At 40.2% G+C, this 144,179-nt stretch overlaps 1 protein-coding gene and 2 pseudogenes across 1 annotated transcript; 1 reads left to right on the top strand and 2 right to left on the bottom strand.

The window, feature by feature from the left end:
* Positions 1 to 27,858: 27,858 nt before the first annotated feature.
* Positions 27,859 to 86,693, bottom strand: LOC147451309 (uncharacterized; annotated as a pseudogene).
* Positions 86,694 to 97,003: 10,310 nt separating this feature from the next.
* LOC147451308 (uncharacterized) lies at positions 97,004 to 116,540 on the top strand. The gene is made up of 5 exons (XM_086520599.1): positions 97,004 to 97,079; positions 113,022 to 113,146; positions 114,008 to 115,309; positions 115,658 to 115,911; positions 116,531 to 116,540. The coding sequence occupies exons 1-5, from the start codon at positions 97,004 to 97,006 to the stop codon at positions 116,538 to 116,540; spliced, it is 1,767 nt and encodes a 588-aa protein (XP_086376725.1).
* A 4,633-nt stretch (positions 116,541 to 121,173) lies between these two features.
* LOC147451307 (uncharacterized) lies at positions 121,174 to 122,100 on the bottom strand (annotated as a pseudogene).
* Positions 122,101 to 144,179: the final 22,079 nt, after the last annotated feature.

The raw sequence follows: 144,179 nt of genomic DNA, 5'->3' as shown, positions 1-144,179 counted from the left end.
TTCCACGAGGCAAAAGGTGACATAATAAGAACATTGGAAACTTAGGATTGACCATGTGGCCTAAACTTTGGCAAGTGAAGTGGTGGCCAAGTTTTGTGGCACAGTGTGCACTTGGCCCTATATGTGTTGACCACTTGGCTAAATCTAGGACCATAAGGCCAAAATTTGCACCTTAAATATAGTATGGGACATAATCTAGAACTGCTACAGTAAATTAGTAGTATAGCTAATATGTTAATATTTGTATTATATTTAAGTATATGCTAATATAATTTATGTTTCAAAATTTCACTAAATGAAGAATGTTCCCATTTAGCACTCCAGATGCGGGTCTTAGGGCAATGCCACAATGGGGTGACAAGGCAGCGCTTCCACGTGAGGTTTGGGGGTTGCGCTCTTGATGGGGATGTGGAATATAGCGCTCTCGATGGCGGGGCTTAGGAGGTTGATTTTGGGATTTTGTTCTGGGCGGGGGCCGGGGGCAGCGCCTCGGGCGGGGTCAAGGGGCGGCATGTTTTTCATATTTTCAACCATGATTTCCTTTAATTTGGTCGTGTGAATTGGTTAATTTTTTATATTGCTTTTGTTTTTTTTAATCCTATGATAAAAAACATGGACTTGTAGCATACGTGGCATTCTAATAAACCCTATCAAGATTAGGCACACAGAGAGCGCTCGAGCAACGCACACAGAGAAAGCAGGCGAGCAGCAAACACACAGAAAGCGCACACGGATCGCACACAGTTGAGTATACGCGCGCGTAGAGGAGCAAGCTCTGCATCGTACACAACACACAGGTGGAGTGCACAGGATTGAAAGTTCGCGCACAGATAAAGAAACAGCAGCGTACACAACGCTTCCAGAAGGGCAGGATCGGGCAGTCTTCTCGGGAGACATTGCACACCTCACGAATAGAGAAAAAACAGGTATTTCTCTCTCTCTCACTCTTGTCTTTCTCCATATAGAGAAGATGGTTCTCTGTAACTCTTCTTGCACACACACTCTCTCGTCAAAAGACAGAGATACATAGTTTAAAAGTATCCCCGCACACATACACATATTCCCACACATCGTCTTCCTCTCTTCCACATACATAACCACAGTGAAATCTGTTATCTTGCTGTCTCTCTCTTGAAAATACATGCACATATTCCCACACATCATCTTCCTCACTTCCACATACATAACCACAATGAAATCTGTTATCTTGTTGTCTCTCTCTTGAAAATACGTGCACATATTCCCATACATCGTCTTCCTCTCTTCACATACATAAACACAGTGAAATCTGTTATCTTTCTCTCTCCTCTCTCTAAAAAAACAGGTATTTATATCTCTCTCTCTCTCTCTCTATCTATCTATCTATCTCTGTATCTTGCTATCTCTCTCTTGAAAATACATGCTCATGTATGTGTGCGTCTGTGTTATCTATGTGTATGTATGTATATTTGTGTTATTTCATTGTAATACTCATACATAATGTAGATACACAATTACACTTAATTACGATATGCATACATAGTATATATACATACATAAATATCACAAATAACTAACACATTGTAATACTAGTAAAATTGAATGGAAGACTTTACTTGCGTGATCTGTTAAAGTCGATTCTTGTAGCGAGTTCTGGATGTATGCTGAGTTGATTTTCCTCTAATCCATTTGTAGATATGATTGTAACTTTGTTTCTCAAAAATAGTAGTGTTTGTTTAGTGATACACCTAATGGACATAAATGGTTTAAACTAGGACATGTAGACCAAAAATACATGTATTTCTTTGGATGAATATATACACTTTTTGGTGACCCTTACCACAAGTGGTGGACCTTGAGACAGTGGACTATAAGGACCTCCAAACAATACCTTGTACACTCAATCCTTTGGTATCTAGGTTGGACAAGTGGTGGACCTTGTTCAAATTCTCTAACCACTCTCTCTAACATGGTGACATAATTTAGGTGTGATAAATTCATATCTATGCAAACTAAATATCAGTTTAGGCTTGTTAATTTGAATTTGTTTGAATTTATGTACAATATAATGTTTTTGAGGTTTTTCATATTTGAATTTAGGTGGTATAATGATATCTTTTGTGGTAAACTTGAATTTAAAATCAATTTCGCGTGGAATATTTTAAATTTAAGTTAAGTAGTAATAATAAATTAAATTTTTATAAAAAAGTTTGAATTTTAAAATTTGGGCGGGATATTTTAAATTTAGGCGGGATATTTAAGATTTGGGAGGAATTTTTTTAAATTTAGGCGGGAAGGTTTTGAATTTATAGCGAGATCTCCCTTACATAAGAGAGTATAGGTTGGACAAGTGGTGGACCTTCAAGCTAAGCATCCATGCTACTGGACATGATAGGTAGGGAATCTAGTTGAAATATTGTACGTATAATATATATGTAATAGATCTAGCTTGGACAAGTGGTGGACTTGGAACAAAACCCCAATGTAAAAATATCATGCACATTCCAAGTGGTCAAAAACAATATCATTTAAGATATAGCCTTATAGGTTGGACAAGTGGTGGACCTTAACACCCAGATATTCTTCATATAATGACATCGAGTGGAAAACTGGTGAATCTTGAGACCAAAACCATGCTACTAGCGATAATAGCTTGGACAAGTGGTGGACCTTGAAAGTAAACCCCCCATCTACGAAATATAGTGGGTTTAAGGTATTTCGATGGAGCCTATCATCTTGGAGGACATCGTGCATCTTGCTTCTCTTCATGTTTCAATGGAGCCTATCTTGGACAAATGGTGGAGCATCCTTCTCTCCATGTTTCAATGGAGCCTATCTTGGACAAATGGTGGAGCATCCTTCTCTCCATGTTTCAATGGACCCTAGCTTGGACAAGTGGTGGACCTTTGCTTCTCTCTATTATTCAATAGAGATAGCTTGGACAAGTGGTGGACCTTGGAACCCAACCGCCATGTAAAACCTATCATGGTCACTCCAAGTGGTGAGAGAGAATAACCTTTAAGATATAGCCTTATAGGCTGGACAAGTGGTGGACCTTAACACCCTAATATTCTTAATATAATGACATAGAGCGAAAAAGTGGTGAATCTTGAGACAAAACCACTCATGCTACTAGCACTAATAGCTTGGACAAGTGGTGGACCTTGAACGTAAACCCCCCATGTTTCAATAGAGTTAGCTTTGACAAATGGTGGAGCATCCTTCTTCTCCATGTTTCAATGGAGCCTAGCTTAGACAAGTGGTGGACCTTTGCTTCTCTCTATGATTCAATAGAGTTAGCTTGGACAAGTGGTGGATTCTCGGAACCAAAGCCCCATGTTAAAACCTATCATGGTCACTCCAAGTGGTAATAAAGAATAACCTTTAAGATGTAGCTTATAGGTTGGACAAGTGGGTGGACCTTAACACGCGCATATTCTTAATATAATGACACATAGAGTGGAAAATGGTGAATCTTGAGACAAAACCACTCATGCTACTAGTGATTATAGCTTGGACAAGTGGTGGACCTTGAATGTAACACCTCATCTACGACATATCGTGGGTTTAATGTTTTTCCATGGAGCCTAGCATCTTGGAGACATGGTGCACCTTGCTTCTCCTCATGTTTGAATGGAGCCTACCTTGGACAAATGGTGGAGCATCTTCTCTCCATGTTTCAATGGACCCTAGATTAAACAAGGGGGTGACCTTTGCTTCTCTCTATCTTTCATTAGAGTTAGCTTGGACAAGTAGTGGAACTTGGACCAAACCCCATGTATAAATCCTATCATAATCACTCCAAGTAGTAAGAAAGAATAACCTTTAAGATGTATAGCCTTTATAGGCTGGACAAGTGGTGGACCTTAACACACACATATTCTTAATAAAAGTGGTGAATCTTGAGACCAAACCACTCAGGCTATAAGCAATAATAGCTTGGACAAGTGGTGGACCTTGAATGTAAACCCCTCATCTACGAAATATCGTGGGTTTAATGTATTTCGATGGAGCCTAGCATCTTGGAAGACATGGTGCAGCTTGCTTCTCGTCATGTTTCAATGGAGCCTATCTTGGACAATGGTGGTGGAGCATCCTTCTCCATGTCTCAATGGACCCTAGCTTGGACAAGTGGTGGACCTTTGTTTCTCTCTATGTTTCAATAGAGTTAGCTTGGACAAGTGGTGGACCTTGGAACCAAACCCCCATGTAAAACCTATCATGGTCACTCCAAGTGGTAATAAAGAATACCTTTAAGATGTAGCCTTATAGGTTGGACAAGTGGTGACCTTAACACGCGCGCATATTCTTAATATAATGACATAGAGTGGAAAAGTGGTGAATCTTGAGACCAAACCACTCAGGCTACTACCAATAATAGCTTGGGACAAGTGTTGGACCTTGAATGTAAACCCCTCATCTACGACATATCGTGGGTTTAATGTTTTTCGATGGAGCCTAGCATCTTGGAGACATGGTGCACCTTGATTCTCCTCATGTTTCAATGGAACCTACCTTGGACAAATGGTGGAGCATCCTTCTCTCCATGTTTCAATGGACCCTAGCTGAGACAAGGGGTGGACCTTTGCTTCTCTCTATGTTTCAATAGAGTTAGCTTGGACAAGTGGTGGACCTTGGAACCAAACCCCCATGTAAACCTATCATGGTCACTCCAAGTAGTAAGAAAGAATAACCTTTAAGATGTAGCCTTATAGGTTGGACAAGTGTGGACCTTAACACCCACATATTATTTATAAAAGTGGTGAATCTTGAGACCAAACCACTCACACTACTAGCAATAATATCTAGGGACAACCCTAAGATATAGTCTTTCAAGGGGTGAGAAAGATAACCAATTAAGATATAGTCTTATAGGTTGGACAAGTGGTGGACCTTTACACACCAAATATTTTAATATAATGATAGAGAGTGGAAAAGTGGTGAATCTTGAGAGCAAACCCACTCATGCTACTAGCGATAATAGGTTGGACAAATTGTTGATCTTGAATGTAAACTCCCCATGTACAAATAACGTGGGTTTAAGGTATTTCGATGGAGGCTAGCATCTTGGAGATATGGTGCAGCTTGCTTCTCTTCATGTTTCAATGGAGTCTATCTTGGACAAATGGTGGAGCATCCTTCTCTCCATGTTTCAATAGACCCTAGCTTAGACAAGTGGTGGACCTTTGCTTCTCTCTATGTTTAATAGAGATTGAGCTTGGACAAGTGGTGGTCCTTGGAACCAACCCCCATGTAAAACCTTTCATGGTCACTCCAAGTGGTCAGAAAGAATAACCATTAAGATATAGTCTTATAGGTTGGACAAGTGGTGGACCTTAATATCCAAATATTCTTAATATAATAACACAGAGTGAAAAAGTGGTGAATCTTGAGACCAAAACCTCATGCTACTAGCGTTAATAGGTTGGACAACTGGTGGACCTTGAATGTAAACCTTCCATGTTTCAATAGAGTTAGCTTCGACAAATGGTGGAGCATCTTTCTCTCCATGTTTCAATGGAGCCTAGCTTGGACAAGTGGTGGACCTTTTGCTTCTCTCTATGAGAAGAATAAAAGTTAGCTTGGATAAGTGGTGACCTTGGAACCAAACCCTATGTAAAACATATCATGGACATTTCAAGTGGTGAGAAGAATACCCTTTAAGATATACACTTATAGGTTGGACAAGTGGTCGACCTTAACACCTAGATCTTCTTTATATAATGACATAGAGTGGAAAAGTGGTGAATCTTGAGACCAAACCACTCATGCTACTAGGATAATAGCTTGGAAAAGTGACTGACCTTGACGTTAACCCCACATGTAAACAATATCGGGGGTTTAAGGTATTTCAATGGATCCTAGAATCTGGAGACATGGTGCAACTTGCTTCTTTTTCATGTTTCAATGAAGCCTATCTTCCACCAATGGGGGATCATCCTTCTCTAAATGTCTCAGTGGAGCCTAGCTTGGACAAGTGGTGGACCTTTGCTTCTCTCTATGTTTCCATAGAGTTAGCTTGGACAAGTGGTGGACCTTGAAACCAAACCCCCATGTAAAAACATATCATGGTCATTCCAAGTGGTGAGAAATAATACCCTTTAAGATCTAGCCTTATAGGTTGGACAAGTGGTCGACCTTAAAACCTAGATCTTCATAATATAACGACATAGAGTGGAAAAGTGGTAAATCTTGAGACCCAACCACTCATGCTACTAGGGATAATATCTTGATGAAAAGTGACTGACCTTGACGTTAAACCCACATGTAAACAATATCGTGGGTTTAAGGTATTTCAATGGATCCTAGCATCTTGGAGACATGGTGCAGAGTGCTTCCTTCATGTTTCAATGGAGCCTATCTTGGACAAATGGTGGAGCATCCTTCTCTCCATGTTTCAATGGAGCCTAGCTTGGACAAGTGGTGGACCTTTGCTTCTCTCTATGTTTCAATAGAGTTAGCTTGGACAAGTGGTGGGCCTTGGAACCAAACTCCCATGTAAAACCTATCTTGGTAATCCAAGTGGTGAGAAAGAATAAAGTTTAAGATATGGCCTTATAGGTTGGACAAGTGGTGGACCTTAGCACCCATATATTCTTAATAGAATGACATAGAGTGGAAAAATGGTGAATCTTGAGACCAAACCACTCATGCTACTAGAGATAATAGGTTGGACAAGTGGTGGACCTTGAATGTAACCCCAATGTACAAAATATCATGGGTTTGAGGTATTTCAATGGAGCTAGCATCTTGGAGACATGGTGTAGCTTGCTTCTCTTCATGTTTCAATGGAGCGTATCTTGGACAAATGGTGGAGCATCCTTCTCTCCATGTTTCAATGGACCCTAGCTTGGACAAGTGGTGGACCTTTGATTCTCTCTATGTTTCAATAGAGTTAGCTTGGACAAGTGGTGGACCTTGAAACAAAACCCCATGTAAAACCTATGCTGGTCACTCCAAGTGGTGAGAAAGAATAACCCTTAAGATATAGCCTTATAGGTTGGACAAGTGGTGGACCTTAACACCCAAATATTCTTAATATAATGACATAGAGTGAAAAAGTGGTGAATCTTGAGACCAAACCACTCATGCTACTAGCGTTAATAGGTTGGACAAGTGGTGGACCTTGAATGTAAACCCCCCATGTTTCAATAGAGTTAGCTTCGACAAATGGTAGAGGATCCTTCTCTCCATGTTTCAATGGAGCCTAGCTTGGACAAGTGGTGGACCTTTGTTTCTCTCTATGTTTCAATAGAGTTAGCTTGGACAAGTGGTGGACCTTGGAGCCAAACCCCCATGTAAAACATATCATGGACATTTCAAGTGGTGAGAAAGAATACCCTTTAAGATATACCCTTATAGGTTGGACAAGTGGTCGACCTTAACACCCAGATCTTCTTAACGTAATGACATAGAGTGGAAAAGTGGTGAATCTTCAGACCAAACCACTCATGCTACTAGAGATAATAGGTTGGACAAGTGGTGGACCTTGAATGTAAACTCCCCATGTACAAAATATCATGGGTTTAAGGTATTTCAATGGATCTTAGCATCTTGGAGACATGGTGCAGCTTGCTTCTCTTCATGTTTCAATGGAGCCTATCTTGGACAAATGGTGGAGCATCCTTCTCTCCATGTTTCAATGGACCCTAGCTTAGACAAGTGGTGGACCTTTGCTTCTCTCTATGTTTCAATAGAGTTAGCTTGGACAAGTGGTGGAACTTGGAACCAACCCCCATGTAAAACCTATCATGGTCATTCCAAGTGGTGAGAAAGAATACCCTTTAAGATATAGCCTTATAGGTTGGACAAGTGGTGGACCTTAACACCAGATCTTCTTAATATAATGACATAGAGTAGAAAAGTGGTGAATCTTGACATCAAACCACTCATGCTACTAGTGATAATAGGTTGGACAAGTGGTGGACCTTGAATGTAAACCCCCCATGTACGAAATATCATGGGTTTAAGATATTTCAATGGAGCCTAGCATTTTGGAGACATGGTGCAGCTTGCTTCTCTTCATGTTTCAATCAACCTGGCTTGGACAAATGGTGGAGCATCCTTCTCTCCATGTTTCAATGGAGCCTAGCTTGGACAAGTGGTGGACCTTTGATTCTCTCTATGTTTCAATAGAGTTAGCTTGGACAAGTGGTGGACCTTGGAACCATACCCCTATGTAAAACCCATCATGTGCATTCCAAGTGGTGGTAAATAATACCATTTAAGATATAGCCTTATAGGTTGGACAAGTGGTGGACCTTAACACCCAGATCTTCTTAATATAATGACATAGAGTGGAAAAGTGGTGAATCTTGAGACCAAACCACTCATGCTACTAGGGATAATAGGTTGGACAAGTGGTGGACCTTGAATTTAAACCCCACATATACAAAATATCATGGGTTTAAGGTATTTCAATGGAGCCTAGCATCTCAAAGACATGGTGCATCTTGCTTCTCTTCATGTTTCAATGGAGCCTATTTTGGACAAATGGTGGAGCATCCTTCTCTCCATGTTTCAATGGACCCTAGATTGGACAAGTGGTGGACCTTTGCTTCTCTCTATGTTTCAATATAGTTAGCCTATATTAGACAATTAGTAGACCTCCAATCTCTCCATGTTGTCTAGAGCTAAGCTTGGACAAGTGGTGGACCTTACTTCTCCCTTCCCTTAGTTTACTAGCTTAAATGATCACTATGTATACTTGCTTAGATCTAGCTTGAACAAGTGGTGGAACTTGTATTCACACAAACTTAATCCATTACAAAAAAGTATATGTTAAAATAACATTTGGTTTTTTTTGTTTCAGGAAAGATGGCTCCAAAAAAAACAGGTTGCAAGGGTTGCTGTCTCAGTTGACTATACTTGCAATGATCTTAGGAAAATGGTATTTGGACATACATGGTATAGAGGGTGCACAATTTCATAAGGTGCATCTATTTATTGCCAAAAAGGAGAATGACAGCTTGTTTGAAGATGTTGGACAAGTTGTGGAAGCATCTGTCTCTGTAGTTGATAGTCATCCAGAGGTGGAATGCATTGACATTCTAGTTCCAATGAATCTAGAATTTCAACTATCTCCAGGAGCATATGCATTGGAGCGCATGTCTAGAAACAAAGAAGAGACAATGTTTTCTCGAGGATGGAAGTTTGCAGAATCAAATCCAAATATCACAGCAGATCAACTTCAAAGCTCCATCATTGCCACACTACAACGAAAAAAGGTGAAAGCTTCACGACCACCATCCACAAAGAAGCAAGCAAAAGTGCAGAAAGTAGAAGCTAAGCGAACTAGTTCCATTTTGGATGTAGACAAGGCATCTTTGGCATCCTCATCAACAGAGGGTTCAATGTCAAAGATGAGAATTGTGGATCCAGATGTTTTAGAAGCTGAGGCCATGAAAGGACAAGAAAAAGATACAGGTGGAATGAATAAGTACATAAATTATTTTCCTTTCCAATATAGGGAATTTGATATCCCTATTCAAAATTGTTGGCTTGCTCCTGATCACTATAATGCACGTATTATGGATAAAAAACACGCTGAAAGTGTGTTATTTGGATTTTCACGGAGTACGACCAAGCCTGCAGCATGTGCATATTTGATGCCTGTTCGAAATGCAAAATCAAAGAAGGGGACTCCTTTGGCAGTAGAAGAGGTAGAGGAGCAAAAAATTAAAGATTATCATTATTGGATTCTTGATGGGCAGCATTCAATCTATGCTGCAAAAGTTTTGCTTCACAATGAACAAAACAACAAAGAGATCTTTGAAAGACTGATTAGCGTGTATAAATTTAGAAAGGCTCGCATTGTTGTGAATGCTCCTCCATTTGTTGCAACTGCTATATCTGCCATTGCAAATGAGGAGGCTCAGGCATTGTATGTCAAGCAACCTTACAGCCAAATATTGAGACATTTACGGAGTCAATGGATCTTCTCAGGACGACCACCAAAGGCAGCAAGTGGAATTGCAGAGGGACATGCATCTCGTGCCGGATGGGATGTAAGTTATTTTCTTTGTCTTTTTGATAGTGTTTAATTAACAAATCTTGCTCAATAGTTTAATTATTTCTCTATTTCTTTTTAGGCTTTTCTTCGATTGGCAAGAATGAGTGCAGCAGCAAGTTGGATTGCTAAACAGGCACACATGGTCACGTACTCTGATTTAGTTTATGATTGCTGGATAGAAATCATTGAAAATCTAGAAGAGGAGAATAAGAAACCCCAACAACTGTATTTAGATACCTTTGTGGCCTTGAGGAATCAGAGGTAAAGACTATTCAAGAAGAGATTAGAGATGAGAAGATTTTACTGTCAAAGAGTGCAAAGGATGGTGATGCAACTGACATGTATGATCGAATCAAGCAGTTGAAGCAAGACAAATTGATTCAAGATGCACTTCTTGAAGGCTTCAACAATTTGAATGAGTCTTCACCATGTAAAGACTGGGAGGAGGTGGTCAAAATGTATAACATCAATGATGTTGTTTATAAAACAATTTTAATGCTATGCGAGGAATGGATCAGATCTAGTTTGACGCGTGGAACAAAGAAAATGGCTTTTCCAGATGGAGCAATAAAATACATGCAATGGGCAATTCACCTTCAAAAGGAGAAAACTGAGCCTAGAGATTTGCCATGGTCAATCTATGTGGTGAGCCTACAAATGGAAGGCAATCTCTACTTGATGCGCCACTTCAATAATAAAGTGCCTATTGGCTTATGTGTTTTAGATATGACAAAAAACGTTGGAGGCAATTTGAAGTGGAGTGAGGAGACATTTAACAATGCTTTGGATGGGATCTTGGCTATTGCTGGAGGGTCAACAGATCCTGGATTTGTCTTTCTTGCATTTGTGGATTTCACTAACTTCACAAAATTGCAATGTGCCTTTCACGCCATGGGAGATAATCTGAGCTACCATTGTTGTGGTGCATTGCATCACTTTCCATCAGCTCCTTGCAAAGGAGCAATTCAATTCCTAACAGTTATTGCCTTCTTGGGACAAGGCAATGCATTTGAAGACCTGAGAAGAAGATCAGAGGAACATCCCATGCCAATTGATTGTTCTCTTCTTCAAGTAGCAGATAACGATATGTCAGATTTGCAATATTTGGAGGCCAAAAAAAGAGCTTTGGTCAAGCACTACATTCGTACATATTGTTTTGAAGACCGCAAGCTTGTTGATGTTTTTGGTGATGGCTCCTTGGTTGCACAAGAAGGAATACAACAGAAAAAAGAAGTTATCTGCTTAATTGATAGTGTGGAGGAGGCAAAAAGCATGGAGACCATGCTGCTAGACTTTGTTAAGTCTCATGAAGATATAAAAAATGGGCTGGACTTCAACAATCCACTTCGCAATCAGGCGACATTGTGCCTGTTACAGAGGAGTGCTCTCCACAAAGAGAAGAAGAACAACAACAACACCATCCTCTGTCAATGGAGGACTTTTTGGAAATGGAGACACGTATGTTTTGAGTTTCTTGTGCATGTTAGTGTTTCTTGTTACTGATTTGATACTCTTAATGTTAGATTTTGCTTTATATAGTATTGATTGAGTTTGTATTTTTTATCTCAAGCATTCAAGGTTTGAATGTAAATAGTAAATTACTTGAGTTTTTGAATGGTGGATCTGTAGACTAAAACTAAAACATTTAATACTCACAAAGACTTAATTACTTAAGAGCTTGAACTCAATAAGTTTTGGACCTTTTATCAATACCCCCTTGATATGATACATTAGATCGTAGCATGGTTAAATGGTGATGCTTCATAAATTGAACCTAGCTTAGACAGGTGCTGGAGCCTAAATTTAAACTAACCTTGCTAGAAGGGAGCTTATGTTTGGACTTTGAGAACTAGCATAAGTAATCAATTAGAGCATAGATTAGACATGTGGTGGTGGCCGGCCTTAGAGACCAAAATCTTAATGAGCTTGGAAAGGTATTTAAGTACTGCAATTTACTTAGTTTTAGTACTCATTAAATGCATAGCTTGACAAAAGGTGGACCTTACATGGATCCTAATTTCAAGAGGTGTGGTAGACCTTCAAAACAAGCTCATATAGCTTGGACATGTGGTAGACCTTGCATGAAGACTAGTTTAGACAAGTGTGGTACACCTTGTAACCAACACCCATTTGTTATATTAGCTTGGACAAGTGGTGGACCTTGCTTTTATGTTTCAATGGAGCATATTTTGGACAGGTGGTAGACCTTGTTTCTCTCCATGCTTCAATGGAGAGAAACTTTAGCTTGGACAAGTGGTGGACCTTGTTTTTATGTTTTAAAGGAGCATATTTCGGACAAGTGGTAGACATAGTTTCTCTCCATGGTTCAATGGAACCCACCTTAGACAAGTGAAGTACCTTGAAACCAAACCCCCATAATACAACCTACTAAATAGGTTGGAAAATTGGTGTGGATATGAAACCATCCATGATAGAGCATAGTATAGGTGAAAACGTAGTGGTCCTTATATCAATTACCCATGCATAGCTTGGACAAGTGGTGGACCTTGATTCTCTCTATGTTTCAATGGATCCTATCTTGGACTAGAGATATATCTTACTTAGTTCCATGCTTCAATGGATTGTAGCTTGGATAAGGAGTGGAACTTCAAACAAAACTCCACAGCATAGCATATATTAACAATTCATGGGTTTTATAGAGATTGTCTTGCCTATTTTGGAGAGTTGGTACACCTTTATTCTCCATTCTTCAATGGATCTGAGGTTGGACAAGCGGAGCTGGAGAAGTGGTCAACCTTAAAATGAAACCTCCCATGCTACAACCCATCATAGATCGTATATGTAGTGGACCTTGAAACTCTTTTATGTCCCTAGCTTAGAGAAGCATTGCACTCTTGATTATCTCCATACATGAAGGCAAGGTTGGACAAGTGGTGGACCTTCAAACCAGAATCTCTATGCAATAATAGGCAAGTGGTGGAGCTTGTTTTCTCCATGTTCCAATGGAGCCTAGCTTAGACAAACAATGGAGCTTGCTTCTCTCCATGTTTCAATGGATCCTAGCTTAGAAAAGTGGTGGAGCTTTGCTTCTCTCCATGTTCCAATGGACCATAGCTTAGACAAGTGGTAGACCTTGAAAAAACACCCCTCGTATACAACATATTATGGGGTTTTCATGTTTCAATGGCTCCTAGCTTGGACAAATGGTAGAGCTTGCTTCTCTTTATGTTTCAATGGATCCAATCTTAGCCAAGGGGTGGACCTTGAAACAAGAATCCCCCCCCCCCCCATGTACAACGTATTATGGGTTTTGAAAGCACTGGGAGAAAATAATAGCTTTGATAAGTGGTGGACCTTGCTTCTCTCCATGCTTCAATGGAGCCGAGGTTGGACACATGTTGGAGAGAAGATGGTTGCCCATGAAATAAGACCATGCATGCTATAATCAATCATATGTTGTACACATGGTGGACCTTGCAATTGTTTTATATGCCTAACTTGGACAAGTGGAGGACCCTTGATTACCTCCAGATATCAACAACAAGCCAAGTTTGGACAAGTGTAGTACCACCAAACCAGAATCTATATGCTACAATAGAGTATAGGTAGGACACGCGATGAACCTTGATATCAAACCATCCATGCTACTAGAGATGATAGGTTTCACATGTGGTGGAACCTTGTATCAATGTTCTATGTGTAGTTTTTGACTAGTGATAGACCTTGAAACTAATCCCTCTAGGCTACAAGAAAAAAGAGATGGATGAGGAGGCTAGACTACTTTTGTTGCATCAATGCATCCCATGTTACCACATATACTATAGGGTTCTTGGATAAGTGTTGGATCTTGTGTCAATGCTCCATGTCTAGCTTGGACAAGTGGTGGACCTTGGTTCTCTCTATGCTTCAAATGGGCAATAGATTGGAGACACAGTGGCCTTTTTTTTCCAATGATTTTATTTTTTGGAAACCTTGGAGGCACCATGTAAGAGGCACTCTAAGTCTTCCATACAATGGACCTATTGGACTATAAAATAATGATATCTTTCTTTGATATTGTCATTATTTTATGCATAATATTTTCTTCTTTTTGCAGACACAAAGGAGTTAAGTGATATAAAAACTAGATGTATTTCACACTATGATTGGCATGAAGATCCTTTTGGGACACCAACTTTTCCTATTCCCAAAGATGTAATTTTCCATATTAACGGTGTGGATTTTGAAGTGCGACTTTCATGTATTGAAGGAGCTGGTTATGGGCTATTTGTGCATACTACCCTGGAAAGTGGTTTGACTATTCTTAAACTATGAGGGCATAAGTATAGATTTCAAGACTGGAAAAAGATATGCAAAATATTTCCAAGAGCTTATAAATATTCTCTTCTAGAGGATCCAAATAGAAGAAGAGAGAAGAATCAATCATACATTATTGGTTGTGTAGAAGAAGGAAACGTGTCGGGCTATATAAATAAGTTCTCACAGTACAAATGTCTGTCCCAACGTACGCTATACATTTGATCCAAATTTGCCACCTTGGCATAAATGCACCTCTTCACACATCAAGTCAGAAGAATATGGCCATGTATGCATTGAGACTATTTGTCAAGTTGAAGCAGGAGAAGAGTTGTTTGCTGACTATAACTTTACTTGACATTGTAAAGTATTGTACATGGATGGAAATCTCAAGTACATGCATCATTTTCATTTTTCATGGATGAAATCTCAAGTGAATATAACATTTGATTATTGTTTAGTTTATGCTCAACGAGAATCTAGAGTGCTCTTATGCTTTGTGTGTTGTCTAACATATTTGACTACCTTGGCCATAGAATCTTGATTCTACTCTAGATTTGTGATAAATCTTACCAAAATTTAATCAATGTCTAGGTTGGACAAGTGGTGGGGCTTCAAACATTACTGTCTTAAACAAGTGGAGTTATCTTACTTGAATAAGTGGTGGCCTTTGAATCCAAATCTAAGCCAAATCTCTAATTATTTTCTTGTAGTCTAGGTTGGACATTTGGTGGACCTTGTATCCATGTTTCCTCAACAAGGGTGGCTTTTAGTTTTCACTTTAAGTACTCATCTTTAATAAAGTGTAGGATGGAAAATGTTGAGTTAGTAGATTGTATTTTAGACAAGTGGTGTTTGGTGTACGAATGCTGAAAATGGTTGCAAGGATTCTAACAACGACTTTACCTTAAATAAATTTCTTACTAGGAGTTCTACATATAAATATGGTGAATAAAATTCTAGTGGTTTTGAGATACCATTTGTGTGTGTGTTTTCTTAGATTCACAAACTGGGATGGATAATGCTCCTATGGTTCAGTCAACAACTATAGAATCCATAGATTCTATGGTTTCTAAAGTGCCCAAGATGGATGATATTTCTATACTAGAGTCTAGTGTTGTGCAACTTGAGCAAGCTTCCAATAATGAGAACCAAGAAATCGATGCTTCAAAAATGCAACATACATCAAAAGAGACTGAAAAGTCCACTCACGAGCTATTGCCAATTGGTACTACGTCATGTAGCGTAGATGTTGAGAAATCCATGCTTACAATTATATTGGATTTAAATGGTCTATTGTTGAAACGTTCCCCTCAACCATCCTCACACCACAACTCAGTGCAAATGGATTCAAAAAGATATATTATACTCAGGCCAGGTTGCATCCAATTCTTGAAGACTATTTTACAAAGGTTTAATGTTGCAATTTGGTCGACAGCTACTAGGAATAATGTGTATCAAATCCTTGCAGCACTAAACAACTTAGCTGAGGATACATTGCCTTTCTTTGCAATTTGGTCGCAAGATGTTTGCTACACCGCTCAAACTCAAAAATTGTTTAGACCCGACAATCCAAACGTTGAGGCAATGTTCAAGCCTCTAGCCAAAATTGCCATGGGGTTTGAATGTGATCCACAAAGAACAGTGCTTATTGATGACTCTCCTTACAAGGGATGTATTTCACCAGCAAACAATTGCATTTTTCCACCACAATTTGATGCTGAGAAGATGGTTGACAATATGCTCTTGGAGGAGCTACTGCCATACTTGATTCAGCTTGATGAGAGAAGGGATGTGCGTGATTTAATTGCTTCTAATCGTTATGGACAACCTATAGTGACAAATGATAGTGAATACAAACAAATCATGGAGTATTGGAAGCAGAAAAATGATGTTTGGTCAGCTAAGGTGTTCTTTACAAGAAGAATACCACCTGCAAAAGGTGACAGAGATGAAACTATCATTGAAGATGCAAGTGACACAAGCCACCGCAATGAAATGAGAAGAGCCCAAATACAAGAGATCTTGGCAAAGGAGCGTACACCCATTGAAAGCATGAAGGCGTCACAATTGACCACTTTAGCTAGGCAATTGGGTTGTAACACAAAAGGAGTTTTGAAGGCAACCACAGCAAAGGCTTATATAAATAAGGTGAAAGCTGAGAACAATCTTCTAAGGCTGGATAGAAAGCAACCCTAAGGTACTAGTGACATGTCATATATTCTTGATACACATGCTTGAACACTCATGTGCATGGTATCTAACAAATCTTTCTTTTTATTCCTTCTTGCAGGATCTTACAAAGGATACTACTAGATGGAGCTCAATCAATAGAGATTTTGATATTTTTGCTCAAAATAATGAAGCAGTCACCTACATTTTTTGTTTATCAATTTCTTGAGAGACTTTATTTTAGTTTGTAATCATCAAATGAAATGAAAAGTATCCTTCTTATTAAGATTGTTGATCTTTTTCTTGTTCAAACCTTTCAATTGTGATTTATAGTTTTGTTAGCATGAGATTGTGCTTTTTTAGTTTGAAAAAAACTGTCAAAGATCCAAGTCTTTTTGGCTTTACTTAAGTTATTAATTGTGAAAGATCCAAGTCTTTTTGCTTTACTTAAGTTATTGATTGCCTATGTAATAGTCCTTAAAACAATATCGGATGGCTTTCTTGCTCCCATGTCTCACATTGGTCTTTAGGTAAGACAAGTGGTGACCTTGAAAGTATGGTCTCATATCTCGATCAAGTGAAGAGACATGAAGCTTAAATATCACTACTATGTATCTAGTGTTAAACTCCATCGAGACAAAGACTAGATAGCCAAATTGCAGTCGAGTTTAAGTGAAAAATCCATTTGAGCTAAGGTAAAACTTATAGTGCCTCATTTTTCTAGGATTCTACCCCATCAAGGAAGTTAGAATCTAGCACAAACCAATTAAGACTCTTTTGGAGCCTAGATAGGACAATTCGTGGAACTTATGAAACTTATTATTGAGTTAGAGTCTAGTTTAGATAAGCAAAAGATCTTCAAACCAGCACTTGGTCTTACTATTCAATATTCAAAGTCCCTTGAGGCTAACAAATTACATACCCACTTGTAACCTAACTAATGAGTAATTATATAGATCTAAGCAAGTATATATAATGAGTCTTCAAACTAATAATCCAAGGGAAGAGAGTAGCAAGGTCCACTACTTGTCCAAGCTCAGCTCTAGACAACATAGAAAGATGCTAGTTCTACTAATTGTCTAATTATAGGCATGGAGAAATGATAGAAGGTTGACCACTTGTCCAACCTATCATCTCTAGTAAGATGGGAGGTTTGGCCTTAAGATTCACCATGTAACCAACCTATACATCATTGTATTATGAAGAGTAAAAAAGCAAAGCTCCACCACTTGTCCAAGCTAGTTCTAAAATCCACATGGAGATAAGCAAGCTCCACCATTTGTCGAATCTCTCTTCCATTAAAACATGAAAAAACTCATCTATGTTGTACAGGGGGACTTTTTTCCAAGGTCCACCACTTGTCCAAGCTAGGATCCCTAGTAGCACGAGTGGTTTGGTCTCAAGATACACCACTTGTACACTCTATGTCATTATATTAAGAAGAACTATGTATTAAGGTCCACCACTTGTCCAACCTATAAGGTTATATCTTAAATGGTATCCTTTCTCACCACTTGAAATGCCCATGATATGTTTTACACGGGGGTTTCATTCCAAGGTCCACCACTTGTCCAAGCTAACTCTATTCAAACATAGAGAGAAGCCAAAGGTCACCACTTGTCAAGCTAGGCTCCGTTGAAGTATGGAGAGAAGTAACCTCCATCATTTTTCCAAGATAGGTGCCATTCAAACATGGAAAGAATCAAGATCTACCATGTCTCCGAGATTCTAGGCTCCATTGAAACACCCTAAAACCATGATATTTTGTACATGGGGTGTTTACATTCAAGGTCTACCACTTCTCTAACGTATTATACCTAGTAGCATGAGTGATTTGGTCTTAAGATTCACCACTTATCCACTCTATGTCATTATATTAAGAATAACTGGGTGTTAAGGTCCACCACTTGTCCAACCTATAAGGGTATATCTTAAATGGTATCCTTCACCACTTTTCCAACCTATAAGGTTATATCTTGAATGATATTTTTCCTCATCACTTGTAATGTCCATGCTATGTTTTACAAAGGGGTTTTGTTCCAAGACCCACCACTTGTCCAAGCTAACTCCATTAAAACATAGAGAGAAGCAAAGGTCCACCACTTGTCCAAGATAGGCTCCATTGAAACATGGAGAGAAGGATGATCCACCATTTCTCCAAGATAGGTTCCATTGAAACATTGAGAGAAGCAATCTCCACCATGTCTCCAAGCTAGGCTCCATTGAAATACCCTAAACCCATAATTTTGTACATGAGGGGTTTACATTCAAGGTCCACCACTTGTCCAACCTATTATCCCTAGTAGCAAGAGTGGTTTGGTCTCAAGATTCACCACTTGTACACTCTATGTCATTATATTAAGAAGAAATATGTGTTAAAGTCCACCACTTGTCCAGCCTATAAGGTTATATTTTAAATAGTATCCTTTCTCACCACTTGAAATGCCCATGATATGTTTTACATGGGGGTTTCATTCCAAGGTCCACCACTTGTCCAAGCTAACTCTATTAAAACATATAGAGAAAGAAAGGTCCACCACTTGTCCAAGCTAGGCTCATTGAAACATGGAGAGAAGGAACCTCCACTGTTTCTCCTAGATAGGCTCCATTGAAACATGGAGAGAAATAAGCTCCACCATGTCTCCAAGTTGCTAGGCTCCATTGAAATACCCAATACCCATAATTTTTTGTACATGGGGGGTTTACATTCAAGGTTCACCACTTGTCCAACCTATTATCCCTAGTAGGTTTGGTCTCATGATTCACCACTTGTCCACTCTATGTCATTATATTAAGAGGAATTAGGTGTTAAGGTCCACCACTTGTCCAACCTATAATGTTATAGCTTGAATGGTATTTTTTCTCACCACTTGTAATGCCCATGACATGATTTACATGGGGGTTTTGTTCCAAGGTACACCACTTATCCAAGATAAATCTATTGAAACATAGAGAGAAACAAAGGTCCACCACTTTTCCAAGCTAGGCTGCATTGAAACATGGACCTTAATACCAAATTATTTCTAGTAGCATGAGTGATATTTTGTACATGGGGCGTTTACATTCAAGGTCCACCACTTGTCCAACCTATTTCCCTAGTAGGTTTGGTCCCAATTTCACCACTTATCCACTCTATGTCATTATATTAAGAATAATTGGGTGTTAAGGTCCACCACTTGTCCAACCTATAAGGTTATATATTGAATGGTATTTTTTCTCACCACTTGTAATGCCCATGATATGTTTTACATGGGGTTTTTGTTCCAAGGTCCACCACTTTTCCAAGATAACTCTATTTAAACATAGAGAGAAACAAAGGTCCACCACTTGTCCAAGCTAGGCTCCATTGAAACATGGAGAGAATGATGCTGCACCATTTATCCAAGATAGGCTGCATTGAAACATGGAGAGAAGCAAGCTTTACCATGTTTCCAAGCTAGGATCCATTGAAACACTCTAGGGGGTTTTATTTCAAGGCCCACCACTTGTTTAACCTATTATCCCTAGTAGCATGAGTGGTTTGGTTTCAAGATTCACCACTTGTACACTCTATGTCATTATATTGTGTTAAGGTCCACCACTTGTCCAACCTATAAGGTTATATCTTAAATGGTATCCTTTCTCGCCACTTGAAATGCCCATGATATGTTTTACATGGGAGTTTCATTCCAAGATCCACCACTTGTCCAAGCTAACCATATTCAAACATAGAGAGAAACAAAGGTCCACGACTTGTCCAAGCTAGGCTCCATTGAAACATGGAGAGAAGGAACCTCCACCATTTCTCCTAGATAGGCTCCATTAAAACATGGAGAGAAGTAAGTTCCACCATGTCTCCAAGATGCTAGGCTCCATTGAAATATGCAAAACCCATGATATTTTGTACATGGGTGATTTACATTCAAGGTCAACCATTTCTCCAGCCTATTATCCCTAGTAGGTTTGGTCTCACAATTCACCACTTTTTCACTATATGTCATTATAATAAGAGGAATTGGGTGCTAAGGTCCACCACTTGTCCAGCCTATAAGGTTATACCTTGAATGGTATTTTTTCTCACCACTTGTAATGCCCATGACATGCTTTACATGGGGGTTTTGTTCCAAGGTTCACCACTTGTCCAAGCAAATTCTATTGAAACATAGAGAGAAACAAAGGTCCACCACTTTTCCAAGCAAATTCTATTGAAACATAGAGAGAAACAAAGGTCCACCACTTTTCCAAGCTAGGCTCCATTGAAACATGGACCTTAATACCAAATTATTCCTAGTAGCATGAGTAATATTTTGTACATGGGGGGTTTGCATTCAAGGTCCACCACTTGTCCAACGTACTTTTCCTAGTAGGTTTGGTCGCAAGATTCACCACTTGTCCACTCTATGTCATTATATTAATAATAATTGGGTGTTAAGGTCCACCACTTTTCCAACCTATAAGGTTATATATTGAATGGTATTTTCTCTCACCACTTGTAATGTCCATGATATGTTTTACATGGGGATTTTGTTCCAAGGTCCACCACTTGTCCAAGCTAAATCTGTTCAAACATAGAGAGAAACAAACATGCACCACTTGTCCAAGGTAGGCTCCATTGAAACATGGAGAGAATGATGCTCCACCATTTATCCAAGATAGACTCCATTGAAACATGGAGAGAAGTAAGCTCCACCATGTTTCCAAGATGCTAGAGTCCATTGAAATACCCAAAACCCCTGATACTTTGTACATGGGGGGTTTACATTCAAGGTCCACCACTTGTCCAACCTATTATCCCTAGTAGCATGAGTGGCTTGGTCTCAGGATTCACCACTTGTCCACTCTATATCATTATATTAAGAAAAATTGGGTTTCCATATCTAAATGGATCTTTGCTTGGATAAGTGGTAGACCTTGAGACCTAAATACCCATTCTACACTAGAGCATTGGTTAAGCCTTATACACTTCAAGCATACCTTTAACAACAAGTAGTAGTTATTAGTTGACTTAAGTCTAGTTGAACTCCATGGTATTGAGACTAAGAGAGAGTGTAGCATAAAAAAGAGTCAGGATTTTAATTTGACTTTCTTTCTATTAATGAGTAGATCATAGATGGATTTTGGTATCTAATAAAACCTTAGGGTAGACAATGTAAAAATCATGTCTATTGTTGTGTTTGCATTAAGTGTTCTTGTTCTTTAATTTCAGAACCATTACAGAAAAATGGATTGGCTATATGCTGGCATAAATTGAAGAAAACTATTGAATTACCCATCCAACCTCCTCCAAGACCTTGTCCAAGGAATGAATCACCTCCTTATCACCTACCACTTGCTTTCAAGGACATCAAAAGAGTACTTATCTTGGATCTAGAGGGGTTACTTCTCAAGACAGTTGAAATGAAACATGGAGATTCTATGCCATCTTGGGCTCAACACATGCGACTTGTGGAGGACAAAGATGAAGTTTATCATGTGGTGCGACCAGACGCACAAAGTTTTTTGGATTTTTGTGCTGAATACTTTGAGCTATGGATATGGAGTTGCTATAACTTAACAAGGGTGCAACGCATCACACAAAAGTGTTTTCCTGAGCAGTATACCAAGTTCAAGGTGTTTATGAGTAACAAAAATTGCCAAAATCCAAATATCATGTTAGGATTTACAAGGGTTTATCACAAAAATCTGAGTGATATTTGGAAGATATTTGAGGATTTGGATGCAAACAATACCTTAATTTTTGATGACACTCCATATAGGGTGATGTGGAACATGCCAGGGACATATCTTATATTTCCAAAGATGTGGAGGCAAACTTCTGAGCAACTTCAAAACTTCTTGCAGAGAACCATAATTCCATGGTTGGTAGGATGGTTGTATGCAAGAGATAAGAGAGTCTATACATACAACACAATTGTAAATCAGTATAGTGATTCTGAGACAAATTATGTCCTTGGTGTGTACTTGTCAACATGAAAGCATTGAATAAATATGGCTATAAGATGCTTTTTTTATTCTAGTGTGTATCTTTCAACATTTGTATAATTTGATATAGTATTTTTTTTTTTTTAAAGGTGTGTCAATTTTATGAACACTTGAATGGAGTGCACCCTACTCTAAGGGGACTTCAATGTACTATTGGAGTGCATCCTATTGTAAGGGGACTCTGATGTATTGCTAGAGTGCACCCAAATTTTTGGGGACTCATTTTTTATTTGATTGGGGCCTATGTTGGGTCATATAGTAAAAGAAATTCATTTTTTGTCAATTCATATCGAGGTTGCATTTATTTGGAACTATGAAAGAATTGATGTTTGATGTCAAAATAAAACTTGTAAGTGTGGATCAGAGAATTCATGGACTTTAAATATGTGAGAGGGATCTTTTTCTTGGGCACAAATGTTTGCTTCAAGAATTTTGTCATTACATACTTTATGTGAAAGAGTTTTAGAACCTAAAAGACTTTGAAAACAAAACTATGGAATCTAAGTGCATGTATTCTTGAATGGCTTGAAAGTTGATGTATACATGCATGTCGCCTTGATGAAGATTTAGATCTGACAAGATGGAAAGATATAATTCTTGGACGTTACCTTTGTCAATTTGGTAATAACATATTTAAATTTCTTTTAATATGGGTGGAAAATATATTATTATGTGCATTTGGAAAATATATTATTATGTGCATATTTAACTTTCTTTTAATATGGGTGGAAAATATATTATTATGTGCATTTGGAACCTAATTGCTTGACCTTCAAACCAAGATTCCTATGTTATTTTTTCATATACTTTTTTATATTGAATTAAGATTGTGGATGCAAGGTCCACCACTTGTTCAAGCTAGATCTAAGAAAGTATATATACCGAGTCTTCAAACTTGTAAACCAAGGGAAGAGAGAAGCAGGGTCCATCACTTGTCCAAGCTCATCTCTAGACAACATAGAGAGATGTTATGTCTACTAATTGTCCAATATAGTCATGGAGAAATGATAGAAGGTTGATCCACTTGTCCAACCTATCATCTCTAGTAAAATGGGAGGTTTGGCCTTAAGATTCACCATGTAACCAACATATACTTCATTGTATTATGAAGAGTAGAAAAGAAAAGCTCCACCACTTGTCTAAGGTAGTTCCAAAATCAACATGGAGAGAAGAAAGCTTCACCATTTGTCCAAGATAGGTTCCATTAAAACATTGAAAACCTCATATATGTTGTACATGGAAGCTTTTTTCCAAGGTCCACCACTTGTCCAAGCTAGGATCCATTAAAACATGGATAGAAACAAGGCTCCACAACTCGTCCAACCTTTATAGCTGCGAAGTGTACCGGTTGTCTAAACTAGGCATGGGAAAATAATAGAAGGTCCACCACTTATCCAATATATTATCTCTAATAGCATGGGAGGTTTGGTCTCAAGATTTAGGAATTGACTGACCTGTATTTCATTGTATTATGATGAATTTGGTTTTAAAGTCAACTACTTATCCAAGCTATAAGTTTATATCTTGAATGGTATTCCTTCCCATCACTTAGAAAACCAATGATATGTTGTACATGGGAGGGTTTGTTACAAGGTCCACCACTTGTCCAAGCTAGTTTCATTGAAACATGGATGAAGACAAGCTCCACCATTTGTTAAAGCTAGACTCCATTGAAATCTAGAAAATCCATTCTATGTTGTACATGGGGTTTTTGTTTTAAGGTCCAACACTTGTCCAAGCTAAGATCCATTGAAACATGGAGTAGAGAAACACTCCACCACTTGTCCAAGCTAGGTAACATTGATAGTAGTTGGTTTATTTTGAAGATCCACCACGTGTCTAAGCTAACTCTATTGAAACATAGAGAGAAGCAAAGGTCCACCAACTGTTCAAGCTAGGCTCCATTGAAACATGGACAGAAGCAAGCTCCACCATTTCTCCAAGATAGACTCCATTGAAACATGGAGAGAATCAAAGGTCCACCATTTCTCCAAGCCAAGATCTAGTTGTCCAACCTATAAGGTTATATCTTAAATGGTAATCTTTCTAATCACTTGGAATACCCATGATATGTTTTACATGGGGGTTTTGTTCCAAGATCACCACTTGTCCAAGCTAACTCTATTGAAACATAGAGAGAAGCAAAGGTCCACCACTTGTCCAAGCTAGTCTCCATTGAAACAAGGAGAGAAGCAAGCTCCATCATTTCTCCAAGATAAGCTAGCATGGATAAGTGCACCTTGAAACCAACCTTCCTATGAGGCAATAGAGCATATGCTACATATTTTATGTATGCCCCATGCCTCAAATTAAGAAGTTATAGATTAGAAGTGGACCTTGCTTAAATGTCACATGCAATAAATTAAGGAAAAATAGCCAAGTGGATTGTATTCCTCAATGGATCCTTGCTTTCACAAGTTGTGAACCTTGAGTCACTTTTACATTAACTTGGACAAGTGGTGGACCTAGAAACCAAGCTCTCCATGTTGAGATAAGTTGTAGGTAGGACAGTAGAACATAGACAACGATAATGGATGCAATATACTCCTCTCCTAATAATCCAATTGATTGAAACCATGATATTTTAGTTGTTTTCATTGTGTATTGTATGTGCATAAAGTGGAATGAGACCTTAAGAAAACTCAATTTTTTGACAAAATCTCTATATTTTATACATGATATATTGAAAGTTGTCCAACCTGGGAATTGGGATTTTCCCACTTTACCTAATATGGTCTTTTTACATGGTGTACATGGATTTTTGGACAAGTGATCATAAATCTAACAACAAGATTTGTCGGATATTCAGCCATAGAACTCAAAAATAAAGTTACTACTCAGTTTTTACAAGTCCTAGAGAAAGAATGGCGGATCAGATATCAAAAAAATCTTCAAGCACTTAAAGAACGCCTCGCCAACCGTCAACCCAAAGACTATTTTATTCCCTGAAATTGTGTCAAGGGATGACATAGTCGAGGAGGGGGGAATGTGAGCAGCAAGCTAACCCATGTAACATTTTTTGGGAGATTTATTATTAAAACACTTATTATTTTGATAAATTGGGAACATTGTAACTTCTATTTGACAAGTGGATATTGTAATCTATGAGCTCAAGCTATAAACTTCTAGATTGTATCAATTTATCCTTAGGTAGAGCTCCCAGATGACTAGTTTTTAAAGAAAATAAACCTTGTCTAAGGTATAAAATCCAATTTTGTAAAGTTAATTTAAAGTTTTTGGATAAGAAATACACAAGGTGAGCTTACGGCGCTCACTTTTTTCCTTCTCGTGGTTCTATCTCCCTTGTCAGTTGTCACATTGCTGTGACGTCTGTTGTGTTGCAACCACAGGTAAGAGCTCTACGCATTGACGTAAACATGTCATGATAAATCATAGCTTTTGACGTCGCTGAGACCTGCCAACCAATTTCATCATAAGCAGTAATTTAACCTAGGAAATCACAAGATAAGCATAGGCGGGGTATTGGGGTATCATTGCTAAGCATCTAGATACATTCGGGTCAGAAACAACTAGGTCAAAATCTCCTACTGTTAATAGTCGCATTTTTTTCACTTCATTGAAAGTGAGATCTAAACCATAATAATTTGTTCTTAGGTCTTATATAGTTGTTCTAGAAGTTTCATAACATTTGGATGTCGTTTGATGCTGTAACGATCATGGTTTGTTTGTCTATTAGTGACTAGCTTTGATGACTTAGGTCATTTGAGGTAGCTTGTGTTAGATGCAAGTTGTCCATTGTTTTCCAAGAGATTGACACCCTCTTGTAGCCTCTATTCACTTGTCGAGTCAATTTTTCCCCATGGAATGACAATTATGTTCATGGTTCTCCCTATATCTGCAATAAGATAAGAGTGAGGTTAGAAAACCCACCCACACTTGAAGAGGTATACACTCTCAATATCACCATAGCCTAATCTCTATAACAATGTGAAGTGATTAGGTCCAAATGTTTATCTTTTTTTATAAGAGATTTTCTATTGCCTCCCAATTTTTGTCATTTTCACGATGTGGTTTATATGTGGATCCTACATGCACACTACTATTGTTGTCATCATCATGCTCAGGCTTGGAGATCTCCACGTATTGAGATTCATCTATTGTGCATCATACTTGTCATGAACACTGTGAATTGTGCTACTTGAACATCTTGTTTAAACTTTACCTCTAATCTCTCTTCTCGGGTCACCAAGAGTGCTCATGGTGGAGCTATTGTTACACTTAACACTCGCAAGAGGACACCAAGCTTCTACCAATCATTGTCATATTGAAGATATTAAAGGGAAAATCCTTGAAATAAAACAACTCAAAAGAGCTTGTTGATGATGTGTCGAAATTGCATTGCCACAACTCTAGGTAGCGGCTATGGTTGCATATATTTCTAATGACGACCATAGAAATGCAACTAAACTCTGAGAGTAATGGGGAAATTTTAATTGGGTTGGAATGTCAGAGGAAGTTGATGACAAAGGGTGTGATTCCACCAAATCCTCCCTCTCCCCCAAGGATTTCCCCCCCTCAAAAGAAACAATTGTCCATGTGGCCACCAAGTTCCCGTGCAAGGTGCTTGTGCCCCTTGCTCATGCTTCCTACACATATAGCTGACAGTCCTATGTGGTAAGCCTACCTTGTAGCTGCCTCCACACACCTGCGGCGTATCATCCCTTACTGATGCTATCTTGCATCCACCTCCACACACCTACAACAAATTTGTGCTTAGCTTCCCTATCTAGATGTCCCAAGCTCAGAATAATGATCTGGTACGTCATGTTGGGATGCGAGGGTTTGTTGAATCTCTTTTGTGAATAGTGTCTTTCACGTAGAAAAGACTTATGTGTCAAGCCATGTGAAGAAACTCTTAAAACCTTTGTGTAACGAACAACCACTTTTATCTGTGCATACGTAGCCACATCTTAATACCCATGTGTCAAAAGGATGTCTATTTGTATAAGCCTATATAGAGGTACATTCTGCTGGATAAATGTAACCCTTTATCAGTTGCAATATACCCTATTATATTGTGTAATAGTCTCGACCTCAAGCCCTACACTAACTTCTCCAAATCATGCCACTATCAGGAATGGCACACTAACCTATCCACCTTAGCCCTAACAACTAGTATCAGAGATATTATTAGATTGGTATCTCCTAATCTAAATAGATCCTAAGCATTTTTCTATGCTAGATTGTGTTGGCACCTACTCTAATTAGCCATTGCAATTGTTAACTCAATACCCCTTTGCATTCATATTCATCATGGTGCTAATCACGTCGATAGTTTTTTCTCTTTTGAAGTTATTTGGTAATGGGATATATATAATTTGTGTCACTATCCATACCAATTGATCACGAAGAGAATTTCACGATTGTTCATATTTGGGGGAGCATCTCTTCAAAACGGAATCTGCACCACTACATGCCATTACTGCTGCACTAGGTAATTTGCCTACCTATCGCCCCTACAACACTCGACCCCCTGCACATTCTAAATCAAGCAGGTCGATGCTCTTGTTCACCCGCTGCATATCGGCTTCTCTCTCGCCTTCACCACAACTTTTCGAGGTGCTGTGCCAATCTTCATTAAAGCCTGCAACGTACATACAGCAACACGCCCCCACCTCAGCCCTGCACCCACCCAAAACTGCGGTTCAGGAGTCACGACGAGCTCGCAGCTACCAACGTGGCCACATTTTTTTGGGATTAATTTTCATTGATTTTCTTTTTCAAAGTGCATTCCCACACAACAACATTGTTCCTTAGAACCCTTTCACACACTATGGCGATGCTTAAGAAGGCACCATTCCCACACAAAAAAAAATTTGCCCTCCACAAAAGGATTTTTCCTGTGGATTAGCCTTCCATGTGATGGAGCACATATAAAGACATGTTTATCTCATGAGGAGGCTTCACAAAAAAATGACACAAAGCACGACGCATCTCTCATTGTAATAGGTAACCATGTTTTGGCATCCTTGCATGCTTTTGTAAACAAGTTTAGACATTTCCTACACATCGAGTATATGGTAAGACCACCTGTCAACATAAGCACACACCATATGAGTACCACATTTTCTATTTACATGTGTATTGCACCATTACCCAAGACAACTTCATCTCAATAGTGGACCAACAACTACAACATGATAAATGAAGCAAACATAAACAAACAAGGAAGCTTACGGCATCAAGATATGGCAGTTGAGAATCTTTCTCCAACATATTCAAAATAATTAAAATGCATAACATAAAATAATTTGAAGGATTTTTCCCAAGTGGTTTTTCCCTCCATTGTACATATATGTGCATTGTGTCTTCCATTTCAACAACATCATTGGATCAAACTTCAACATATTGGCTACTACAACAACCTATGGCGAGAATACCGACAAAGTCATCACCTTTTGCAAATTTGTGCGGGGGAGAAAATCCTCCAACAAACAACAACCAAAATGTGGTTAAGCACTCTCTCTTGTGTACCTTACCCTCTATTTGTGCCAGGGGAGGCTTGTGTCTGCCTACACCTTGATGTTTTGTATGCCTACACCCTTTGTGTCCAAGGGGAGTCTGTGAATTGTGTGCCTTACCCTAGTGTGTTTTGAGGGGAGGATTGTGTGAGTGATATGCAACCAAAACCCACATAGGGGAGGATTTTTGGGATGCGAGGTTTTGTTTCATCCCTTGTGTGAATAGTCTCTTCCACCTAGAAAAGCCTTATGCGTCAAGCCATGTGAAGACATGAGCAAACAAGAGAGAGAGAGAGAGAGAGAGAGAGAGAGAGAGAGAGAGAGAGAGAGAGAGAGAGAGAGAGAGAAAGAGAGAGAGAGAGAGAGAGAGAGAGAGGGAGAGAGAGAGAGATACAGAATATTTCCTGGCCTTTACCCACAACACTATCTAAAACAAGGTATTAAATGAAGCCCCGCCCAATGACCCATGGTGAGGAACTTTGAGCGAGAGTCACAATACGTGCAGCGTTGTAAGATTTTCAGAAGTAAACAAGGAAAAAATTTGTAAACAAGGACAACGAAGAGTGGATGCACGAGTTTATTTATAGATCTTATGATTGCCTTTGAAACTAGATGATGCATGCGGGTGGCGTGGTTAGGCCATTAGCCTTATTAGGTAGAGGTTTCAGGTTCAAAATGGGTGGCTGTAAACAAAGATGCAGTTTTTTGGACCGCCCATCTGTCTCAAGATTCCCCCCGGGGAACAACGCAATCGATTCCACCACTCAGACCCTGTGTCAGATAGTGTTGAGGGGCCTCCACCCCCTGCCCCCTTCCTTTTTCCATTTCCTTTTGGAACTTAGAATCTTGATATGCCTTTCTTCTCACACACAATCTAGACCCTATCCGCTCCCCCTCTCTCTCTCTCTGTCTCTCTCTCTCTCTCTCTCTCTCTCTCTCTCTCTCTCTCTCTCTCTCTCCTATTTTGCGACTGTGGTGGTGGAACCTATCTCTCTTTTTGTCTCATTGTTCCCATAGGAAACACTACCCAAAGGCGTCAAAATGAGGATTTGTCGATGCGTGGCATGGGGGGGCGGAACTGCTTCCCACATTATATATAGTATAGATAGATGGTATCTAAAAGTCCAAGTTTATTAGCACAACTATAAGTTCTTTTAACACTTATCATCATAAAATACATGTTAGGGTTTGTTGTGTCTAGTTTGAAAGAGACCAAGAGCAAGAAACTCCTTTGGGTTGTCTGTGGTAGGAGATGTAGATGACGTTTCACATTTTGAGGAGGCCATCAGAGGTAATGACCTGTGGGGAAGGGGGTTGCCCATGGCGTGAACGCTTGGACACCTCAGCCTATGGTTGCCCGACTCGTTTGACTGTCTCCCTTTTTTTGGTAGTGGGAGAAGTCTCCCTCCCATCTCCCCCATGGGGGACAATGGTGGTGTTGAAAGGTCAACCTTTCAACAACACTTCCACAAAGATTCCATAAAGATTCTCTAAAGATCCCAAATAAATATGTTGATGAAGTGATGAAGACGAAGATGGATGCTGTAATGTGAAGCTACAAGTTCATGGACATCATTGAATATCCCGTTATTATTATTTTGAGCCATTACGGCCACTTTTGTAATGTTTACGAGAACTTCATATTTTAAGTCGGCAATTGTATTTTGGCCACAGATGCTTGTTGGATGAGCAAAGCCAGCTAACAGTGTTGTAATTAAGCTTTATAGAAGCCTAGGGACAAATCAGGTCATTTTGGTCGGACATTAGGTTTTCTAAGGCTTAGTATATAAGCCAAAACCTAAAGCTTTGTAAAGAGACTTCTAATAATCTGATCTTCTATGTCGTTGGGAGACTGCGAGAGAGTGAGAGAGTGTGTGTGTGCGCTATAGGAGCTACGGTGGTCGGAATCGCAAACGGAGAGCAGCAGTGTGTTGTCCACGATGAGAGCTACGCGTTGATGCTTACATCACGCGCGTTCGTCTGTGTTCAGGCAGATTCACCCGCGAGCTACTTTTGGATTTTCGGTGAGTAACTGTTGTCCGTTTTAGAATTTCAACATATCCACGCAATCAGAGAAAGTAGAGCTACACATTAGACACTTTAGTTTTTGAAAATGTCGACCTACAAAAACCGGCCAGACATCCTACGTGTTTTCTGCACGGAGGGTATTGGGTAGGTTTTTCTGGTCACGGACCTTAGGGAGAGTTCCTATTGGTGTTTATAGGATATCCCTCAAGTTTCATAACATTTTGAGAACATCTAATGGGCTTTTGGCTTGCGGTAGCATCATAGGAACTCTCACATTCACAGAACCGATGGCATGTAGATTTGATATCTCTGTAGGAAGTAGTCATTAGTCGGTCCAGTAGAGGTTGACACCCTTTGCTTGCTTCCACGTACCTGCGGGTCGAGCTCCGTACTCAGTTGACATTATATGTTAAGTGAGTTCTTGCTATGCTGACATCCGTCGCGGTGTATCCATCCAACATTGGCGCGGTTGCCGGGGACGAGGGCCCTAAGTAGGTGACCGAGACTAGTCCTTGAGGATAGAGGTTCCTCTGGCTTGCAAGAGTATATTAATTATTTTAGATAGGATCGGAGAGTGGTGGACTCTTTTGGTCTTAGAGGGAGTCTAGGGAGCGTGTGTCTGGCCTAGATCCTTCGTCTTAGGTAGTATTAAGTAGTAGTAGGTTGTGGTGTAGAGAGTAGGAGTTGGAGTGGTAGATGTGGTGGTAGGTTGACTTGAGAGTTCTTGTGAGGCTAGGAAGCAACCAAGACATCAAAATCACCATCTCACACTGATGAGTAGGAGTAGGGTAAGTAGGATATCTTGATTGCTAATCTAGAGTATTTTATGCATGTCTTATTTGCTGTTAGGCTCATCAAAGAAGTGGAAAACTCTAAGTAGGAAAGACGGTAAATTGTGTTTGGAAGCTGATTTGAAGTCCAAAAGTTTCTTTGAATATTGTTGAGAGCTCTACGGAGCATAGGGAATACTACTGCAAGAAAAAAATTGCATTTTAAAACAGTAGACATCCTACGCGTAGGATGTCTCTAGGGCACTTTTGGCAGGCAGTTTGGAAAAACTGAGGTTACCAGTGGGTTTAGAGGGTAGGTTTTACCCTAGTAACATATTGAGTTGAGTGTTTTTTCCTATTTTTGTTGACCAAAAGCCAAAAGACGGAGTCAAAAAACGTAAAATTTCAGAAAAGGCTTAAATTGAGTGATTTTTGTATGTTTTTGCAATTGTGAAGCATCAGGGACACTTCAGTCTGAAAAAATAAGCAGTAGACATCCTACGCGTAGGATGTCTACAGGGTGATCTGGGCTTTTTTATGAAAATCTGAGGTTACCAGTGTGTTAAGAAGGTAGGTTCTACCCTATTTTCACCTGGAAAGTGGAAAGTTGACCAAATTTTGACAGATCAAAGCAAAAAGACGAGAATTGCCAGACATCCTACCCAAATTGTGTCCAAGGCCTAATTTTGAGACCAAACCATAGGATGAATCCAAAGGCATGTTCTAAATGTTGTATTGAGTGCATGTGATAAATTTCATCTCATTTGGGTCAGTGAAAGGAAGATTGAACAGACTTTAGCATTTTTGACTGAAAAAGGCAAGAATAGCTAGTTTTGGGGTCTTTTGACATCCAAACTCAAATCTAAGCATACTAGTGGGTTGCTGAAGACTAGGGGAATCTTTGGTCCAAGTTTGGGTTCATTCGGAGCAAAAAGACATCCTACGCGTAGGATGTCTACTTCATAATTCTGAAACCAAAATTCTACTGTGACCATGCCATGCTGTCATATAGCCTTAGATAAGCCTCCTAGGCAAATTTGGTCCAATTTGGAGTTGATTTGACTTGGGAATTCATCAGAACAGACATCAGGATTTTGGAACAGATTCTTGATCATTTGACCAACCTATAGTATACATGGATAGATTCAGAAATAAGAGACTACCGCTTCCTCTTGATGATAGCAATTATCTCTTCATGGAACTCCCTCTTTGCTATTCCAAGGACGTCACCCAACGTAAATTCCACCTTACTGTTCAAAATCCTCTCTTCCAAAACCTTTTTAAGATTTGTTTCCGCCTCTATGTCAGATTGGAGCTTGTAGGCCGGACCCTTTGCTTTAGCTTTCATTGCATCCTTCTTCTTTTGTTTAGAGGCTTCTTGCATAGGCACTTCGGGGATAGGCATCTGTTGCAAGGAAGGTGATCTAGGAGGCACTGTGTCACTTTGTTATATCTTTACCTTTAAATTGTCCCATTTTCTTCACCATAGATTGAAGCACTTTAGTTGAGGAAAGCTCCCTCGTTTTGGCAGCTTGCTACTGCTGCATAAACACCCCAAAAGCTTGAAAAACGATTTGCATTGTGACTGGATCAAACGGAACCTCTTGTTGCTCTTGTTTCTCCTTAGCTTTGAAACTTTGTGTGATACCTTCAATGAAGCTTTTTAACCCTCACCCTAGCCTATTTTGCATTGTGTTCATCCAACTTGTGTCAAGAAGTGCGAAGTGCGGCACCGGGCCTCCGACTGTGAGAGTTCGCAGCAAAATCAAGCAAGTTGTAGAATATTTGAGGATAAAAACACACTCAAAAGAAAAAAACTCCAGCCATGAAATCTTCTCTTTGAAAAAGAACCAAGATCAACTCAAAACTCTTGTGTGTTTGATGATTTGGTGTAGCCTCACTGCCAATTACAAGTTGAAGTGCTCTTCGCCCTGATAAAACCCCTACACAAACGCTTCAATTATCCATTGTATACATTTCATGGAAGATTCAGAACTTCATTATTCTTTACCAAGTAGGTAATTGAAGAGGGGAAACCCTAACTGGTGGCCTCACAGCCTCGAATAGAGCTTTGGAATAGCACGGGACTACACTAGCATACATTAGGTACCGACTTTGTATCCCTTCACAGAGGAGATTATAATGCTGATCTTCCTCTTCTAAAATTTTCTCTCACTCCTCATAGTCACGGCACCGTGAGTGATGTGGAATTTTGAGCCATTTTTTACCAATTTTGGGTCATTTTTACCATTTTTAGCCCAAAAATGCATTTTTTCTCGTAAAAAGCCCAAACAAGCTAGGAAAAATCCCTAAAAATGTTGAAAAATCCCATTGGTATTAAATTTCATCATGAACCTCGTTTTTCCACTGGCCAAGCACTCTGGATGCATCTCTTCTGCCTGCGCATGAAACCTACTTTTTGGGCCGAGATGGCCCGCATTGAACTTTCTAGGCAAAACGACCATTTCACTTCGATACACTTGACATTTGTACATTCTAAAGAAAAATAGGCATATATTTATGTGAAAAGGCATGCCACAGTGCCCACGTCTAGGGCCTCGCTTTCCCGGCAAGGTATGTACACGACTACAACCGTGACATCTATTTTCGCATATATCACACTATGTACATCATAGCATTTGGTCGCACAGAGCAAAAGCATTGAGAGTGAGGTATATATTTTAGTTTCACATTATGCACGTGCCATGGCACGACAATGTGTAAAGAGACACCATGGTAAAACTCATGGCCTTCTTATGCCTCTGCCTATTCCAAAGGGCCCTTAGAAAGAGATTTCAATGGATTTTATCACACCCAGCTCTTCACACACTGATATGATGTGGACTATTGTAGATAGGTTTAGCAAGCAAGCATACTTCATTCCCTGTAAAAAGACTCTAACTGCACCCCGATTTGCAAAAATGTTTTCGAGTCTCATTTTTCCTCACCATGGTTTTCCTAAAGTATTAATTTTTTATCGTGATGGTCAATTTTGCAATCACTTTTGGTATGCATTGTTTGCTAACCTAGGCTCCAAAATGGACTTCACATCTGCTTTCCACCCTGAAAGTAATGACCATACTAAAGCTACAAAATAGTATTATCCTTGACCTCCTTAGGGCCTACACCATAGATAATGAAGTAAAATGGGACCAACACCTTCCTCTCCTCTAATTTTCTTACAACAACACTTCGTACTCTGCCACTAACAAAGCTCCCTATGTGATTGTCTATGACAAGAAGTTGCCTATCCCTATGACCACCCTCACTAGTAATTTCTTGCAGCCAACACTCTTGTACAAGATCACATTCACATTTTGCAAAAAGTCACCACAGCTATCCAAAAATCCCAAGCATGCTACACCACATAAACAAACAAAAAAATCGTAAGTTCATTGAGTTTACTTTAAATGATTATGTTTGGTTGCATATTGAAAAGCATCATTTGAAGAACATTAAAAAGCACCCCAAGGTCAAGTTAGCCCCTATATTTTATGGTCCCTTTAAGATCACCGAAATCATTAATCCCAATGCATACAGGCTTGACATTTCACATCATTGACGCATCCACAACTCTTTTCATGTTAGCTTGTTACGCAAATTTAAAGGTACCCCACCTATTGCACTTGTTTTGTTGACCCACCCTTACTTAAAGATGATGAAGAATTATTATTTCCAAAATAAATCATTGATCATGATCTCACTACTACATGCACCGGTACACAATATCATAGATATCTTCTTAAATATAAGAATCACTCTGTCAAAGAATGTCAACGACTTCTTGTAGCCACTTTAAGCCCCATGTACCAACACTTGATTTTTGCATACCACAATCATAGTAACCCATTTAGGCATGACGAGGCACCTTAAGGCATTGCATAGCAGCAATTTTGGTGGAATGTTTGATTGTCACTAAATGGAATGGAATACAATGACTGGACTTGATTGGTACAATAATGGTTGGTTTTTATGGAATTAATTCAAACACATCTTAGAGCTCCTATGCCTTTGATAGGCAGGTCTCTCCGTTATGCAAGTGATCTAGGAATTCAAGAAGAGGATGGGTTCTAAGAGGGCCTCTTTATTTTTTCATAATCTTATGGAAGTGATTAACATTTTGACAAATAGTTGTATGCCGTGTGTGCAAGAATGGTGGGTGTGTAAGAGATGTGTAAGACTAGTCAAAGGATGCACTTTTCTAAAAGGAAGTGGACAATTTTATGATTTTTGGCCTTCCATAACTCCCACATATGATCTCCGATTTGAGTAGAGAGTATAGATCTGCAATCTATGCATTGAACTCTTTCCATAGATATGCTACATGATATGGTTTTACTTGCTAGCTTTTAAGTTCCATTTTGGGGGGAAATTTGAATTCAAATAAACTAGCCGTTTAGCCTGTTTGAATTCAAAAGCTATCCTTAGATCACTTTCTTAATACTAAAGGTTTGACTTCCTTAAAATGCCAAATAAAGAGGCCCTCCTAGACCCCATTCTCTTCCTAATGTATAATTGTTATCTACATGTGTGATGAGTTCCTACGCCTAGTGAGGTAGGACTCTATGTGATATTACAACTCCCCCACCACATATTACTTTGCTACCGTTATGATCAATTGAGGTCAATTGCTTTTGTTACCCCGAGGTATGTTATGGAATGGATTTTGAGAAGTTGAACATTAACATTTATGGTCATGTGCGCGTAATGTAGCAGGTCAATGTACCTAAGTCGTGGACAGGTGGCTGATAGCAGACAGCAGACATTAGAATAATCGAACAATACTTAGGTTTTTTAGTTAGCTCGATACAATCCTTTATCCCCAAAGTGGAATGTAAATAGCCTCAATTATGAGCTATCCCTTTTTGGAATTAATATAAATACATGCCTAGAGGAAGCTATCTCACTTTAGGCATGGGGGAGTGATTATACCCAGTGCTGTGTGTATGTGTGTGTGTGTGTGTGTGTGGATTGCGTATAATCTTGATTACGTGCTATGGGAATAATTAGGGATTCATATTTGACGTTTAATGGTTTTATTCTATTATGTCGAATATTTTGTAGGTCTCTCTACGCCTTCATGATGTAGTGGACATATGATTATTGAACTCACACATGTTAGCTTCAAGGTCTTCACTATAACCAACACGTTTAGCTAGTCTCATTGTCATTAGACCATCCCTTGAATTAAAAAATAAAACAAAAACCCACAATAAGAAACCATATTTGACTCTTCATAGAGCTGAGTGGGTCCCCTTAACATCATTGTCGTGCCGCCTATAACTCCCCCCCCCCCCCCCCCCCCAATGACACGCAAATTGTGAGTTTCTGACCGCCACTCGTGTCAATTAGCTCTTTCTTTTTCATCTTCGATCAAAGAAAAAATCAATAGAAAATTCTCATTAATATATTAATTTGTATTTCCACTTTTAAATTGGTTTTTGTGAATGAGTTTCCAACCTAAACTACGTGAAAAAATGAGTGTTGTTTTTTGCAATTTTTAAGGGTTTTCTCACTATATCACTCTAAAAGTGAGTTTACTAAGTGTTAGATTGCTAAATGAGTAACCTTTGTTACCCTCTCTTTTGCTTGTGAATAAAAATTAAGATAATTATTTAAAATTTTCAAAAAAATAAAAAATGATATTAAAACATGAAACAATGGCTAGAGAGAGAGAGAGAGAGAGAGAGAGAGAGATGAATGGATGACACAACAAAAATATTTCATAACTTAAAGTAGACAAAATGTTTATGAATCATCTTCTAGAATATCTCTAAAGGAAGTGTCATCCAATTCTAAGCCCGTTGCTCCCAAATCAATAAAGAGAGAAAGAATTATCGTTGTGGATATATTGACTTCATAATCTTTGAATTTATCATCCTCCATCTTATCATCATCATATTCATGGAAATGAACCTCGCTACTAATACTGGCAGCCGTTGGACTTGAATTATCTCTCTCTCTCTCTCTCTCTCTCTCTCTCTCTCTCTCTCTCTCTCTCTCTCTCTCTCTCATCTTTGAAACCCTAAGCCTCCTCTTTGTGCGTCTCCCCCTCGGTGAGCGTGGCCCTGTGGGGGGGCGTTATTGCCTCAGCACCGCCCAAGGCCCGCAGTCAAGCGAGCCTATCGCCTCTACATATCCCAGTGCGCTACCTTCTCTGCCGAATCCCTGTACAGCCCGCCACTGTGTTGCCTTAACCCATGTACACTCCACCACTGGCGGTCACCCCGTTACTGCGGTGCCTTGCAACCCCCCACCCCCCCTCAACAGCGTGGCTTCTGTGACACTGAACACTTACCATCGACCTTCTTTGGAAAGTTAATTTTTTGAAAACCCTACCTTTAACCGTGAAAGGGTGCGTTCACCCGAATGGCCACATGCACCTCATCCCGAGGCAAGCCCACATTTGCGGGGATTGTGACAACACCCCCCAAAACGGATAGTGTTATACGCCTTCAGCATGAAGTTGACAGGCTGCGCAGGGAGAATGACGAGCTGAAATAAAATCTCATCGCCATCGAGACCCGGCTAACTATAGTGGAGAACCATCAGAAGGAAGAAATGGAACAAATGAAAACCAAGTTTGACAAAACAAAGGAAGCACTGGAGACCACCCTTCCAAAGGCGATCAAGAATCAAATACAAGAAGCCATTATCCACAAGGTGGACGATCATGTGGTGGCCACGCTACGCGAATGACAACAACGAGAGGAGATTGCCCTCAATGTTCGCATTGGTGGGCAACCAAGTGACTGGAAAGGAGAGGGAGACCTCAACCACGAATCCATTGCCCGCATCCAAACAACAACCCACATGATAGAGTGGGATCCAACAGCAACCAAGTCCATCACACATGAGCATCGCACCAATCATGCGATCCTCACTTTCAAGACCAAAGCAGACCGAATTGAATTCCTTGAGCAATCAAGGCTTCTCTTGGTTTGCAAAAGATCTTACCCTCGGCCAACTCAAGCAGAAGAAGATAGAACTATAAAAGGTGCGAGTAGCGCGCACGGCAAGAAAATGGGCACTGCGGGCTTCTGGCTGTAAGAGTTTGTGAGAGAACTCCAACAACTATATGGAGGATTTAAACCATAAATGCCATGAAGTCTAGGGTTTGGAAGGAAGTATATTCCAAGAATCTCGACTCTTTCTCTCTTACACTCACACAACCAAAGAAAGAACATAAAAGAGACTATTAAAAAAACACAAAGATGAAAACATCAAATCTATGGTCATATCGTATCATGGGTAATATGAAAGGGTTAATAGATGAGTTAATGGCGTTCAATCTTTGCCGACCAAACAGGCTACAAATTGTTCTTTGGAATTGTAGTTTTGTGCTTACCATAATACATATGTTATGTCTAGTGATTAGGATTAATTGTGTGTACAAATCCTCTTGCTTCATAGCAAGATAACTACACTTACATCAAAAGAAAATTTATAGTCTATAAGAGGTAGTAAGATGGGATCCGGTGAAAGAAGTAGTTCATTGAGCCTTTCTGGGCTAAAGAGAAACACTATACGTTGTTGAAAGTGTATTTTATGGCTAATCCATACGTTAATTCTAATAGAACGCACAGAGTGGAAGCGACAAAAATTCTCATCATGTGGATTATTCATCTAGGATAACTCTAGTATGTGCAAAATGTAGATATGAGAGAAGTGAAGAGATGAGAAGTTTCCCTCCCAGGTCCTATTCTTGCCCGTAGGCAATAAGGATACTGCGGGGAGAGATGTAATTGCAGCAAGGAGAACCTAGAACTTGTAGAGAGAATGAATTTCTAAAAGTGAGAGAGATAGGTTTAGTTAAGGAGATGAGATTAGATATATATATGTTGATTTAGAGATGAAAAGAAAACAACAAGAAATCAACAAAATATTAATGTAGAACACATCTTACTTGACAAACCCTTCGGCACCATTTTTGATGGAGAGAGAAGGAGGAGGAAGAATTTAACTTTGATTAGATTTAATCTTCCAAGGATAGCTTACAGTGATGGCTAGTCTTCCTCTAGGAGAAAGTGTAGGCTTAGGCTTATGTTAATGGCTAAGTAGAATTAGGCATTACTACTCACTTTATCATGAATTCCTCTCATCAATAGCTTGAATGTTTTTCAAGAAAGAAGAGGTCCCCTTTTATAGGTGAAAGGAACCCCCAAGGGTTTACACAAGAAGAGAAGAGTCAGTGTGAAGAGAAACTGGAAAAGTTGGAAATGAGTTGTCCCTGCATGAAGTGGATAGATTGGGGTCCAGTAGTTTGATCATGTCTCCTCAACCGTAGATCCAAATAAAAAGTAAAAATATGGGCAGAAAATTCAGCTCATTAGCTACGACTTGTATTTTATATACTTTTTCCAAATCATTTTGGAACCTTGTGTAAACAAATCATCAAAATAGGGTACAGTTTTGGCAGCAAAAGTCTTCTTGTGGTCCCCTTAGCTTAGACTTTTATTTAATTCCAACTGACACCTCATGCCATATGAAACCATGACATTGATCCTTGAAATTTTTTTGTAATCATGCTTTCAATAACGCATGACTGCGTGTTGGTTATCAAGGCTACTATCATACACTAAAACCCAGTCACCTTTTTCAATTGCTTTGCTCATGAGCCAATGTTGCTTATCAAAGTAGTGCGTGTTTTTCAACCTTGCATTTTTGAGTGGTTCTTTTGCAGCCTCAATGTCTCTAGGTCTTCTCTCTAGTTGCCTTATGTGCAATGCAAGGAGACCTTCCCTGCTAAGCCCCTCTTGCCAAGGTAGAACATTCCATGTGGAAATTGTATCTTCAATCGGCATCACTGGCTTTTGACCATTCATTAACTCCGCAGGTATGCAGCCAGTTACTGAGAAATGTGTTGTACAATCAGTCCATAAAGCATATGGTAACAATTTTGGCCACTCACCAACTCTTCCTTTGCAAGCCTTGGCTAAAGATTTGATGATAGGAGGATGCCCTCTTTCACTCTTTTCATTGTCTTCAGGGTTGTAAGCTGTAGTAAGAGAAATCTTGATTCCTAATCTGGAAAAGAACTTCCTTGCTTCTTTGGCATTTAGTTCACCTCTGTCTAAAGTTATCTTTCCCACACAACCATAATAGAAAATCACCTCATCAAGAAGGAATTTGCACACAGCTTCTGTGATTTTAGCTCCTAATGCTCTTCCTTCAACCTGATTAGTTAGGTCCTCTCGTGCAAGAACCAAGTATCTCATATGCCAGAGTCCTAAAAGCATTGTGACTAGATCCACAACCCATTTATAGTCCACGGCTAGTGGATATGTAGGGTGCAATCCATCACGATGTCAAACATTTGAATAAATTGACAAGTTACACATGACTCTACAAATTGAGATACATCTTTGTACATACTCTTCCACCAATATTTTTCTTTCAACTTGGAGAAGGTTTCCCACACACCCCTGTGTCTATCCCATATACTCTCATGAAACTCTTGCATGAGATTTTCTTGAATCTATTGAGCATATAACCCTTTGTGGTGTAGCACCCTTTTGTCTAGGATGCTTCCACAAGTAATCATCCCTCAAAAAGTAACCATATTCTTTCCTCTGTATCCTCTTGAATTCATGTTCAGACCAATCATCCTATTTTGTTAGAGTACTCAAGTAGCTTCCAATAAGAAGCCAATCACCTTCATAAAGATCTTTCAAGAACAATTCAAGTGGATTAGTCATGCAAACATTGTTACCTTTGAAATGAGAGATGGAATAGAACTTTGTGCCCACATCATCTTCCTCATCAATCATCTGTGACTCATCTTCATACTTGGCCCTTGATAGCATATCTGCCACTATATTGTCTTTACCTGCAATGTGCTTAAAATCAGGGTTTAAGGACTTAATGTAGGCAATCCACCGCAACATAGCAATGTCTGGCGTTGAGCAACTTGTAATCATCGCAAGAAGTGGTACACAATCTGTTTCTACACCCCACACATGCACCAACTAGGTAGTGTTTCCCATTTTTCAAGCTGTAACCATACCCCATAACTCTCTCTTTATCTGTGGATAGTTTCTTTGGCGAGCACTTAGTACCTTTGCTCTAAATCTCACCACATACCTGTGGCCTTCTTCGTCATCTTGCCCTGTTGCCCATCTAATCCTTGTAGGACCGGTGTCTACTATCACAATTACTGACCTTTGACACTCATAGTCTACCTTTCTCAAAGTTGGTGCTCACTGGAGCCACTCCTTCAGTTTTTCCATGGCTTTTACATGTTATTCTGTCCATTTAAACTTTTGATTCTTTCTAAGAAATTGATAAAGAGGATCAACTACATGTGCATAATGTGGAATCCAAATAACATAAAAGACACATGCTCCTAGAAACCTTCTAACCTTGTGATGCTAGTGCATGTTTCTTTCATTCTTTGGATGGCATCTACCTTTGTTGGACAAGGTTTCCTATCATATGGCCCGCACATGGGCCCCACAATGAGCACTTCATTGACACCAAATATAGACTTTTTCCCTGACAATGTAAGATTCACTTCTTCCAACCTAGACAAAATTTTATCACAATCATTTATGTAATTTACCACAAACCTACGACATCCCCTGAAATCCAAAGATTCATCTTTCTCACTTTCTTCACATCCTTTGATAGGCAAATCATCAATGGAAGGCATTGAGAAATAAAGTCACATAAGAACTTATTCAACCTATTCCTCATATGTGTAGTTGGTTGATCCCTGTGGCAAGGTACACATCCTTACCAAACCCAAAGGTGTCCTCATGGTTGTCAAGTCTTTGCTTTTGATTGCAAGATGAAAATGATCATACCCTAAGTAGAGATCCCCCATTGAGTAGATTGCCCTCCCTGCAAACGCCTCTGCAAACTCATCCACAATTGGACCTGTACCTACATTTCTAATTGTCACCTTGTTCACTCAATGCATATCTTGGATGAAGCATAGAGAACCATTCTTCTTTGGAACTATGAACCACCTGTTTGAGTATGGAGCACAAGAAGGCTCCAAAATTCTCATTTTGATCTTCTCGTTCAGTAGCTCCACTAACTTTGGCAAATGAGCCTTTAGAATCGGAATAGGCCACAAATTCCAAGGCACATGAGGTATTGTGAAAATTACCATAGGAGCTACAATAGAAGGATCATCACATCCTATCTCATTTGGCTCAAATGCAAAATCCTTACCATGCTTTGAAAGCATTCCTTTGAAGCACTTTGCTGTGTTAGAAACTCCTCGCAACCAATTTGCAACTCTTGAAAAGACTCCTTTGTGAAGATATTCCCAATCTTTTTAGAATTATTTAAACTTGGTTTTGTCACCTTCACACCTGGACATGCTGCATACAATTCACTGAATGAATTTTTTGCCACTTTTACCATCCAACCATGATCTATGTCCATCGGCCATTTGCACTTGATGTAAAGACTTTTTGACATGATGTATATTTCTGAACCATGGTCAATCAAGGGAACAAATGGATCTTCAAGATCAACTACCTTGACCAAAGTTTCTGTAGTGAGCCCTTGCCCAGTGACTTCATGAATAGTAGCGGAATAGCTTCAACTTGTTCATCATCATTTGAGAAATGCACTTGCTTCACTCTCCGACTAGATTGGTAGCATCCTATTAGAGCTCCATCATCCTCTTTAATTTGCAGTTGCATCTCTTGTGTCTTCAAGGTTTCTCCGTCAACCTGTGGTAAACAAGCAACCTCAGAAAGAGTTTTTCCTCTCTCTCTTGATGATGTCAATGATCTCCTCGTGGAATTTGCACTTTGCAATGCCAAGGACTTCTCCCAGAGTGAACTCAATCTTTCTATTCAAAATCATTTCCTCCAAGACTTTTTTTAAATCTGTAGCAACCTCAATATCAGATTGTAGTTTATAAGTTGGGCCTTTTGTCTTACCTTTTGTTGGCTCTTTCTTCTTTCCTATTGTAGACTCCTCCATGAGTACTTCAAGTGGAGATGCTCTTTGTGTCGAGGGTGTTTGAGAAGGCATTGAGTCGCTTCTTCCTCCACTTCTAGAATCTCTTTTTGATGGTCATTCATCAGCATTCTCATTCTGTGCTTCTCTTCTACTATAGCCTCATTTTGTTGGCAACTTTTAATGTAGGCATGCACTGACAATTAGTCCACTGGATCATTCCATCCTGTTTCTAGACGTATGCAATCACCTGCTTCATGTAGAAGCTCTTTTGTAAGATTTCCCTTTTTAGCTAATTGCATGGAAATTGATCAAATTTGACCATGATGGTCGCTCACCTCTTCATCACTAAGATGCTCAATTTTTACTCCATAAGTAGCTGCCTTAGCTGAAGAGGTGGCATGGTTAGTTTCCATATCTTTAACTAAGCTTTGCATTCTCCCCTTCCCAAAGTTAGTTCTCAAGGGTAGACCTGTCTCTCTTAAGTGTATTTTACCATCCTAAAAAAAGAAAACATCTTTTGACAAAGCATCACTAAAATCGTCACAATCCCTTCTTACATGGTTTGTACTATCACACCAAATACATCTACTAACAAACCCTTCTTTGGGCTGTTGTCTTTGCCTAGGAGGTGGCCCTGACGGTTGGCCTTTTTCTTCAAGATTTGCAAGCATCACCTTCAAGTCATGCATTCTCTTCACAAGCTCATCTATCATGGACTCATCAAACTTAGGAGCGATAAAAGTAGGCTTTACCAGTTTGTCCAAAGCTGTAGTGTTTACTACCATCTTGTCCCTTCTTCCTTGTCGTTTGGCAAGCACTGAGACAGCACCTTCAACCTCATGCCAGTTGCTCTTTGGTCCTTGATCAGCATCTTTATCTTCAATAAGAAGCTCAAATTGTTTTGAAACTCTTTACTTGCAGCTTGTAAGAAAAGATCTATCTTCTCTGCATCGAGTGTGGCTCTTTTTGTCCTGGTGAGTTGTGCAACACAACTCAAATTCCCTAAGTAGCTCTATTATGGATAGTCCTTGCTTTGGCTTGACTACCCATTCTAAGAATGTCCTTTTGGTCACTCTCTCAGAGTCCTCCATGAAATATTCCTCCTTTAAAGCTACTTTGAGTTCTTCCCAATTTCTCCCATGCCCATCTTTAATTCCCCTAACATGTTCTCTAATTTGTGGAGCAACAAATAGCTCAAAGATTTGAATCATCTCACCTTTTAACATGCGATGCAACTCCATCTCCTTAATATACTCGCATAAGTACTTGGTTACATCTTTTCCATTGAACTGATCCATTCTATTGACGACTACTTGTATGGACTTCGTTGCTGAAATATCCCTCCTTTTAGTCGCATGTTGTTGTTGCATGAACATTGTAAATTCTTGAACCATTTGCATTGTTTCTTGGTCAAAATGCATACCCTGTTTCTCAACATGATCCCCCATGGTTACCCACAAACTCACACCCTGGTAGTTTCACGTCGGGTTCACCAAAAATATGTTGAGAAATTTGCAGTCTTGCGAGGAAAGCACCGGGCTTCTGACTGTGAGAGAACTCCAACAACTATATGGAGGAGTTAAACCATAGATGCCATGCAGTCTAGGGTTTGGAAGGAAGTACATTCGAAGAATCCCCACTCTTTCTCTCTTACACTCACACACACAAAGAAAGAACATAAAAGAGAATATCAAAAGAACACAAAGATGAAAACATCAAGGCTATGGTCATATCGTATCATGGGTAATACGAAAGGGTGTTAATAGATGAGTTAATGACGTTCAATCTTTGCCGACCAAACAGGCTACGAATTGTTCTTTGGAATTGTAGTTTTGTGCTTACCATAATACATATGTTTTGTCTAGTGACTGGGATTAATTAATTATGTGTAGAAATCCTTTTGGTTCATAGCAAGATAACTACACTTACATCAACAGAAAAGTTATAGTCTATAAGAGGTAGTACGATGGGATTTGGTGAAAGAAGTATTTCATTGAGCCTTTTTGGGCCAAAGAGAAACACTATACGTTGTTGAAAGTGTAGTTTACGACTAATCTATACGTTAGTTCTAATAGATCGCACAAAGTGGAAGCGATAGAAATTCTCATCATGTGGATTATTCATCTAGGATAACTCTAGTATGTGCCAAATGTAGATATGAGAGAAGTGAAGAGATGAGAAGTTTCCCTCCCAGGCCCTATTCTTGTCCGTAGGCAATAAGGATACTGTGGGGAGAGATGTACTTGTAGCAAGGAGAACCTAGAACTTGTAGAGAGAATGAATTTCTAAGAGTGAGAGAGATAGGTTTAGTTAAGGAGATGAGATTAGATATATATATGTGGGATTAGCGATAAAAAGAAAACAACAAGAAATAAACAAAATATCAATGTAGAACACATCTTACTTGACAAACCCTTCGGCACCATTTTTGATGGAGAGAGAAGAAGAAGGAAGGATTCAACTTTGACCGATACACCAAGTCCAAAACCTTCTTTGATTAGAGTTGACCTGGCAAGGATAGCTTACAGGGATGGCTAGTCTTCCTCTAGGAAAAAGTGTAGGCTTAGGCTTATGTTAATGGCTAAGTACAATTAGGCATTACTACTCACTTTCTCATGAATTCCTCTCATCAATCACTTGAATGGTTTTCAAGGAAGAAGAGGTCATGTTTTATAGGTGAAGGGAACCCCCAAGGGTCTACACAAGAAGAGAAGAGCCAGTGTGAACAAAAATTGAAAAAGTTGGAAATGAGTTGTCCCTACATGAAGTGGGAAGAGTGGGGTCCAGTATTTTGATCATATATCCTCAACCGTGGCTTCAAATAAGAAAATAAAAATATGGGCAAAAAATTCAGTTCATTTACTACGCATTTTATATACGTTTTCCAATTCGGATTGGAACCTTGTGTAAAAAAATAATCAAAATAGGGTACATTTTTGGCAAAAAAAGTCTTCTTGTGGTACCCTTATCCTAAACTTTTATTTGATTCCAATGGACACCTCATGCCATATGAAAGAATGACATTGCTCCTTGACAAATTTTTGTATTCATGCTTGCAATAATGCATTAAAATAAGTATATCTTTGAAAATCATGCCACCTAGTGTCCCACTAGGATTTGATTCCTTCCTAGTCACTATTTAAAAAGAAATATAAGAAAAATATGTAAAATACATAGAATATATATATATATTGGAATTTATCCTAGATATAGAATATAGCTAGGGTGTGAGATGATAATGAGATAGTAGAAATAAAGAATCAATGCTTTTTGCCCCAAGTTATAGAGACGGAGCTATTGAATCTTTTTCCATAGTACTTTTTGATGGTAAAGTAAGAATTTATTACCCTTGAGATAAATAATAGGATGATATAGAAAGCTTATTATTATACTTAGATATGCATATGCACTTTTTAGGAAATATAATTACGTATCTAAAAAGTTGCAAGATATATCTTGTAGCATGTGTTCCCACTATGTACATGTTACAACACAACAACGTGTGTAGCCGAGTGAGCTTGGGTGATCTTTTCTTCAACTTTCTTCACCTTGTTTGTTGTGAGATCTACCATAGAATCAAATTATGCCTCAAGTTTGCTAAGACAAACCTTGAGGTCACAATTTACTTCTAAAACTCTATCTAGGTCTACTTGCAATTGTTCAATGCGGTCGACTTTGTTCGAGGCTACTACGACAATAGAGCGGAACTTGGTCGTGTTCCCGTGGGAGTCTTTAGGAGTGATGTTTTTTCCTTGGTAGGCAGATCCTTCATTGGGAGTGGAGAATTACACTATTTGTGTTGCAGAGGTGTTACCCTCTCTAGTGGAGTAGGTTTTCTTAAAAGGGTTTATGCTTATGGGGCGGTTGACACGAGTGAGAGGACTCCTGATAGGCACCCTAGCCCTAGCCCCTCTGCGTATTTAATCTTTAATAATAGATTAAAGTCCTCTATTCTTGCTCTTATAGACCAATAGACTGCCCTCTTCCCTTCACACAAGACAGAGATGGAGGAACTTCAATCTTGCACTCGATCGATGCTTCAATTAGAGCCCCTGATTGGGCGTGAGGTCTGACATGACGCAACAATTTTGACAGGCTGCTGAGAGTGCATATTTGCAAAGGACGTGATGGCTTTGACACGGTGCCAAGCTACAAAGGTTTTGAGAGCTGCAAAGTTGCAGCGACGGCTTTGACAGGGTTCCAAGAGCTACAAAGTTGCAACGTGCAGAGCTCAGGATATGCTTAGGGCTTAACACATCCCCATAGAGCTGCCCCCCACCCAGAGGGGACTATGGAGGAGGCGCTAGGGGTAGAGAGAGAGAGAGAGAGAGAGAGAGAGAGAGAAGAGAGAATAGAGAATAGAGAGAGGGAGGGAGAGAATAGAGAATATATATATATATATATATATATATATATATATATATATATATATATATCTCTTCCTCCCTTCATATCTCTCTATCTCTCTTCCTTTTCTCATTCTCTCTATCCCTCCCTCTCTTATTCTCTAGCCTCTCTCTCTCTATAGAGAGAGAGAGAGAGAGGGAGAGAGAGATCTCTATCTACATATCTCTCTCCTTCTCGAGAAGGATATATATATATATATATATATATATATATATATATATATAGAGAGAGAGAGAGAGAGAGAGAGAGAGAGAGAGAGGGGAGGGAGAGGGAGAGAATAGAGAGAGGAGGGGGGTGAGAGAATAGGGAGACGAGGGGAGTGAGATAGAGAAAGGGAGAAAGAGGGAGATAAAAAGAAAGAGACGCACCCCTCTAATATATGAAAGATTGGAGTTTCTCATTGCAATAGGGTAAGTGGGACTGTGATTTATTATTTTGGTTGTCATGCTTTTGTATAGGGTTCAGGGGACATCATCTCAAGAACTATGGTCTTAGTAATGTACTTTTTGGACTTGCCTACGGATAAACCATTATTGAGCTTTTAGAAAGCTTGATATGGACTGGTGTCAACTTAGCATTGTTAAACCCACTCCATTACTCCTTGAAATAAACAATATTCTAAACCACGGGTGTAGTTACCCTCTCTATACATTAGATAGAGACATGTACTACTTAATGGTTTGCACTACTAGACCGTACTTAGGTCTAATGGTATATATATGTGTAAGATATCCTAATAATTACCTACCTTTAATGTAGATTTTGGACGAGAAACAACCTACTGGGGAGCAACCCAGTCATTCTTCCTTTGGTTGGTTCACTTCCTAGATGGGGCTCCCATCTAGGGTGGATGTCGCTTCCAATGGACCCAATTCTTGAGAAAACATGCCCCTTTTACACCTATGGAGATGTCAGCCATCTTCCAGGTTCCTTTGCCAGTGGTCGATCCAGACCTCCAACATGCACTCTCTTTGCGAGACGAGTACGTCCGTTTGAGGGAGGGGCTGTGTGGCTACTACACTCTACATCATCTTGAATCCTATTTTCTTTCACAGTAGACCATGTCATGTGAGAGCCAGAGAGGGACTCCCTACGTCCAGAGTCTCGCAATGATGGAACCTCCTTCAATGGTCCCTTCTTACCAACCTACTTTCCTTTCACTATAAAGTGTGACTCCCCTTCCATCAAAGGGCCCCATGCCATTCCATTCGACACTTGCTTTATCCGAGCATCGTTAGATAGTGGTCAATGAAGTTCTTCTGGTAGTGCACCCTGATGTTTGTCACCAGCAAGTTTCGTGAGAGGCAGAACGACGGAGGATCCTATGGCTTTGCTTTTTTCGGTAGTGCATGGGGGGATGGACTTCCCTCTTTTGGAGTGTGCTACGCCAAACGTACAGGAAAAGTACGGCGGCAAAGTGGACTTTGGTACAACATGAGGTAGTGCATTTTAATGCATTTTTAAATTCTTATACATTTGATGTATAAGCATAGTTTTTGTAAAATTCAAAGATCAATAGCCCCATCATGTACGCTACATCAAAATTGCTCCAATGAGCATTTTTCAACTCAATGGTTAGAGGGCTATGTCCAAATAAATTAAAAAACAAGAAATCAAGTGTATAGCCCATAGTGGCCAACAAGGTTGCAAATTAAGATAGGAGCTATCGTGGCAGTAACATGGCAGATGCGGAGTGGGAGTCAGTAATGAAGAAAAATGGTGAACAAGCTAGCTGCAACACGCTCATCCTATCATCAACTACACGATGCTTGAGCCAAAAAAACTCCCACACACTATGGTTCAAGAGCAAAAGCATCTTGGAAGGACAAATATGTAAGTTTTTTTCAATTGGAACCTAAATTGATTAGCAAAATGTTTTACTTTATGGGTTTCTTTTGTTACTACTAAACTAGGAAAATATCACTCTAAGTCACCCGACCAGAGAGATGGTCAAGTGTCGAGAGTGACACACAAAATTTTGATACTTGGTGATGGTTGTTGGAGAACCATCACATCTCTCGCAAATAATTCAACTCAACAATCGTATCTCTATAGGGGGTGAGTGTGGAAAAATCATATTGTATCAATTGTTTTGAGTTATCAATTTGTTTAATTTGATTTCGAGTTAATGTAGATTCAGGGTGATAAAACATATGTACCTATGGAAAAGGAGGAGGAGGAGGAGGAGGAGGCGGAGGACTTGGACAAATAGACTATTTTTTGTAGTCATCTTTTAAAGTGCGAATGTGGCATAAAATAAATTATATGAGCAAATTTATACACAACTGAAGTAAAATTTTGATCTTATTTGTATTTTTAAAAAATATTTCTCTTTTGTACTTTTTTTTATTCAAGGTAAGGTATATTCTAAGTCTATTATTTATTGTTTTCAATACATTTTCAAAATGTATTAGAGAGAGAGAGAGAGAGAGAGAGAGAGAGAGAGAGAGAGAGAGAGAGAGGAGGGGGGGGGGGGGGGGGGGGGGGGGGGGGGGGAGGGGAGGGGGATGAGAGAATAGGGAGATGAGGGGGGTGAGATAGAGAAAGGGATAAAGAGGGAGATAAAAGGAAAGAGATGCACCCATCTAATATATGAAAGATTGGAGTTTCTCATTGCAATAGGGTAAGTGGGACTGTGATTTATTATTTTGGTTGGCATGATTTTTTACAGCGTTCAGGGGACACCATCTCAAGAACTATGGTCTTAGTAATGTATTTTCGCAACTTGCCTATGTATAAACCTTTATTGAGCTTTTTGCAAGCTTGATATGGACCGGTGTCAACTTAGCATTGTTAATCCCACTCCACTACTCCTTGAAATAAACAATATTCTAAACCACGGGTGTAGTTACCCTCTCTATACATTAGATAGAGATATGTACTACGTAAAGGTCTGCACTACTAGACCATACTTAGGTCTAATGGTATATATATGTGTAAGATATCCTAATAATTACCTACCTTTAATGTAGATTTTGGACGAGAAACAACCTAGTGGGGAGCAACCCAGTCATTCTTCCTTTGGTTGGTTCACTTCCTAGATGGGGCCCCCATCTAGGGTGGACATCATCTCCAATGGACCCAATTCCTGAGAAAACATTCCTCTTTTACACCTATGGAGATGCCAGCCCATCTTCCAGGTTCCTTTGCCAGTGGTAGATCCAGACCTCCAACATGCACTCTTTTTGCGAGATGAGTACCTCTGTTTGACGGAGGGACTGTTTGGTTGCTACACTCTTCATCATCTTGAATCCTAATGTCTTTCATAGTAGACCATGTCATGCGGGATCCATGGAAGGACTCCCTGCGTCCAGAGTCTCACACTGATTGAACCTCCTTCTATGGTCCCTTCTTACCAACCTACTTCCCTTTCATTATATGGTGTGACTCCCCTTCCACCAAAGGGCCCCATGCCATTCCATTGCACACTTGCTCTACCCGAGCATCGCTGGATAGTGGTCAAAGAAGTTCTTCTGGTAGTGCACCCTGATGTTTGTTGCTAGCAAGTGTCCTGAGAGGTAGAGCGACAAAGGATCCTATGGCTTTGCTTTTTTCGGTAGTGTAGGGGGGATAGACTCCCCTCTTTTGGAGTGTGCTTCTCCAAACGTACAGGGCAAGGACATTAGCTAGACACGCATGGATGCTATTATAGAGTAGAGTATGGCGGAAAAGTTGACTTTGGTACAGCACAAGGTAGGGAATTTTAATGCATCTTTAAATTCTTATACATTTGACGTTTAAGAATAGTTTTTGTAAAATTCAAAGATCAATAGACCCATCATGCACGCTTCATCAAAATTGCTCTAATGAGCGTTTTTCAACACAATGGTTAGAGGGCTATGTCAAAAAAATTTAAAAAACATGAAATCAAGTGTACGGCCCATAGTGGCCAACCAGGTTGCGAATTGAGACAAGAGCTATCGTGATAGTAACATGGCAAATGCGGAGTGGGAGTCAGTAATGTAGAAAAAGGGTGAACAAGGTGCAACAGGCTCATTCTGTCATCAACAACACGATGCTTGAGCCAGACAAACTCCCACACACTATGGTTCAAGAGGAAAAGCATCTTGGAAGAACAAATATGTAAGTTTTTTTCAATTGGAACCTAAATTGATTAGCAAAATGTTTTACTTTATGATTTTCTTTTGTTACTACTAAACTAGAAAAATATCACTCTGAGTCGCCCGACCAGAGAGATGATAAGTATTGAGAGTGACACACAAAATTTTGATACTTGGTGATGGTTGTTGGAGAACCATCACATCTCTCGCAAGTAATTCAACTCAGCAATCATATCTCTATAGGGGATGAGTGTGGAAAAATTATATTGTATCAATTTTTTTGAGTTATCAATTTGGTTAATTTGATTTTGGGTTAATGTAGATTCAGGGTGATAAAACATATGTACATGTGGACAAGGACGAGGAGGTGGAGGAGGAGGCGGAGGATTTGGACAAATAGATAATTTTTTGTAGTCATCTTTGAAAGTGCGAATGTGGCACAAAGTAAATTATATGAGCAAATTTATACACAACTCAAGTAAAATTTTGATCTTATTTGTATTTTTTAAAAAATATTTCTCTTTTGTACTTTAAATTATCAAGGTAAGGTATATTCTAAGTCTATTGTTTATTTTTTCAATACATTTTCAAAATGCAATTGATGTTTTATATTTTTTTATGCAGATAAAAAATAAAGGTGCTTGTTTGGGGTGGCCCAAATGAGTACCTTTTTTTTTATAAGCCGTATAACGGTAATATCAACAATAATAGGCATGGCAATAGATGCAAAAATATATAGGCGACTATTACCACATCTATTGCTGACAAATCATTGCTGTGTCTATTTCCGTCTCTATTACCGGAAACACATTTTTCTCTCTCTCTGTTTTTATTTGTTAATCCGTGGTAATAACAACGGTTCCAAATTTTCCTCTTATAGTGGTAGCTTTAACAAATCTATGGACATTTTATTCTTGTAGGTAGACTCTATAACATATATGTATTCTTCCTTGATTTTTTGGGGCACTTAACACCCCCATATAGCTAACAATACAGGGATGAATTAAAATTTCTTTGATTCAACTTAAATAAAATCACTTTGAGTTAGTAAGTATAGGTCCTTTGGCATTGCTAATTTGATAGGACAAATATGTTTGAATTATAGCATATATTGATATTTAATCATACCCTCTACATTTGGCTATACATGGATGGTACTTCAAAGGATTATAAAGGACATAACGTGGAACTTAGTTTTTGCATGGCTAATTTTTTTTACTTCTTTATTGCGCCAAATTTTCTCATAGCTGGGAGCTTTTGATAGGTTTAATGACTACCCATACATCTATAGATCCAACGTTAAATAAGAAAGGTTATAATTAGTTTTAATAATGAGAATGGCTATATAAATGTTGATGGTAGGTCAGAAAAATGAGAAAATTATGATTCTTTTATTTAATAGTATGCCTAGGAAAAACATTAGCCGCTAGGATAATGATACATGTTATCAACAAATTATTGAAGTTTATAAGAAAAATATTTATATGATTTAGATAAATCTCTATCAATCTTATTCTAGGATTGACCCAAAGGAATAAGATTACTCATTGTTTCCATAAGTAGTGGCCACTTAATCTCATGTTCAGGATTTTTTTTTGTAAAAAGAACAATTCTATAGTGTAATGAAAGTTTTTACCTCAAAGTCTTGAAAGGACACTTTTATGTCCTGTTGTTATGAGCGTGTCTTGAACTAGAATAGAGTTAGAGGAGGTGCTCACAAAATACAAGAGCTTGGAACTTTATTACGCTACTTTATCTTGATTACAAGACTTGATACTTGATTAAAACTATTACATTACATTACAAGAATCACACAGAAGACAAAAATTGGAAGAGGGCTTACCTTGTAGGAGCAGGAGCCTCATAGCTGGTGTTGAGAAGACTCAGGGGCTTGTAACCCAAGACCTCTATTTATACTAAATCTTAAGGAGGTCAAGAATCTTCTAGGTTCTTTCTCAAGATTAAGGAGGTTAAGAACCTTTTAGGTTCTTCCTCAAGTTTAAGGAGGTTAAGAATCTTCAAGGATTTTCCTCTATTTATACTAAATCTTAAAGAGGTTGAGAGTCTTCTAGGTTCTTCCTCAAGTTTAAGGAGGTTAAGTATCTTCTAGGTTCTTACCCTCTGCAGGCGACTTGGGTAACGATTCTCTTAATGCTACACTCATTTCTATCATCACCTAGGGATATGAAAATGCTTTTAACTCGTGTCCCACATTGCTTGGACGACAAATTTCCATACTAGAGGACTCTAACTAGGAGGGGAAACGCATTCCAAATGCAAATCCAACAGCTATTTAAAGAGCAATGTTTGTGGATTAAATCAAGTGTTTATAGATTAATGTGTGATTTTTTGACAAAATCAACTTGATTTGCCCTTATAAAAATATATATTGAAAAAAATGAAAAATAATAACTCCTAAGTGTGTGTGTTTAGTGTAAATACCATCAATCCAAAATCTCTAATTTTCCCTTGTTTTGTGTATTTTTTTGTACAAAAAAGCAATCTAAATGGAACAATCCTCAAAAATATATGGTAAAGTGTGGTATTCAAGCTTAAGGAGGTTAAAATCCTTCAAGCTTCTAGAACTTTCTAGGACCTTCTAGATTCTTCTCAAACTTCTGGAACTTTCTAGAGTCTTATAGCTACTTCTAGAACCTTTTAGAATCTAGTAGATGCTTTTAGAATCTTCTAGAACCTTCTATAATCTTTTGGGTTCTTCTAGATGTTTCTAGAACATTCTAATGATGATGTAGATGATGGCATATGCGATGATGTAGGCAATGGTATAAGTGATGATGTAGGAGATGACATAAGTGATGATGAAAGCCATCTTCTAGAACCTTCCAATACTTTCCTCAATCTTTTGGAAACTTTCACACCATTCTTCTATAATATTCTAAGCCTTCTAGAATCTTCTAGTGGATTATTGTAGGAGACCTAAGAAGAACAACTCTCAAGCATCTGTGACATTACCCCCTCCTCTAGCGACGAGTTCCATGAGGAGAGGTTTTTCTTCTTGGTATGGGAGCAAGGATTGATGGGTGTTGTTGATGGTACTCAAGGATTTTGGACCAATGACAAGGCTAAACACTAAAACAAGGAATGGACAAATCTGCATAGACTGTGAGAACATGAGATAAAATGTGACTAGGTTCTCTAAGCCAATTATCTTGAATGGTCCAAGTCCTTGATAATCTAGCTTTTGGAAAGGGAAAAATGAATGTTGGCCATGGTAGAGAAGCCACACTTGATCCCCAATCTTTCATGGTGGATGTTGTATTTGATGTTTGTCTGCAACACTCTTATACCACTATTGAGCCTCATGTGGACATCCATCTTTGGGTCATGTCCATGATTGGCAAAGAATGGGATATATCAAGTAGAAGCATAAATAGTGTTGTTGTAGAAAAACTCATCTAGAGACAACAATTTTATCCAATCATCTTGATGATATTTGATTGTCTATCAAATATTTTTCTCTAAGACTTGATTCACTATCTCTCTTTGTCCATCCCTTGATGGATAATTTGATGAAGAGAGGTTAATCTTTACTACTTGAATCTTGGACAAGTCTTACCAAAATCTTGATATAAAATGTGGGGATTGATTTGAAACAATGTCACATGGAAGCCCATGATATTGGTAAATACCCTCAAAGAAAAGCTTTGTCATTCCTTCTCCAAATAATGAAGGAGGGTGATAGCCTTGTCGTAACTTGTGAATTTGTGTTTTGACAACTACTTCTCGAAAGTGTGTTAAGAGATGAGTGAGAACGAGACTAACTGTTGGGGTAAAGTCCTCTGTGCCTTGCCTAGCCTCCCAAGCTATGGGCTCCCACCCACTCACCATGAACTTATTCTTGTACATATACCAAAAATAAGGAGCTCCTCATTTAGAGGACAACTCTACCCACGCAATAGTTCTCTCACCTTCTCCTTCTTCCCTTCTTGCATGACCAAATTGCACACCACAATATACGGATTTGGTGCATTGCACTCAATAATTGGTATCACAGCTATGGCTTGGATATTAGCGCGTGTGATTGCTTACAGATGAGATTAAAGGCGTTGAGCTTGGCTATGGAGGTTTGAGATTGGCAGTGGAAAATCCAACACGGTAGAATTGGATTAGGAGGTGATCTGATGGCTCTCGGTGCTTGGCTTACCCATCGGCATGTGCAACCCCCCCAAGAGAAGCTTGGAATCTTGAAAAGCATAAAAGGACCTCTCCAAATGGTATCTATAGGGAATTGAGTGCTCAGTCAAAAAGTCTAGAGAGATTGAGTATAGGGAATTGAGTACAGGAGGCAACCCATTGCATTGTAAATCTTGGCATTGCAATTGAGCATATCAAAAAATCGAGTGACAAGGTGAATCTTAGAATCTTGGAATCTTGTGTGTGGTTTTGTTTGTAAAACACACAAACTCGATGAGAATCGAGCAGAAATGCAGAGATTTGAGTTGTAGCCGCTCACAAGCAAAGAAAAGACTTGTGCTTTGCAGTGCTACAAAGTGATATTGGGCAATTTATCAAGGCAAGCAAGTAGTTTCAATAGCACTAAAAAATTTGGAATGCTTGAACATTGGAAATTGTAGCCAAGCAAGGGAGCAATACTGGCCTTGAACAACCCACTTTGAGCAAGAAAAATCAATCACTTGAAGGGCATGAAGCAAAGAAAGGCTTCCTTTTGAAGGGCTACATCAAGAGAAGGGGAATAGAATATGCCAAGGCAAAGAGAAGCAAGGCGTTGGGGTTGAGCAAAGAGAGGCTTCTCCAATGCAAAGCAAAGAGGAAGGAAATTATTAAGTGTTGCTCACACACACACACAAAGCTCAATGCTGTGAAGCAGAGAGGAACACAGAGGAGAAAATTATTTTTTCTCTCTCTTAAGAGTGTGTACACACACTTGGTAGTGAGAGAAACAAGTGAGATTCACTTTCAAAGATTACCTTTGGCATCTCATCATTGACAAAAGATCAGCAAGAGGGAGAAATTCATGCTCTTGTCCGATGGCCTTGGCCCATCATTAACAGCTATGACTTTGGTGACACCTTCTTATTGATGATTTGCCTTGGCTTGAAGTTGGTGATTTATGGCAGCTCTTGACATTGGAAAGCGAGGACATCCTAGTTGAGGGAGTTTCTTCTGGATAGATTTTCTTCTTTTGGGCATTGATTTTTGGCATTCTTATCCACAATTTTGACATCAATTTGGTGGTTATTGGGTTAGTGTCCTTTTTTCTGATGGCAAGAATCAGCATCAAGCACTTTTTTCTGCTTCAATAGCAAAGAGAGAGAGAAAGCGTCCTGGGCTCTCCTCTAGCCCCGCATCTAGAGTGCCTCCCCTTGATGGTGATTCAGCTTTGATGATTCCCCACATTTCCAATTTGGAAGCACACATCCATCGGTGCATAGCGGCTCCAACAGACCATCCCAAAGCAATTTTCCTCGTGAGCCGACTCTTGGACAGTGATTTTGACCACATGTAGCTGGTTTGTGATTTCTGTTTGGTTTCTGGTGTACATGTTTTTTGATTGATGAGGTAGTGCAACAAATTCTTGATGTTTTTCTCACAGGTTGTGTTTTCTTGTAGTGCAGACTATATATGATTTTCTCTCGCATTCCACATAGTAGTTTCTAACACGATTTTGCATAGTCTCATGATATGTATGCATGCCGATATATCTTTAGATAGGTATAGCTTGCACGTAGTAGGTTCATAGGTTTGCAAAATTTTTGGATAGGTACAAGTCCATAGAGCCGCTCGTTCAGGACTGAGCCAGTTTGCTAGTTTTTGGAAGTGCATGTATTCCATTTGTGGATCTATTTACTGAGACACTTAGTGTTTGTCTATGCTTTATGAGGTATTAGTGATATATTTTGAGTTTCCACTCAATTTTAAGGCAAAAGAATATTGATTTTTTCACATTTTTCACATATTTGTAGTATACTCTTTGGTGGTTTAGTGGTCAAGTTTCAACTCCCACTTTGAGAGGTTTTGTCAGCTTGGACACAGAGTAGTATTCTTGTACCCAGTATTGGAGGAGTGAGGATTGTATATGCTTGTGTGGCTACAGATTACAGGCAGTCACTACAGTAAAGTAAGTAATCATTGATGCATGCATAGATGTGCTCATACTCCATGAAAAATGCAGTGACATACGATCTTTCTTGTTGACCCAAAGGCATGTGGTGATCCCTAGGAAGCATTTTTCCCATCAATACAACAATGCTTGGAGCATTTAGTGCATGTTCTACAATCCTCTTTGCACATGCTGGACTCACACAACTCATCAACCATGTCATGCTTGTGCTTATCTTCAAACTCAAAGTGACCTTGAGAGGCATGTGGAGGAGCTACCAAAGTAGAGCTAGTGCCACAATCACTTGGTGACATGCTTTCACTCACCCACTCTGGCCATTGTTTTTCATTTTTTTGGCAGTCCTCCCACCTCCATTGATAGCAGATCGATGAGGAGCATCATTAAGAAAGGGTGGATGCTTGCCTCAACTCGAGCACATTTTTTAGGGATCTCAAACCCCTCACTCTCCACACGCTCAAAGGTAATGCACCACAAGAAAGGAATTGCACCTTTGCACTTCGCACAAGGTCAACAAAGTTTGTCCTTGACCCATCACTGCTTTGGACCATTCATAGGGCCACATTCATCCCAATCGTACTACACACGCATGAAAGAGAGAACAATATTTCAACATTTCGGAAAAGAAATATTGCCTAAAAATGAATAGTAAATAGACAAGTGAAAGGAAAAACTAAAGTACTAATTTAAAAAAGCTAATAAGCGTGGAAAGAAATATAGAAAAAAAAATAAAAATGCTAAAAATAGTACTCAATAATGTCCCATTGAGTGGTAGTTGAATAGTGGTGTTAGCGGGTCGCCTATGATGGACATCTATAACATAGCTATCTGCACTAATATAATGTCAATACTCAGGGAAGTGACTCGGATGGGGAACGAAGACTCTTTGGGGTTGTCAATATCAAGAAGTAAACCCAACAAGCTAATGCAACAACTCAACAAGAAAATCAATCACTCAATGATCAAGGAAATCTGTCTTTGTCCTTTCTCACCGCTCTAGGTCATCACGCCATTTGGCACTAGAATGGACTCAAAATGCATCAAAAATATAAGAGGAGGTTGAGGACACCTAGAGACACTATTCTATCAAGTCTGGTTGCAATCCAACAAGGTACCTAAATCACAATCCATCATGAAAAAGGTCCTAAAAACTACAATAGATCAGTCCAAAAAGGTCTCCCTATGGTCTAGGAGCACTCTCATATGGTAAAAATGACTAAAAATAGAGATTTAAGCACTCAAGCCTTTGATTAAGGCTCATAGATGAGTCGTCGCAAACCACATCAAAATTGACAATACTGACGCGCTTAAATGAAAGAGAAAAGAGAGAGGAACATAGTGGAAGTCTCAAAATTGAAAAAGGATACCCAATCATTAGAAAAGTTGAATACAAGTTTGAGCAGTTTTGTAGCTTGAGCGTATGGACAATAGAGCTCTTTTCTCATCTCCAAAGATAAGCACTCCTTTCACATTAAATTTATTGACCTTTATGCCTAGGGATTTCTAAATGGTAAGTGGCTGGCTCACATGGACCATTACAAATATCATGACATCAATACAACTCGGGCAATCGACTCTTACTCTGGAATCAAGATTTACATAGAGTATCACTACACTAGCTCAAAAAAATAATAAGAGTACAACTGTGGTGTCCGGATACATGTACGGCCAGGTGGGCACCCGTACGGTCAATCCCCTAAAAAGTGGTTAGGTCTATAGCCTCAATTTCTCTTTCAAATATCTAAAAAATTCAGATTACAGTAATTTGTGTGGTAATATCCATGGTAACAAGTGTAGTAGTATTTGACACTCTTAAAAAGAGATCGAACAAGGTATGCCATGGTTTTTGCAACATACCTTTCTCTTCCTCTCATCCCACCATTACCCCTACAACAAGCTTCTCTCCTTCTCTTCCTCTTGAAGATTCTCTCCTTCTTAAAGCTCACTCCTCTCTCTCTCTCTCTCTCTCTCTCTCTCTCTCTCCACACACACACAAAATCTTTGGTGGAGAGCTCTACAATTGCCAATCGTTGGGGAGCTCCATCATTTGGTGATCTTTGGTGGACCACAAGAGGCTCAAAATGAGAGGACCGCAAGAAATCTCCATTGCAAGAGAACAGCAAGAGGAAAGCTTCACCCCCCCCCCCCCCCCCCCCAAAGAAAATAAAATAAAATGATTTAAACACACACACACACACATTAGAAAAGATAGATCCAAAGATTCCATACCTCTTGCATGCTTGATGTAGGTGCTTGTTTGTCTATTGCTAGTGTGTGATTCGTTTGTAGGTGCTTGCTTGGTGTGTGATTAGGAGAAAAAAGAAAGGGAGATTAGCATAAATTTGACGATTAATGTTAAATTAGTGCTAAAGTAGAGAGAGGAGAAAAGAGAGACGAGACTTCATATATGCTTAATGTTAGATTAGTGTTCAATTAGAGTGAGAAAATAATTGAAAGATGTGTATGTTAAATTAGAGAGAAAAATAGAAAAGAAAAAGAGATAAAAATTTATATATTAGGAAAATAAAAGTGATAAATTAGATATGAAAATTTGGACATTGAAATAGAGAGTTAGGAGCGAGAGAAACTGTTAACTTTATCTATGTTAATAAATTTGAGAGTGGAAGAGAGAGAGAGAGAGAGAGAGAGAGAGAGAGAGAGAGAGAGAGAGAGAGAGAGAGAGAGAGAGAGAGAGAGAGAGAGAGAGAGAGAGAGAGAGAGAGTAGTATATTAAGCATCATAAAAGTTAATTGCTTTTAAAAATTAAAAAGTAAATTGAGGCTATACAAAGTTTCCCATTCAAGATAAGCTTGTCAATGAAAAAATGCTTAATTTTGAACAAAAATTAAAAATTTATGTAATGGTCTAGCGAGGGAGAACTAGAAGAAATGAGCAAACAATTCCTTGAGTAGGTTCATTAACTAAAAGAATCTCCTATGCCCGTCACCATCTCTACACACAAAACAAGAGTTAGGCCATGGTGTAGGCCATGGTGGAACATATATGTCATGAGGGATTCTGACATGTCATAGATGTCCAATTAATAAACCTTTCTAAAAACATTTTCCACTTATGTGGCTGGCTCCATCAAGGAGCTCTAGCGAGATTAGGAGTGTCCAAATGCTCCTCTTGTAGCCTGCGGATGGTACACTTTTTAGGTGTGCCTGTCTTGACAGGATATGTACCCCTTATATAGGTTCTTTCCCAAGTTCAATCATTTCTTTATTTTGTTAGGATAGGGTGGGGAATAGAGGAAGTGGGGTGTTCTCAATATCCTTTTCTTTGGAGGGAAGAGAGGAGACATGCACGCTCTAAAAGCAAAAGGTCTTGGGATATTTTATGCTCTTCAAAGAGAGAGGAAAGAAAAGAGAGAGGAGAAGGAAGATAAGCGGGAGGAAAAGTGTTAAAATAGTGTAAGTTAGATTAGAGAGGAGAAAAGGAGTACATAGAGGAAAAGAGAGATTATAAAGAGGAAAAGAGGGTTTGAAGAGAGAGAGAGAGAGAGAGAGAGAGAGAGAGAGAGTAGATAGAGGGTATAGAGAGAGTAGAGAGAGTGTGTGGAGAGAGAATATATAGATATAGAGAGAGGATAACATTCGGGAATAGAGAGAGTAGAAAGGGAGATCAAATAGAGGTAGGGATAAGGTAGAGAGATAGATTAGGTAGAGAGAGAGAGGTATAGATAGAGTACATAGAGTTGTAAAGGGAGAAAGAAGAGGGAGGATAGAGAGATAGAGGCTCGGGGGCCCACTACATATAAATTATGTACATCACATTCTTTCAAGGACTATTTTTTAAACTCCTTATCTGTGAATTTTTAAAAAATAAGATACACCCTTTTTCTTATGTTTTTTTTTCAAATTTCATTTTATGGTACCCTTTTGTATATGATAATGTAAGAAAAAATGCTCAAGAAAATATCTAACGAGCACACATTTTCTTTTTTTAAATCAATCTTACTTCTCAACTCACCCGATATATGTACACAGGAAATACATCCAAAGACCTCAAATAATGATACATCTTGTTTTTCACCACAAAGCTTTGCTTCTGGTGTCATATTATGTACCATAGAAGTAGGGGTCTTGTTCAATATCCAAACACCTACAAAAACCGCCTTAGCCCAATTACAATGAGACATGTGCTTCTCATTCATCAATACTGTAGAAACTTCTACTATGTGTCTATTATTTCATTCAACACATTTTGATGCGTACTGTACTTGCATGAAATTTACTATTCTACTCCTTGCTTTTTGAAAAAAAAACCATTGAACTCATTGGAGAAGTATTCCCCCCTCCATTTGACCTCAAGAACTTTACATGTTTTTCAAATATTAACCTTGAAATATTAAAAGTTGCACTTCAGTTCTTCATGAAGTGGACCCATACATTCCTTGTATGGTCATCCATAAATCTGACATAGTACATACATGCACCCATAGACATAGTCTTTGCCGGATCCAAAACATTGTATGTAGTAAATCCAATGCATTTCTATTTACATGCTTTCATGATGAGGAAATGATTCTTTTTCCTACTTCCCAAATTGACCAGTTCTATAAATTTTTCTCATTTTCGTTAATTCAAAGGTTGAGAAGCCTATAACCATCTCTTTAGTTTGTTGAGAGAGAGAGAGAGAGAGAGAGAGAGAGAGAGAGAGAGAGAAGGAGAGAACTTGATCTCTTGCAAGCACACACATGCCCTCACATAGATGGAGGTAAACCTTGTTCTTCTTCTTCTTCACTAAACCAAGATAAGAGGTCTACAAAAAGAAAGGGTAAAATAACAACATAAAGCAAAACTAGTACAACCATCTACTATGAGCTGTTAGTGAGTGAGGTGAATGGATAAGTGTGCCATTACTCTGGTAGGTAGACAACCTCAGTGTAGTATAAGTGTAGTATCACTAGCAAGATGTTTGTATCCACGAAGGCGTGCATGATGATTGTTGGTGATAGTCATCTAGGAGTTGTACATTTTGAGCTTGTCAACTCAAAACTCCCCCTCAAGCTCAATGCCATCTCTCGTATCATGCCGAGCATCACTCAAAATTGACACAACTTCTTTGCTCCAAGGGCCTTCGAGAAGATATTTGAAACATTTTGTCACTATGTACTCAAGGTTTATGATGCCTGCTAAGACCCTCTCTCTCATGAAGTGGTAATGCACCTCAATGTGCTTCGTTCTTGCATGAAACATTAGGTTTTGATCCGGCTGTATGTTTCTAAGGTTGTCACAATAGATGAAAGCTAGCCTTTGTACACGTACTCCAAAGTCCTAAAGTAGCAATCGCAACCATTCTACCTCACATGCCACCACTCTAGCACCATTGTACTCTGCTAGTGTACTCACTTCTTGCTCCCTGTGATAGCAACACTCCCAAATGAAATCATGAATCCATTGGTAGACCTGCGATTGTATGTGCTAATAGCCCAACCCACATATGTGTAACCATCATGGGGGCTGTGCCTTTAAAAAAATATTCATATAATGTTGTTGGACGGATACGCCACGACGAACATCAGCGCGACGGACATCAGCACAGCGAGAACTCACCTAACATGTAATGTAAGATAAGGACGAAGCTCGACCCGCAGGCACGTGGAAGCAAGCATAAGGTGTCAACCTACACTCGACCGACTCGTAACTAATTCCTACAGACGTCTCTATACCAATTGTCTAAGTCATAGCCTTCAAGAGTGCATAAAAGGAAACTTCCTACAACGCTTTCTAGAGCGGAACACCCATCAAAAAATCTCGAAACACCATAGAACTTGAAGGAGACCCTACTAATACCAATAGGTCACTCTCCCTAAGGTCTATGAACCAAAATCCCGACCCAAAACACTCGATGCAGAAACACGTAGGATGTCTCGTCGAAATCTGCAGGTCTTCGTTTCCAAAATCTAAAGTGCCTAATGTGTAGTTCTACTCAATGTGAACGCGTGGATATGTTGCAATGCAAAATCGGACAACGTATGCTCACCCAAACAACCGATGAAGCTCGTAGAAGGAGCTCACAAAACCGGACCATACGCGTGCAATGTAGGTATCGGCGCGTAGCTCTTGTTGGGGGCAACACGCTGCACTTCTCCGCACTCCGTTCCGACCACCAGAGCACAAGTAGCGTCAAGATGAAGCTCACACTCTCTTTCTCGTACACAGTACGCGAACTCACAAACTTCAAACTTGTTTTTAAAATGACAAAAGGTTTTTTCATTAAGGTCAAAAAGTGGTATATATACCTTACAATTTCTCAAACCCTAAAGTTCCAAAATCAACCATCTACTCAATCTAACTATCAAAACTGGGATACAATATAGAAACTTCTGTAAGTCCCAATAATTACAAGGTGAAAAATCAGATTTTCCTCAATGAATGAATAATTACAAAAAATAAGAGTCCTCCGAGTAGTTACTGCCATGGGGTGTGTCCAGCTTCTAACACTCCCCCCCTCCTTGCTCATGTCATCCCTGACATGGCCTTGATCTGCTGCTTCATCTTATCGTTTCCCGCATCTTTAGCAGTGATTCGTACCTGGCATGTAGGTTCAGCATTGTTGGGCCAAAGATGTCTGTATTCATGGTGAAGAACCCCGTATAGAATGCTTCTTCAAAATCCTGGAGGTGATAGGATGGTAGAAACATGATTCTTTGATATAGCGCTTGTATCACCTCCTTTGAAGGCTGACTTGACAGATCATAGGCGCATATGTATGTATCCTAGAAGAAGAATATGCTGTTGGTCACCTGGCCTGGCTTGAAGGTCTCGAATACTGCTAAGATGGTTCTGCAAATTTTCCTCATCATAATGCATGTAAGGTCAGGTAAGCCAATGAACAACTTTATGGCGCCCGTTAGGGTTTTCACCATGTATTGGACACTTATTCACTCACCTGCCTTCACGCCCGGCAGCTTTGGGTAGTTCAGCCAAGTGGGTTGGCTTCTTTGCAAAATTTCCTGTGCCTTCCACGTCCTAACCCTTGGTAGAGGACAGAAGCTGAGATTGTCTCTGATATCTTTAGGTGCCTCTACCAGGTGGATTAGGTATTGTGGGTACTTTGTAAGCCAAGCCTTCCTCCACTTTGGCTGAGAATCCACTATAAGCTTAACTCCTTCTGGCTTCTAGGTGTCTACATTGTAGAGAGGTACCGTTGGCTCTTCTCTGATCCACTTGTTTATTGTAGCTGCCTCATATTTCAGCAATGGATATGGGAGAGAGGGTTGAAGCCACTTGCACCTGAGATTGCTGGCGTCGATCTTCTGGATGGTCATAGATTTGAAGACCCTCTACTCCCACTCCAAGGCTTCCTTCATGGTCTCTCTGAGCTCTTCCTCTATTGCCTTACACAATTTTTCCTCCTCTTCTTGTGTTAGATCCTGTGGCTCTTGAGAGGATCCTACTATGCTTTCCTCTTTCATGGGTGTGTCAACAGGGTCTGCCACATTTTCCAGGTCGATGCCCTCATTGGCGGCTGGCCCTGAACTTTCTGCCTCACCTCCTTGCTGGCCTTTCAACTCCTCAATTTTCGTGAGGAGTGTTCGCTTTTCCGCTTCAGCTTCTCCCCCCATAGTCACGAGGAGGTCATTAAGTTCAGCGTTTACTCTTTCCACCTCCTCGAGCTTTATCTTTATGCTTTCCACGTCTTCTTGCAGGGCTTTTTGGCCCTCCTCCATTCTTGTTTGCATTACTATAGAACCCTCAGCCATCATCAATGTCTGCTTTTTCTCGAGAGTCAGCTCCTTCTGAAGTTCCTGCATTTACTCTTCATATAGTTGACTCTCAGAAATGATTCGAGTCAAGCTTGTAGCTCTGACTCTAGCAGGTAATGCTCACAGCCTCTGGATGGTTTGATCTTTGACTTTTAATTGGTCCTTTAGCTCAAGGACTTCATCCAGGCTTGCTTCTTGTTCTATCTCTTCTTTTTCCTTGGCATTCCTCATGGCCTCTACTTCTTTCGATTCTTCGGCCAGTTGTAGTGTCAGATTATCTCTTTCTCTTTCGGCATCTCGCAATGACTTACTGAGCTGCTGACACTCTTCTTCAGCTGCTTGTATTCTTTTTACTGCTTCTTGATTTACTTCTTCCATTGCTTGGCAGTTTTGTAGAGTCGTTGCCAAGATGGCCTACAGGTCATCTTCTCTCTCTTTTTGCCTTTGGCTTTGTGCCTGTAGAGAATCTACTTCTTTTTTGATTTGTTCTTTAGTGGCTTTGAGAGTCGTCATTTCTTTCTCTGAAGCCATGGATTGTGCCCTCAATCCGTCTAGCTTTGTCATCACCACGTCCCAGTCATTGGAGGGCGGGTGCAGGTCTACAGTGTCTGTAGCGATTTCTTTTAGCTCCACTAGCCGGATGCCTTGCATCTGTTCTTTATGCCCTGTCCTCGCCAAGTCGAATGCGATTGTGGCGGTTTCTTCCTTCGTATAGTCTTCAGCTAGCAGGTTCAAAAATGCATAGTAGGCCTCATCTAGTCCTTTTTGCTCAAATTCAGGCTTGGCCTCTTGTTTTTGCTCTTGATCTTCTGCTTGCCTTTCTTCTTGTTTGTTCTCAGCCTCCTTATCTTCTGGTGGAGGGCTGCTAGGAGGTGGTGAGGGCGGTGGTGATGGCTGTGGGCTAGGTTTAGGGCTATCTCGTAAAGCTGCAACTTTGCCCTTTAAGTCCCTGTCTACTTTTGTTTTTCTTTCTCTTTCTTGGCTTTCTTGTTCATCTAGAAGTTTCTGCCTTATCTGCTCTACTTCCTCCTCTGTGAAAGGTACATGGGGAATGTTTTCCGCTGCAACATCAAGAATCTCGAAATTTTTGATGTAATCTTCAAAGCGGTCCCTTTGCACTCTTCTGGATGATCCGGACATAGACTCAAGTAATGGCTTTCAGAGTTCGTTTAAATCACCCTTGAGGGATGTCTCTGCTCGGAAATTCTCCATCAGCCTCTCTAGTCTTGCCGCTTTTTGTGACCTTGTCTCTTTGGCCGGCACTTGAGCAAACTCTTTCTTTACTTTCTTCTGCTCGGGTTGCTCCTCTTCAACTGGCTCTAGCCCTCTTTTCAACCTAGTAGCCACCCTTGGTGCCCTTTGCGGCTCATCTTCCTTGTCTTCTTTTACTCTTAGCCAATCATTCTGAGATGGGGCATCAGGCCACCTTCCTTTAGCGTGTAGTGTTCCATATACCACCTTGGTGATCAATTCTCCTGGCACTATGTATGTTGGCTTTTTGTTGCCCATCTTTACTAAGCTGTCATGTATGTATGCCGCATAGTTGATTATCTTTGGGGTGCCTTTTGTCATTGCCCAAGTAAACGTTGTGGCAATTTCACCTGGTGGCATCCTGTACTTCTGTGGCCTCTTAGTGCACATGTGGAAGTATTGGTTGTATAACTGGCTCATGATTGCCACCTTTGGGTTGGCAATGTCTTCAAAGGTGTAGTTTGCCTTTTTCTCCTTGTACACCTTCACTTCATCCCTTCTTTTTGTTACGCTGTCTCCTTCATTGGAGAGGTCTAGTGCATGGGATACAACCCGCTCAGTGATTATTATCTCTATATCTGGTCTGCCTTGTAAATCTGTTACCTTGGCCACTCCATCCTCTTTGATGCTTGTTACAAACTCCCAGAATCTTTTGATGTCCACCCCTGCCGGTATTGCTTCGAAGTAGTTGTGGAGGTCAATTTTCTCCAAGTAGCCGGCCATCTTGCTTTGTACAAACTCGTTGAGTTCTCTCGGCAGCATTGGTAGCTCTATGACATTGCCTTCATTGTCGTTGAATACTCCCTGGTAGATCTTTCGGTCATTGGACTCTAACAGATCCTCTTGTATCCAGGTGCTGGTGGGCTTTAGTGTTCCTTCTGGAATGACAAAGGGTTCTACTTCGTCCAGATAATCTTTGATGGTCATTCTTTTACTCTTTGCCAGTGACTTCGAGCCCGCCATAGATCCTGTTGCACTCAGTAGTCCGAAGTTAGCGTTTTTTCCATATTAGCTGCGAAACTGAGTTTTACTTATCCAAATGACTTGAAAATTGAAAATAAAGCTTAAAAGGAACTTGTGAAGCTGTGCATGTGCTCACAGTGCAAATCTGGCCAAAAATTTCCATCTAGACATCCTACACGTAGGATGTCTTTTTCATCAGAATTGATTCATATTTGACATGCAGGTAGTGTAAGGCTCATGGAACATGGCTATATGCTTGGATTTGAATTTGGATATCAAAAAGTGGATTTTTGGGCTGATTCAGGATTTAGGTCACAATTTTGGTAGAATGTCCATCATAGGTAGCAATTGATGTCCAAATGGGTTGAAAATTGGTATATGGGCTCATTGCACCATGGTATTGGCTCCCATGATGTCATTCCTTGCATAGAAGGCTAAATTTATGCTGGAGACATCCTACGCGTAGGATGTCTTTTTCATCAAAATGACATGAAACTTGTTCTGTGGGTTGTCCTTGGCCTATGGAACATGGCCATGTTCTTGGATTTGAATTTGGACAAGATTTGATGCTTGTAAGGCTCTGTGAGGTGTTTTTGGGGTCAAAAAGTGTATCTTGAGGGTGTTGGAGTCAAACGTGATTAGAATGGCTTCAAACTTGATATATGGGCTCTTGATGATGAGGTGATTGGATTTGGAATGATAAAACATCCCTTGCATGCCAAAAAGGTCAAATTGACATCCTACGCGTAGGATGTCTAATTCATCAGTTTTTCTCCCTGACCACACAGATTGTTTGCTGATGTGTTGGTGAATGTGTTGTGCAAGTTTCATGGGATTTGGACAAGATTTGGTAGGTTTTTGGCCCATTATTGCCTCTATGCCGTAACTTTGCGTTTTTTCATGCATATGAGGTCAAACTTGGTCCAAATGTGATGAAACTTGGTGTATGGCTTGTAAATGTCATTCAGAACATGTGCATGATAAAACATGTAGGAGTTTGTGCCAAAAAGTGCCCTTGAGACATCCTACGCGTAGGATGTCTCCTAGTGATTTTTTCAGTGCTGGTGCTCCCAGTTCTTGCCCTTTGCCCCCCTAAGTCCCTTTTGAGCCTAATTTCAGCAAAAAAGTCAAATGGATAGAGTATAACTCCCTGCGTGGACTTCAGAGCCTCCGAGCCATTTTCTGACTTTTGGAGTTCTTTTTGGCGATGATATTTCTTGATGTTGGTCTCCATAGCTTCCCGATCCCTTGGGGATCCTTGCCGTATGGTTTTTGTCGACTTTGGCTTCACCGGAGCTCCATTTGGCAATTTGTCGCTCTAGAAGCACCCGTGGTTGCGTTTACATACCTTTGATGATTTGTGGTGGTCTACCACCATAGGACTTGGTTGTTGATGGTCTAGGAAAGCCGCTCGTGAAGTTTTGTGGCAAATGGACTTGCCACCAAATGGACTTGTGGTTTGGCCGCAAGTGCAATTTGACGCTTTGTGTGTCTGATGCCGTTTCTGAAGTTTAGTGCCGCTTCGGGTCACTTTTTGGTTATGCGGGTCATATAGACTTGTCGAGCATGTCGAGATGCTCCTACCCATGAATTTTGGTAGCCTTTGGTCGTCGTTTCGCCGATTTCCCATTTGGTGGCCTCTTGCGGGTTTCTGAGAATTAGGGTTTTTCCCGATGGTTTCCTACTGCATTTGGACATCCAGGACTGGTCTCCTAGACTAGGGTAAGCTGTCGATGAAGTCTTGTTGCTTTCGGGCTAGCCGTTAGGCCGCCGTCTTTACTTGTAGGTCTCTACCGCGCGCTTTGTGTGTGACCCCTACGCTAGTTTTCGCAACATAATGTCAAACATTAGCGAAAAGCTCAAGGTGGTGAGCCTACCTCTCATGTCTGGAGCTCGTAGAGTAGTCGTGCACGTCGTAGAAGCTGCTGGAAGGTTGATCCGCTCTAGGTGACAGAAGCTCTCTCCACAAAGTCAATAGTGAGAATGAGCTAAAAATGGGGTGAAAATTTTTTATAATGGAGGTCCCAAAACCACTTTTCATGAAATTTGACATGTGCTCCTATCATCTTGCGAGATGCGGTTTAGGCTCAAAAATTTCTTGATTTGGACTCCATTTGCTCTGTTTACCAGAAATTTGGCATTTCGGTCAAAACCTGGCCAAAACACGATTTCCGCTCCAGTCTCATAATTGCACCCCCACTGTACCATAGGTTGTCCTATAGTCAGATCATCACCATATTTTTTGTTTTTCATTACGACTGTTTCTCACTTGCTTTTTGTATTTTTGAAGTTTTTCTGCCGAAAATTAGCAAAATTAAAAGGAAAATAGCAAATCAAACCCAAAAAATCCCGAAAAACCATAATAAATCACAAACATCACCGCAACACATTATATATACTCATATGCATTTTTTATGGCCAGATTTCTCTGTTTTACCAATATTTTGCCTGAAAAATGGCTATTTCTACTTATATACACACACCTAGGGGCTTGATTTGGTGTTTGGCCCCATATACCTATAGCTTCATGCTGTATAAGGGCATATGTACATGGTTTACTCCAGAAAATTTTGCAATCAAACAACAACCCTTAAAATAGTCGAAAATCATGCCCTTTTTTGTTGTTTCTGTCATTGGTTCCGCATTTGAGAGTGCCTCTAGAATGCCTCCCCCCCTCCTAGACGGAGTCCTCCCGGACGACAAGGTATCACCTCGGAGTATGTGCCGTGCATAGGTTGAAATAGTTGTGCTAATGCCTCGCCAATTAATGTGGCCCTGCTTTATGCATACTCGGTCAATGCATGGAAAAAATTATGCTGTGCAAGAGAAGGGAATAAGCAAGTTGCTTATTGGCATTCGTCGTCGAGGTTTCCTGCTTTCTTTGCAAGTAATAGCTGTAACTCTACTGCTCTCTGTTTAATTGTCTTCTTTGCAAAAGGCAATTGCTTTGCTGACACTGTTGCTGGAGTCATAGCTGTTTCTAAGCATAGAATTGACTGGGCCTTAATGGTAATGGGCCGTATTGCCTTCTCTTGCCATTGGTATTTTGTTGGTGCCTGTTTTTGTAGATTGTTTGGCACTTTCTTATTTGCCACGAGTTTGTTTTTTATTGGCATCCATATATGTCGGTTTTCCTTTTTGAAATGCAACTGTCTGCTTTCCGTTGTTGCTTGTAATGAAGGGAGTTCCTTTTGCTTTTGCTTTGGTATCCAAATGTGAGTGACATTTGGGTTATGGATAAGCATTTTCTTTGGGATCCATATCTGTTTTATGCCCTTGGTTTGTGGTTGAACCATCGTCTTTGTTGGAATTTTGTTGTTGCATTGTTCTTTGTCTGCAATGGCATTTCTATCCTTCCGCAGCCATACTTGTTTACCTTGTTTTGGTAGCCTAGATCTTTGCATTGCGGCCGGTGACTTCATATGTCTGTAAGTATCACGGTTGGCTTTTACCTGATTATTGGTCTCGGGTATCATGTTGTTCTTGAATGGAATTTGTGCTTTTGGATTTGTTTCCAGTGATTGCATGGCTTGTAGTTGATCATGCTTGGATTGCTGAGAAAAAGCTATCACCTGTTGTTCATGTTCATGTTGAATTTTGACCGCCTTTGCTTTCCAATCTATTTGCACATTGTAATCTTTTTGCCGAGGTTGCCCCAGCATCATTGGGTGTTGTGTGCTTTCTTCTGTCACCACATAGAATTTGTGTGGGTAAATATATTGATGTATCTATACATGCAATATAGTTGATCCCAATGTTTTTAACGGGTGTGATGTGCTACTTTCCAGCACTTGAGGAGTAGGATGAAGTTGACCTGTGACTTTGAGCTGTTGGTATAATCCGTTAGAGATCAAATTTGCTTGAGCACCCGAATCAAGGAATGTTGTTGATTCAACTTGATTGATTGCTGCCCACTTTGACCGCAATTATTGGCTCCACTATTTCCTCCTCCAACTTCGTCAGCTGAATGACACTGATTCTCAATAGTGGTCCACTTTGTTGTTGTTGTCGCAGAAGCCTTCTTTTTGCAATGCGTTCTTGTGTTTCGGCTTGAGCTTCTTCTCGTACTCTCTGTTTTTCCTTCGTTTTTTGTTTTCCTTGATGAATTTGTTGGAGCATCTCCTGTGTGAGTGGTAGATGATACCTCCTCAATCGACATCCACTAATCTAGTTTGGCATTTCTTCACCTGCTAATGTAGCAAGCTTGACAGCTCCACTTTGTGATAGATCACTAATCACAAATGGTCCCATCCCTCGCTTTTTTAAGTTTCTTGGCATGTTGCTTCAAGGTATAAACAAGTACGTAATCACCTGTTTTGAACTCTTTGGTACGCACATGTTTGTCAAAAAATTATTTTTGTCTTCTCTTTTTAGCATAGATTGAAGTGACAGCTCGTAAGCGTAATTCATCTAGCTTTTCAAGATCATCAATCTAGAAGAGAGCTCGTGCCCTGTCCATTCTAAGCTTTTTGCTACTCGTAGAGTTGGAATTAAAAACTCTATGGGTAGTATAGCATTTAGGCCAAACACCATGTTGTATGGTGTTGTTCCTATCGATGTTTTTTAATCTACCCTGTATGCCCATAGTGTTGAGTGTAGCTGCTAATCCCAATCTGTTCTTGATTCTGACACTATTTTAGTGAGAACTGTGCATAGTGTTTTATAAGTGGCTTCAGCTTGCCCATTGGCCTGTGGATGGTATGGTGCGGATTTCCTATGTATGACTATGAATTCCTATAGCAGATATTCAATGACTTCATTGAGAAAATGTGTTCCACGATCACTGACAAATTCTATTGGTAACCCGTAACGTACAAAAACATTCTCATACAAAATTTGTGTTGTGGTGGGTGCATCCGCTTTTTGTGTTTCCTTGGCTTCGACCCATTTGTTGAGATAGTCCATAGCCACAATGATATATTTGGTATAGGTGCGATATGTAGGGGGTGATATAGGTCCCACAAAGTCAATGCCCCATTTTGAAAATGCTCTTGCTCCCATCATTGGCCGTAATGGCATCTCATATTTTTTTATTGGCATCTTGGTGCGTTGACATGCGGCACAACGCTTTACAAACTCTTCAGCATCCATGTACAATGTAGGCCACCAAATTCCTACTGTTAAGACAATTTTTTCCGTCTTATCACCCGAAAAATGGCCTCCACTTATTTTTCTATGTGCATGTTCTAGAATCAGCAGGTATTCGCTTTCACTTGCACAGATTCTAAGTTGATTGTCCTTACCTCGCTTATAGAGTTGGTTCCCAATTAACTGAAAGTCACGAGATTCTAGCTCTATAGCTTTTTCCTGTGCTCTTGTGATGTTCTCAGGGAACGTCTTGGTGGTTAAGAAGTCAATGATATATTGACTCCATGCAGGTGCTATGTTTACCTGAAACAAAGTGGTGTGATCCACTGGTCGTTTGGCACTACATATAGTACAATTGGTAACATAAGAATGTGTGTCCTCATACACAGTTGGCCAATAAACCCCTAATTGTTTCAGCCTTTGGTGTGTCTTCACTGTTGAGCAATGAAATGCACAACCCTGGACATGTGCCTCTTTAAGGTAGCACTCAAATTCTTTCGGATTTATACATAATCGTAGGATTAGGTCCGATCCAAGATGATACAGCCGTCCTGCTATCAATTGGAAGTTTTTTGTTTGTCGAATTGTTTGTTGTTTGGATCTGCATTCCGTATTATCAAACCCACTTCTGAAGGAAAGAATGCTAACAATTTCCTGAGACCATTTGGGTACCATTTCAATGTTGAACAGATAAGCATCTGTTATGTCATCATCTACTCCTTTAGGAGCTTCCCCGTTGTGTATCCTTGAAAGATGATCTGCTCGTAGATGGTTTTGACCCTTTTTGACCACCACTGTGAAGTCAAATTCTAGCAATATAATAAACGAGCGGACGATTCTTCTTGTATTGCAAGGTTTATTTACTAGGTACAAAAGAGCTTGATGATCTGTGAAGAACACAAATTTGTTTGCAAGCAAATAATGCCGAAATTTCTTTACAACATAAATCATTCCTAACCCTTCCCCCTCGATGGTTGTGTAGTTCTTTTCTGCACTGTTTAATTGTCGGCTCGCATAGCAAACCGGAAAATCCATTGTTTCGTCTCCAGGTTGAGCTAGAATACTTCCAATGGCATATGCTGAAGCATCAATGTGCACATGAAATATATTTTCCCAATCTGGTGTCTTTAGTACAGGTGATGATATAATGTTTTCCTTCAGCTTTTGGAATGAAGTTTCACACTCCTCGGTCCACTCGAAATTGACTAGAAAATGATACAGAGGTTGTGCGATAACCGCATACATGTATATGAATCTTCGATAATATACGCAGTGTCCCATGAAGGATTGCACTTGTTTTGCATTAGTAGGCCTGGGTAGGTCTACAATGACTTTGACTTTGTCTAGGTCTGTGGTTATGCCATTTCTCAAGACAATGTGTCCTAAGATCCGTCCTTGCTTAACCATAAATACACATGTTTCCGGGCTAAGACAGATTCGATATGTCCTGCACTTTTCAAAGACTTTTTGAAAATGGTCAATATGTTCCTCTCGTAGAAGAGAGTGTACACACAGATCATCCATGTAAATTTCTAAGAATATTCTTAGGTATTCCTTGAATGCATGAGTCATTAACCTTTGGAAAGTGGCTGGTGCATTAAATGGCATAATTTGATACGCATAAATCCCCCATTCTATGGCAAATGCTGTTTTGTGTTGATCCTCCCTTGCTATTGCCAGTTGGTTGTATCCTGAAAACCCATCCAAAAAGGGATAAGCCCGTTTCCCGGCCACTCGCTCAAGGACATGTTCTGTGATCGGCAAAGGGATAATTATCCCTTATGGTTGCTGCATTCACCTTCTTGAGGTTTACACACACTCGTAGTTTTCCATTCTTTTTGGGAACTACCACAATGGGTGACACCCAATCTGTATGTTCAATCTCATAGATGAATTCCGCTTCCATCAGTTTATCAATCTCTTCTTTGATTCGTTTAGCAAATCTGTCATTATATGTATAAGGACATTATAGATCTCATAGATGAATTCCGCTTCCATCAGTTTATCAATCTCTTCTTTGATTCGTTTAGCAAATGTGTCATTATATGTATAAGGACGTTGTTTGCTAGGTTTTACATCCGATTTCAAAGGAATTGTATGTTGACATATCAATGGATCAACTCCTTTGAGGTCTTTATAGGACCAAGGGAACACATCTTTATACTTCTTGAGAAGGTGTGTTAGCTGTTTTTCCTCTTCAGGCTCTAAATCGTTAGCTATATAGACTGGCTGAGGCTTTTCACCTAGTTCTGCGGGGTCTATCTTTTTTGCATTTTCAAGCCCATCGTAGGATTCTCGGTTGTTTCTTTCCGGGACTGGTGGTGTCATTATGATTTTTCTGTCCTGGATAGTAAATTTCCGATAGTGTGATGGTACATTCATGTTCCCCTTTTTTGACTCCCCTTTACCATCGCTATCTTCTTCAGTGGTCCATATCTCTCTCAAAGACCGTTTCAGTTCTTGGTATTTCTGTTTACGCTCCAGTTTGGTCCACTCTTGGTCTTTTGTTATTTCTTTTTCTTATTTTTGAGATTTTTGTGCTTTTGTTTCGGTTTTAGCTTTTCGTACTTGTTTTATTTCCTCTCGCGTTTTTTCTATTCGATTTTTTTGAGAATCTTCCTGATATTTGATCTTTTACACAATCCTCTGCTTTTACAAGCATCAAATAGTGAGTTTTACCTTTTATCCTGGCATCAGGTTCTCTCTCGCTTTGTTTCCTAGTCGTTTCCTCCTATAGTGTTCTTGGCGTCTAGGGTGTTGATTAGCAAAATCATAAAACTTGATATTCTCGGTTTTATTTCCGCGCTCACTTGAGGTGTCTGAACACTCATTATCTGCATCATCATTTACTTCCAAATGTTCAGAGGAGTTGTAAAACTCTTCTTGTTCTGGTGGTTCTACCGTCTCTTTTTCTGGTATAATGCTTACCATGTAAGAGGGCAGCACATCATAGCCATCCTTATCGCAAAATTTTGTTGTTGGACTATCGGTAATGGTACAGACATCCAATGTTGCTAGTATGTGTTCCCATTCTAGAGGTTCCAAGGCATCTTCAGGGAACGGTTCCGGAATATACTCCTTGTCTTCAATTGCTCTTTCTAAGACGCAGTCCTCTCTTCTTAAGCTTCCACAATGTGAAGCTCCACACATCCATAGCTCTTTTGGTTGCCCTAACCATGCTGGTAGTTCTGATCCTGCTACTGTATCCGAATCAAACTCTTCCATCGGTGTTTGGTTCACATCTTTGTAACTATGGTCTTTCAGGTGTATTTTAGTTGTTGTCTCGCCATGTTTGAGGTATATGTGGTCATAACCCCAATCTTGGACCATCTTCAATTGTCGCATGAATGGTCGTCCCAAGATTATCTCATAATTGTTCTTTTTGTCGAGATCGACTATTGTAAATGTATGCTCATACTCAATTCAGCACGAAGTAACAATCACTTTTTCTAAAAGTCCTAGAGGCTTCTCCATGAACCCGTCTGCTAATTGCAGTTTCATTCTGGTAGCCCTCAAAGCTGGTTTTCCCCATTTTTTCTAGATTTCCTTGGTGGCGATAGCAACTCCCGCTCCACTGTCAAGAATAGCCTTGGAAACCACTCCTTGGAATTCTACTAGTAGCGTAGTGTTTCCATCTTCTCCCTCACAATATTCTCCAACCTTATTCAATGGTACTAGTCTAGTGTTTAGTTGAGGCCTGTCCAACTCTCTGATCCCCTCTTATAGCTTCAAGGTGGGGTCTTTTACTCCAAATTTTTCTAGGCATTTTCCTACTGTGGTCCACATGTTTGGCCTTAACCTTAGGAGTTCTGCTAACGTGATTGTGCATGCCACAAGAGTGGATAACAACTCAATCAATCCCTACAAATCCATTACCTTGTTAGAAGAAAGTCTTTGAGATGGGATTGCTCTCACTTACGACTTAGCTTCATACTCTCCTAGGTAAGAGGGTAAGGTTCTCAATGAGTCTGGTTGGATGTGCCCCGAACTAATAGATACTTAGTCTCCCCCTTGTGAATGTATCTCAAAGTTCATTTGAGACCTTGCCTCAAATTCTTCAATAGGAGATAAGATCACATTCTTTTCTTTTCTCGTGCTATTCATGTGGTTACTCATCTTATTAGCCTCGTTGGCCTCACGGATGTGCTTCCATAGATCATCTAGACCGTTACAATCCTTACCCATTTCTGCCAATATTTTAGGTTGGAATCCATCACTTGCCCCATCGATGGTATTTGGCGCTATGATAGGCTCTCCTATGGACTCATAGGCATTAGTGAGTCTTTCCTTTGTTTCCACATGTTTCTCTAGTGTGGGTTGGATAGGGGTTGGAGCTGGTGCCTCATGCCAAGTTGCAGATTTACCCAGCGGGTCTTCCATCAATGATTGAGCCGTCTCGATCATCTTTTTACACGTCTCCAACCTCTGTTTTTCTATTTCTGCATACGGATAAGTCATCCACCTTTGCTCCTGGGTTTGGTTCCTTTTAAGTCGAGCTTCATAAGCTTTTAGTAGCGCATCCAACTGCTCGTTTACCTTGTCTACCAGTACAGATCCTCCTGATCCTGCACTTTTGGGTTCTTCTATTTCCTTGGGTGCTATGGCTGTTGTGGTGTGTGAGCTTAAGCTAGCTAGATCCTCTAACCGCTCCAATCTGTCCTTGGTATGTTTCAACTCCTTGGATAGGGTTGTTTGCTCACGTTCCTTCCTGGCTTTCCTACGCGCCTTTCTAGCCTTCCAAGTGCTTCTCGTATTTTTCATTCGTGAACTTTGGGCATCAATTTTTGGTTCTTCAACTATGGGTTCATTCGGCCTTCTTTGAGCTTGGGCCCGTGTTACCGCCTGAATAGGTATGATTGTTTCATTTTCCGATGCTCCAATGGAAGATACTGTTTCTAACATATTCAAGGTGGTTTTTGCTCCTTTGCTTGGGTTTTTAGGGAAATCAGGAATCAAATGAGTAATTCCACATTCTAGGCAATACACATTGACTCTAATGATTTCATCATGAGGACAGTCTCTCGGCCAATGGTCTCCTCCACACTTGTAACAGGGTCCCTTGGGTTGTTGAGGTGCTCCTTGAGCTCCTCTTTGTTGGTAAGCATGCCTCTGTCTGCCCATGCCTCCATTGTCTATGAACATCAATGTTCGTTCATCTAGGCTATATCTTCCTTCTCCTACTGCCTGTGTAGCAGTTGGTGGTCCCTGATTTCCTATCATGCTCCATGGTTCTGGCGTCGAGGGTTCTTCTGGTGGATAATAGACAGGGTTTGCCGCATATCCATTGGGATCTTCATAATATGCATGCATAGGCACCAAAGCCTTATCTTCTGAATCAATTACTCTTGGTGTGTATCTTATACCAGCTGGTCGTAATCCTGGTAGGGGTGGTTGTTGCCCCAACACCGGTTGTGGTCTTTCCACACCTACAGGTCCTGGTAAGTTTCTTGCTTGATATTTAGGCATCGCTGGAACTTGAGGGGAAGCTACTAGGGCTTGGGGAGCGTAAGGTCTCTCTCTCACATATCCCTTGTTATAATAACATTCCTCGGTCCCATGGTTTGTCCATTTTTGTTCAATAGCACACCACTTGGGCTGTTTAGCTTGGGGTTTGGTGTACAAGTTGATCTTTTTTAGCACTTCATCTACAAGCTACTCCTGATTTATCGTTACTTCTCCTTTTGGTGCTGTCTTAAAAGACTTGCTTCCACTTTGCTGTGAAGACAAATCGTCATCAAGGTCCTTGAACTCCCCCTCTTTGTAGACTGCACAATTTTTCACAAGGTAAAGAGCCTCTTTGCTCAACTCATTCAACGCCGTGCTCCTCTTCATATGTAAGTCTTTCTAGAGATCTGCATTCCTTAGTCCCTGGATGAATATCAGCATAAGTCTGGACTGAGTTGGCAGTTCTTCAACAGGATAGAACTTAACATATCTTTTTAATCTTAGGGCTGCCTTTCGTACAGATTCTCCATCTTTCTGTTTGAATTTATGGATCTGTGAGACGGTATTATGAGTGATTCCCCTTTGAGAGAATTCCTCGATAAACTTGTCAAACACTTCCTCCATCGACTCAAAGTCTCTACCCTATATAGAGTCAAACCAAGTGGCAGCATCATCCTCTAGGGTTAGTCCAAACCCTGCAAATTGGGTAGGAAAATCTAACACCTCTTCGGCCCTAATTACACACACAAAGGCTGCTACATGATCTCTTGGGTCTCTGCTTCCTGTGTATTTCTTGTTTACCCATTTTTGTACTTGAGAAGGTCTAATCCTTCGATGGTCTACAAACCTCATCATTGGATCTCCCCGTCCTAGTCGATATAACTCCTTAGGCCTTTTGTAATAGGCTGGTTCCTCTCCCAATGGTGCTCCTAAGCCATAATTTCTAACAGTTCTCCCTGGAGTTGGTTCTTCTCTGCGAACTCGTTCTATGGGTGGTCATCCAGGCTCTGTTGACCCTTGTGTTTTTAGCTTACTCTCTGTCTGATACCTTGAATAGTGTGGTGGTTCTTGCAAATCCCTGAGCCCTCGTGCGGCTTGATAACCATCTTTGATTCCATTGTTGCACTCTGTCGAAGCCATGCCTACAATGATGGCTGGTTTGTTGGTTGGTCTTGGCCGTTGAATGCTTGCGGTCGGGTGGAATGTGAGGTAGCGTCATACTCATCTGAAAAAAAGATTCGTTGACTTACTTGGGGTGTAGGTGGCTCTTGACACTTCCTCAGGGGCATATGTTGATGCTCCTGGACTTGTTGCCCTCTCTACCTCCTCTGGGAGAATACGTTGGTATTCTCGCCCGTATCTATCAACAAAAACTATGCCCTTCCCCGTAGCAGTTTCATAAGAGAATAAGTAAAGAACCTTGTCTTTGCTTAATTCGTTTACGTATGGTTCTTTGCTGCGAAAGTAAGAGACTATACCCTCACTCTCATGTTTGTAGATTCCCACATTCTCGTTATAAGTTGGAATCCTAGTTGTTTTCTTATCATACATAAAAATAGCTCCGGGCCGATCAATGTTTGGTGGCGGTTCTTGAGTTTCTGAAACCATTGTCCCTTTCGCCACATTATCTCCATATTGTTGTAATCTTCAGGGTTACTAACTATTAAATAGTGGTTCCCCTTTTCGTCTCGGAATCTATCTCCATCATCATAGACTCGGATTATCTCCAATCTTTGAGCTGGCCTCTCTTCGATACAAATGCACTTGCGGCCTTGATAGTCAGAATAGACTAGGGCTCCTCTCAAGTTTGTTCCCTCCAAGAAGATCACCGTGAGCTTGGAATCACTCAAAGGATTTTGGGAGGTGCTTCCTCCTCGCATAGGTCCATCATAGGTGAAACCTCCTGGCTGTTGACTACCCATCATGAAGAAGGATTTGTCTGACAAAGTGTCACTATCAATACCTTCCTCAATAATCGGTGCTAGCGGATCTAGCCTTGCCTAAGTTACACTCTCTTCGGTGGACAATAAGCTACCTTGGTCGCCTGCCACCTTCTGGTCTCTAACAATGTATCTTTTTTATCTTAAATTCATCAAACTTATCAATGCAATTTATCACAAATCCAACCACTCAGCTGGCAAAGGTCAGTTTCTACTCAATTTCTTGCTTTGCTGCTCAATATACCTGAACACAAGCATTTTAATTTCGGCAATTGAATCAAAGCATTTATCTGCTAGAGGTTATCTTAGTAATGATTGGTATAACTCGAGAGTTAATCTCAACCACTACTGTATTTTATACAATGATGACGTTCTAGATTAGGTTTGCTAATCTGAAACAGTACTACCCTCAGATGTTTGTCAACTTACGTGAATAAGTCTGAATTCAGTCTTTGCTTCGTCAAATGGGCAAACAAGGTCTAAATTCACTTCTGAAAGAAGTTCTGAAACCCTTAAGCCAAATGGAATCTCACTGTCTATGCCAGGTCAAATTTTCTTTGCAGTATGCCCCAATAGACATCCTACGCGTAGGATGTCTCTTGCTGTGTTCTGCCTAGATTTTTGCATTGTTGTTTCCCCTTGTTGTGATGAGCTTACAGCTACTTTTACCTTTTGATTTGGACACCTATTAGCTGGTCAATGAGTCAAAAATCTGTTCCGACAGCCTGTTGCTGGTATTGATCAGTCTAATCAACTCCAAATTGGACTAAAATTGACTAGGAGGCTTGCCTTAGGCTATATAACACCTTACTATGCTCAAAGTCAAAGTCTGGCTTTATTTGCATGCATTAGACATCCTACACGTAGGATGTCTTTTTCATCAGAATGGATTCAAACTCAAAGCCCAGGCTCCCCTTGAGTTGCTGATTACTTTGGTATACTCAGAATTCAGTTTGGAGGATGTCTTTTTGGCCTGTTTGACCCCAGATTGGTCCCACAGCTTCCCTTTGATGTCAGTAACCCAGTGGTATGCTTAGATTTTGGTTTGGATGTCAAAAGTCCCAAATTTTAGTTGTTCTTGCTTTTTCAGTCAAAAGTACTAAAGTCCGCTTTGAACCCAAATAAGGTGAAACCCCTTTCATTCACTCAATAAATCATGCAAGACATGCTCATGCAGCCATCTTATGGTTTCCTGTCAAGCTATGGCCAAATTCCACTTTCCAATTGAAATTAGGGTAAACCCTACCTTCTGAACACACTTTGTATTTACAATCTGGAAGTGACATTTCACCCCGGCTTCTGAAACTATAATAACTACTAATTACAAATGACGTTTATAGCCATAATCCGCAGCATTTCATAACTCACAAAAGATAAGACTTAATTTGGTACGAAACTTGAGTTATGTTGTGTTGTTGACCCAGCGGTCAACATCCACCAAATGCCCATGATTGTGGGTTTTATGTTATGGCTTATATGAAGCATCTTATTGATGGGGCCTTTGGCAAACGATCAAAGATCTGGGTATGTAAATGTTTTTTATTGAAAAAACACTTAACTTTATGTGCTGGTCTATCTTTAGTGATTTACATGGTTCACTTACTCTCTATGTTTGATGTACAACTCACAAAGACTTGGTTCAAGCACCAATCCGTTCAAAGGCTAAAAGAGGATCTTATAGCATGGAGCAAAAAGTCTCTAGGACTTGATGGAGTGCAAGGATGATGTGTTTTGGAAACCCCATACTAGGATATCTATGTAGAATTTATTTTTTATCTCATGCGTTGGAAATCGCTTTATTATATGAAAAACTTTTGTGATGTAACTTTTGAGATCTTATGAGAGAATAGTGAAATATAATCCATCTTGGTTCTCCAATATGTCTCTCTGTGCATCTACTCTTGCTATGTGAGAAATGATGTGTTATGATGTGTTAAGATCGATTCTAATTCTCTAAGAGTGAAGATCAACCTTGCGAGAAATGGGGTGATCAACACAAAATGATAGACCGATTGTTGTAGGGGTAAAAGGATCAAATGGTAACGAGGAATTGCTATAAAATATAAGGAGCCGAGTCTTGAACTAAGGTAATGCAAATTACATGACAATGATAGACCAATTATTGTAGGGATAAAAGGCTCAAATGGTAACGAGGAATTGCTACAAACTATAAGGAGTCGAGTCTTGAACTAAGGTAATTCAAATTACATGACAACGATAGACCAATTATTGTAAAGTCTCTCTCATCTGTTGGGGTTTCTCTCGATGTACAAGAAATAATCTTGCGTACTACATTTGTTGGGATATCACATGTTCTCACATGTTTATCTATTAGGTAGGTCTCTCCATCCGGAAGGGTATGTTGTGACAATAAAGGCAATAATGCATGGCAAGTTTCACATGTAGTGGTAACCCTGGGGTCAACCATGGATGTTTGGGTGCAACAATGTGGACACCAAATTCGTGGTGTCTCATGAAATCGAACTCGAGACCTGCTACGTTGATGTTTCCTTCACAATATACCAGTTACGTGAGCTCGCTTTGTTGGTTGGGATGTCTCTGCTTCATAAACCTCTATATTTGGCTCCAGTTCTTGTGGCCTCTTCCCATGGCCAAGTCTTTTTTGAGTCACATGTTCTTGTATTTGCCGTATACTTCCTCTCATAGGCATCTCAATCGCCTTCGGTGGTGAGGTCTTTAGTAAGGCATCCTTGCAAATGTTGAGTTCACGTAACAAGACTGCTTTTTGAGCTGGATCATTGTCCTTCAAGCCTTCTTCAATCCTTGTAAGTATGCTTTTGACCTCTCTTACACATTTCAAGACCTCATTATCATCAACCCCATCCTCAATTGAGTTGCCTGCGAAATATTCATTGATATCTTCTGTGTTCTGGAGATCTTTATCAACGGCATGCTCATTATCCACAGTTGGAATGAAGGGATACAAGTGCAGAAAGTACTTTTTTATGATTAGGTGAAGTGCATATAGGTGTTTACACCTGCTTGCCCAATCTGGGCAATCACAGTACTTGCATTGCATGCTCACATGATGCCATTGGCTTGTATTAGAAATACTTCAAACCTTGAATAATAGTGTCATCTCATTCACAATTTCCAAGGTGGAAGGATCACCCTTGTACATTTGTAGTATTTTCTCCCCACCATGTAATCACGTGGTGTGTTACTTTGAAGAGCCCCGGATGTTGTAGCGGCCCGAGTCAACTAGAGTAACAATACCAAATTAAGTTTAAGATCCCTCTTTCATAACAAAGAGATAAATCAATCCATGAGGGCTTGTCTTACCTATTTCTTGTTTTTGTTTGAAGAACTCCAATAAAGTACCACCCACTCTAGTGCCAGTTGTTGAATCACCCACAATAGCATGCAAGAGATCCACAATCGATCTATTGATCAGCGCATCTAATAAAGTATACTTTATGTATTGCCACAATCTCTCCACTACGTTGGTAGTTTCAACATTCCCATAGTTGAATAAACGACCAAACTTGGGCCATCTTCTGCACCATGGGCAGTCACGTCCACACCAACCATTTGTCGCATACCTTTGCACATTAACATGAGTTGCATAGTGTTGAAGAAGCTCTTGGTAGTGATTCTCAAATTCTACCTCGTTGAAGGCATGCATAAGTGTTGTCATTGATGAATAAAGATAATCTTGGAGCTCCTTTGGTACCTACATATACAAGAACAACTGGTTATCAAGGTGCACAGAGACCCACACATGCATTGCATTCGCAAAGAAGAGTCCACAAACCTTTGGAATAAGATTTTCCACCCATGCTTTATTTCTGTGGAACCAACACACAATAATGTGGAAAAAATGTTGCTCTCGGAGTCCCATTTCATAAGAATGCCAACAACATTCATCTCTATTGATGACCTTTGAGAATGCTTCAAGCTCTAAAGCAGATTTGTCAATGACAAGGGTGGTAGGTCTAACATTCCCATTCTAGATAGGATTGTAGATAATGTTATCTATAATGCTATCCTCTCATGGTCTCAGCCTGGGTCATTAGATCACATCATAAACCAAATCGGAATACCCACACCATGTTGGCTTGGCAAGACAGCGGCATATAGTGGTAGCCCAAACGCATTCGTCTTAAAAGTGCTATCAATAGCCCATGAGTTATGCCGAGAGAATTGCATAGCCATTTCCAACATCCATTGGTCTTGAATGATAAGAATAAAGGGCTTTTCACTGTCATTTGCTGCATGAGGATTGTAAGGTTGGTAGTATCACACCTGCATGTTTTCACAAAAAAAGCTTCAATAGGCACTATGCTCAAACAAATTTTGGTCACTACAAATCTCATAAACAAGCACAAAATATTATGGATACCTTTCCCTGCTTCTTTAGCATTGTAGCCTCAGTCAACATACATGTCCAATCATCCCTAGAAAGTTCTCCTTGGAGCACAAAATGAGAAGTATACCCTAAAATGCATTTGTTTCACCACGAGAAATTACAAAGTGTACTTGAATCAAAGAGATAGCCCAGTAAATACCTTGATTTTGTATTTGAAATGACATTGTTGAAACTTCCCTTTGTATCATAAAGAATATGAAGGTCACTTGATCAACGGAAGAAGACCATTTATAATGTAATTGCTCTTTTGATAAAGACATCTTTGCAACACTTCGTGCATTGCCAACATCAACATAAGGTGAAATTTGGACTCACAAAGGGGCCCTTTAAGGAGTTTGACTTTACCTCTCTCTACCAAAACGGGCGCATGGATAAATTTTCTCAAACAAACTCCAAAGTTGGCGGAGATTTGACAGTCAGAATGTCCTCTTCAAGCTCTATCTACTAATATATAGCATGCCATGAGATTCCTCATATTTTAGAAGATTCTTTTTTTGATTCACCTATGATGTGACAACTCTGTCCGGATCTAAGCGAATCAAAAAAAGAATCTTCTAAAATATGAGGAATCTCATGGCGTGCTATATATCAGTAGACAGAGCTTGAAGAGGATATTCTAACTTTCAAACCTCCTCCAACTTTGGAGTTTGTTTGCAAAAGTTTATCCATGGGCCCGTTTTGGTAGAGAGAGGTAAAGTCAAACTCCTTAAAGGGCCCCTTTGTGAGTCCAAATTTCACCTAATGATAGATCTTCAACACAACACTCAATCACATTTGGGTGGACAGGTAAGTGGTATAAATCCTCAAGACTACCAAGGGTATGTCCTTCATGAAGAGGAAACAACAAAATGGAGGCCTTTTTGTTGCCATCAAGATATTCTACTTTGACTTTGAAAGGGCATCCACACTTCTTTGTTTTTCTAAGCCTCTTTTTGGTACCTTTATTCTAGGTTGTCCACCTCTATGACAAGTGTAATCGATAGCGGTCTTAGAGATACCATGGCTCTTATTGGAATGGACCATAACAAGCCTCACTTTATGCTCAGCCATAATATCCACCAAAGTTGCTTTTACTTCTGATACATCTACACTTTTGGGATGCGGAAAACACACACATGTATGCATTCTTTTGGCACTATTGCATGCCTCTAGGGATTCCTTCCATTTTTTAGACACACAAGCACTGAGAAGGTCCTTCACATAGTCAAGTGGAATCCCATGTCTTCTAATGTCCACACACCACTCTAGCTTGATCGTTTTAATGGTATCTTCTATCCCCAAGTGATTTTGTTCATACCCCTTTGTGTGGCAACCTTGGACAATATTCCCCCATTCTTCCAGATAAGATATCTTGAGCTTTGAAGATGATGAGGGTAAACAAAGATAACTCATGCCATCTTCAGGTTGTCCAAGCACAAACCTTCCTTCATTTTTCTCCATCTACCCAAATCTAGCACCCCTCTAGTATCACAAGCTTTAAGAGCTGCCAAGGTGATTAAAGTGTCATCCCTAATCACATTCTTCATCAACTCAAAAGTACTCCTTTCAAAAGAATAGAAAATAGGAGAAACATATGCTAGTGGATCGAAGGCAGGTAACCTTGTTTGTGTCCTCCGCGATATGACTTCATCACCTTCAAAGGAGCTCGGAGAGTCACTAGCTTGATCACATGTGTTGCTATTGCTTGAGTCACTCTCCCACTCTAGGTCGGATATGATCGCGTTGCCCGCATGGTCTTCAAGTGATTCCATATTGTAGGAAGATGAGTTTAGTTCACTCTTAGTTCATGCTTCGTTCACCTCTGTGAACCCACATTTACAGGCGAGGCCAAGTTCACCACTAGTTTACCCTTAGTTCACCCCTAGTTCACTATGGTGAAGTAAAAAAACCTTAGTTTACCTCTAGTTCACCCTAGTTTACTGTTAGTTCACTAATTTCAAAGCTCTCTCTCTTCAATATACCGGCACATTAGAGTCCCCCTATGTGAAGGTTTGGCTTTTTGAAATGTGCCTTCTCAAAGTAATAATGACTGCCCTTTAACTCTCCTTGGATTATGTGCAAATCTACTTGTCAGGCCTAGTTTACCCCAAGTTCACCTCCAGTCAATAATCAAGAATTTTCCTAAAAAGACGTGCATTTTACTTTTCCACCCCAGTTCACCCCTAGTTCACCATATCCTAGTTCACCGATTCGCCTTGGGACGGCTAGGATTACGTTTCGCTTCTCGCTTCCCTTTCCCACCATAGATCCCCTCTGGAATCCAGCCGTGCCACATAGTGACGAGGGTAGCACGGTACTGCAGTATTAAGGCTTATCAAGGCAATGGTCAAAAATAGGTTATCAAGACCAAGAAAAAAAGGGGGGGAAAAAGATAACTAAGCTCTTCGAGAAAGTTCAGGAATTAATGCGGGGCGAAAGCTTTAGTAAGGGAGGACTGTAAAGGTATTAAATTAACACAAAAATATGCAAAGGGTAGATATTGTGGGAAGGATGGGTAAATGGATAAAAAAGTGTGCGACGCTTTTTTTTTCAAAAATAAAATTGTAAGATTTGTTAAGCGTGTGAAGCACTTGTGGAAGGGAACAAAATGGGGGGAAAGGGTGTCAAACCCGTCTCGCTCCTTGTGGAGCTCATTAGTGGAAATTTAGGAGTAGAGTTTTAGAATGTGCTAGGAGGGGTGTTCTTATATAGGGTGGTGTAGGGTGGAATTTGAAATGCAGGAGAGTGTAGTTAAGAGAGGGGGGAACTCTCAATGCAGGAGAGTATACTAAGAGATGGTGAGTACTAGAAAGGGATAAGTTGGGATTTAGTTGGGAGGCTATTAAAAACAGTAAAGGAACAAAAAAAGGAGTAGCTTTTAGGAAAAGGGAACTTGAAGATACGATAAATACCTTGAGAGATTATTTGAGGGGGGGGGGGGGGGGGGGGGGGGGCAATATATAACAGGGAGACGAGGGCTGTTAATTATAATAGGGAGAGGATGTAGAGGCGTTAATTTGCAAGGGAGGGAAAATGTGATAGTATATTTCAACTAGGGGGTTGTTGGACTAGAGGAGCTACAAGCGGTGTGATTGTAAGTGGTGTGTTATTCCCCAGTAACAAAACATTTGGTAAAGAACAAGGTATACAACCAGTATTGTGATTATAAGTGGTGTTTGAAATTGAGTTTTCATTTGATGTTTTTCTTCAACTAAAGGTTTGAATCCCGTAAACTACCAGTAAAGAGGCCCTCCTAGACTCCATTATTTTCCTAATGAATACAATGGGTAGAAACAAATCAAATAGAGATACCAAGGAGTCTAAGAATCTGAGCACGTGAATATGAGATGGTGGAAGCCAAAAATTATTTGAAGAAGTAAAATCTCTGAGTGGTTTAGATACACTAGCTATTGAATATTCAATTGAAATTCAAGCACCAAAAGAAGTTGAATCCTTAACTACAAGAAAAGGGTGTGGGATACCAAACTAGTTTTTACCACATGATCAATAAGTATATTCTAATGGAACTTGGGCTCAAAGTCAAATTCAAAGATGATAAAGGTTAGAAAACATCACAGGACAAAAATTAAATAAACAGCAAGGGAATATATATTTCAAAATATCAAGACATGTTTGTCTTGAAGCACACTAATTTGAAAGGAGACAACCATGGAGTTTGTTAGCGTATAATACCACTTATGTCTAATGCTAGGATAGTCAGCTTGTAAAAATATAAAATGAATCCCAGCTATGCTATGAAGGTCAAAGAAGTGATAGATAGACTTCAAAAAGCGGTATTAATCATAAAGGTGACAAGCAATGGATGATAGTCTATTTTCTGCATCAAAAGAATGAGATCTCTATATTCAAATACCTTGATGATAATGATGTCAACTTCGACTTGGAGTGCTTCGAAATTCTTTATGTAGCAGTTAGGAGGATGGTTTGCAAATGAAAATATTTGAATTTTCTAATCAATTTCTCAATTCAAAAAAGAAGTTATAAAAAGAGAAAGAGCTCTAGATTCAAAAATATCTCACTAATAATGATGCCTACTTAGAGGTGGAGAGATTCAAAATACTATTTGTAGAAATTGGAAGAATGGTCCAAAAATGGAAAGCTATGAAAAACCTAAATGCTGTCCAAGACCTAGAAAGAATACTAGATTACATGGTTTTACAAGCCAATATTGATGTGATCCCCTAGATAAGGAAGATGACGACGATAAACTTCCAGAACATAGGCATCTAGTTGGAAATGCTCTTAGGTAATCCACCAGTTTTTATGATGGATGTTAGAACATAATTGAAGAAAACCCTTCAAAAAAAGAAAATTTCTAGGAGGATACTAGACCAAAGATTTAATCCGCGATAATCTACGCACATGCGCATAGTACCATCTTTCTTTCTTACCAATAGAATTGGTGATGCCCAAGGCGAAGTGCTAGGTCTAATAAAACCACGAGAGAGTTAGTTAGCCAACTGACTCTCAACCTCCTTGGCTTCTTTAGCACTCATACGATAAGGTGGTTTACTCACCGGTTTAGTACCTGACAAGACATCTATGCCATGTTGCACATCACGTGTAGGGCATAAACCCGGTGGTAAATCACTTGAGAACACATCACTATACTCTGTGAGTAAGTGAGTCATCTTTTGCCGTGCAAAAGGAGAAATTAAACTAGAGTTATGCTCGGATGAGAATTTTGTAATTCCTGTAATGTTTGTTTTACAAGAGCTGCACGTTGCTCTATAGAATTAAAACTTAGAGCACTTTGCTTGTTAGGTTTGCTAACACTTTGTTTATCAGTAGAATTCACTACACTTTGCATACCATTACTAGAATTCAATGCACTTTGCTCTTGAGAATTCACAAGACTTGGAGACAAACAGTAACACAAAAAGACTTCATCCATTAAATTTTCTTTCTGCAAAATAGAAATCTCGGTTGTACATATAAGAGGTGCAGATGGTATATTTTTCTCACCAGGCAAAAGCACATGTTTACCATTGGACATAAAGGATAAGGAGTTGCGTTGATAACTAGTGGGCAATGTGTTTCCTAGACCATGTAGCCACTCCCGTCCTAAAACTACATCAGTACGGTTCATGTTCATAACTTGGAAGTCAGGGTCATTGTATGATCTTGAACAATAAGCTCAACCCCTTGAACTACGGCGTCCCATACTTCTTTATCATTCCCAGACATCCGCTCCACCACATACTTGTGAGAGCTGGGAGTCTGTGTAAGCTTCAATTTATTGACTAGCTTATAGTTCAAGAAGTTATGAGTTGCACCATCATCCACTAAAATACGAACACGTTGTCCGTTAATAGTGCCATGCATGTGAATCAAATCATGGGGGCCAAAGGTGGGTTGCCACATTGAAGAAGGCACACAACACTTGTGCTTTTCTTCCATATGAAGAACCTCTACAACACAATATTTAGGAGATGAATCTAATGTGAGGCATTGCACCGTGTGCATGGCCTTTTATTTGTCTTGCAAAAGAGGACAATCTTTGTTGTTATGTTGGTCCGAAAGACATCCAAAACACAAATTGTGTTTCTTTGCACGCTCAAAATCAGCAGTCTGAGACGCACATGGAGTGTCTTGTGATTGCTTAGGCTTCTTAGCCTCTTGTGGGCGTGGAGAGGTAGATTGTCTCTTATTACTCTTGGAACGTGTGGGAGATCTACCTCGCTCTTAGCCACATTGCTCTTAGAAAAAGTATTCTTAGAGTAGGGAACATTTCCTTTCCTCTCTTGGTTATCATCATATCTTTGTGCATGACTAATGGCTTCTTCCAAAGTTTTTGGATGTTGGGCCTTGACATGAAGACGATAGTCTTTGTCAAGACTCCTATTAAAACTCTGTATCTTTTGGAATTCATCTAGACCTTCTAGTTTTAATATGATTTCTCGATACTTTGAAAGGTACTCTGTGAGAGAGAGGCCAGACATGCGGCATGCATCCCATGCTAACCAATTCTTATCTTCTTCATTGGAGTCCAAAAACTATTTGAAAAAAGAAGCTTGAAACGCAGCCCAAGACGAAGGATGATCATCTATTGGAAATGCCATCCACCACTTATAGGCCTTGCCTTTAAGAGATAGACTTATTTCCACAGTCGTCTTTATATACGGGGTGTGTCTCAATCTATGAATATCACTCCATTTGTGTAAGAACGTATTGACCGCATCCTTGTTGCGATCACGCTCTTCCCTGTGAAACTCAAGAATGGTGATATGTTTAAGTAATGCATTGCTACCTTCTGTATGTTCTGTAGCACTTGTCTCTTGGACTCCTTGAGTCGTGCGAGCTTGGTTCCCTTGAACCGTGCCACTTGTGGATCTTTGAGTTATCTGTGAATTCATAAAACACAAGTAGCTCTATAAGATTGGTAACATTTGCATTGAGTGCAGAGAGGTTGCTTTCAAGTACTCTTTGGCAATGTTCCAAAGTATTGAAAGAAGCCATATCTACAATCCCATGATCTCCTATATCATCATCATCATGCATATTAAGTGTCAGCAGCATCCGTGGTGTCCTGATTTTGATCTACGTGCTCAAAATCAAATGTGTGTGTAGGTGGGATATCCTCACTGGCCATGGTAAACACACACTAATGCAGAGAGAGAAAAAGAAACGACAACTTGTACATTGAGAAATTGAAGTCTTTGTGTTTTGTATGCTTCGCAATTTGTGTTGCATGTGAACCTCACCTTGCGAGAATTAGAGCGCTTCACTTGTCATTCCATATAAGAACACCTTTAATGATTCTTCACAAAAACTCGTCGTTTTTGTGAAGGCTTTTCTTCACTTTGAAGCTACCTCCTTGAGGAAAAAATAATTTTTGGAGGAAAACTTGCCTTCCTCCAAGAAGTGAAAAGGAAGGAGAAAGCTACTTCCTTGAAGTTTGAAGCTTTCCCCTTTCTTCTAGTTTTCCTTTCAACACAAGTAGACTATCTTTCCATTTTATACACAACAAGGGCCAATAGCTTGATGGTAAAGTGTTGGCCTCTTACCCTCATGGGGTGGGTTCAACCCTCCTTCATGCAAGGGTTAAGCGGGCCTTCCTCATACGGCGCCAACGGAAGCCTTCGGAGCCTCAGTGCCATCGAGTTGCCGGTCGTGTTTGCCTTAGTCGTGCACTATGGAGGGCGTAGATGGTCGGTTGTCGTTGTCTGTCCACGCACTGCTTGCACAGGGAATTGTGTCTTCCTTCTTTCTGTTGCACAACGGAGACGTCCCTGTCTGCGGAACGTGGGAGAGAAGCAGGGCGTCGCACACACATGCAAGGTGCTTTTAGCCCCTTCTAAAAATAGCTCGGATACCAGTGAAAGGGCAGTGGTAATGTGTGTGCTAGTCTCCAACCCAACCGTGCTATCTTATAGCCTCCTCCTAGCGTACACATTGTCCGGCCGTGCCGGTGGCATTGCCCATAGGACCCATGTCCAATAGCTCGGATACCAGTGAAAGGGCGGTGGCAATGCATGTGCTAGCCTCCACCCAACCATGCTATCTTATAGCCTCCTCCTAGCGTACACACTGTTCAGTCGTGCTGGTGGCCTTGCCCATAGGACCCATGTCCTTACAGATTCCAACCTTGAATGGATAGAGACTGATGGGCTTGGGGCTCTTAATAGTCTATAAAATCAAGGAGGAGGCATTAAAAGAGGGCTCTAATTTACATGGGTCTCACAAGTTAGATAACCAGGGTAAAGTGAAGGTTCACATTAATGGTAGGAGACAAAAGAAAAAAAATTCACATTAAAAGTTAGATAAGAGGAATAAACTAGACATTGTAACATAGAAGACTAATATAATGATAGATGGAATGCCGATACAAACCACCACAATAATCACAAATACAAGGAAAAAAAACTTGATCATAACGAGAACCCTAGACATACAGAACGAGAGGCTGATCACTACAAGTTCAGACATGGGGAACACTCCTTTAGTAGTCTTAAAATTACCCTTTTGACATTTAAGGGTGGAAATAAGGATAACCTAGATGTCCATATATAGACATTTGAGTAGTATTCAAAATTGAACAACATTGATAAGGATGACTAGGGCGATTACTTCCACTGACTCTAAAGGAAGAAACAAGGAAATGGTACTACCACTATCCAACCTACAAACTTCGAACATACGACAAAATGATAAAGACAATTTATTGGGACTCACAACAACAACAAGGGAGATGAAGATATACTCTATGATCTATACAAGATCAAGCAAGGAAAGCGGTCAAAAGTTATGTGGAAAAGATTAAATAACTCACCAAAAATAGTTGAATGAGCCACCTTCAAAGAAGCAAATGCGTAACTTGTTCTTGAGTGGGTTTAAGAGCAAGAATCTTAGGGAGTAGGAAATACCAGCACCAACCAAAAAGTTTAATGATCTAGTGCAGAGATCTTTGATGTTGGAGAAATAAGCCAAGAAGGAGAAGTGCCATAAATGATGAAGGCCCTGCAAGTGAGTCATCACTAGAGGAGTCAAGTCTAGCTCTAATATAAGTTTTTCTGAGAGTGAATCAGAGGATCTGATGACTACAAAGAAAAAGGACTCTTTGAAAAAGAAGATCAAGGATATGTGAAAGAAAAATTCAATAATGTTAAAGGTCAAACCAACAAGAGGAAAAGTAAAAAAGTTGGTGCATAAAATATTAGACAAAAGTACATAAGTCAAATGAGTAATTCCACTGCACATATTACAAATCATTTGAGAACATAAGGAACACTTTCAAGATTCAAATGCATCATTTCAAGAAAGGCAAGGATATCAGTGTCTATTAAAAGAGGCCATCATCACCAAACCAATTCTTTGTTAGCCAAAACTGGGAAGTGATATTCCATGTTTATATGGATGCATCTCATGTGGCAATGGGGGAAATTTTGGCTCAGTGTGATGAAAAGATGGGATCCTGGGGCGGGGGGGAGGGGGGGGAGGGGGGGGGGTTCACTACAATAACAATATGTATATCACATGGGTTTCATAATAGGGATTATTTTACTCTTTATTTTCTCAAATTTTTCCATACCAAAGGTATTGGAAGAAATGGCCTTCATTTTTTTTCCAGATTGAATACGAATAAGGCCCTTTTATTAGTGAAAAATTCACAACTATGGGGCTTTTTAAACAGTCCTTGAATGCATGTGATATATAGGTTTTACATATAGTGACCCCTTATCAAGTATATTTTACCAGTCACATGTTCTATGTGGATAAAAAAGGGTGCTCCAGAAGTGAGTGAGGGACACTAGGAATGGTGTTTAGTACAACCAAGTTTAGACACTATTTGTTGGGAAAGTTGTTCCACTTCTATATAGATCATCAAGCACTCCTTTTATTAATTTAAAAGGTGGTAAATTAGGACCGATTAATTAGATGGATGATGTTTCCACTTGAGTTTAAGTTTTAGATCTTTCATAAGCCAGGGAAAACTCATTGCGGTGCTGATTTTTTGTCCAGAAGTATTGAAGGAATTTGAGCTACATTGCTAAAAGATGGACCAATAGATGGTAAATTATTCCAAAATATGGCAATGAATGGACCAAATTCAAAGTGGAAACATGTGTCTGATTTTCTATAGTTTAAAAAATTTCCTCCACACGATTGGTCCCCATCCAATAAGAAAGTGGTGATCATTAGGAGTCTAAAAATCACCATCAAATTTGGAACACTGTATAAACTAGAAATTGATGGAGTGATGCAAAGATGTGTGCCCATGCAAGGCAGAATGAAGGTGATAACTAAGGTTCATAGTGGGAGCTCAGGAGGTCATTTTTGTAGTGACATCGCTTACAAAAAAATCTTACATGCAGGATTACGGTGGCAAGGTATGATGAAAAATATTAGGGATTTTTTCAAAACATGTTTGCTAGAGGATGGGAAGACCAACAAAAATCAATATATCTTTGATGACTACCATATAGACGTTGAAAATGTTTTTGAAGTGGAATCTAGACTTCATGTCTCCATTTAAGAAGGTGACTCTAGGGAAGAATAAGTAGATAATGATGGACACATTGAAGGAGAGGAGATGGGAGCACAACAAAAGAGAAAGATGAATACGCACACACTCACACACACACACACACCACCATAGCCACACACACATGCTGGAGGGGGAGAGCCGACACACACTATGTGCCCCCTTTCTTTCTTCTCTATCTTATGAACTTTGGCACAATACACACTCTACTTTGTGTTAGTGGCTCACACAAGTGTGCAGTTGTACACTTAGGGTTAGTAGAAGTTAGTGATGGATGGTCAACCACATGGCCATTAAACCTAACATTATCCCACTTGATGGACAATGTGGGAGACCATAAGAATGGAAGAGAACCATGCTTCACCCAATTCCCATCAACTCAAGATAGTGCTAAAACTGATGGCTGGAGAGACTTTTAGTGAGTGCATCCAATGTGTTCTCTGACGTAGGAATCTTCATTAAATCAAGGCTCTTATTTGCCAGGCATTCACAACTGAAGTGATAATGCACATCAGTATGTTTCGTTTTGGAACGAAACACTGCATTTCTAGCCAAGGCAATAGCACTCTAACTGTTAGAATGAAGAACAGGTGTACACTGCTCCAATCCAAGATCTTTCACTAGGCGAGCAAGCCAGATAGATTCTTTGCATGCCTCACTCAATGCAACATACTTTGCATCTATGGTAGAAATGGATGTACAGTCTTGAAGAATGGATATCCAAGAAATAGCAAAACCAACAAGTATGTAACTCCAACCTGTTGTTGACTATGACTGTCAACATAGATTTTGGCTTCGGCTATGACATCACCATTGACTCACATGCTACAGGTTTTAGTGCTTGCGATATTTTGGTTCCAGTGGGAGCAGTGTTTTTAATGCGTATATGCATATGTTGGCACTTTTGACACTATTTGAGCTCTTTTAAGAGTGGTTTGACTCCCCATAGGGATATTTCTTTGTATGCATATGCTTTTGGCACCTGTTTGGGCATCATGAAAGACTTGTATATATTTGTGGATACTGCCATGGTACGCTTTTGTGGAGCCATCTTTTGGCTAGTACGGCAGTCCCGACCATTTCTAAGGCTTGGTTCGGATGATAGCCATTTTTGAGACTTGGCTGTACGTTTTGCTGCATAGCCTACATTGTTGATGGTTGAAAGCGTGATTTTTTCATTGAGCTGGGGTATTCTCAAATGTGGGGATACCTTTGGTGATATAGGTAGTGGAGCATCCCTTACGAGGCCTCACCATAGGACATGTATAGACTAGTATAGGTGCTTTTGATGCCAAGTTGGTAGTCAATCATTAGTTTGATAGATTATGCGCCTCAATTGGTCTCTATACGCGTGATTTTGAGAGACATTGCCCTCTTTTATTCTTTGTGAGTGACATACTTGGTCATTTTGTCTCGTATTTTGGTTGACATAGTCTTAAATACAAATGAAACCCTGTTGAAATTTTCTCAGAATCTTTTGGTGGTTTTGTCACCATGTCTACTAGAAAGAACCATGACATTTATGACATAGAGAAGTTTGATGGCACTAATTTTCAGTTTTAGAAGAACCAAATGCATGACGTGCTTGTCCAAAAGAAGAAAAAGTTGCCTACTGCCTATGCAGCTAGAACTGAAGATATGCACAGGACTCAGTTTGAGTACGAGGAGCTTGATAAGATATGCAAGTCTACAATTAGATTGGACCTTGGTGAGTTGGTGTACTTTTTAGTGTTAGAATGCGAGACTCATCATGCTTTATGGTAGAAATTATGAGACACTTATGAAAAGGATACAACTAGCAATAAGATTTTCATGATGCAAAAAATTTTCAACTTTTGTATGAAGGAGTCAGTCAGCATTGCCAGCCATATCAATGATTTTGATTCTCTTTTTGCCCAAATTTGTGCACAGTGCATGACCATTGATGATGAGATGAAAGCAATCTCTTTGCTTTGTTTACTGCCACCCTCTTGGGATATCTTTTGCACAGCTGTTAGTAACTTTTCTCCTAATGGTACGCTAAAGTACGATGATTTTACTAGTACACTTTTGTCAAAGGATATGCGTTGAAATACCATGAATAGCTCGTATTATGGTGAAGCTCATTATGTGAAAAAGGATGATAAGCAACATAAGGGCCGTTCTTTGCAATGTGAGTCCAAGAAAGAGGGTAATAGAGATGCATCAATGGGTAGATCAAAGTCCCGTGGTTGCTGCAATGTTCAATGCCATTAATGTTATAAGTTTGGTCACAAAAAGAAGGATTGTTATTCTTGGAAGCATGACAAAAAGAAGGACAAAGGTATAAAGGCAAAGATCATGATGATAAAGAGGAGAAACCAAAGAGTTAGGTTAAGATTGAAGAGCTGAACATAGTTCAAGATGACAGTGATGTGCAAGACATTAATATGTTGACTAAAAATAATGATGTCTTTTATGATGGAAAGGAAACTCTATCTTTGCAGAGTTATATGCCAGCTGGACTCCTTGTTAGTGGTAAAGTATCCCATACATGGATTCTTGATTTGGGTGATTCGTTGCATGTCACAACTTGTTTTACTACAAACGAGGAAACTATTGGCTCTGCTACACTTGGTGATAGGTACTCTTGTGACATTGTTGGCATAGGTGATATTGCCATGGTTATGGAAACTGGGGTGAATTTTATAATGCATAATGTGTGTCATGTTCCAGCCTTAACACACAATCTAATTTTGGTTGGACATCTTGATGACTTGGGTTACAAAGTCACTTTTCATTAGTAGTCTTGGTGTGTTGCGAAGGGTCATCTTATTATAGCCCATGGTTCTAAAACTGGTTCACTTTATCCTCTTTATGTATCTCATAAAAAAAATGTTCTTTCTATAACCAAGCTTCCAATTGTTGCTTTGTGGCATAGCCGGTTAGGACATATGTCAAAGAAGGGATTGGTTACACTCTCTAGTTTGGGCTATTTATTGTCTTTGTCATTTTCTAATTTTCCCTTTGTGAGCACTGTCAATATGGAAAGCAAACAAGGACACATTGTACACATTCTTTTTACAAAAAAGAAAACCCTTAGAGATTGTGCACAGTGATTTATGTGGGCCTATGCCTTCTAAATCCCATGGTGGTGCATCCTATTATTTTACATTCATTGATGATGCAACATCATGTTTGGATCTACGCCATGAAGTCTAAAGATGAGACCTTTTCTTGCCTCAAAAGTTCTTATCTAGTGTTGAAACTCGGTCTAAACATAAGTTGAAAGCTTTGCGCTCAAACAATGGTGGAGAATATGTCTCCCAAGAGTTTATATACTTTTGTTTAAGTAGGAGAATTAAGCATGAGTTTACATCTCCTTATAGCCCTGCACAAAATGGTGTTACAGAACGAATGAATAGGACCATCCAAGAGTGGATTATGTCTATGCTATCACAAGATAATTTACCGCAAGCGTTTTGGGTTGAAGTATTATACACAACCATGTACTTGATCTATAAATCACCACATGCTTCATTACAATTTTGGGTACCTTTGTAGTTATGGTATGGACATAAATTGTCTTATGAAAAACTCTGCACACTTGGCTGTGAAGCTTATGCACATGTACCCAAGGAGTTGCGTGCTAAGCTAGATCCTAAGTCTAGGAAATGCATCTTCATTGGCTATGGTGTAGATGGTCAATTTGGCTATTGTTTATGGAATCCAAAAAGTCGATCAATGATCCATAGCAATGATGTTCTCTTTAATGTGATAAGAATGCATAGATAGCCAGTGAAATAGATTGAATTGCAGAAAGTGATATTTTCCAATGTATCACCTCCTGTCCAGACAGCTCCCGAGCCACTTAGTACACAAGCTAGTACCAGTTATTATCAGCCACAGAGATCTCAAAGATTCTCACATCTGCAAGAACGTTTTTTTCTGGGCATGGAATTTGTTTTTCTAGCAAATAGTGGTGAGCCTTCTTGTTACAAAGGGGCTATGCTTGCCAATGATAAGGTTCAGTGGGAACATGCTATAGAGAGGGAGGTGTCTAGTAGAACAACACATGGGATCTTGTTCCTTTGCCAAAAGGTAGGAAAGCATTGCCTTGTAAATGGGTTTACAAGAAGAAGATTGACAATTAAAAATCTCATTTAGTGGCCAAAGGTTTCAAGAAAGAATATGGTGTCGATTTCCAAGAAATATTTTCTCCACTGGTCAAGATGACCACATTAAGAATGTTACTTTCTTTGGTTGCCACCACTGAAGATACGGAGCTTGATCAAATGGATTTCATTACAGCTTTCTTACATGGTGATCTCAAGGAAGAGATTTATATGCAACAACCTGAAGAGTTTGTGTTAAAGGGAAAGGAACATTTGTTCTGTAAGCTTCTGAAAAATCTCTATGGCTCGAAGCAATCATCCAGACAATGGTATCAAAAGTTTGATGCATTTATGTGTTCCCTAGTCTATAAGCACAGTAATGCGGATCCATGTCTTTATGGTAAAAGATAACCCAATAGACAACTTATTATGCGTATCCTTTATGTAGATGACATGCTTATTGCTGGTCATTCCACGAAGGACATTGTTGACTTGAAAACCAAGCTAAAAAGTCAATTTGACATGAAAGATCTGGGTGAAGCCAATCACATTTTGACTATGCGCATTCCTCATGACTGTAAGAAGAGGTTGCTGTACCTTTACCAAAGGGAATATGCACACCAAGTTCTTGATCGTTTCAACATTCAAAAGGGGAAGGCTTTCAGTACTCCATTGCCTGCATATTTGAAACTTAGCAAGAACGACTGTCCCAAATCTGTTGAGGAAAAAGCTGCGATGGCTAAGGTTCCTTATGCTTCAGCTTGTGGTAGTCTCATGTATGCCATGGTGGCTACAATACCTGTCATTTCACATGTAGTGGGAGTTGTCAAGAGGTGTAGGTCTAACCCTAGTAAAAAGCATTAGGATGTTGTCAAGTCGATTCTCATATACTTGAGTGGCACTGCAGATAGACATTTATGCTATGGCTGTGGAGAGTCATCAATTCAAGGATGATAGATGAAGGAGAGGAGCCAAGAGCACAGTGGAAGAGAAATTTGAATACACACACACACCACCATAGCCACACACACATAGATTGGAGGGGGAGAGATGATACACACTATGTGCCCCCTTTCTTTCTTCTCTATCTTATGCACTTTGGCACAATACACACTCTACTTTGTGTTATTAGCTCACACAAGTGTATATCTGTACACTTAGGGTTAGTAGAAGTTAGTGATGGGCAGTCTACCACATGGCCATTAAACCTAACAGACATGCTATGTCAGCAAATGGGTGGATCGTAAGGCATTGCCCAAGAACACAACACAATCAACATGTGATTGTTTTATGAGAATTTTGTGTGCAAATATGCTTGTTTGATCAAGATATCTTCAGATTAAGGAACCCATTTTATCAATAAACCAATCCAAATTTCGGGTGAAATCTTCTCAATCAAGTATCACAAATCAGTAATGTATTATCCTAGATGCAGTGTATAAACTGTGAGGAGTAACAAGACCATCAAAACAAGGGATTGGTAAATATATTTATCTAGGATATACTATCTTAAAACTATATAAATATATTTCAAACTAGCAACATCAACACTCTTTTGGTCTAGATTTATCCATTGTTTATTCATGTCATTAGTTAGTCTCCATTTATTTACACTAAGAGTCAAATTCTAGCTCTTTTAGAGCTCAAATTGATGTTCTTTTGGTCCTATTTATATCTACACCTAGTATTGAGTAAAATGTATTTGATATACATATTCTCTTTCTTTTCTCTTCAAACATGAAATTTTTTCTTTCTAGTTCAACATCTAAATGAGTTATGTAAAACTGCTTAACAATTGTCTAGGCTTCCATGATCTGACCTATGGCATTGATAATGGTGTTTCATCCCATTTGGATTGTGGCAATGTAGCCATCAGTGATAGTATTTGTGTCTATTTTCTCAGTCCATAGGTGAGTATAGACACTTATACCAGGTACTGGTAGCTTTCTAGAGGCATACATGCCTATGATGACATCCACTTTGCTCTTTTGAAGTGCTTAGAGACAATCTAATTATGTTGTTGTGATGGGATGCAATTATAGTAGGTTGTTTAGAGGTTGTGGATTACTCAAGACTTTTCTAGAATTAAATTTTTGTTTCAAGAGTGGTGCCATTTCTTTATCTGTTGATGTTGTTTGGCCTTTTCAGAGACTACCTCCATGGTTTTTGGAGTAGCTAAAGTACTAATATTTTTATTGCCCTGGGAAGTGAGTTGGTCCTACAACTCTTTTGTCAATTTTTACTTCTTAGTTGATGGTTTTGAGATTCCAGTCTCTATTTCTGCCAAGTCCCTTGGTTCTAACTATCACCAAAGAAACTTTTTTTGCTTGAGATTCTAGATTGGGGTTTGGTTATTGGAGGCTTGCCTCCAGTGATCTTCAACATAGATTTTTGAGAATTTACATGTAATGGTATACTTGTGGTCCCAATAGACAAACTATCGACCATAACATGCCCTAAATAGATTTTGTGTTTGCACTTTTTTGGTTTTATGACATGACAATATTGAAGAAGATGGGATTGAGATAATTAATGCCTTTTTATTCATGGTCCTAGCCAGAAGGATGGTCAATAGATTTTCAAACACATACATGGGATTGTTCCTTAGATTGATGGATTCAACAACAAATTTATAGACTGCTTTGTGTTCTAGTAACTAAGATTGGAATGCCATGACCCCATCTTTCCAAAATTTGAATTTGGGAAATGATGTAGGTCAAGTACTTGAGAATGCTACTATGTACAAGAAGATTATGAGTAGCTTGATATACTTGACTATGTCACATCCATATTTGAGATACACAGTTGGATTGGTGAGTCAGTTTATGTAGTCCAACAAGGAACGACACTTGAATGTAGTGAGGGAAAAAAATTGCTATGTGAGTGCTTCTTTGGATTATGCACTCTTTTTTAGGGCTGATGTGAAGTTGTAGCTCTATGGTTACCTCGGGGGTTGCACCTCTGAGACATTTAACTTACCACATGAGTTCAAATGAATGGATTTTGAAATCACCAAAATTTTAAAATTTTAACAGGATTATATTAATAGTAGGGGTTTTTCAATTAAAATCATGTAAGTTTTTGAAGAAGAAGGGGTCATTTTATTACCTTAAGTATGTAAGTAAAGGGGTTTTTCAAATATCCTTTGAACGCACATTTGTTAGAAGTTGGACACACCCCACGGCAGTAACTACTCGAAGGACTCTTATTTTTTGTAATTATTCATTCATTGAGGAAAACGTGATTTTTCACCTTGTAGTTATTGGGACTATAGAAGTTTCACCTTGTAGTTATTGGGATTTTTCACCTTGTAGTTATTGGGACTTATAGAAGTTTCCAGATTGTATCCTAGTTTTGATAGTTAGATTGAGTAGATGGTTGATTTTGGAACTTTAGGGTTTGAGAAATTGTAAGGTATATATACCACTTTTTGACCTTAATGAAAAAACCTTTTGTCATTTTAAAAACAAGTTTGAAGTCTGTGAGTTCACGTACTGTGTAGGAGAGAGAGAGTGTGAGCTTCATCTTGACGCTACGTGTGCTCCGGTGGTCAAAACAAAGTGCGGAGAAGTGCAGCGTGTTGCCCCCGACGAGAGCTATGCGCCGATACCTACATTGCGTGCGTACGGTCTGGTTTTGCGAGCTCCTTCTACGAGCTTCATCGGTTTTTTGGGTGAGCATACGTTGTCGGATTTTGCATTGCAGGATATCCACGCGTTCACATTGAGTAGAACTACGCATTAGGCACTTTAGATTTTGGAAATGAAGACTTGCAAATTTCGGCCAGACATCCTACGTGTTTCTGCACCGTGTGTTTTGGGTCGGGATTTTGGTTCATAGGCCTTAGGGAGAGTGACCTATTGGTATTAGTAGGGTCTCCTTCAAGTTCTATGGTGTTTCGAGATTGTTTGATGGGTATTTGGCTCTAGAAAGCATTGTAGGAAGTTTCCTCTTATGCACTCTTGAAGGCTGTGACTTAGACAATTGGTAGAGACCTCTATAGGAATTAGTTAGGAGTCGGTCGAGTGTAGGTTGATACCTTATGCTTGCTTCCACGTGCCTGCGGGTCGAGCTTCGTCCTTAGCTGAAATTACATGTTAGGTGAGTTCTCGCTATGCTGACGTCCGTCGCGGCGTATCCGTCCAACATTGGCGCCGCTGCCGGGGACAAAAACCTTAGGTAGGTGACCGAGACTAATACTTGAGGATCTGTATTTTTGGCTTGCCAAGAGTCTCCCTTTACATTTAGATAGGATCAGAGGGTGGAGGACTCTCTAGGTCTTAGAGGGAGTCTAGGAAGTGTGTGTCTGGCCTAGATCCTTCGACTTAGGTAGATGAGGTAGACTTAGGTAGTTCTAGGTAGTAGTCGAGTTCTAGAGTAGGAGTCGGAGTGGTAGAAGCGGTGAGAAGAGAGCTTGAGAGTCTAGAGAGTCCAAAAAAGCAACCAAAAACACCATTATCACCATTTCTTATGATAGGTAGGAGTAGAGTAAATAGGACATCATGATTCAGGATCTAGAGCATTTCATGCATGTACACTTGCTTGGTAAAATCATTACAAGTTTTTTTTTAAAAAAAACGCAAAAAGACATAATTGTGTGTTTGAAAGCCTAATTGAAGTCCAAAAGTTACTATGAGTGTTTCTGATAGATCTACAGAGCATCAGGAGCATTCCTGTCATAAAAAACTTTAATTTTAAGCCAGGAGACATCCTACGCGTAGGATGTCTACAAGCTAATATGGGAGGAATTTTCGGATTTTGAGTTGACCAAAGCCATTTGACCCTTTCAACCCCATTTTTGGTTAAACCTAAGGAAGCCTTAGTATATAAGGTACCTAGGTCATTTTGTAAAGAGGACTTTTTATCATAATCAAAACTTTAGCGTTGCCGTCTACTGTGTGTGAGAGAGAAAGAGAGTAAGCGTGAGCTTTATCCTCTCGCTACGCCCGGCTCACTCAACACATTGGAGATCCGACTGCACCATTGTTGTAGGCTCAATGAGAGCTACGCGACAATGCCAAGCATTCCACGTGAAACGAAGCGCACACGCCGACGCATCTACGAGCTATTTGCGGTCGTAAGTGTATCAAACGATGTCTGTTTTCTGCGTGCTAGTAGTCTATAGAATCGTGGCGACATAAGCTACGCATAGGTACTCATAAATTTCAGTTTCGGGCACTTTCCAAATTCTTCTCTGTCATCCTACGCGTTTTCCGTACATGGGTTTAGAGTGAGGATTTTGAGTGTAGAAGCTTAGGGACAGGTGTATTCTAGTGAGGGGATGGTGTTCCTTAAGTTTCGTACAAATCTGGCTGATTACGTGAGTTACCTTCTGTATGTGTGTATGTGGCTAGGTGGTGTAGTTGAGAGCAGTGCGGTTCTTGATTGTGGTTTAGTTGGCCTTCCAGAGTGTTGTATGTGTAGGATGGTCTCAGCCTGACAAGCTAAAGAGATTTCCTCCGTGTGCCTATCATGTCATATGTGTCCTCGATTGACATTATGTTGATCTAGGTAGTGTTTGCATGCACTTCATGGGTGTGTGAGTCGCTCACGTCCAACATTGACGCCGTTGCCGGGGACACAAGGACCTAAGTAGGTTTCCTATAACACTCGTGTGATGGTTGCTTGATTTAGTTTCGGCTAAAGAAAGCGTTTTTCTTAAGTGGATCCGGAAGAGTATATTCCGCGATCAAGTGGATAGCCAGGAAGCGTGTGTCTTGCCGAGGGTCTGTGACTAGATAGGTTTAGTTAGGATCTGTGGATTAGAGTAGTTGTTGGTGGTTGAGTGATTTGTGAGGTGATAAAAGCGTTTACTAGTCCGTGTGTGGTAGTGAAGTGTTTTTCTACTCATAGATGCAAAACCCCATATGATTTGTAGGAGTAGCTTTAGGTAAGTGATCCAATTCTGATCTAGAGCTATTCAGAACTAAATTATTTGCTAAAGTGCTTGATTGCATTTGAAATCACGGAAAAGTGTGCTTTTGAGGGTAAAAATGCATTAAACAAGCTTTTGTGGATATTTTTGTATGACTGACTGATGTTGTGTATATAAAAGAGCATTTGCAAGGGTTCTGTGAAGAAAACCTACAATTCTGTAAACATAGACATCCTACGCGTAGGATGTCTTAAGGGGGTTTTGGAGACCAAATTTGAAAATTATGACTACACCAATGTGTTCAGAAGGGGGGGTTTACCCTAAGTATACATTGAAACTAGAGTTTTGACCAACTCTTGACACCCAAAAGACCAAAGACGGAGTGTCAATAACGTGAAAACAAGAAACTTAAAATTCTGAGCACAATTTTGCATAAAAACTGCTAGGAATGCTTGAAAAGTAGTGCTCAAGACTTGGGGAGGCCTGTGGATGATTTCTGCCAAAAATTTCATCAGTAGACATCCTACACATAGGATGTCTCTAGGGCACTTTTGGCAGGGAATTTGGGGAAACTGAGGTTACCAGTGGGTTCAGAGGGTAGGTTTTACCCTAGTAACATATTGACTTGGGTGTTTTTCCCTATTTTTGTTGATCAAAAGTCAAAAGGCGGAGTCAGAAAACATAAAATTTCAGAAAAGGCTTAAATTGAGTGATTTTTGCATGTTTTTACAATTGTGAAGCATACTTGCACTTGCTGAGAGCATAAGGAAGCATCAGGGACACTTCAGTCTGAAAAAATAAGCAGTAGACATCCTACGCGTAGGATGTCTACAGGGTGATCTGGTGGAAATTTTGAAATTCTAAGTTGACCAGTGTGTTCAGAAGGTAGGTTTTACCCTATTTTCACCTGGAAAGTGGAAATTTGACCAAATTTTGACAAATCAAAGCCAAAAGACTAGAATTGCCAGACATCCTACCCAAATTGTGTCCAAGGCATAATTTTGAGACCAAACCATAGGATGACTCCATAGGCATGTTCTAAATGTTGTATTGAGTGCATGTGATAAATTTCATCTCATTTGGGTCAGTGAAAGTGAAGATTGAACTGGACAGAGAAAAGGCAAGAACAGCTAGTTTTGGGGTCTTTTGACATCCAAATTAAAATCTAAGCATAGCATTGGGTTGCTGACATCAAGGGGAAGTTGTGGCTCAAGTTTGGGGCAATTCCAAGCACTTAGACATCCTACGCGTAGGATGTCTTCACCATGATTTAGCACTCCAAATCAACCTCTGAGCATACCACAGTGATCGGCACTTTAAGGAGAGTCTGTGGTTCAAATTTGGGGCAATTCTGAGCAGTTAGACATCCTACGCGTAGGATGTCTACGGCATAATTCTAAAACCAAAATTTTACTATGACCATACCATGTTGTCATATAGCCTTAGATAAGCCTCCTAGGCAAATTTGGTCCAATTTGGAGTTGTTTTGACTTGGGAATTCATCAGAACAGACATCAGGCTTCTGGAGCAGATTCTTGATCATTTGACCAACCTATAGGTGTCAGAATCAAAAAGTAAAAATAGCTGTGATTTTAGCACATCAAGGGGAAGCTATAGTGCAAGTTTGAGCTGAAACAGAGCAAAAAGACATGCTACGCGTAGGATGTCTCCAGGGTCATAAAGTGGTCAAAATTCTACTTTGGCCATATAGGGAGGTTTAAAGTGTCTCAAGGATTCCATAACTTTTTTTCAAAAGTGAATTTGGACCTTGCTTGGCCTATTTACCAAGCAAAGAAAATAATTGTCAGACATCCTACTCTTGGAGTGCACTAGAAGCTTATGCAGCCCAAATCTTGACCTATTGGCATCCAAATTCAATTTTGAGTATACCGTTGGGTTGCTGAGCACTAGGAGAATCTTGGGATCAAGTTTGGATAAAATCTGAGGAGTTAGACATCCTATGCGTAGGATGTCTCCAACTTGATTTAGAACTCCAAAACAACCTATGAGCACACCACTGTGATCAGCACATCAAGGAGAAGCTGGGGTGAAAATTTCAAGTCATTCTAAGCAAAAAGACATCCTACGCGTAGGATGTCGCACGGCCATTTTTAGGTCCAAATGAAATTCTGAGCATACCATTGTGTTGCTGGACTTAAGGGGAGTCTCTGGACCAAATTTTGTTAAATTCTGAGCATATAGACATCCTATGCGTAGGATGTCTCTAGGTCAGTTTTAGGGTCCAGCTATAATTTTGATCATACAGAAGTGTTCACAGTGTCACAGAGATCCCAAATCTTCTTTTAAAATTGAATTTGGACTCATTTTGACCAGTCTAAACTGCATTTCACTGTTTTGGCCATAACTTTCACAAACGGTATCGGATCGGAAAAGTTTTTATATCAAAACGTAGCCTGAGAGCGGCTCTACAGATCTTAGAGAAAAACATGAACTAAATGTATGCCCACGGCAGCCATACAGTTCAACTTTGAAAAAAACATCGTTTGAGGCCTCAAAATTCATCTGCAAGCTAGGGGGTGTCTGAAAGCGACAATTTGTGAGAATTGTGACGAAACTGTTGCGGTTGTGGACATAGTTTTGACTTTTCCCTAACCAAAGAACTTGAACACAGTGGACTAAGTCTACTTGAACCAAGAAAAAGCTCTGAAGCCCAGAAATCATGTCTACCCTAGATTCAAACACAGCTTACACAAGCTTGGAGATCTCGACGGTAGAGGAATATCCTCCCACAATGGATCTTCCAAACTTGCAATTGATAAAGATCCATCTTGTTGAGAGAGTTTGGATGATTGGTCATGAGAGTGAAGGACTATATAGATACATTGACGACAATGAGGTCAATCTTTATAGGTGCTCAGATCTATAGCTAGAAGAGATAACGAATTGATTGGTCATGAGAGTGAAGGACTATATAGATACATTGACGACAATGAGGTCAATCTTTATAGGTGTTCAGATCCATACCTAGAAGAGATAACGGATTACAAGCTCTTATATGTCTTCACATACGGAGTTGACTCTCATTGGAGATATATAGTTGTCGACAAGTATGGACAAGAATACAGAGTTGTAGAAAGCACAAATCCACAAACTGTACTAGAAAGAGGTGGATATTTGGTCAATGAAGGACCACAAATGCCTCCACCAAACACGAGAATTCCTATAGGAATTCCAGGAAGAGAGCCACCAGGATTCCCTTCAAGAGCGATAACGAGAGTCTCTGGTTAGACTTGTAGACAATCCACGAGTTAGACCATCCCAAGTCCAGAAATGGGTAAATAGAAAATAATCTAAAGCTCCGACAGATCACGTAACGGCTTTTAGAAGAGTGATTAGAGCAGAGGATGTTTCAGATTTTGCGACACAGTTTGCGGGATTCGGATTGACTCTAGAAGATGATGCAGCTACATGGTTCGGCTCGGTGGAAAAATGGAATTTTGAGACCCTAGATGAGCTGTTTGAGGAGTTTATTGAAGAATTCTCGCCAAAAGGCATTGCTCACAACATGGTCTTGCAAATCCATAGATTCAAACAGAAAGAGGATGAATGAGTACGCAAAGCATCATTACGGCTCAAGAGATATGTTTAGCTCTGTCCGAGAGCGGAATTACCTACGCAAGCACGATTGATGCTGATCTTTATCCAGGGAATGAGACATGCGGGCCTTCAGAAGGATCTGCATATGATAAGGAGGATGACGCTAAACGAGTTGATCAAAGAAGCTCTTTATCTAGTGGATAACTGTGAGGCATACAAAGAAAAGGACTTAAAGAGTCAAGGAGATGACACATCCTCTCAGCACATTGTTTCACAGATAAGTGAGTCCATTGCCAAGCCAACGGCACCTATTGATCAAGAAAAGCTTATAGACGACTTGGTCAAGAGGTTGATTCCTCTTGTAAGCTCTGATTCGGGAGAGCCGAAGTGGTGTGAAATTGAGAGAAAATGGACGAACCATACGGGAGAAGAGTGTTGTTATAGCATGGAAATTGCTAGGGAGAGGTATGTACAACCTGTTCCAGAAGCACCTACTCCACCTAGATACATTACGGGGAATGCGCCAGGACCAGTAGGAGTTTTAAGGCCACAGCTTGTCTTAGGACAACAACCTCCACTACCAACTGCTAGAATGCAGGTAGACATGAGATACATGCCAATGATGGAAGTATCAAATAAACCAACGCCAGTACCAGCTACAATGTGGTATAGCAACCAAAGTGAATACTACTCTTTGGAGCAACAAAATGTGAGAGAAACACATGGAGTGGTGAGGCCGGGACAACCTCCACCTCCTTGGTTTCAATCGAAAGAAAGAAGGTATGAAATGGACGAAAGGAAATTGCAATTCATTGCAAATAGCGGCTTATCTAGGTCAAAACTTGCTTATAGCCAAGAGGAAATGCTAAAAGAATCTCCTCAACCAGAGACAGATTGTCACAAAAGTCGTGACAACCACTTGTCCAAACAATGTCCTCATACGGAGATCACTGAAGTAAATGCCTATTGTCTTGAGTGTGGCATCACTCACTTGATCCCCGATTGCCCGAGAAAACCAAACCAAATCAGGAAAATCACGACAAATGTATTAGGGATTGTTCAGCTCCCTAGTAGCTCAGAAAATGAAAATGTTGTACTAGTTCAAGTGGTTACGAGAGCACAAGCTCAAAAGAAAGCTGATGAGAATCCAGAGACAAAGAACACGGAAAGGGACACGAGTCCAAAGAAATATGATGGACCAAAGACAGACGCACCTAGTCAGAAAACCAAGAGCAAGAAAAATAGTTGGAAAGCTAGAAAGACTAGGATGAAAGCACGCAGGGAACGAGAGAAAAAATTCCTAGCTGTGAAGCTTACGGAAGTTGAGGAGAAGATAAAACAACATGAGGAAAAGGAGGCACCTTTTCTTACACAGATGGTTAAACATCTAGAAGAACCATCCATAGATGAGAAACCGAGAAGTGCTAGTTTAGGAGGATCTGTGTTGGCAGAGAAGGTTAATGAGACATTAGATGCCCTCTTGAAAGCCTATGATGTGAGACTCAAAATCAACCAAACCCAAGAACACAGGTGGATGACATATCCCTATGCGGAACTAGAAAATCAAAGGTTTGAAATGTGCCAGAAAATGATTCAAACAGCCCAAGATTTACTAGAACCACCAGTTGCAAAACCTGAGGATGTGATCCATGTCATGCCTACACAAGTAATCCCACCAAACTAGGAACTAAAAGAGCCAGATTCTAGTCATGAGCACAGACCAAACCTCAAAGACCCAACATTAGAACCAAGGATAGTACTGAATACCACGGATAACTCTTCTGAGGGATTTCACCAAGCTATACATGAGGATTGTAAATAGATAGATGGTCTTTACGAATTGTGGAAACAAGTCAGAGAGGCCAATAAAGCCGATGACCTAAGAAGATGAGTAGACAAGACTGGTGATGAACGAGGAGTGTTTCTACCGCCAATAGAGGAATTTGAGACTGGATCTCAAATGAATCTAGACGTGCGATCGTATTGGGGCGACAAAGGATCTGTACAATCTATGGATAGTCAACCCCATTTGCTAAGAACACTACCGTCCTACATGGGAGAGTACGAGACCAAGTCAGATGTGGTTGCAGTCTCATCATAGAGATTGTCTCCCAACAAGTCCATCGATTCAAAGGGACTAGTAGATATTCTATCTACCCCAGTCACCTGTACAATAATGTTAGCCGAGTTGCTCAGAATAAGACCAAACATGTGGGCTAATGTGGGTAAATGTCTAGAGAAATTTGGTGTAAAAACCCCAATGACTCAAATCGAGGAAGGCATCAAAGAGCTTGAAATGCCTCAACTAAATACTAGGCCAGTACCATTAAGAACAAGGTAAGCGAGTATTACGAGGGAGAAGATGGAAACACCACCCTTCCTATGGAATTCAATGGTGTAAAAACCATGGCAATCCTTGACAGTGGAGCTGGTGTGGCCATTGCAACCAAAGAGGTTTGGAAAAAATGGGGAAAACCTGCCTTGATATCCACACGAATGACCCTGCAGCTTGCAGACCGACTCCAGGAAAAGCCCCTAGGACTGCTAGAAAAAGTACTTGTTACTTCTTGTGGCATTGAATATGAACACACTTTTGTTGTTGTTGACTTTGGCAAGAAGAACAACTATGACATCATTCTGGGAAGACCATTCATGCGACAATTGAAAATGGTCCAAGATTGGGGTTATGACCATGTATACCGGAGACATATGGAAACCATAACAAAGATAAACTTGAGGGACCATAGCTATAGGGATGTGACGAAAACACCGGTTGAGGAGTTTGATTTTGCCACAGTTGCAGGATCAGAACTTCCAGCTTGGTTAGGTAAGCCTAAAGAACTGTGGATGTGTGGAGCTTCACAATGTGGTAGCTTGAAATGTGAGGAATGTATCCTAGAGTGGGTTATAGAGGATAGCGACTATATCCCAGAACCATTTCCTGAAGAAGAGTTAGAGACTTTATGATGGGAGCACATCTTGGCTACTCTGGACGTGTGTGTCGTGGAGGATGCTCCCACAACAAAGTTTTGTGATGAAAATGGCTATGATGTCGTTCCTTATTTTGCAGTGAGTGTAATCCAGGAAAACGAAGAGATCCAGACATCAACAAGCTCTCGAAATAAGGAGCAAACAAAGAAATGTGGAGAATCAAAAGATGAAGAATACAATGAGTTCTATGACTCTGTAGAACACTTCGAGCTTCAAGAAGATCAACGACCAGGGAATCAATGTCATCGCTACACGAATAAAGTGCATCAAAAGTGGATTCCAAAGTCCTCGATGAAGACACAGCCACCATAAGCATCCTCATATAGGGCTCCTAATATGTATGCAAAGACTCAGCTAGGAGGAATATGACCAGAGCAACGAGCTAACAATGCTCTAATCAATGGGCAAGAAAAGTCCTCCAAGAAACTACCACCCACGAGAAAACAGATAGTAACTTTCCACTACCAACTGTTGAGAGGCACATGTTAGAAGCTGACTCTGAATAGCTAAGTCGGATTTTGACTTATCGGATATTTACTGAGCTGTATTTTGCCAAGTCGGATGTAACTGTCTTTCAGTTGCAGTCTGCTGAATGTCTTGAGACTGGGTAGTTAAGTCGGATTTATCTATATAAATGGGGAATGTATCTGTGCGCGATGTATCTGTTCTTTGATATGAATGTGATGATGATGGTGCAGTGCAGCAACTATTCAGTGTATTGTCTCTGCTTACTCTGATATTCTTTGAGTAGTTATGTTTACTGTGTCTGAATTGTTGTTGATGAAGCATGGTGGAGTAGATTGTCATTCTTGTTGTGCATGATGTTCATGTGTTGACCTAACCCACAACACATTTGGCGATCCCGCTGGGTTAACGTTTATTTTCAAGTAATGATGCATGTCAGAGGGAGACAGGAGAGTAGGAAGAGTGTACTACACAAGGGCTCAAGCACAGGCTGGAAACATTGATCCATTTAACTATGATCATGACAATCAGCAATCACCCGATGCTCAGGGGCAGCAACCTGTAGACCAAGGAGGGGTAGGATCAGGAGCAGCAGGAGAAGAGAGAGTGAGGCAATTTATTGGAGCTTTATTCCTGGCAGGAAGAACCACCAGGAGAAGGATCCAGTTTGACCCACTTCAGGGGGCTACCAGGCAAAGACCTAGGAGACCACCACAACCCATTCCAATGGCTCAACCACCACCCAACCCAAAGGTCAAGGCAGCCAAGTTTAGAGCAGGGAGTAAGGAAGATGCTGACTGTCATGTGGCATAGTTTGAAACTAAGTGGCAGGCAAGTGGCTATCAGGTGATGTATGCTGATGGAGTTAAGATGGAACAGTTTGCTGCCACATTGGAAGGAAAGGCCATGAGTTGGTTTAGCCAATATGGCATTGCACATTTTGCTACTTATAATGCTTTGAAGCAGGCATTTCTGCAGAGATTTAGAAAGGAGAAGACTCCGACTGATGTCCTGAGAAAACTCAGAGACATTAAGCAAAATAAGATGCTGGTTGAAGACTATGCACAGAAGTTCAGAATTTTAGTAGAAAGATTGAAGGGGAATGAAAGACCCACTAATGAAATGTTAGCAGGTTATTTTTTGAAAGGATTGAGAAGCAGCTTAAAGGGAGCAGTAGCTAGCATTGATATTGCTGGAGGTCTGGATGACCTTGTTACTGCTGCTGCAAGGGTGGAGAAGAGACTTGTCATGACCAAGGCAAAAGGAAAAGAAGATAGTGACTCAGATTCAGATGAAGCATCTGAAGACACAGATTCCAGTGGGAACTCAGATTCAGACTCACCATCAGACAATGATGAGGAAACAGAAAAAAGAAGGAAGAAACAGAGCAATAAGAAGAAGAAAGTCAAGCAAAAGAAGAGCATTGAGCAAGATTTGGTAGGCAAACTTAAAAAGTTTGGTTATTCTGTTGTAGCACCTAAAGAAAAAGTGTATTGTCACATTTGTGAAAGGGATGGACTTAGCACTGCTCGCTGTTGGTATAATCCAAAGAATAGAGGACAGACAGCACCTAACATAGGAAGAGGAAGACCAGAAGTTGGAGCCAATCAAGCAATACCATTTAGGGGAAGACCACCATTTCAGAGGGCAAGACCTCCTAGACCTCCTTGGAGAGAGCAGGAGAACAATAATAATAGGAGACCCTGTGTGTACTGTGGTGCACCAGATCACTGGGTAGGTCCCAATTGTGCTTTATGGGTGAAGCATAGGGAAGAAAGGGGAATGCCCATTGTGAGATATAATCAGCCCAATCAACCTGGAAATCAGCAACAACAGGAACAGCAACAGCAGCAGCAGCAAAATCAGCCAGCAGCTCAGGCAAATGTAATCTTGTTTGATGTGTTTTCTCAGGATGAGCAGATTCAAGATACTGACCAAGAACAGGAGCAGCAAGGGAATGAAGAGGAACATCAATGGGCTTGTGACTGTAACCAATGTGTGCAGGAGGATCATGTTGAAGTTCTAGCAGTGACTAGGTCTAAGGATAAAGCACCTTTGGATTGGAAGGAGCAAAAAGGGATAAGAGACCAGGTTACAAAAAGGATTGCCAAACACCAGGCAAAGCAGGTGGATATTGAGGATGACCCAAAAGAGAAGGAAGAGCAGAATAATGGGAGCAAGGAGGTGGAGAATAAACAGGATAAGGATTGGTTTGAAATACTTATTAGCTCACCTCTTCAATTATCTTTGGATCAGTTGTTGCAATTGGTTCCAGCTTTCAAAGACAGATTGTTCAGAAAGCTGCAGAACCTGAATGGACTTGGCACAATGGACAGGCAGTTGTCTCCAGCAGTAGCAAATAGAATTGATCCAGCAGATGTGGACTTTGTGGTACCAGTTATTAAAGTACATTTTCTTGGAGAAAATTTTGATGATGTGTTATTGGATGGAGGCTCTGGGGTGAATATTTTACCAGAGGCAGTGTACAAAAGAATGGAGTTGGGAGCTCTGGCTCCAGCACCTTTTCAGGTGAAAATGGCAGACCAATCTAGGGTACAACCTTTGGGAATTCTCAAAGCACAGGAAATTCAGGTGTCAGGATTATCCTTTTTTGTTAATTTTGTTGTACTCAGAATGTCAGACTCAGCAGCTTCATATGAAATGCTGTTAGGAAGACCTTGGTTCAGATTGGCTAAAGTAAGACAGGACTGGGGAGAAAATGTTGTCATATTGAAGAAAGGGAAGAAGAAAGTAACCATACCTATGAGGGGAAGGAAGATGGTTCCATTAAGTGAGAAACCACTGTTTGCTCAGACTATTAATTTTGCTGATGAGGTCACAGATGACCAAGAGGAAGAGTTCTTGAAGGCCAATCCAACTGTTGTACCTGTGTTTGAAGTAGATGTGGAAAGCATGTTACAGCAAGGTAAGGAACAGGATGAGCCAGATACAGGTTTAGCACCAGGACAGACAGTGCAGGGTAAGGAACTGTTACAGTTGGTGGACCAGAAATATACTATGTCTGATAAGGAACAGATTCAGCAGGAAGAAAAGGAGGCCAGGGATATGGCTGAGAAAATTTATGAAAAGAAGTTTGGGGCATCAAGCAGGGTAGAAAAGGATGAGCTTCAGGAGCTGAATTTAGGAACAGAGGCAGAACCAAGAATGGTCAAAGTGAGTGCACACATTCAAGGGGAATTTCTGGCACAGCTGTTGCAATTATTGGTTGATTATAAGGATGTGTTTGCTTGGGATTATTCTCAGGTGAGAGGCATTGACCCAGCACTACATCAGCATAGGATTAATTTGAAAGAGGGTGCAAAACCAATTGTGCAGCAAAGATATAGAATGAATCCTAACTTTTCCAAAGAGGTGAAGGAGGAGCTTGATAAGCTCCTGGCAGTAGGGTTCATTAAACCTGTACATGAAGTATCATGGTTGTCTCCCATACTGGTTGTGCCAAAGAAAAATGGAGCCTTAAGAGTATGTGTGGATTATAGAAAATTGAATGCAGCAACCATTACTGATCCCTTTCCTATGCCATTTTGTGATGCTGTGTTGGATGCAGTAGCTGGTCATGAAATGTACAGCTTTCTGGATGGGTTTTCTGGTTATAATCATATTAGTGTTGCTGAGTCGGATCAGCATAAAACAGCTTTTATAACTGAATGGGGAGCCTTTGCCTACACAGTGATGAGTTTTGGGTTAACCAATGGACCACCTTCATTTAATTTTGTTGCTCATAAGGTGTTTGAATCTTATTTACAGGACTTTATGAGAGTCTTTGTAGATGATTTCTCAGTGTTTGGAAAGAAGGATAAACATCTGCTACATCTGAAGCTCTGTTTTGAAAGATGCAGACAATTCAGGATGGCTCTGAACCCTTATAAAAGTGTACTTGCTGTGAGGAGTGGAATACTTTTAGGACATGTGGTGTCAGAAGCAGGAATGGCCATAGATGTCAAGAAAATAGAAGCCATTCAAGCAGCACCAGTTCCTACCAATGTTAAAGAGTTAATGAGGTTTGTTGGACAGACAAAGTGGCACTCTAGATATTTGAGGTATTTGTCTAATGTATGCTTGCCATTAACTCAATTAACAAAGAAGGATGTGGCATTTGTATGGGATGATCCTCAGCAGAAATCATTTCAGATGTTGAAGAAAATGATATCAGTAGCACCAATTTTGCAGCCACCTGATTGGTCATTGCCTTTTCATGTGTTTGTTGATGCCTCGGATATAGCAATAGGAGCTGTACTGATGCAGGATAAGGAGAAGGGATGGTTCAGACCTGTGTATTATGCAAGCAGGGTTCTCACAGGTGCAGAAAGAAACTATCCTGTGACAGACAGAGAAGCTTTAGGGATGGTATATGCATTGAATAAGTTCAGGCATTACTTGTTGGGGAACAAGATAGTTTTTCATGTTGATCATCAGGCCTTGTTGTATTTGATCAAGAAGCCACTTCTTACTGGAAGGCTTGCAAGATGGATGTTGTTGTTGCAAGAGTTTGACTTTCAGATTGAGCATACTCCTAGGAAGGAGCATGTAATTGCAGATTATCTAAGCAGGATTGAAACAGGTGAAGAACCTACTGGGGTAGATGATGCACTTCCTGATGCTCAGTTGTTTGATGTGCAGACTGCTGTGACTGATTCTTGGTATGATCAGTTGCTGATGTTTTTGACTGATGGAACTATACCAAGGGAGTTCAATGCTGATCAGAGAAGAAAATTTGCACTGAAAACCAGACCCTATTTAGTTATTGCAGGGGCACTATATAAGAAAGGAATTGATCAAGTGATAAGAAGATGTGTGCCAGAATTTGAGCAAAGTGCAGTCTTGCAGGAAGCACATTCAGGCACAGCAGGAGGGCATTTCTCTGGAGATATTACAGGGAAGAAGATTTTGCAGGCTGGATTATGGTGGCCCACAGTTTTAAAGGGAACCAAAAAATCAAGAGTGCATCGCCGCTTGAATTCCTACAATTCTTCCTACGATTAAAGTACAGTTAGAAGAGAGCAAGTCGCTTCTTCAATCAAGCAACGATACAGGAGCTTCAAAGACCATTACATTTCTTAGAATAGGAAGCCTCTCCAACAAATGCCAATAAGAAAATTGCTTATACCCACATCTTGCACAACATAAATCTTTTCCATACATTGATTGTGTATGCATAATAGGGCTACATTACAAGGCCTGCATAGGCACAAGTTTTAATTGCCCAAGCACAACACATACCCTTTGCGATATCCTGTCGTAAAGGATGACTCCAAATAGGAAGGGGGGAGGCATTCTGAATGTGGACCTAACATTATGACTATTAGAGGGCAATGTTTTGTGAGATGCATTGAATCTTTGCGTTTTATAGTGATAATTTTTTGACAAAATTTAGAGTATATGCCCTCATAGTAGTGTTACAGAGGAGTATGGGGACAAAATCCATATATGAGCCCGTAGGGATATGTGTATAGTGTACATAGCATTTAGATTTCTATTTGAATAATTTTTCTTTTGTTGAGTTGTTTTAAGATTTTCTTTGTTTATTATTAAGAAAAAAATAAAAAAATCCATAATCCACATGAAGAAAAGACTGACGAGAGGCCTGAGCACTACAAAGAGAAGAAGGTACAGGGAAACGATGAAACTTCACGAAGTATGTCTCAGCAGCCACTACAACAGCCGAAGAACTTGTCACAAAGCAGTGTCAACAGGCAACCGACAAGTCATAAAAGTCAGAATCGAGTAGCTAAGCCACAAAATGAGTGAGGTGTTAGTCCCAAAGCTTCAAGTAATATTCTTTGTGGTCTAAGCGTCTTAGCTATTCTAGGTACTGCTCAAGCTGGAAGAGTTGAGCATATTTACGTTGTGTCACTCATGCTGGTATAAGTGAGGAAAAGAGTCGAAGTCTAAGTACTTAAGTCTGGTGAAGTGAAGGAGAAGGTCCAAAAGACACTCACGTACTGAGCACAGTGAGATACGAGTGGATAAACTTCTACATCGGCAAACCTTCTTAGAAAGGTGGAAGCTATTGAGACATCTTTTGATGTCACATGTGCTACATTTATTCCTCGAACGCCCATCATCTCCTTCTTTCACATTGCATGCTTTTGTTGACAAATTTCTCATATGCATATAGAGTGTCCCATAATTGGCACTTGCATCAGGCACTCTTTCCGTGTTTCACCCAAGCACTCACGTTTCATGAACATGTACTTCACGTTCAACTGCTCAACTCCAATAAGAGCGTATACCAAAGGCATTTTTTTTCCCAACGGGTTTTTTCCCTTTGTTCATCCAAGTTTTAGACCCTAATCTAAAGACACCTATCACCATCTTCTTTTACATATTCCTTCTACATCAACAATAAGGAAATGCTACTCAAATCAATTGACAAATGAATTGGAGCACCAATTTTAGATCATAGCATACTTCTCCTCAATGGCGAGTCGAAGAATGGCCTACAATGACAAAAGCTGCAGACAACATTAACAACATGATTGCACAGGAACAAAGAAGTCCCCAATGAAGAAGAGCAGACATATTAGTAATCAGAGGATCTCAAAAGATGAATGGTTATGATGATAGATGTCCGCTCTAATGGATCATAGTTCTTATTGTGGTTCGACAAAGATACAAGCAAAAACAACAGCAAAGTTTTGACCGCTGGGTCAACAAAACAACATAACTCAAGAACAAAGAATTCCTCAATGACAAAGAGCAGACATAAGGGTAATCAGAGGATCTCAAAAGCTTGTCCTTGATAATGCGCATCGAATGCTCGGCAGGGTTTTGAACCTCAAATTAGAATAATTAAGTCCTGGATTCGGCCTGACAGACAGACTTTGCATTGGAGTGCAACTTGGCGTAAAGAAGTTAAGGGTTTAGCCATACAATTTCTACAAAATCCTTACAAAGTTGTCATTGGCTCACAAGATCAGAAAGCCAATCACTCAATTCTATAGATTGTAGAAGTTGCTTCTGAGAATCACAAATACTCCGAATTGACAGATTTGTTGGAGCAAGTGATGGATGGAGCTTTCTCTATCCATGATGATAAGAGTCAAGTTAAACGACATTGGGTTCTTTTTAAATTTAGATCTGGCAGTAGACCTATAATGACAGAAACAGATGGTCCATCTCGGAGCGTGGATGTGAAAGACATAAAGTTCGTCATCAATTATGATTTTCCTAAATCATGCGAAGACTATGTACATCGGATTGGACAAACAAGACAAGCTACTGCAAAGGCTACAGTCTATACTTTCTTTACAACAACAAAACGACAACAAAGACCACATCGCCATCGACAATCAGTTCATGCCAGGGACGACATGAACGCGGAAGGGGGGAATGTTGACCGCTGGGTCAACAACACAACATAACTCAAGTTTCGTACCAAAGTCTTATCTTTTGCGAGTTATGAAATGCTGCGAATTATGTCTATAAACGTCATTTGTAATGAGTAGTTATTCTAGTTTCAGAAGCTGGGGTGCAATGGCACTTCCAGATTGTAAATACAAAGCCATTTGACCCTTTCAATCCCATTTTTGGTTAAACCTAAGGTAGACTTAGTATATAAGGTACCTAGGTTATTTTGTAAAGAGGACTTTTTATCATAATCAAAACTTTAGCGCTGCCGTCTACTATGTGTGAGAGAGAAAGAGAGTGAGCGTGAGCTTTATCCTCTCGCTACGCCTGGCTCGCTCAACACATTGGAGATCCGACTGCACCATTGCTGTAGGCTCGATGAGAGCTACGTGACAACGCCAAGCATTCCACACGAAACGAAGCGCACACGCCGACGCATCTACGAGATATTTGCGACCGTAAGTGTATCAATTGATGTCTGTTTTCTGCGTGCTAGTAGTCTATAGAATCGTGGCGACATAAGCTACGCATATGTACTCATAAATTTCAGTTTCGGACACTTTCCAAATTCTTCTCTGTCATCCTACGCGTTTTCCGCAGATGGGTTTAGAGTGAGGGTTTTGAGTGTAGAAGCTTAGGGACAGGTGTATCCTAGTGAGGGGATGGTGTTCCTTAAGTTTCGTACGAATCTGGCTGATTAGGTGAGTTACCTTCTGTATGTGTGTATGTGGCTAGGTGGTGTAGTTGAGAGCAGTGAGGTTCTTGATTGTGGTTTAGTTGGCCTTTGAGAGTGTTGTATGTGTAGGATGGTCTCAGCCTGACAAGCTAAAGAGATTTCCTCCGTGTGCCTATCGTGTCATCTGTGTCCTCGATTGACATTATGTTGATCTAGGTAGTGTTTGCATGCACTTCATGGGTGTGTGAGTCGCTCCCGTCCAACAGTGGACGAGGAACCTAAGGACATGCATCGATTTTCAATAGTGAAAAATCATATAAATTGATCTTATCAACATGACAACACATGCGTACAACACTTGAGCCATTGACACACCTCAGGTATTTCTAGTTGTGAAAGTCCTTTTCTTGGTTTTGCCATGAACTCTTTCAAACCCTAGTTCGAACAATTATGAGATAGAATCTCAAGAACCCTACAAGGAAAGCTCTTAGATCCAACTCTCACCCAATAACCTCTATATTCCTTACCACATACATACCTATAAACACTAGCAAGATAGGTTGTGCCATTAGAATCCGGCAATGAATAGAAGTACATGATAGCATGTGAATCCCATGGAAATTTGTCAACCTTTTTGAAGTGACTGTTGAAAATGACATAAAGGACCCAATGGTTCCTTAAACAAGACATAAGTATGCAACAAATTAAGCATGACAACCAAAGGTACATCACATCACTTTCAGGCTAAAATAAAGTGAATGAACCATACCTACTAACTATTGGTAGAAAAAGGAACCAATGTTGAGACATATCTAAACCTTGCAAGTAATTCTTGATAACTCCAATGTCTTCATGGTGACTTAGTGTAACACAGTCATATCATAAACTATCCATGAACCAAACTTTGTCTAAAATATCTTTAGGAAATGTGTTTTTCATCCAACTATCACCGCAAAAAACAAAGACATTGCGTTGAAAACTTACATAATACACGAAATATTTTTGAAAGCGTAGAAATGAGCTCTAAGCTATACTTACATCATAAACAAGTTCATTGTTTTTGTGGAAGTTTTGGCATGAGAAATATCTTCAAGCATTTTCTTGTCCACTTCCGAAATTATATTAGATCGATGAGATCTAAAGTGAAGCGATGATCCACTTTCAAAACTATATGTCAAAGCAAATTCAAACATTAACAAATGATAGAGAATGTCAAACCTTTAGAGGATGGTAATATTCACCTTGCTTTTATGGACTCGTTGCCATTACTACTACTTGCTTCCAAGTTAATTCCCTCGTTGCTTATCACCAAAGAAAGTGGCATGTCACCTTTGCAAATAGGAGAGTCACTAATCATTTGGATTTGCTTTGATGAACCAATGGTCACCCGAATCTAAAGTATATTGACAAGATCAAGAGAAGCTAAGTAACATTATTTACTATATGCATGATTTATATTTCTACATGAACAAAAATTTACCCGTTTTCCTCTTTGAATGGACAACTAATTTTCAAGCAAGGAAGAACCTAACGGTACGGGAGTACCCTCTATGAATTTCATTTTTTTTCCTTGCTTCACGGGTGCAAGCAAAGGACCATGACCATCATCCAATGTGAAATTTGTCTACAAGACATACAACTCATTTAACACCAAAACATCATACCATACAATTAGTCCTTTAAAAATGACACTACATGCGACATACCGGAGTACATGCTTGCTCAATATCAACTTTCTCCTCTACTTTTTTATCCTCTTCCTTATGTATTTTTCCACCGGGATTACGCTTCTAGAAAGAGTCGAGAGCGAAGAGAAAACAAAACTTAATCCTTATAACAAATAAAAAGTAATGGTTGCGATATATATGCTTACATTCATTTCGAAGCCACCATCAATCCGTTTTTGTATAGCCGCCATGGGTGCATCTTTTGTGCTCATGTAGTCCCTTAATGCATTGGCCATTTCTCTTTCTACAAAATCTTCTTTCAATCCCTTTGCTAGCTTCTCACTCTCATCAAAAGCCTTCCATTTTCGAATCAAGGACTTCTCCCTCCCTTGTAGAAACTTTGATTCGTTTATGTCGAACTTATAAGCCGCATCCTTGAAGCACACCTTTGATTGCTTCTCGTATGTGTTTGCCCTTGACGAAGTCCAATTCATCATGCCTCAAGGTCGACCACCCTTGCGTAGTGGGATATCACACTCGGTGCCATGATCATCTCGAAGATGTTCCATCATGTCGACCCTCTTCTCGCAACATATTTTGTTAGCCCGGTACTCTTTCCGTTGCAATGCATTGACGAGTTTTTCTCCCATTGTCACGCACAATTTTGATGTAGAGCGGCTTCGCATCTTCCATCCCTCGTGATTGTTTATTTGTGAGCTTCTTGAAGCGGGACACTTAATTGAATGCTCTCCTCCTAAAGCTTAAGGCATGGTATTAAGCTTATTGCACAAAGCTGAGGGTATAAGGCTTCACGGGTCTCCCCGGGCATATGATACTGTCGTAGATAAGCAATGCTTCAATGCTTAAATAAGGTAATAAGCAGGTGGAACCCAGTTAAATTGCATGAAACAAAGCCTGTCGTTATTGAAGGTGGGAAAAGACGATATGGTGAGCAGGAGGAAACGCAGGTTGGTGAGCAGGAGGAAACGCAGGCCTATTGTGGGTGCTGCAATCTCGTGCCAGGGCTAAACCAGGTGTCACACAGACGCATGAACTAGGCGCTGCAGGCTCGCGTAGGGGTGGCAAGGGCTCGCGTTGGGGGCCGACCTGACATAGGACACGCAGGGGAGGAGATGGAGGGAGGCACACTAGCCGGAAAGCAAACTGCGCAACAGAACCGCAGTTCATCGAGGCTAGTTCACCTCCACGGCCTTGAATGCTCATGCTCCCCCATCATTCAATGCGCTGCCATTGCCTGAACCGAGGTCCCCCCCCCCAATCGGACGGCTCTCAACCCCCCTACTCCCCCAGCCCTCGATCCCCTCTGGAATCCAGTCGTGCCACATAGTGACGAGGCCGAGCTATGTCTTCCCCCTCTTTTTCACTTATAAGCGGCTTTAACTCTGTTATGCACCTAAGGCAGCTATTAACTCCTCATTAGGCGGTTGAAATCTCTGTCAGGCAAGGCCGCCAAGCAAACTCCACATACTCTCGTGTACCAAACTCCCGCCAAATTTCTACAGCCGCAGTCAATTACTGCGCTTGTCCTAAGCTTACCTTTCACCATTTAACTGAACCTCAAACCGACCATTACGTACCCCCCGTAACCTATTCCCCGTCTTGTCCTCGTCACTATACAGAACACCACTCTTCTTCTTGTTAGGTTGTCACATTACATAGTATTTACAATTCCTCTCTACAGCCCTCCCCGCACCCACAATACAAACACTCTCTGTTAATCTCTCCGCACCAGAACGCCACCTCCTTCCCACACGGAACCGACCACTAGGGTTACATCCATTTTCACGCACGCACCTCCTTTTCACGGCTCTGGTTAAATATTGGCCTGCTAGGCCGCGTGTAGGTGAGTGTGACTGGCCCAGTCGATCACGTCGCTTTTTGGGAGGGGGTAGCAAACATTTTAAGGATATCTACAGAATGTGCCACATGATGTGCACAAGGGTGAAACAGACGCTAAAAAGCACTACTACTGCTCCTTAGTGTCTCTTTCACCCGATCAACTAGATCTAGTGGTGGGGCGAGCAACATCTATGAGCCGAGATGGATCACTTCCTTTGCGATTGCAGCTTCAATGTCCATCACACCCGAAGCACAGTGCTTTTACAAATTCACAAGAACTTCAACAAAATCTCTCTACATAGGAATCCCTCCCCCTTTACGAGTCCTCTATGTGTGTGTGTGTGTACACTTGTCCATTTCTTCTCCATTCATTCAATATTAAGATTGAATGTTCGTGTGTTCAATGCAGGTATGGATGATGATGAGTTTCTTTCTTCTTTGTCACCCCAATAGAGGCAGTGGTACGAGGATTGTCATCGCTCTAGAGCACCATGACGACATTCTACTCCTTCAGCGTCTCCCTCTGTTTCAGAGCATTCAGTGCGCTCCAAAGCTTCGGTGTCAATGAGACAATCTTCACACTCATCTAGGCACCGACGCTCTATTGGTGGTGGTGGCGGTTGTTGTGGGGATGCAACCGCTGATGCCTCAACATCGCTTCGTGTTAGACGAGGCTCTTTACCTTCCCCTTCTTTTCCCGCCCCCACACCAGCCATGACACATCGTCATCTATGCTAGGTTTTGCATCGCTGACGGCCGTTCCTAGCTACACACCACTTCCTACTCCTCCGGGAGTCACCCTAGTCTCGACACTCCTCGTTTCAAGGACCAGACTCCAGTGGAGACACCTGACGTTAGTACCCCCATCAACACACCGCTAAAGACCCTTGTTGAGACACCCAGGTTTATGTGTCACAAGCAAGAGGGCTTGCCTTACTCTGTCGACTTCAACGGCGGCATCATCTTGGATTATGAAGGCAAGAAGGTGATTTTGCGCATGCGCGGTCTTTGCTCTCAGGTGTTTATACATTACATACTAAACACCTAGAGTGAAGAACCAAGTGAATTAAAAGACAAAGTCACCAGCATGCTGCATGAAGAGTTTCCCGTGTCAACACAAGATGACCGCTTCAATGAAGACCAGATGAAGGTTCGAATGCGTGAATACTGCAAGCACAAGCATTCTGAAGTGCAGAAAGCAATAGACCAGATTGGGCGCAACTAGCCAAAGAAGATTGGAAGAATGGAAAGAAAGTAGCGCACGAAAATTCTGATAAGTGGAAGCAAAAAAAGGAGGCAGGCAAAGCGCGAGTAGAGGTAGGGAGCTCGCACCACTTGGCAGCAGTAGGTGGGCATGATTTGAGGTTGATTTTGTAAGTATTTTCACATTGCTCTTTAGGTTTGATAGTTTAGGATTTAGGGGTTTTAAATTCTAACATAATGGATTCTTTGTATGTTTTGAACAGTGGTCGATGACAACACGTGACCCCACACCGTATGAGTGCGAGTACGCAGACAGGAAGGTCCTAAACGCCCTGATGGACATTCTGAGTTCTTGCGAATGCATGGTTAGTATTACGGTTTACTCTTTCTATTTGTTGTATTGTTTTGTAAATTATATGTTCATACTTACAGAAGGCTGTCTTATTGTTGTTTTTTTGTAGAATCCGATAGATACGCCACTTGGACGCGATGAGACGTCTGATTAGACGACGTCAGTGTCGCCATAGCTAGATAGCATTAGTTTCCTTTTGTCATAGCAAATGTATCATGAGATGACGTGTATACGTCTTTTGCAACTAATGGAAAACCATGTATATGTTTTCAATAATGACAATGGTGTTGTAACTATTATATTTGAAAAGCTTAACAATCAAGTGATTTTGCTTATGATGTGTACAATTGTCCAGTGATTTACTTTCATCAATTTACTTTCATCAATCTACTTTTGTCAGTTTTGTATCTTTCTTCTGCAAACAATACTATGAATGATGGAGTTAATGGTTATATTGTCTTGTGGGTGACTACTTTGGGTCTATACCTAAGCTTGTACTTTCTTTCAAAGGTGAATCTTGGCTTATCTTGGATTCATTTAGGTTAACTCTATTATTGAAACATTCAATATGGTTGATGGGCTGCCCTGCCCACTGAAAATTTTTACTCTCGGGCGTCTCTATAAGCCTCGCTATATAAGGCTCTGCATCGTCGATATATGTGTCGCTAAAGTAGTCTGTAGGCATCGCTATTAGCGTCGCTCTATAGCGACCACTATAGAGACACATTTAGAGACGGTTATAGCGATTCTCATAGCGACGTCCCCGTATCAACGCTATTAGCGAGAGTCGTAGCAACGCCGGGGAGTAAAAAAACCCAATGTATTTTCCTCGCTGTAAATGTCACAAGTGCACACAACCTATTATAGTGCACCTTCCAATCACTAAAGCCCCCTTTTGTCCCCCTAGAACCTCTCTCCTCACATCTTCCCACCCACCACACCCTTAAACTTTCCCCAACAAATCTGTTAACAATTCTTCCACAACCCTCTTTAAAATGCACGAACAACCTCCTTCCCCTCCTAATTCCCTTCCCTTCTTGTACTTCTCTCCTAAGAGACATACTCAAAACCCTAGATACCCTCTCAATCTCATCCACAACCTTTTCACACCTATAGACAATTCTTTATCGACTTCAAAACCGTTCCCATACAACAAGATAACCAAACCTTCCAAGCACATCAACCGCAACCATCGCAACACCAACATCAACACCAAACACCACCGTGATGACACCAAGCACCATCCTTCAACCACAACAACGAAAATGAGACAACTTCGACCACAAATGTGAAGGCAAGGATTTGGAGGGAGGAGGGATTAGGACCTTCTTGTCCAAAATCATGGCTACACTTGCTTTTTAAACAAGCCCCCCCTCATCCCATACCTTTGGAAGAGTCCTCCCCACTCTACTCCCCCTTCCATTTTTCCCTCGCTCGGTAAAATTTCCCCCCTCCCCCTACTCCCCACCATGCTTCCCACCAGCTTTTTGCAAAAGAAAAAGGTACAAATTTTGGCTTCCCCTCACTGACCCCCATTCCTATGAACTCTTAATTTTTGGTATGCTTCCCTTACACACCTTTGTCTTTAAATATTGTACAACCTTTGTCCATAACCATGGACCGGTCTATTCTCATTAAACCGGCAGACAAAAACCTAGGTCTGACCATCCTATCATGGGATTGGTACGAACAAGAGGCTCTTAGACATCTCAATGATCCCTCCACTTACCAACCCATCATTCCACCTACACATAACTTCCTTGCATCCTTACTCCAATCCATCACCATCAAATATGCTCTTCTCTCTCATGAGAAAGATACCTTTATCCTCACACCTTTATCCAAACCCTTCAAACCTTGCCCTATCCATTTCCTCCCTAAGATACCGAAGCCTTTGCTTTTATCCAGCCCTATTTGCTCATACCGTGGATACATGTTTGCAAATGCCTTCAAATGGCTACACGTTCAACTTTACCCCATCCTTCTTTGACAGAAACTACACCTAAAAGACTCTCTATTCCTCATCACGAATCTCCAATACAAATCCTTCCCTCCACACAGTCTCCTCTTCACCTTCAATGTGACCTCCCTATACCCTAGAATCCCAATGTCAGAGGGACTCTTGGCCCTCAGAAACACCATCACCAACCCCTTTGATACCCCAAAAACAGAGTTCATCATCTCTGCCACCACCCTTGTCCTAACACACCATTATCTTTCCTTCAAAGATAAAATGTGGAAACAAATCAAAGGCACCGTAATGGGATCAAACTTTGCAGTCATTTGTGCTTGCCTATATTTATGCCACCTAGAAAACCACTTCCCCCTTATCCATAACCCAAACTTGGCATATTATAAAAGGTTCATAGATGATTCCTTTGGGGTTTGTACGAGCACTCTCAACTCACTCAACTCTGCTCTTGCGTCATACTCCTTCCCTCTACAAAAATATATAGTAATAATAACACCCTGCATCTCCACATTTGAAGCTACTATTCTGTATATCCATTTCTTCAAAGGACAATCCTTCAACCATCTTGGTATCCTTAACTCCAATTGCTACCAAAATCCTCATAACTCATACCAATATATACCTTGGATCTCTTGCCACCCTCTCCACCAAAAAATAGCCTTCATTAAAGTTGGACTTAGAAGTTACATCATTAGAGAAAGCACTCCCAAAGGATTCTCTCTTTTGAGAAACCTCTTCTTCCAAAGGCTCCTAGGCAAATGACATCCCAAAATTTTTCTCCTCAAGGTGTTTGGTTCAATCTCTTACAAGGAAGGACCAACTCTTTTAACAAAAAACCCCAAACCCAAAAATTCTCTCCCTAACATATTGAAACTCCCTTTCACACCAAAAAATTGGATATTTTAACCCACCCTTACCATTGCTAAACCTCTCCAACTCTCCTATAACATCTCCCCTAACCTTGCACATCTAGAAAAACCCATCTTATGTTGGACCAACGGACCAAATTAAACCTACAAACTATTCTAAACCAAAAAAAAAGAAACTAATTAATCTTATAAGTTGTCTTCCCTTTTTGATTACCTCGCCCTAACTCCTACATCCTTTTTTTGCAGGTTAATCCCCCTCCTCCTCTATTTTTTCTCTTGAGAGAATCCCCTCCCTTCTCAAAAACCCCCTCCTCACAAAGAATGTATCCCCTTCTTTCCAAAATAAAACTCAGAATTTTGTCTTCTCAAAATTTACACCTCGATTGTCCTTTTTGCAAAATACCCCCCCCCCCCCCCCCCCAAACACCCCCCGTTCTCTCTTGTTTTGGAGACTAGATGTTTTACTTGAAATTTCTCGATACTGGTTGTATACCTAGTTCTATACCAGATGTTTTGTTGCTAGGGAATTACACACCACTTATAATCACACCGCTTGGAGCCGCACTAGGCTAACACCCCCCTAGTTGAAATATACTCTCACCTTTTCCCTCCCTTGAAAATTAACACCTCTACATCATGTCCTTGTTTTAATTACTACCCCTTGTCTCCTTGTTCTCCCTGTTATATATAACTTTCCCTTCCCCCTCCCACCCCCAAAATAACCTCTCAAGGTATTAATCACATCTTCTAGTTTCCTTCTACTCCTCTTTTCTTTTCTTTAGAGGGTTTAATAACCTCCCAGATTATCCCTTTCTAGTACTTACCATCTCTTAGTACCATCTCCAGGATTGATAGTTTCCCCTCTCTTAACTACACTCTCTCGTATTGAAAATTTCCACCGTACACCACCCTATGTAAGAACACTCCTCCTAGCACATTCTAAAACTCTACTCCTAAACTGCCACTGATGAGCTTCACAAGGAGCGAAACGTGTTTGGAACCCTTTCCCCCCATTTTGCTCCCTTTTGCAAGTGCTACGTGCACTTAATAAATGCTTACAATTTTTCTCCTTTTTTAGTGATATGCTAGTTGACATCCCTTTTATGTTAGAAGCATTTTTTTATTTAAATAAGCTGCCCTTTGGTCTAGTATCCTCCTAGGAATTGTCATTTTCTAAAGGGTTTTATTCAATTATGTTCTAACATCCATCATACAAACTGGTGGATTGCCTAAGAGCATTTCCAACTAGATGCCTATGTCCAGGATGTTTATCATTGTCATCTTCCTTATCTAGGGGATCACATCAATATTGGCTTGTACAATGATAAAATCTAGGAATCTTTCTAGGTCTTAGACAACATTTGGGTTTTTGAGAGCTTTCCATTTTTTGACCATTCTTCCAATTTCTACAAATAGCATTTTGAATCACTCCACATCTAAGTAGGCATCATTATCAATAAGATATTTTTGAATCTAGAGCTCTTTCTCTTTTTTGAATTGACACATTGATTAGAAAAATCAAATATTTTCATTTGCAAACCACCCTCCTAATTGCTACCTACTTAAATAATTCTGAAGCACTCCATGTCTAGGTAGACATCATTATCATCAAGATATTTTTGAATATAGAGATCTCGTTCTTTTGATGAAGAAAATAAACAATCATTGATTGCTTGTCACATTTATGATTAATACCACATTTTGAAGGCTATCTATCACTTCTTTGACCTTCATAACATAGCTCGGATTCATTTTATATCTTTACAATTTGACTATTCTAGCATTAGATAGAAGTGATATTATATGGTAACAAACTCCATGGTTGTCTCCTTTCAAATTTATGTTCTTAAAGACAAACATATCTTGATATTTCAAAAAATATATTCCCTTGCCTTTTATTGAAATTTTGGCCTCTGATGTTTGCTTATCTTTATCATCTTTGGATTTGACTTTGAGCCCAAGTTCCATTCTTATATTTCTTGTGATCATGTGGTAAAAACTAGTTTGGTATCCCATCCCCTTTTCTTCCAGCTAAGGATTCAACTTCTTTTGGTGCTTGAATTTCAGGTGAATATTCAATAGCTAGTGTATCTAAACCACTCAAATATATTACTTCTTCAGATAATGTTTGGCTTCCACCATCTCATATTCACAAACTCAGATTCTTAGACTCCTTGGTACTTCTATTTGACTTGTTTCTAGCCACTGTATTCATTAGGAAGATAATGGATTCTAGGAGGACCTCTTTACTAGTAATTTAAGGGAGTCAAACCTTTAGTATTATGAAAGAAACCAAAGGAAATTTCAAGTTTAAACATGCAAAATGAGCAGTTTCTTTGAATTTTATTTTTTCCCAAAATAAAATTTAAAATTTAGCAAGTAGAATCATATCATGTAGCATAATCATGGCAAGAGCTCAATGGGTAGATTGCAAATCTTTAATCTTCACTCAAACTAGAGATCATATGTCGGAGTTATGGAAGGCCAAAAATATAACTGTCCATCTCCTTTTTGGGAGAAAAGGGCATTCTTTGCTTTAATAATTCTCGTACACATCCACCATTCTTGCACACATGACATGCACCTATTTGTCCAAATGCTAATCACCTATGATAGGACAAGTGTTAGCTTATGGAGGATTAGGGTTAGTGGAATTTGTGTTAGCATAATCTAATTCTATTAAATGAGACAACATTTTTAAGACAAGTTTAATGCAAAATAAGGATATGTTAAATTTCTTGATGATAAATCGAGTACGTTGAGTGTGCATATATAGCACTTGGAGATGGGGATCTGTTGATGTAGGTGGTGATGTGTCAGTCACTTGACTAGCCTTCAATGTAGGTAGACTATAGGTGGCTTGACTCTTCACATGGGTGAGTGGTTATGGTCTTGTGGTGGTATATATGCCTCATACATCATAGGACCAAAAAAATAGATAGAGTCGGTTTATTTAGGTGAAGCTAGGTTTACCCTAACAAATGCCCCCTTACACCTAGATTCATCCTAGGTATGCTTGATACATCATGGCCAGTTCTTGATAGATTCATTAGCTCATGGTTCACAAGAGAATCCTTTAATGGGTTACATGGGTTCACATTTGGATACATCAAGACATGGTTCTACACAGATTCACCATGCTTGGATCACACTTGGATTCATCCATCCAAGTCTAGAGGGTAGGTCTTAACCTATCATTTGGATACATCAAGACATGGTTCTACATAGAGTCATCATGCTTGGATCACACTTGGATTCATCCATGAAAGGCTAGAGGGTAGTTCTTCACCTATAGGGCTCATGGTTCATTATTCATTTGTTTGGCCCTCCTCATTGTTTATCATGTGGTGATCATTGATCATGTCTCGGTCTCTAGATGTGCATTTGTCATGAGAAAGGTCTTACCACTCAAAGTGGTAGTGTTTAATTCTCATGCTTGTAAACTCATTGTGCCGTCTCCACAATGGAGTTCATTGTTAAGTGCAAAAATCATTCGTGTGTGCAAAAACTCGATGATGGTGCAAGTGCCTTGGTCAATATTACCAATCAAGAGACTCTCTCTTTTGGGCACACAGACAGAGCAAACACTTGATAGCTATTCGATTTGGTAAATGGCATTGACAAGAGAAAGTTGAGCAGTAGGAAACCACCAATATAGGCAGCGAGACAATGCTCTTGTTTGGTCAGTTTTGAGATGACGAGCTTAGCATGGGCAGGAGCCAATGCGAGTCTAGAGTGAGTGTGTTTGACGAGGCTTAAATAGGGCAATCGCCTCCAGTGAGTAACAACATATGGCGAAAGTTGTAGTAGAGCACGTTGTAGGATCGCTTGTTTTGCAGGTATCCCTCAAGCAAATGCTCAAAAAATACATGTAAAATAAATTGAGCAGATATGGTGTTGGGAATTGGGTAGCAAGTGAGCTAGTAATGGCAAGATGTGATGATGGATTGCAGGTGAGCGTGTTGAGAGTAGTAGCGAGAGATGAGGGGTTTATAATAGCTTGCATATAGCTTTGATGTATCTCCTACGATCTAGACGCTCTTGAGTGAGGAGATGTGCATGACAGCGTGTGATCGTGATCAAATCAAGATTAATCAGAGGTTAAGGATTGCAGTGAAATCTAGGTATTGAGCATCAAGAAGATCTCTTGTTTGAAGCGTTGTTAAAGCTAGCAGATATTGAGTGCATGAATGATTTCGCTTCTTTGTCTCTATGGAGGCTCGTGCTCAATCTTGAACGATGGTGGATTGTGATGCTTGCAAAAGGGAGCTCTTTTTTCGATAACGGGTGGTAGCCAACACTACTTGACTTTAGCTTTACTTGCTTGGGTCCACCCAAACCCTTTCTCTTCAATCCTCCAAATAGCCCAGATCAACTTGAGTTTACCTTTTTTTAAAAAACCCAAAAAAATACTAAGTAATGCACAAAATCTATTATGTGTACGCAAGCAATTGAATTCAATCAAGGTGGGTGATAAGATGATTCCACACTTATCTACCTTAGAGTTGATTATGCATAATTTCTAATGGATTTAAGGGGTCTAGAAATGAGACTATCCCTAGTGGCTCTGATACCACTTGATAGGATAAGCGTTAGCTTATGGAGCATTAGGGTTAGAGGTATTCATGTTAACATACTCTAATTTTACTAAATGAGACAACACATAAAACACAAGTTTAATACAAAAGAAGAATTGCTTGATGATAAATGGAGTACATTGAGTGTGCATATATAGGACTTGGAGATGGGGATCTGCTAATGCAGGTGGTGATGTGTCAACCACTTGACCTGCATTCAATGTAGGTTGACTATAGGTGGCTTGGCTCTTCACATGGGTGAGAGGTTATGGTCATGTGGTGGCATATATGCCGCATACATCATAGGACTAGAAAAATAGATATAGTAGGTTCATATAGGTGAAGGTAGGTTTACCCTAACAACCTCCACACTCTCATGGAAAATAAGGAGGCCCTCCTAGAGCACATCCTCTTCTTAACGTCTCATTTGAAGCTCCTACCGTGTAGACTAAGTGTTCTCTTCCCTTTATTTGGTCGACTGAAGCTATTTCGATAATGAAATCTCTCTTCTCATGCCTATTGACCTAGTAGAACCACATTTAGATCTATTTTTGCAATAGAAAAGATGTTAATTGAGGCTAGCATCTTCTCTATCTTTTTGGTCGCATATTTTCTACATAATTTCTCTAGTCACATCAGTCTTTTCCAACTTCAGTGTTGTTTGTCCTATTCTAGAGCATTCTATTTGGTCCTTGTATGGTCAATGTTTATCCAACATGCATGTATGGCCCATACACTTTTAAGTCATCAAGGCCCTGCCCTTTTTCGCTATTCCCTTTGACCTTTTGACATGGAGGCCATGTGCACCAAACTGAGCATCGGGACATAGCTTAGTGTTACACCAATCTAACCCAAGTAACTCGATGATCTACTTGGTAGGACAATGTGGGTGGTCTTGAAAGACACATGGGTTGAACAATGTAGTTCAACAATTTATGTGGCACTACCATCATGACACTCATATGGTGGCATGGCACAACTACAATGGCCTTTGCATGCTACCCTATGGTGCTACTGAACTACACGGCATGCCAAAAAAATGATGTTTAGAAATTTGATAGGCCATGTTACTCACCAAAAATGTTGGGTTTCTGGCCTCTTTGAGATCAGGCTTGGTCGAGAGGGCAAAAGTAGATATACTAGATCTAACATGGACAAACCCTTGACCACATGCATAATGACACCCCTTTATGTGCATGGTTGTTAACTCATTTTCTACATGGAACCAGGTGAAAGAGGGTTCTTTTCTGATCATGAAAATGCTATCTTATGGAAAACGTATCCAAGGTATAGGTCTAGTGAAGATTTTTGTACCAGCACCTTTATAAACATATCTCTTACACGAATATTAGAAAGTGAGATTTTTTCAACATGAAAAGCTCCAAAACGCTTGTCATTGTCTAAGACTACGAGGGGTAGCCCATTAAGTTGATAGTTTATGTACGTTTTCCTAGTCAACCATATGCTCATTGTCGATAATTGTCTTCTAAAGTGATACTGGAACGTACAAGTGATACTAATTGGTTGTCATGCTATTATCCTCTTTGATTCGCAAAGGTTTTCTTTCTTCTTTTTGACCCGCGAGTATGAGGGCTCGTCTTTGCGACGTAGCTAGAACAGTAGCATGGACTTTGCAGGGTGCAAGGGGCCGCACCTTCCACTCGAGGCAGTGTTCGCATCTGGTGCTAGCGAGCTTTCTCCTGCTCTAGCTTCTTGCGGAATGCGCGTGCGTCTTACGCTTATTATCTGGGTTTCTTTTTTGCTCTTATTATCCTTAGCTTTGCACGCTTAGTATCTCCTCTACCTTCTTGCCCTTTGTGGGTCAGGGCCGAATCATACCGTAGCTCATTTCGTTAAGATGGAAAATGTCCCCAAGCCCTCTATGCCGAGGCCTTGTTGGGAGGCACGGGCAGGATAAGAACACCCCGCCCGGCCAAGGAGGAAAAGGTCTAGAAGGCGGCATCGCATCGCAAAGCAAGACAAAAGACAAGGGGCGCGCCAATAACACTATTGTCCGGATGAACAAGGAAGAACTTCAAGTGCGGAAGGCGCAAGTTGAGAAAGAACTTTTTGAGATCCTCAACGCTTTGACTCTCAACAAGAGGTCGTTGGAAGAAGCAACGGCACCCGGTGGTGCATTCGAATCAACCAAGGGTTAGAATGCCTTTTTGGCCCTGAAAAAGATGCTCTTGAAGAGAGTCAAAGTGGCAGATGCACTCGCTGTGGCTATCTCACCGGCACTTATAAAGAAGTACAGCTCATCGAGGTTGCCAATCTTCCTTGGTGTTCGGGTTTATGGACAAGGTGCTGACAAAAGCCGAGCTAATCAATTAGTTATATAGCCTGTTTATCATGAACCAAAGTGGGTCAGTGGTATTTGCCTAATACCTAGCAAAAGGCTTTTTCTCAGTTCAGTTTAACAATCCCTCAGTGGTGGCTAAAGTGTTAGACAAAAGCCCTCTATTTTTCAATCGATCGCTAATGTGCATGTTTCCGTGGGACCCCTCTTTTGAATCCATCCGGTTTTGATGGAATTTGTTAACCTCTTACTTGTGCTTAGGAGCAATTTGAAGGACTTGGCAGCAGTACTCAACACACCTTTGTTTGCTCGGGGGGTTCACTATGTGTAAAACTACCATATCACGTGCGTTCAAGACATGTTTGTAAAACCCCTTGTCTGTGAATTTTGCTAGGAAGATAATGTACCCTTTTCTTCTAAAATGTGTAATTTTTTTTCAAAGTTTGAAAAATAATGCCCTTCTGTATATATATTTTTGTAAGTTTCAAGAACTTTAAATACCCCTTTGTTGAACTCACGTGATATGTTACATTTTTATTAGGTGACCTCCTCGGGTTTGTTTGTACCATCTTGCAAAGCCGTAGGATTTGTGTTGCGCACCTAATAAGGTGTGCATCTTGTGGGATCAGAGGAAGTCACAACTCAAAAATCTAGTAGTAAATGTGGGGGCCGGTCTGAAGGTCATCCCCTTGAACTTTGTCACCTTTTCATGCCCTGTTGTTGAAGACAAGGAAAACCTTCAATGCCCTAGTCAGTTACTGAAGTGAGGACCTCACCACAGAAGGACAATGTACAATCAAAGGAATGTGGGTAGCTCAATGAGAATACAAAAACCTTTGAGAAGTCAAAGAAACCAACTCAAACCAAGCTTGTCAAAGGAAAATTCGCCCTCTTTAGTAGCGATTCACATCCATCGTTCAACAAAAAAAGACACCCCCCTATGCTCCAAAAAAATGTGCTGTCTCCCTCCTACGGGAAGAAATAAGAAGGTTGGTGGCATATTCCCAACATCTCTTGCAAGCGAGGTCCATTGGCCAATTCAAACAAGCTCCTCTCGAGCTTCACAAAACCCCCTTCCTATCTTTAAGGTTTTGTGAGATGCCAACTTGGAGAATCTCATGACAACTAAGCTATCGAGTGTTGTAATTGGGAATGGAAAAGAACCCATGGAGGAGGATGGCCACAAAGAGTGCAGAGAGGAGGAGTTTCTGAAGGTTGAGGAGCTTGTATCCTTATCTTAGTAATGGAAGAGATCATTATCCAGTTGTAGAACATGAAAGGGATGAAAACCTGTAAGAAGAGTTCCCTCTTTTGGGAGGAAATTAGAAATGGCAAGGAGATCAACGGTTGGCCATCCAATAACACAACTTGATGCTGCTAGCAAAAGAAATCAAGCAGTGGGGAAGAAACTATTGTTCGATGGAGAAGAAGTTGACACATTCAATGTAATCCTCTCTAATTGTGGACAAGGATCTAGAGCCAAAGGTGATCTTCAATCATCCATCTCGGAGAGCTCTAGGCCCTGAAGATCAAGTGACCCGATTAGGATGCAATGATTATTAATATCTATGGACCATGAACTGTGAAAATAAGAGCTAAATTGTGGGATCAATTCAAAGATTGACATATAGAAGAGGAATGAATCTTGATTGGAGACTTTAACATGATGGAAAAGTGTAGGGATAGAATAGGTTCCTCGAGTTTGTTATCTGGATACAAAAAAATACAAATGGATAAGCATGTGTGGGAAGTGGGCAATGGTGGATCTATATTGGGAGGTGGATCCTTGGAACAACACACTAGGATTCATATACACTAGCTTGCAATATGATCGGATGGATTTTCGAATTGATAGGTGCTACTGCTCTCACCAAGCGGATTAGATTCCATCATTGTTTGATGTGAAAGTTGTAATTGCACAATATTTTCCAAATCACTTGCTTATCTCAATCAAGCTTAGAAAAACCAAAGAGAATTTAAGGAAATAATTTTAAAGGGTCTAAAAAGTTGTTTCCTTTGGGAGTGCACCTATTCAAAGACCCCTATTCAAAGACTTGGCTAAAAAAGGGCTACTCAAGCTTGATATTGATATCAATGTAGATAACCCAAAATATTGGAATTACTTTGCTAAAAGCATGCAAAAAGCAATAAAATTCATAGGCCCTAGACTGAACAAGATTTGTGATGAGTACCTTAAGCAATCAAAGGATGATGTGGAACAACTTACCATCAAAAACCATGAAGCAACGGCCTCTAGAGTAGAGCACAGAAGGTGGGTCGAAGCCAAAGAAAACTTGATCGAACAACATCTAGAAGAAGTTATAAATGCCTGATTGTTATCTAGGGAATCCTACCTTCAACCTGAGGTGGCTAATCAAGCGCATTTTTTCAGGGCCTTGAAAGCCAAGAGAAGTAGAGGACTGGTCCATTCACCAGCAGAGAGGGAGGGAAAGGAGGTGGAGGATCAAGAAGAAATGGATAAGATGATGCTCAATCACTTATGCCAGGTTATAGGCTAGGTTGAGGCTCATTCTCCTAAAGTGGATGAAGCCAAGGACGACCTCCGAGGGAACATCAAGAAATGTTGGGGTATAAAGTCCAATGTGGTCGCCCAGGTAAGTGGGTGGGCCGCCAGGTATGTACACATATTCTTTTGTAAAAACCTAATAAGAACTCACTATGCTCTACACATTACAAGAGAGCGAGTTCACCATATCGTCGTGCTCTTCTTCTCGCACTCTCTCTCGCGTCTCACTTCCGCTCGTACTCCTTCAACTGGTATCAGAGCTCAGATCGAGGCTCGGGGCAGCACTGCAGGAGGCTAGAGTCACCAGCTCAGATTGGAGTGAAATTCAACAGGCAAAGACACGGCCCCAAATCTTGTGGGAGAACCCGTAGGACTTGGTGTGCTCAGAATTTCATTCTGAGGTCATCTCGGTCACCGTTCGGCTTCGACAAAGGTCTACGCAGGCCATTTTCGACTACGTGGTCTCAGCGGGTGCAGATCCAACTCTGCAAATTTGGGATTTTCGGCCTACGACTGCAGGTGATGAGGATATAGACACTCCCAGAGTGTTGATTTGTGGCTGTCTACACATCGAAGGACGGCTCACAGTTCTTGGAGGCGTGTCACATACGACACGGGCGCATCTACACACAGACTGTAGGCGACATCCACTAGTTCATCAGGTAGCTTGTGTTTGCTGCTTGATATTCCAGATTTCATCCTGACATTGCAGGTACTTCCACATGGGATTTATTTTCAGAGATGATGTATGTTTGTTGAGGGTTTGCTGGCTGTGAGTCACGCAGCAAACAACCGCCGCAGCGGTTACAACATATAGTGGGAAATTTGTGGATGTATGACTTTGTGGGAAATCTATGTACTGTCAGATTTACTGCAGCCTTTGTTGAGGGTCGAGTGAGGTTTTATTGAGCTGGGGGATTCTCGAATGTTGAGATCCTTTCGGTGATACAGGTCTTGGAGCGATCCCTCGAGCACCCTTAGATAGGCAACCAGGATGTATTGACTGTGAGTTAGACAGTTGGGATTGCATCTTTGCTTTACTGCCGTTGAGGCATCGTCACAGTCTATGCTTACAGGACAGTGACAGGACAGTGAGAGACAGTACAAGTGCAGGAGAGGTTTACCCGCAACTTACAGTGTCAGAGAGACAGTGTTTTTTGAGGTATTTTTTGGTCTGTTTTTTGAGTACACCAGAGCCATTTTACAAAGGAGACTCTGCCAAAATTTATGCAGAATCTGAAGCTTTCTTGGTTCATTTGACAGGTTGATATTGGTTCAGAGGTCAGTTTACAGGGGAAAACCTGCCGAATTTTTCCCAGGAAAGTAAACCACTGTGAAGCGTAGCTATGGCTGGATCACAGGACAGTTCTCTTTACAATATCAAGAAGCTGGATGGAACCAATTTCCCATTGTGGAAGAAGCAGATTTGGCATGTGTTGGTACAAAAGAAGTAGATAAAACCTATAAAGCTCAAGGGGACAAAACCAGAAGATATGGACGAAGATGAATGGAGCAAAATAGATGAATTGGCACTTTCTACCATTATGCTGATCACTTTGGCAGAAAGCGTTTACTTCAATGTAGCATACGAGATGTCGGCTTATCAAGCATGGTTAAAGCTGAGTGATCTTTATGAGAAGCAGAGTGCAGCTTCACAGGTATACTGGCTTAAGAAGCTTGTTGACTTGAAGATGAAAGAAGGGACACCTATGTCCAATCATCTGAATGAATTCAACACAATCTATAGTCAGTTGTCAGCTCAAGGTGTCAAGTTTGATGAACCTGTTAGAGCTATGTTCCTGTTGATCACATTGTCGGAAAGTTGGGACACTTTTCGCACAGCTTTGAGTAATTCTGCACCTCCAGATGGTTTGAACATAGCAGCTGTAGAAGGAAGTCTGCATATTGAAGAAACCAATAGAAATACAATGGACAAAGGCAAAGGAACAGCCTTAGTTGTCAAGGGAAGGACCAAAGAAAAGTACAAAGGTGGAAAGAGGAATCAGTCTCGTAGCAAGTCCCGCAGTGCTACAGGAAAGAGTGACATAGAATGCTACCATTGTGGCAAGAAGGGTCACATGAAAAGAGACTGCAGAGAATGGAAAGCAGAAAAAGGCAAAGAGAAAGTTGAAGACCATGGTGAGAAGAACAAGTCCTCAGTGAAGATTCAAGAAATAAATGTGACAAACACTGTTGCAGAGGATGACAGTCTAGTGTCAGGAGACATCTACTTCTTGAAGAATACAATGGACTCAACTCTTCTTACAGCATCTGATGGAAATGCACTGAGTGACTGGATTATAGACTCAGGGGTATCACTTCATGTGTCTCCAAACAAGGAGTGGTTTACTTCTTATGTGACCACTAAAGATCATGTTCGGCTAGGCAATGGGCAGACATGAGAGATCTTAGGTGTTGGAGATGTTCAATTGAAGTTTCAGAATGGCTCTTCTTTCACGCTGAAGAATGTGAGACATGTTCCCGCAATTACAAAGATCTTGATCAACACAGGTTTACTTGATGATGCTGGCTACGTCACCACTTTTGGACAGAACATGTGGAAGATATCCAAGGGTTCTATGACAGTAGCACATGGAGTAAAGTCTGGAGGACTTTACATGATTTATGTATCAAATGTCTCTAAAAATGTAATCAATGTAACCGAGCAGCCGAACGTTTCTTTGTGGCATAGCCGATTAGGACATATGTCCAAGAAGGGAATGGAAATCTTGTCTCGTTCTGGTTATTTTCCTGGCTTTTCATTTAATGATTTTGAATTCTGTGAACATTGTCTGTATGGTAAGCAAACACGGCAGCCACATAAGCATAGAAGCAGTAGAAGAGATACACAGTTGGCACTTGCTCATAGTGATTTGTGTGGACCTATGCCTAACCTATCTCTAGGGGGAGCTTCTTACTTTATGACATTTATAGATGATTACTCGAGGAAAGTATGGGTTTACTTTCTCAAGCACAAGGATGAAGCGTTTAGTGTTTTCAAAACGTTTGTGACACTTGTGGAGAATCAGAGTGGCAAGAAGCTTAAATGCTTACGCACTGACAATGGTGGAGAGTATGTTTCAAAGGCCTTTCAGGACTTTTGTGAGTCAAAAGGTATAAAACGTGAACTTACTGCTCCTTACAATCCTCCTCAAAATGGTGTTGCTGAGAGGATGAATAGGACCATACAAGAGAAGGTCAGAAGTATGTTGTCTAATGCACAACTGCCAAATGGGTTTTGGGCTGAAGCTGTATCAACAGCTCTTCATCTTGTAAATAGATCTCCTAGCAAGGTTTTGCAGAAGGATTCAGTGCCAGAGATGGTATGGTCAGGAAAAATGCCCTCATACAAGCATCTCAGAGTCTTTGGCTGTGAGGCATATACTCACGTTCCAAAGGAATTTAGGAACAAACTTGAGCCAAAGAGTAGAAAGTGCATCTTTCTAGGCTATGGTAATTCTGGTGAGATGGGGTACAGACGTTGGGATCCCGAATCCAGAAAGGTTGTCCGCAGCAATGATGTTCACTTTAATGAATCCAAATATCATTCTAAACCAGAGAGGGTTGAGGAGATTAGAAGAGTTGTCTTCCAAGAAGATGGACCTGCACGTGCAAGACAAAATGTCAGGGCTCAAGAGGAGCAAGGACAGGATAGATTGAAACCACAGGTTGTGGCTGAGCCTGAGCCACCTATTGTGCGTAGATCTGGATGTATCACACGACCTCCTGATAGGTTTGTTCCATCTATGAACTATGTCATGTTGACTGATTGCAATGAGCCTTCATGTTACAAGGAAGCAGTGCAAATGAAGGACTCCGGAAATTGGCAATTGGCCATGAAGTCAGAGATGACAGCTCTGCATAAAAACAAGACATGGAAGCTAGTTAAATTACCACAGGGCAAAAAGGCTCTACCTTGTAAATGGGTTTACAGGTATAAGATCACCGCTCATGATAGTCAGCCAAAGTACAAAGCAAGGCTTGTTGCCAAGGGCTTTAAGCAAGAACAAGGCATTGACTTTGATGAACTCTTCTCTCCGGTGGTCAAGATGACTACATTGAGATGCTTTCTTGCATTGGTTGCCATATTAGATTTGGTGTTGCACCAAATGGATGTCAAGACAGCGTTCTTGCATGGTGATTTAGATGTGGGAATTTACATGCAGCAGCTAGAAGGGTTTGTTGAGAAAGGCAAGGAAGATTGGGTATGCCAGTTGTTAAAGAGTCTTTATGGCTTAAAATAATCACCGAGGGCATGGTACCATAAATTCCACAAGTTTATGCTTTCTAAAGGCTACAAATGTAGTGAGTTCGATCACTGTCTATATACAAAGAAGGCTAAGGATGGTAGTTGGCTGATCCTTATTTTGTATGTGGATGACATGTTGATTGCTGGCAAGCACTTGGAAGAAATTTCAGCTTTGAAGTCAAAGATGGCAAAATCGTTTGACATGAAAGGCATGGGTGAGGCAAGTCATATACTTGGTATGCGCATTGAGAGAGACAAATCAAAGAAGTTGATTTGGTTATCTCAAACAGAGTATATTGACAAGGTTTTGCAACGTTTCAATATGGAGAAGGGAAAGGCACTGAGTGTTCCATTGCCACCATATGTGAAACTTAGCAAACAAGATTGTCCTATGTCTAAGGAAGAACAGGTTGAAATGGATAAGATTCCATATGCGTCTGCAGTGGGTAGTTTGATGTATGCAATGATTGCTACTCGCCCAGACATTGCATTTGCAGTGGGAGTAGTAAGTCGATACATGTCAAACCCAGGCAAGCTAGAAACATTGGGAGGCAGTGAAAGGAATATTGAGATACCTGAAAGCTACAAAGAGTATGCGTATATGCTATGGGAGTCAGGAGCTAAGTGTAAAGGGTTTTACAGACTCAGATTATGCAGGTGACTTAGACAACCGAAGGTCTACGTCAGGGTATGTCTTTACATTGGCTGGTGGAGCAGTATCATGGCGTTCTAGATTACAAGATTGTGTTACTCAGTCTACTACAGAGGCTGAATATGTTGCAGCATCAGAGGCATGCAAAGAATCAATTTGGCTTCATAGACTAGTAACAGATTTGGGAATCAAAGAAGAGATGCCTGTGTTATATTGTGATAGTCAAAGTGCTATACAATTGGCTCGCAATCCAGTTTATCACTCAAAGACAAAGCATGTGGATGTGAAGTATCATTTCATCAGGGAAATGCTCGAGGATAAGCAACTTCAGCTTGGCAAAGTTCACACCACAGAAAATCCTGCTGATCTACTTACAAAAGGACTTCCCTCAGAGAGCTTTGCGCATTTTCTCAAGCAGTTAGGTGTAGGATAGTACATCACTTCTCTACATCTCTTGTATATTAGCTTGTATAGTATCTTCTCTCACACTTAAAGTACCACATTGGACTTTAAGTGGGAGGTTGTTGGGGTATAAAGCCCAATGTGGTCGCCCAGGTAAGTGGGCGGGCCGCCAGGTATGTACACATATTCTTTTGTAAAAACCTAATAAGAACTCACTATGCTCTACACATTACAAGAGAGCGAGTTCACCATATTGTCGTGCTCTTCTTCTTGCACTCTCTCTTGCGTCGCACTTCCGCTCGTACTCTTTCAAGAAAATGATATCACTAGCGGATGCCAACCTACTGGAGAAGACTATTACTCAAGAGGAATGCTTCTTTGTGTTGAAGGCTATAGGCAAAGAGAAATCTCTTAGATCGGACGGTCTAACCACAGAGTTCTTCATAGAATTCTGGGAAGATTTGAAGTACTCAAGCATACAAATGGCTAACCAAACATTGGTCAATGGAGCCCTAGACTCAAGCATAAATAGGGGCCTCATTAAAACCATTCCCAAGCAGATCTTCTGCTCTGAAGTGAAACATTGGTAGCCTATAGCCAATATTGATGTGGTGTACAAAATTATAGGCAAATCAGTATCCCTTAGTCTCTCTCCCATTTTGGATAAAATGATTACTCCTCACTAGCATAGATTTATCAAAGCAAGGTCAATCTACAATAACATACTGGCACCTATGGTCAAAATAGAATATGCTTCATTCACTAAGCAAGATTGTACATTACTGTAGGTGGATCTGGACAAATCCTATGATAGAATCACTTGAGGATTTCATGAAAGCTTTGGGATTTGGACCACAGATGTGTCGGTTAGTTCTCTCCATCAGTGCTAGAAGTCACTCTAAGCTTCTATCTATGACAAAATTGTGGGTTCTTTCAAAGTTAAATGATCTATATATCGGTTCCCATACACTGGTTACAATGCTTGAAGATAGTTCTATGAGAGGGGAGATTCAAGGCATATCCCTGCCTAATAGTGACCAATTGCTTTGCGGATGAAATCCCTTCTATTCCTCAAGGCTTGGCCCTCGATGGTTAGAAAGGCTGTGGAGATTTTGTAAACATACACTATAGAATCTCGTTAAAAATGAAATATTTAAAAATCAAGGTTGATATCTTTGTCTAAAAGCGACTTTTTTGATCCATTTATGTGGTCCAGAAAGATAGTAGTCACAAAAGGTAATATTTTCAGGCACCTAGGTGCCCCACTAGGGGTGGAGGTCACACAAGAAAAGATTCTAATGGGTTTTGAAATAGGATAAGGAGAAAGATGAGAAGATGGGAGTATATGCTACTTCCCTTCCCAAAAAGGGTGAAAGCGATCAATACATTTATTCTACCTTACATAGCCTTAACTAGTCCGTTGCTCAAGCTTTCCAAGTCCAGAAAGATAGTAGCTATAGTCACAAAAGGTAATATTTTCAAGCACCTAGGTGCCCCACTAGGGGTGGAGGTCACACAAGAAAAGATTCTAATGGGTTTTGAAATAGGATAAGGAGAAAGATGAGAAGATGGGAGTATATGCTACTTCCCTTCCCAAAAAGGGTGAAAGTGATC

Source organism: Adiantum capillus-veneris, chromosome 9, assembly GCF_014529385.1.
Source record: "Adiantum capillus-veneris isolate H3 chromosome 9, ASM1452938v2, whole genome shotgun sequence".
NCBI lineage: Eukaryota > Viridiplantae > Streptophyta > Polypodiopsida > Polypodiales > Pteridaceae > Adiantum > Adiantum capillus-veneris.
This window is presented reverse-complemented; position numbering and strand designations above follow the sequence as displayed.

Coding starts and splice junctions, on each gene's coding strand:
- LOC147451308 (XM_086520599.1), top strand. CDS start 97,004: ATGAATAGCTCGTATTATGGTGAAGCTCATTATGTGAAAAAGGATGAT. Junction 97,080..113,021: donor TAAGGGCCGTTCTTTGCAAT/GTGAGTCCAAGA, acceptor AAATGTTAGCAG/GTTATTTTTTGAAAGGATTG. Junction 115,310..115,657: donor CAGTAGGGTTCATTAAACCT/GTACATGAAGTA, acceptor TCTTATTTACAG/GACTTTATGAGAGTCTTTGT.